This window comes from Lepidochelys kempii, chromosome 1, assembly GCF_965140285.1.
Source record: "Lepidochelys kempii isolate rLepKem1 chromosome 1, rLepKem1.hap1, whole genome shotgun sequence".
In the NCBI taxonomy this organism is placed as follows: Eukaryota; Metazoa; Chordata; order Testudines; family Cheloniidae; genus Lepidochelys; species Lepidochelys kempii.
The window spans coordinates 269,434,804-269,578,982 of NC_136380.1; the positions used below are offsets into that span (position 1 = coordinate 269,434,804).

At 44.1% G+C, this 144,179-nt stretch overlaps 1 protein-coding gene across 3 annotated transcripts; it reads left to right on the forward strand.

The window, feature by feature from the left end:
• The first annotated feature begins 20,201 nt into the window (after positions 1–20,201).
• Positions 20,202–117,923, forward strand: NTN4 (netrin 4). Of its 3 annotated transcripts, XM_073327493.2 has the most exons (11): positions 20,203–21,023; positions 26,333–26,862; positions 59,379–59,657; positions 87,024–87,150; positions 91,546–91,734; positions 102,390–102,603; positions 105,139–105,251; positions 107,720–107,788; positions 110,528–110,698; positions 115,857–116,007; positions 116,942–117,923. In XM_073327493.2, exons 1-10 carry the CDS (start codon positions 20,900–20,902, stop codon positions 115,991–115,993), a joined length of 1,953 nt encoding a protein of 650 aa, XP_073183594.2. In that variant the 5' UTR covers positions 20,203–20,899; the 3' UTR covers positions 115,994–116,007; positions 116,942–117,923. The 3 variants fall into 3 exon arrangements, with proteins under 3 accessions (XP_073183595.2, XP_073183594.2, XP_078707235.1); XM_073327494.2 differs by lacking the exons at positions 115,857–116,007; positions 116,942–117,923 and adding an exon at positions 113,196–115,850 and having other exon boundaries at positions 20,202–21,023; XM_078851109.1 differs by having other exon boundaries at positions 20,204–21,023; positions 115,857–117,923.
• Positions 117,924–144,179: the final 26,256 nt, after the last annotated feature.

Here is a 144,179-nt window from a genome sequence, read left to right on the forward strand (position 1 = left end):
GACAGCAAAAAACAAGGTTTTAACCAAACTGGAGAGCGGATTTTCTTCTTATCCCACCTCATTTAAATGCAAAACCTTTGTGTCTAATATGCCAAACCTCTGTATCCATCTGTAAGATCATCAACACAAGGCACCACTTTGAATCAAAGCACAGTAATGTCAACATGGCCTATCCTGCTGGCAGTGTTGCAAGATGTGACAAAATTGAAAATCTGAAGTCTTTTTATCACACTTCAGATGTCATTCTCACAACATCAGCAACTATGCATGAAAAAGCAACAGCTGCTTCTCTTTGGATACTGGGGTACTAGCTAAAAAGAAAAAGCCTTTCCTAGATGCTGAGCTCGTGAGGGAGTGTACATTGGAAATGCTGGAGGAGCTTTTTGCAGGAGATAAAAACAAAGATTACATGGTGAACCGTGTGAAGCAAGTTCCCCTATCTGATTCCATGGCAGTGCAAAGATTGGAGGTAATTTACGAAGACTGTTTGTCAGCACTGCTTTCTGATTTAAAAAATGCCAAATACATGTCTCTTGCAGTGGATAAATCAAGCAATTTAAGTGACACTGCCCAGCTATCACTGTTTGTTAGATTTTATTATAGTGAAATTTTCAAGGAAGATTTTTTTGTGCTTAATACCATTAGAAACCTACATCACAGGAGAGATCATTTTTGAAAAGGTAAAAGGCTTGTTGTCTCTACTGATGGACCTTGCCCTTCTGAAGCAAAGAACATTCTTGATTCAACTGATGAAGGTGCCTTTCCATTAGAAATTGTAAGGCTCCAGAGCTCAGATGTCTTGAAGGCAAAATTCAGAGAAATGGGGCTTTGTGATTTCTGGACTCAATATGCTGACCAGTTTCAGAATAGCCAAAAACTAGCCATTTATCTTTTAACGATGTTTGGATCAATGTACCTCAGTGAATCCGGGTTTTCTACAATGAACTTTATAAAAAACCAACACCGCAGTCACCTGCCAGATGAACATCTTCACCAGTGCATGCACCTTGCCCTGACCTCCTACAAACCACTCTTCACAAAACTTGTCAGAGATCATCAATGTCACCTCTCCCTTTAGAGGGTTCCATAAACACGGGTAATAATGTTGATTTATCAACTTTTTTGTTTAAAAATAGAAACACTAATGCTTATGTTGCAGTCAAGGTCTTTATTCGCTGGCAAATGAAGGGTTTTTGTTTTTGTCAGCCTTCTGCATAAATGGCCCCGTCTTGTCACAAATTCTCAAATCAGCCCACAGGTAGATCTAATTGAGTATCACTGGTTTAGCACATCAAATTTTAAACCCATATTAATCTTTCTAACATTGACTAGCTTTCCTGGAGTCAGAGCTCATGTGGCTTCCTTTCATAAACCTAGTCCTGATCCATGTAGTTATCCCTGGATGCTACTACATTAAAGGGTAATTCATCTGTCTTTTGATCATTTGAATTCCATCCTCTGTACATTTATCAGAGATCAGTTATGCTCAGGGCTTGATTCTGCATGTGCGTAGCATCAAAAAGCAAGACATACAGTATGTCTGGAGAGGCTACCAATAGCCTAAGTGAAAGCTGTGCTGGGATACCGATACTGGGAAAAGGTGCATTGGGATGGACAGGCATCTAACCCGGTCTAACAAGCCTGTGCTCCAAATTCTGAAGACAGGATTGTAACTTGACAAAGTGTGAGAGCTCTTAGCCCTACACACCAGTTATTCACATACTCCTGCTTAAAATTAACATATGGGGGGGTACAGTACATCAGCACTAGATATTTCATATATTGCCTGGGATAAACCAATGCATTTTTGTCTCCTCAGATACCTAGACAGTAGGAAGATACTACTTCACCATATATGATATATTTTATGTTTTCAGAGAATTATACAAACATTAACCAGTTAAGCATTTTTACAGAAGGGGAAACAGACACCGAGCCAAATTCAAGCCTGGTTAAATTAATTGAAATTATGGGTGCTGCAACAGAGATTGATTTGTTCCAGAGAGGTTACATGATTTGCCCAAGGCCACAGAGTGAATCAGTGGCAGAGCCAGGACAAAGTTTCTACTTCTCAGTCCCTAAAATAGTCCCCAGCACCTTGATATGAGCTTACATATTTTCCGCTAACTCAGAGGTCCCAATATATGATCAGTCCCTTGGCCACTTTGCACCACACTTCAGCAAATTCTGGTTGTAAAGCCAATGTATCTGGCCCCAAGAAGATCAGCCAAGTCCAGGAGGAATCCTGTGGTGATGTAGAGTCAGCACAGCAGACCCTATGTCCCTACTTCTGCTGCCAATGTAGTGGGTGTGACCAGCCCCTGCCCCCAGTCTGCCAATCTCTGACTGTGATACTTAGTGCTACAATTGTATATGAATGTTGCCATGGTCTTTGTCTTGAAGCTGACACTAGATGTCACTTTCTCTCACTAGTGGACAAATGAATTCATCTGCACAACAAGGAATACAGTAGAACCTCAGAGTTACGAACACCAGAATTACAAACTGACCGGTCAACCACACACCTCGTTTGGAACCGGAAGTATGCAATCAGGCAGCACAGATGGGGAAAAAAAGCAAATATTGTACAGTACTGTGTTAGATGTAAACTACTAAAAAAGGGAAAGTTTTTTAAAAAAAGATTTGACAAGGTAAGGAAACTGTTTCTGTGCTTGTTTTATTTATATTAAGATGTTTAAAAGCAGCATTTTTCTTCTGCACAATACAGTTTCAAAGCTGTATTAAGTCAATATTCAGTTTTAAACTTTTGAAACATTTTGTTCAGAGTTACCAGCATTCCCGAGGTGTTTGTAACTGAGCTTCTGCTGTAATTTCAGAAGATTCTGATAAAGACTTTGCAGTTTAGTGTACGAGTGGGGGGCTTTTTTATGGTTCACATAAAGCAGTAGTACCTGCAGAAAGATTTCCCAGCTCAGCAGTATATCATAGACATGTTCATCATGCTGGGTGTACCACATGCTTGGAGGGAAGCACTGTAGGTGTTCCAAGCCCGAGGCCCTTCAGACTCTCTTGCTCTCGGGTGGTTTCCCATAAATGCTCCCAGATTCCCAAGAAATAACTGGGGATTCCTTAATTAAGACTACCTGAGATCAAAGATGCAATTATTTAGTTACAGGTGGCAGCCCTACTTCTATGGCAGCGCAGTACAGGGGAATGAAAGTCCCAGTGTAACCCCTCCACACAGTCCTCTTGCCTGGTACTGCAGCCCTTTGTACTGGCAGCCTCCTGCCAGCAATAGTGTGTCTCTATCCAGCTCTCAAGCCCTCCAGTTCCAGCTCTCGGACGGCAGGCTATGAATGAAGTAAGAGCATGTGGGTCCCTGCACGCTCCCAAGCTGTCTGCTAGCCAGCCTTCCCTGCACAGCCAGCTGCCAAGCTCCTGTCTCTGGCCTGCTACTCTGGCTCTAAGGCTGCTCCCAGATCTCCCCTGACCCAGCTCTCCTCTGTCCTCAAATAGTACTTTCTTGTGCTTGTGGGTGAGCCCATTCCTGGCTGGAAGTTGAACTGGATGGTAACATGCTCAGTAATGACTTACTGAGCAACTGAATTAAAATGTTTGTGTCATAGGTTGTTTTGGCACATAAATTTCATAATCTTTTTGATATTTAGAGGTCAATAATGCAGAAAAGGTAGGGAGCCAGCAGGAGCAAAGGTTACATGAGATCCAAAGAAAATGGTGATGGCCATAATGTAGTGAGTAAATTGTGGATTCTATTGCAAGTCATGTTTACTATCCACCAACATCTTTCTTCACTCCCCCCTCCCCGAATCCATGCGCAGATTAGCTGGTTCCCCTTCATTCCAGCTTGTCCAAAATGTGTGGTAAAGAGGAAAAAAGGCCTAGAGCTATAGTTTGTGTATAAAAACCAGCTGCACGTGAAAAATAATTGATGTGATTTTCAAACTACTATGGTTTGGGAAATGAAATGCCTAGTCAGCCCTTACTCTCAGAATGAACAGGGAGCCTAAATTCTCACAAGCCTTGGAAGAGAGCATTGTTTAAATGAAGAAAGAAAAGGAGTACTTGTGGCACCTTAGAGACTAACCAATTTATTTGAGCATAAGCTTTTGTGAGCTACAGCTCACCGAAAGCTTATGCTCAAATAAATTGGTTAGTCTCTAAGGTGCCACAAGTACTCCTTTTCTTTTTGCAAATACAGACTAACACGGCTGTTACTCTGAAACCTGTCATTGTTTAAATGGTTAGCTGTGGACACACAGGGCCTGATTCACCCACAGTCAATGCTGGGGTCTGCTGGCTTAGAACACGGTGGAAGTAGAAATAGGGGGGATATAGGCAGTAGTAAGAAAAGGTGGCCCTAACCTCCCTTCTTAATGGGGTACCTTGTACGAGGCCACCAAAGGCAAAACAATTGGCGGTGCTGGCCAGGGACGCATTGTGGTTATGGCACATCCCTTCTGGTTGAGATCCTATGAAGGCCATTTTAAACTTTCCCTTCCTTGCCAAAAACACTGATGGAGGCCAGAGATGGAAACACTGTCTGCATCCACCCCCAGGAGATGAATCCCCCTTTATGGAATGGAGGGTGCTGGGGCAGCAGGGATACTCTTCTATGGACTAACAGGGCTGATACTGGGCACAAAGTTAAAAGGAGTCAGTGCTTTGGCAGCCCATTTCAGAAGTGGGTCAGTGTGTGATTGATAAAAGGATCATCCCTTTTTGTAGTCACATGCAAGAGGTAGAAGAAGAATTGACACATCCACACTCCCTCAGCTTCGATTCTACATAGAATATATTAAGATTTTGATGGAAAAACTCTGGGATTTCCTTTTCCTCTCTCTTTTCATGTTCCCTAATGAATCTCTACATTTTTCGCACTGGCAGGCAGAAACAGGGTGCATTCCATTCTCATTACAGGCTTCTTAGAAATAGCACTATCATTGCCATAATGTTACTGTGACTTGACTTCCAATTACACTAAATCCCATGAATGGGCTTTCATTCTGCTATGCATGCTGGTCCAGCATGCCAAATACTTTGCTCAAAAAGCTGATCACAGTATACAGTGAAAAGTAAAGTTCTCTGGTTTCTTAATTTATTAGTGGGATTCTGACTAATATCAAAACACAGCTTAGCTTTAAAAAGAACTGAATGAGGAAGTGTGAGTCTTTAGTCACTGCTTTGCATTATCCTGTAGCTAACTTGCTCACAGGAAACTGAAGAGCCAAACTGTCTCAAAATGTGATGAGTCAGTGAAGTGCTTTCTCTACTTGCTTGTTAACAGTTGGAAGAAATTCAGTAATTTGCAAAAAAAAAAAGAAAAAAGCACAAGGGTTATAAACCAAAGGCTTTAAAAAATTAGAGATGGGTCTGGTTTGAAAGCCCAAGAGCTAGCTAACTTAGGGTCTGATCCAAAATCCCTGGAAATCATTGGAAAGACTCCCATTAATTTCAGTGGAATTTGATTCAGGCTCTTATTTTCTTAAAATAGGCAAATCTCTAGTCCTAGTGAAAAACCTCTCTGTAAAATGACATACTAATGTACAGACTCTAAAAGCCTCAACTTGTAGCCAGAGGATCGGATTCTTCCCCTTACCTCAGCAGTGGCGTAAGTCTATACGGGACCCAGATCTACCAAAATTTTGGGGGTTTCCACAGAGAAAGACTTTTCCTTCTGCCCACCCCACTATGAACAGAGTGGAATTACTTGCCCATGTGAGGTGGACCAAAGATGTAGCTTCATATGTCTTGTCTACATAGGGGAATTCTCCCAGACATCCTAACCGGGTCCATTTTAAAACCAATTGAAGTCAAAAGCCTCAGGCAGACACAATCATTTTTATAAACCCATGTAGACAAGATCTTAGGGACCTCCTTACTACTCATCCCTTGAGTGTTCAGTTGTAGATAAGTGGGAATCCTCACTCAGAGAGCCTAATTAGTCTCTCATTACTGACACCACAAGTGTTCTTCTTCTAGCACACACAATGAAAGGATAAACCAAGCCACAAAACAATACATCAACCACATATCTTTACAAGTGTAAGAACCCTAGTCTTGTGATCCTTTTGTATTATATTGCAGCATATCACTTCAGTCAAATTACTGAAAGGAGTGGAGAGTGGATATTGTGATGCAACAAACTCCTCGCTTTTCCAATACTTTGTTCACTGCCATTCACACCCACACACCCAACAGTTAAAACCCTTTTTATGTTAGTCACCAAATATTTACAGAAAACACAGTGAAAATATGAGTTAGAAATCTCTTTGGTGTGCTTTTCATGACATACGGCTGAAATTCACCCCAGTGCAGAAGGCCCTGTTCATCACTTTAGCCTTTAATGCAGGGCTTAAGGCAGAGGTTCTCAAACTGGAGGGCAGTCCCGCAGGGGGGCGCGGAATGTATGGGGGGGCATGAGAAGCTTTAGGGGGGGAAAAACAACTTACGGTGAACATTTTCCCCACAGCAATGAATAACAAGCAAAGATGATTCCTCCAGGCATATCAGGTCCTCAGATGGCGCTATGCATTTTGGCAGATTTCTGTTAGGTTTGCATAGCATTATACACGGTCGTTGCCATCTGTACATTTAATATGTTTGCTACAACGCGATGTTGCACATTTAATTGTAAGCATGGACCAAAATCACAATTTTGCTTTTGCTCTTATTACAATGGATCATTGTCTCATTCATGCAGCAGGAAAAAAACCCAACTCAAGTGAAAAACAAAGAAGCCAAAAATGATTCAAGTGAAGCACCGCTGCAGCATATAGCAGTATATGTACTTGTGTGGCGAGGGTGGTGCATAAACTATTACAGACACAAAGAAGGGGGGCGCGATCAAATAAGTTTCAGAGCCACTGGTTTAAGGGTCCTCAAGCGTTCCAGAGGGCACTCTGTGGGCAGGCCTCCTTCTTCTTTACTGACATAAATTTCACCCTGTCAGAATGCAAACATGAAATAATCTACAACTGGGTGCATAGTGAATTAATCTAGATTCCTTGTGTTTTGCTAGTGCCATTAAGGAATAGTGCAAAAGAGCTGATTAGCATGACTTTCACATGGAAATGTTTTGGAGTCTTAAGACACAATTTATAAGACATTGTCCATTTCGTGGCAGATGGCCTGGTGCTGCAATATCTGATTACCTTTTGGGTCAGATCCTCAGCTGCAGTGAACCAGCGTCTGGCCATTGACTTCTATGAAACTATGTCACTCTAGATCAGATGAGGGTGTGGCCCCATGGATTCTAAAGAGGCAGTACATTTTCATTGCACTATTCCATCCCGCTATAACATCTGCTGATTAATTTTATTGTACCAAATGATACGTTTGTTTTCAGAGGAATGAATGCTGCATAGCTGTAGGACAGAAAAAAAACACGGGCATTCTTGTGGGCGAATGAGATTGTATATCACAATTAAAACATCTGTACTAAAACTAGTTATCCTGCAGTTATGTTCATTGGAAAAGAATGTTCATGTCTGATCCCCCCCCCCCTCTCTAGTACTAGACAGTGATGTTCCCTTTGAATAACAGTTCTGTCACCGATACAGGATTGAACTTCCCACCATTCTTCTCTCTGGAACTGGGAGTGAATTCACTGGCAGAAGCCAAATGACACACATGACAGTGCTTACATCTGATTACTTTAAGTAAAACTGCACCTCACCCAAAGGCTCTTTGTTAAACTATAACAGGAATACACATACTTACACTGATGCCTATACAGAGAGGGGTGATCTTTGAACAGACTTCTAGTTAAAAAGTAAACCTTATTTTTTTTACTTTTTTTGAGATTTTATGTGAAAATATGCATAGAGTCCAAACTGATTTAATAGTGCAGTGGGGGTCATTTCAGGGAAGTATTTTTCTAAAATTAGCTTGGTATGCATGTCAGCCTCTGATCATCCTTGCCCTTGGAATGGGGCTTAAGGAGAAGAACTTCTCACAAAGAGGCCCTCACAGAATTCCCTTATCTCATCCTATTGGGAGGTCAGGATTTGGTCCCAGCAGCAAAGACTGAAAGACTCTCCTCAAATGTGGGTGAGACCCCCCAAGATCTATACAAATCCCAGAGAAATCACAGGAGGCCAGAACCATCTGTGTGAGTGCCTTTGCCCCTGCACTGATTCTGTTCCTTCGTGGCCCCCACCACAACCTGGCAACACAGCTCCATTGCAGCCACGTTACCAGGGCCTTTCCCTGGCCATAGCAAACCCCACCTCTCCCAGGATGCATTATTTTTTCTGATTAATTTCCACAGTGCTTGAGAGGGGACAATATATATTCTCCTGGCCCTGTGACAGACCCACCCATTCCTGCCACTCTCTGCCCGCTGAGTCTCCGTCCCTTTCTCTAGCATCTGCTGATGAGATGGCTGAGCCCCCTTCCAGGGGGAGGGCAGGAGCTCCCATGTGCAAAGCAGACCCTTGTGTGGAGCTAGTGGGAGACAATCTAGGCCTAAGTCATTAACAAATACATTCAGATTATGTGATTGCTCTTTAAGTAGCTCTGCAATTCCAATAGTGCATTAGAAATACAAGCATGGAGGATAGGTCCATCATATCCACCATTTTGTAATAATATTTCTCAAGTTCAGTAAGGCTTTTGATACTGTCTAAGAGGACCTTCTCATAAGCAAACTAGGGAAATACAGCCTCAATGAACCTACTATAACATGGGTGCACAACTGGTTGGAAAACTGTACTCAATGAGTAGTTATCAATGGTTCACAGTTAAGTGGGAAGCGCATATCGAGTGAGGTCCTGCAGCGATCTGTCCTACGTCCAGTTCTGTTCAATATCTTCATAAATTACTTGGATAATTGCATAGAGAGTACACTGAAAAAGTTTATGGATGATACCAAGCTGGAAGGGATTGCAAGCGCTTTGGAGGACAGGATTAGAATTCAAAATGATCTTGACAAAGTGCAAAAAAAAAAAATTAAATAAAGTGGATGACATTCAATAAGGACAAATGCAAAGTACTGCACTTAGGAAAGAATTATCAATTGCACAAATACAAAATGGGAAATGACTGTCTATGAGGGAGTACTGCCTAAATGGATCAGGGGGTATAGTGGATCACAAACTAAATATGAGCCAACAATGTTATATTGCTGCAAAAACCATGAGCAACATTCTGGGATGTATTAGCAGGTGTTGAAAGAAAGACTGACAATTAATTCTTCTACTCTATTCAGCACTGCTAAGGCTCAACTGGAGTACTGTATCCAATTTTGGGTACCACATTTCAGGAAAGATGTGGACAAACTGGAGAAAGTCCAGAGGAGAGCTAATCTAAAATGATTAAAGGTCTAGAAAATGAGAAAAGAATGAAAAAAAATTGAGTTTGTTTAGTCTGGAGAAGAGAAGATTGAGTGGGGACATAGTTTTCAATTATGTAAAAGGTTGTTATAAAGAGCAGGGTGATAAATTGTTCTCCTTAACCACTGAGGATAGGGCAAGAAGTGATGGGTTTATATTGCAGCAAGGGAGATTTAGGTTAAACATCAGGAAACAATTCCTAACTGTCAGGGTAATTAAGTCCTGGAACAAGTTACCTAGGGAGGGTGTGGGATCTCTGTCATTGATGGTTTTTAAGAACAGGTTAGACAAACACCAGTCAGAGATGGTAGATAATACTTAGTCCTGCCTCAGTGCAGGGGACTGGACTAGATGACCTATCGAGGTCCCTTTTAGTCCTATATTTCTATGATTCTAATAGCTATTAGCCAAGATTGTCAGGGATGTAACTTCATGCTCTGGGTGTCCCTAAACCACTAACTGCCAGAAGGTGGGACTGGATGACAGGAGATGGATTACTCGATAATTGCCCTATTCTGTTCATGCTCTCTGAAGCATCTGGCACAGGCCAGTGTTGGAAAACAGGATGCTGGGCTAGATGGACATTGGTCTGACCCAGTATGGCTGTTCTTATGTTCTGAAGTACTGGACAACGCTAGGAGTTCAACAGATTTTACTGTTAGTCTGTCTGTTTGAAATCATGAAACAAGAAGGTACAAATCTGAAGGATTTGAAACAACTGTTGTACTTATTAAAAGTAATGGAGCATAAATACTGATTGTGTGAAATGCAAGACCGTTGGGGAGAGAGAGATGCTATAGATCAGGGTTTCTCAATCCAGATTTGGGTTGCCAGAATGGGTCAGAGTTGCATGGGAGATCTGTGAGGAGGTGAGGCAAAGAGGGTGGCATGTTCTGCCCCCATGCGGGTGATGGTTCCGGGGGGAGGTTTGAAGAACCCAACCTGCACGCATCCTGCCACAGTGGCTCCTGCTGCTCTAGTCCCATGGGACTGGTTGGGCTCAGCTCCCCACACCAGGTATTGTGAGTAGTGCATGGAGTCTCAGCATCACTCACTTTGGTCCAGCTGCCCCCCCCATGATGTCGGGGGCCTGGCTGGGCCAAATCTGAGTGAGCAATGTTGTGACCCCATTTGCCAGGTCACAATACCATTCACACACGCACAGCCAGCCCCCTGTTGGCAGGAGGGAGGTCTGAGCCAAAGCCAACCAGTGCTGTGACCCTGCAGGTTGCAACACCTGGACCAGGGAGTGGAGGCAAGCCCAGCCAGCCAGTCCTGTGGGACAGGAGGTGCAGCAGCCCCTGCTGTAGGATTTCCAGGCATCCGGTTTTTGACTGGAATGCCCAGTTGAAAAGGGACCCTTGCGGCTCCGGTCAGCATTGCTGACCGGGCCATTAAAAGTCCGGTCAGGGGTGCAGAAGAGCTAAGGCAGCTCCCTGCCTAACCTGGCTTTGCGTGGCTCCTGGAAGCATCAGCCATGTCCACCTCCTAGGCACAGCAGCAGCTAGTGAGGCTCCACCTGCTGCCCCTGCCCCGAGTGCCAGCTCTGCAGCTCCCATTGGCTGGGAACCACAGCCAATGGGAGCTGCAGGGGCAGCACCTGCAGGCACAGGTAGTGCACACCTTGCCGCTGGACATGACAGCCGCTTCCAGGAGCCGCACGAAGCCAGGCAGGCAGGGAGCCTGCCTTAGCCCCGCTGTGCCGCCGCCTGGGAACCACCTGATGTAAGCGCTGCCCCACTGGGGCCTGAACCCTCTTGCCCCAGCCCTGAGCCCACTCCTGCACTCCGAACTCCATGGCCCCTGCCCTCAGCCTGCACCCCCAGCCAGAGCCCTCACCCCTTCCCGCACCCTAACCCCCTGCTCCAGCCCAGAGCCCCCTCCCGCACCCTGAACCCCTTACTTCTGGCCCCACTCTGGAGCCCATACCCTCTGCCAGAGCCCTCACCCTCTCCTAACCCTCTGCCCCAGCCCAGTGAAAATGGGTGGGGGAGAGCAAGCAATGGAGGGAGGGGGGATGGAGTGAGTGGAGAGTGGGGCCTCAGAGAAGGAATGGGTTGGGGCGAGGCCTCGGGGAAGGGGTGGGGCAAGGGTGTTCGGTCTTGTGCGATTAGAAAGTTGTCAACCCTACCCTGCTAGGTATACATGATGTACTTATTTAGTATATCTTATGTTAATTTGTATATTATATATTGTGGGTAAGAAATATTTAGTGAGCCAGATGTACTTTGCAAGAAAGCTATTTACTGAGTTGTGACAGACCATTAAGGTTTACAAATGAGGGTCCTGAGTATCCAGAGCTGGAGCATGAGCAGTCAGGCCTCGTGGTTGGAGCTGGAGTCAGAAACCAGGCAAGGAGTAAGGCTGGAGCAGACCAGAGCAGGAAAGGAGCAAGGCTGGGGGGGAAAGGGGGGGTCAGGCAGGCACAGGAGCGATTGCAGCTGCAGATGTATGCTTGGAGCAGCCAGTCACCTGCTACTGCTGCTAAGCTTCAAAGCAGGCCAGCTGGCTCCCCTCCAACAATCAGGCAGTTCTGCTGTAGCTCAGCTGTTGATTAATCTGCCTGGAGGCTGAGCTAATTAGTCCCAGGCTCAGCTGCAGGCCCTTATTCCTGACAGTACCCCCACTTCAGTGGTGCCTTCTTAGGGTTCCCAGGTGTCTGGTTTTTAACTGGAAAACCTGGTTGAAAAGGGAGCAGTGGTGGCTCCGGTCAGCACTGCTGACTGGGCTGTTAAAAATCTGGTTGGCGGGGCTGGCAGGCTCCCTACCTGGCTCCGTGTGGCTCCATGAAGGGGCTGGCATGTCCCCACTCTGACTCCTAGGCACAGGGGCAGCCAGCGGGGCTCTAGGCACTGCCTCCACCCCAAGCACCAACTCCGCAGCTCCCATTGGCTGGAAGCCACGGCCAATGGGAGCTGCAGGGGCGGTGCCTGTGGACGGAGGCAGCACAGAGCGCCCTGCCCCCTCCACCTAGGAGCCAGAGGGACATGTCCCTGCTTCTGGGAGTGGCCCAAGGTAAGCACCGCCCGGAGCCCACACCCCCTCCAATGCCCCAACCCCCAGCCCTGAGTCCCCTCCCGCACCCAAACTCCCTCCCAGAGCCCGCACTCACTCCTGCACTCTGAACCCCTCAGCCCCAGCCCAGAGCCCCCTCATGCTCCCCAAACCTCTCATCCCTGGCCCCACCCCAAGTCTGCGCCATCAGCTGGAGTCCTCACCCCCTTCTGCACCCCAACCCCCTGCATCAGCCTGGAAGCCCTTCCTGCACTCCAAACCCCTCATTTATTGCCCCACCCCAGAGCCCACACCCCCTCCAACACCCCAACCCCCTGCCTCAGACCGGAGCCCCCTTCTACACTCCAAATCCCTCGGCCCCATCCCCCAGCCCAGACCCCCCCTCGTACACGTCAAACCTCTCATCCCAGCCCCACCCCAGAGCCCACACCCTCAGCCAGAGCCCTCACCCCTCTTGCTCCCCAAACCTCTCATCCCTGGCCCCACCCCAAGTCTGCGCCATCAGCTGGAGTCCTCACCCCCTTCTGCACCCCAACCCCCTGCATCAGCCTGGAAGCCCTTCCTGCACTCCAAACCCCTCGTTTATTGCCCCACCCCAGAGCCCACACCCCCTCCAACACCCCAACCCCCTGCCTCAGACCGGAGCCCCCTTCTACACTCCAAATCCCTCGGCCCCATCCCCCAGCCCAGACCCCCCCTCGTACACGTCAAACCTCTCATCCCAGCCCCACCCCAGAGCCCACACCCTCAGCCAGAGCCCTCACCCCTCTTGCTCCCCAACCCCTTGCCCCAGCCTGGTGAAAAAGAGCAAGTGAATGAGCATGGGAGAGAGCACCAGAGGGAGGGGGATGGAGTGAATGGGGCTCCATACAACCAACGCCACATGCATAAACTGGAACTGAGTTCAGGGAGCAGAAACCAGGAAATGAACAGGAAGCAGGAAGGCAACAAACATATACTAGTTATCACACCAGGCAGGGAGCAGGGCTGGAGTCATAGGCGCCGACTCTGTGGGTGCTCCAGCCCTGGAGCACCCATGGAAAAAAATTAGCGGGTGCTTAGCACCCACCGGCAGCCAGCTTCCCCCTCCCTGCAGCGCCTGTGCCTCCCACCCACCAGCGGCCCCCCTGATCAACTCCTCCCCTTCCCTTCCAGCACCTCCTGCACACCGTGGAACAGCTGTTCAACAGCGTGCAAGAGGTGCTCAGGGGAGGGGGTGGAAAGAGGCAGAAAGGGGTGGGGGTAGGGCGGGAAGAGGCAGGGCAGGGGTAAGGCCTTGGGGAAGGGATGGAGTGGGGGCAGGGTCTGGGGTAGAGCAGGGGTGGGAAGAGGCAGGGCAGGGGTGAGGTCTTGGAGGAAGGGATAGAGTGAGGGCAGGCCTGGAGCGGAGGGGGGGGTTGAGCACCCCCTGGATAGAGAAGAAGTCAGCACCTATGGCTGGAGCGGGACAGGAACAAGGCAAAGAGCAGGGTTGGAGCAAGGCTGGGAGTTCAAGGCAGGCACAGGTTCAATCACAGCTGTGTTGGTAGAGCAGCCAGCTACGTGCTGGCTGAGTTTAAAAGCAGGCCTGGTGACTCCCCTCAACTAATCAGGTGGTTCTACTGTAGCTCTGCTGAGCTAACTAGTCCCAGGCTCAGCTGCAGCCCCTCATTTCTGACTAAAAAAGGTTGAGAACCACTGCTTTGGAGAATAATTGTCTTGTGAGTTATATGATCTTCTACTTTTAAGGGCCCAATCAGCCAACCAGCTCTAAAAAATGAGCAACTAAAACAAAACTGTTTTGTGTGTAGTGTGCACCAATGTCCTGCCTCCCCCAGCCCTGCCAAAGCACTGCAAAACAAGAGGCTATCATTCCTGTCATGTGAAGCATCCATAGTTAGAGGCCCTGAACAGATAAGCATTGTACATTTCCATCCCGCAACTACTGTATATTTATTTAAATGCATTTTTATGGCTCACATCTGACCTCAAGGCAACTGAATAACATGGGAAGCTCAGTGAAAATATTTTTGCTTCCTATGGCCCAGGATGATTACAGAAGTAGCCAGAGAGGGCAAACGGCCCGTTATCAGGCTGTCTGGTTACTGTAGAAGGCTATGCAAAAGAGGAGGGGAGAACACAGATATTTTGTTTGTGGATACAGAGGGCACACCTGCCAATGGCACTTGACAGTAGCACGTGGCAGGCTTATGCAATTGTTAAGGTAAAGACATTACATTGGCCCACTCATTCTCCGTTTGGTGGCTTCGGTGGGATCCACTTTCCAGTGTGTTATGCAATCTTTCCTTTTATTCCTTCCACTGTTTCTGTGCAGTGCTGTACAATGGTGTTCCAACAGTGACATTACCAGTACTATAATGCATCCCCCCTCATCGTGCTGTCATAGTAGATTATGCTGCAGTTAGTTTGCTCCTCTTTCTTGGCCCCCTCCTGCTCTCATTCCCACTTCTCTCTCTTTCTATAATCTACTTGCTGGCTGCTACCCTTCAGAACTATGCAGTGTAGCTGTAGCCCTGTTGGTTCCAGGGTATTAGAGAGACAAGGTGGGTGAGTTGATATCTTTTATTGGACCAACTTCTGTTGGTGAGAGAGACAGGCTTTAGAGCTCCACAGAGCTCCACCCTTCAGAACTGTAACTCATATGTGGTGCTGTCTTCTGACCTCTGTGCTGCAATATTCCCTAGTGCCAGGATGGTGCACGCTGCTCCATGCCTAAATTAAAGCAGATATTTCCTGACTTTTGAGCAAGGGTGGTTATAATCCAAAAAGTGTCTATGGAAAATGGTACCATCCTAACTGCCCAGATAAGTTTTCTGTGCTTACTCAGTCTTATTTGCTGGCCAAAATAAGACACTACTCTGTTGGATCATATTAAAGAAGTTTTGTATTAAAATCACAAATGAGTTTGATTCCCCATAGTTTAAATTCCAGGGTATTACTAATTAAGAGGTCTCTTGGTTTTTGGTACTGTTTCTCTCCCTCTATGTGTGAAACTTGCAAGCTGCTAATTGTGTTAGTACATTCTAAGACACAGTCTGTTCTCAAACCAATTCTTTGTAACAATAACTACTCACACAGAGAGAGACTCAAAGCAATACTCTGTAACAACAGAAACAGCACCCAGAGACTCCCCGCCCTTTTGTTGTATTCATCTCGCTTTGTTAACAATTGTGATTAAAATAGAGATAAAGGATGTATGTGGATGGATGCTTGGTGTGGATAATAACTGAATGATCAGGGAGGTGCCAGCCTAAGAATCCAGTGTCCATCGGCTGAAGAAGGCTTCAAGTGGAAATAACCAGAGGACCCCCGGAGGGCAGACTGGAATCCACCCAACAGCCTCAAGAATGGGAGAACCAAAGAACAAGATAACATCTGGCAGCACGGAGCCGTCAGGAATGTGCCATCTGCTGATTGATTCAGCAACAGCATGATGAAGCAATTCCCATAGACTGGCATAGGAAGATATTCCTGTAACAATGGACTCTAGAAAGTGAGAACTTCGGGGTCTGATTCTGCAAACCAACTTCCAGGAGCATCAGATGAGTATCTGACAAGGCCCTGCTCCCTCCTCATGTCCAGGCCACCTGGCCAGTGGCTTGGCATGAGCAACTCTAAGGCTGGTAACTATGATAACAACCTTGCAGAACCTGTGTGTGTGTATGAATGAATGTGTGAATAAATATGAGATTGAATGGAATGTTATAGCTATAACTAACTGCTTACTATGATTCTTTCTGCATTCACAATAAATGTGGCATTTTGCCTTTTCCCCTTTAATAAGATCCTGCTGGTTTTTATTTTATTGGTATAACAACTCTTTTTGGTTTGGTTTGGTTTTGGTTTATTTTACTTTTGCAGACCCTGCAGACCAACACAACTGAGAGACAGTGAGCTGGATTCTATTAAATTGAAAGATTGAAAACTGGGGCTAAGTCTTCCTATGAGCATGTACAGTGTCTAGCATATTTGAGGAATACTGCAATATAACAAAATAAAAATAGTAATCCTTCTTATGCATCATCAATAGATTTGTTTACTAAGTGCCATCTAGTTACATTTGTGCAAACCTATTAACAATAATTTAAATGAAACCTGACTGGCTGATGAAAATTCCAATCCTTAAATTATATCCAGGCATCGGTGCTGGGAGTGGCTGCTGCACCCTCCCCCCACCCCTCCTGCCCTAGCTTGAAGTGGTTTCCATTATATACGAGGTTTACAGTTTGGTTCAATGATTCTCAGCACCCCCACTATATAAATTGTTCCAGCACGTCTGTACCCTCATTCTCAGTCAAATATGTCACTCTGACTTTCCACATATTTTTCAGTTTATTTTTTTAATTTGGCAGGTTCTAGTGGTAGACTTTTTAAATCATTTCAGGGACAGTAATTTATTGAAGTTGATTCCTTAAGTATTTTAAAAATAGAGAGTGCTTGTGGTCCAAACCATCCACTTTAGTTCTTTGCTGCTTTTCACAAGTTTGGGGACTATTTAAACTTGATCTCTATGATCCACTTATGTTGAAGTGGGTGGAGTGTTGTAATATATGGAATCAGTCTGTCTTAAACAGGAGGCATTTATTAAACACAACAACTGCTTACAGACTCAACAAACAGACATCCACATAACTTGAAATCCAGTTTTGTCTCCTTTGTTTACCAGGGACCAGAACCCTGTCTGGAAATCTAAACAGTACTTAGAGACATCAAGTGATTAAATAATACACTTCAAGTAAATATATTATTACAGAGAGATTCCAGGAGAGGCTGCTCGTGGGCTGGCCTTTTCCCCTTCTGGATGTCCTCCGCTGCTGCCTACCACTTTTGAAATTAATTGAGTCCAGACCCAACACTGACTACATATCCTTCTGATATTTCCTCTTTATATGACTTTTGCAGGACATTGATTTCAAAAGATGCCACTCCCTGTAGAGGACTGAGTGGCTCAGTCCTATACAGGGAAAGGTATCTTTTAAAATCAATGTGGATCAACTACACAGTTAAAGAAATGACTATTGAAAATACAATCTGACTTGTTAAAAAAACAAACCAACCACTATTCTTGATTCTCTATCATTAAAAAGTCTTCCTCTTATTTATTTCAAGTCTGTGTCTGTCACTTCAACTGAAATAAGCAGTCACTCCTGTTACCAACATGGCCAGCAGGGTGCATATCACAGTTTGTCTAGCATATGATACCACCAATAATGTCCATTACCATGTATGACTCAGTGACAGAATCATTAGATGTAGTCTTCTTAATGTCACAGAGAAGAAAAAACACAGGGAAAACACTTCTTATTTAGGATTCTGGCCTTCCTTATGCATTACAGGCCTGCCATCTATATTAATGGCAACACTCTCATTAACTCCAGTCATGCATGATCAGGCCCCAAATAGCAACTTTCCATAGCTAGTAGTTGCATTACTCATTAGCACCCCAAAAAGGGTGGAGGTTATACTTTTAAATATAGAGGTGATTTTTTTTTTATTCCTGACATTTAGATCAATTTAAAAGGAGGATCAAATTAGCCAGTGACCAAATTAAGAGAGAAACTGTAATTGAAACACTGGAAATGTTTCTTGTTTCATTGGTTTCTGGTTACTCTGACAGATTATGCAGAAGAACCATGTAAATTTCAAAGGTTTTTCCTACCTTCCTAGAACTAATATGCCATAATATAATTCATAGATTCTAAGACCAGAAGGAACCATTATGATCATGTAGTCTGACCTCCTGTATGTCACAGGTCATAGAGCCTCACCTGGTAATTCCTGAATCAAGTGTATAACTTCGGTTTAAACTACAGCATAATATGTAGAGAGCTCGCTGATCTTGATTTAAAGACTTAAAGTGATGGAAAATCCACCCTGTCCCTAGGAAAGTGGTGCCAATGGTTAATCACCCTCACTGTTAGACAAATTTAGATGCACATTTTTATTTTCAGTTTCCAACCATTTAATCTTGTTATGCCTTTTTCTGCTAAAGAGCCATCTACTATTAGTAATCTCTTCACCATGTAGCTACTTATAGCTCATTCAGGAACAAGCTATTTCTTAACCTTCTCTTGGATAAACTAAGTAGATTGAGGCTCTGAAATCTCTCACTATAAGGCATGTTTTCCAGACCTTGAATCACTCTTGTAGCTCTTTTCTGAACCCTTTCTAGTTTTTCAACATTAGTAGAATGGAATAGATCTTTGAAGAGGAAATACACTAGTAGGATATTATTTGCCTGGACTTTTGGGGTGGTGTAGTGGAAGAGGACAGTTGTGGTGTGCTATGTGAAAGTCTATAGAGATACTTTCTGGACCCATCGTTTATGGTGGAGGATGTGGGAATATTCTTGTAGCCCACCAGCCTTGGCTTTTCACAAAATATATATTTTTCTCAAATAATTACCTTTTTAAGTTTCAATTTCTGATGTTCATTCTCAGCACAGGAGGGCTGGAAGAACCAGCGTGGAAAGCTTCTGAACAATCACCTTTTTTAATTACTTGAATCTAACCTGGAAAGTGAGCATGTTGCAACCGTTACGAAATTTTTCAGCCTTTATTCTTTGCACTTTGAACTTGGATAAATTTATTTTAAAACAACTGCTGTCATATTTAGATCACCTTTCAGCATTCCCCTTCCCAGATAAAAACTGCTTTATAAATATCGCTCCATTGATCATAGGTTTTATAATCCTCATGTGTATGGGCTATCAAAATGCCTCTGGGAGGTATCTAGTCCTGTTATCATCCATTCTGATTGTAGAACTTTACCATTTGCCCCTGAGTATTCAATTATCTCTATTTCGGTAACACAACTAGGCTGATAGTGTTTGAATATCTAATTTTCAGTGCAGATTTACATAACACAAGAGGAGGCTTCTCATTTCCATTGCTGATGTCATTTTCTTTAACCCTCAGCTAGACAAGTGCAGTATGCAAGTGTGTGTCTAGACAGGAACTCACTGTCCCATATGCACCAGGCTAATCTCTTGTGTGCTTACCACTTGACAGTGCTGCAGACGGACTGTCACCTCTCTGAGAGGACTGGATCCAGACTTCTGTGTATCATCCAACTGATGGCTGTTGAGGAGACGGAAAGTCCTAATGATTTCTAGTTCACACTTAGCAGAAGGGGAGGTGAAATGCTGGGGTGGGATGAAGGGAATCACTTACAGGTATGTTATGATGAGCACTGTTTTATGTTGTCACTCTGGTGCAGGGATTATCACGAATGTGTGTGTGTTTAAAGCACAAGCAAGCAAATGGCTTTCAGGGCAGTGCAGTCTCCAATCCAGCCCTACTCCCCCTTATGTCAAATAGGCCCCAGCCGTGTTCAGGTGGGTGCCTAAAGTGAGTTGTCTCTGCTTCATGGGCCATTTGACACAAGGGATGTAGGACTAAAGGATGGCTAAGCTGTGGGGCTGGGGCTTTGGGGGGAGGGACAAGGGATAGGGACTGGGAAGCAAGAGGGGGTGACTGGGAAGGGGGCTGGCTGATCTGGATAGGAGAGGGAAATTGCTGGGGCAAAATGGCTGGAGCTAGCGATGGCTGAAGGAAGGAAGGGGGTGGGAAGGATAAGTGAGCTGGAGACAGATGGTTGGGAGAGCTATTGGCTGAGAGGGAGGAAGGATAATGGGTGGCAGAGGGGATGTCTGGAAGGGCGAAGGGCAGGAGGGCTAGCGGGGCTGGGCGGGGAGCAGGGGGCTAGCTGAGCTGGAGGGGGAAGGGGAGAAGGGCTAGCTGGGGCAAGGGGAAGAACAGGACTAGCTGGGCTGGAGGGGGGAGAACAGGACTAGCTGGGCGGGGCGGAGCGGGACAGAGGGGAGGCTGGAGGCTGAGGCTGGCCGGGCGCCCCCTCCCCGCCCCCCAAGGTTGCTGGCCTGTCCATCTGACTGGGGAGGCCCCTGGGCACGCTCGGGTCTGAGGCGGGCGAGCCCGGGGCTCCCCGGAACGCTCCCGCCAAGAGCTGGCAGTCGGAGCTAGCCGCTCGCCCCCGGCCTGAGGGAGGCTGCTCCTGGGGGCACAGGGAGGCGGGGTGCGCGGCGGGCGCCGCTGGAGGAGATGTGGCTGGGGGCGGTGTCAGCCCCCAGCCCCCTGGAGCGGCAGCCAGTCCCTTCGCGCTGGCTGGCTCCGTGCTCCCTGTGCAGCACGGCGAGGCTACAGGCTGCAGAGCCAGGGGCTGTCAACGGAGGGGAGAGCCAGCGAGGGAGGGGGCCCGGGAGCCACAGGCACAGAGATCGGGATCAATGCAATAAAATGCACCTCCTGCAAGTGCCCCTTGGGAGGAAGCAGCCGCAGGCGGCGGCGGCAGCCGGGAAGTGAAAGGTCCGGAGAGTTCAGCTTGCCATGCCCTGCACGGGAGCAGCAGGAGCCCGGCGGGTCCCCGCGGGGAAGTGAAATGTTCTCAGCGAGGCACGCGGCTCCCCGGGGGCTGGAGGAGCCATCAGCTGTCCCGCGATGTCACTCCCCGGGGGAGACTCGGGGGCTGGAGCCTCCCTCCTGCCCTTAGCACGCCAGTGAGTGGCGAATGAATGACCTGCCGGGAAGGATTTGCTCTGGAGAACCGTCTTCATGTGCAGAAGAGATTCCAGGCTCCTGGTCCTCCTCCTTGATTCATGCACTTTGACCAGGAGTTTGGCCATGGAGAGCTGGGTCTGGCTCATTGTACTTCTGGGCTGCTCTGCTGTAGCTGCAGGTGGGTCTTGATGTATTTTCATTCCTTCTAAACCTTCTCCCCATTGCTTAGCCTCTAGGAAGGAATAAAGCCCGAAGCTGCTGGGAAGCACAGTTTCAGACTATGAAATCGCTTCATATTCCCTATCTTCCTCCTTCTCCAGCAGTAAATATATGTAAACCGATGGTTAAGGGCAGTATTTACCCTTAACGATCAAAGTTTATCTTTGTAGCCCGATTATCATTTTCAGAGCGAACAAAGAAGGGTTTTACTTGCAATGTGTACACCACCGTGTATATCAACAGACACCCTTGGACTTTTCCCGAGCAGGTTTCGGATCCTAGTGATCCTTCGTAGCCTCTCAAGTAAAAGATGTAACATTCGCTTTTTAAAAATGTGACCGTCTCTTTAACAAGCTCATAAGAGAGTGTGAAAAGTCAAGTGGACTGGGAAAGCCAGGGAAGACATCAGGAAGGTGCAGTGAGTTCAAGAAGGAAAGATGACAATGTAGCGTACTGATTAATGCCATTAAGCAGCGTTTTTAAACTCAGCCCTGCTTCTGCGTAGGGCTACAGGGAACAGGAGCTTCCTGAGCAGGAAAGAGAATAACCAGCTTGGATTATTTTAGCTACAGCTGGAATGACCTGTAAAGGGGAAAAGTGCTTCTTCCATGGTCAAGAACAGTCAGTGTTGCTGAGAAGTGTCCGTTCACACCTCAGGTTCTTTTGTTTGGGTTTTTATTGATTCCTCAGAAAGGGGTAGAATGTCCTACGTTCAAGTCACCTTTCTCCCCCTTTTTCACCTTCCTTTCCCGCTAGTTCCTGGACATACTATTGGATGTATTTCCCAAGTCCGTTCTCGTTTTGCCAGAATTTATTTTCAGGAATGCAAATTAAATTCCACATGAGGCAGCTTGTCACACTGCTTCCCATCCAACACTGCAGATGCACACCAGCCGTCTTGTGTCCATCTCCTCAGTCTCAGCTGTAAGGGGAGTTTTCAAGGGCTAAATAGGTACAGACTGGCTAAGCAACGTCTTAAAGGGGACATAGTGACTGTCTGGAATAGTTTGGAGAGGGATATAACTAGGAGGTAATAAGAATGAAAGTGGGAAAAAAAGGAATATTTAAACAGAACACCAAGAGAAGCTTCCTGACACTGAAAGTATAGGAAGCTCCCCAATGTGAGACAGCCAAAATTAGACTGGGCAAAGCACCAAACAGTGCCCTGTAGCTGCCCTGGTAGGTGACGGAGTGGGTGTTCTGATAAGTGTTTTCCAGCTGTAATTTCTGTGTGCTATCCCTTTATCACATCTGACTCAGAGGGAAAAGTCAGACGCGTGCATTCTTTCTGAAGTAACTGCTATTTCAAGTTTATGCACAAGAAAAGCAATCTAAAGATCTCAAATAAGATAAACGTGCCTGGACTTTACTGACCCTTAGAGCTGACACCCCACAGTGCCTACGCTCATGTTGCTCACAGCACCTTTACCTGAAATAAAGATAAGATAGCTTTCATTCACTCCCTTGGGCTGGCTTATTTATTTAGAAGCTCCTTGGTATCAACATCGCACCACTGAGATTGTTCCTTACTGATTGTTCTGAGTCTTACCAGCTAAGATCTACAAGATAATGTAGCTCTAACAATCTCGGTGTCAGTTACTATCCTTGTGGTGTGGAAACCATTACTTCAGTATTGGAAGGGAATGAGGAGAGCAGAATTCACAATGTAGTAAATAAAGTTTTTAGTCATGCTTGTAATGATCTTTGCAGTACTGATGGCAAAACTAGCACACAGATAAACCAAAGCTTTAAACCCCTTTCCCACCCCTGCCAAATGTATTTAGTATAATAACCACTTTGCACTTGTAAGAACCTCAAAACACTTCACAATTAGGCTTTAATATTGTGTTCAAATATTAATATTTAATATTAATATAAACTGTTTATATAATGTTTTCTTGGAGCGTTTTCCAGCTGAGGGCTGATTTTTCTTTTTGAACAAACCTCATTATTAGCTTGTTATAGAAAAATCATATAATCAATTGCAAGGGTGTAAGTGAAATGTTACAAGGCAAGTGTGTCAACTGAAAAAACGCTTAAACAGGAAGCATATGATAGGCCTGGATATTTTACAGGTGAGTCATGGTGTACCTTGTGTGCTCTTGTCCATTACTAAAGATTGCTGTTCAGTGGTATGTACAGTATATAGGGTGTGAAATAGCATAGGGTTAAGCATAACCATTAAGGGGTATGGAGAGGCACCTCTTTCTGGTAATCGAAGAGCTGACGTGAGTTTGTGGCTGACAATGCGAAAATCTTTATGCTCCAATCTGTCAATTTTGCTGCATTCTTGTGGTAAACAGCACTAAGCCAGAAAACTGTCACATCTCACAAATTGCAACACTCTGCATTGATCTTTCTAATTTTTTTTTCATTTGAAAAAAACCTATTATTCAAAGGCTTTGTTTTTTCCCCCAGTGTAAGAGGCAATGGCTTGTGAATTCCAACAGCTTGAACCTGTTCCCATTGACTCCAGTGGGAGAAGGATCCACTCCCAAATGAGGAATGAAAACTATGGGCCTGATTCAAAGCCCCTGGGAGCATAGAAGTTAGGCTTTGATACTAGCAGGTGCTAACCACTTCTGAGTTTCCTCAAATCCCATGGACTTTAATGGGAGTTGTGTGCTCAGCATGTCATGGACAAGCTCAGACCTCTGCAGGAGAGACAGGCCTACCAAAGGACTACAGAAAGTGTTGTATTTACATTAATCCGTTTGTCAATTTAAATATAATGCATTTGCCTCTGAACAGTTACTGTAAGCTCCTTGGGGCAGAACTTCTAGGTGAAATCCTGGCTCCATTGAAATTCCCATTGACTTTAGAAGGGCAACGATTTTAGTCCATGTTTTCCTCTATATACTATACAATACTGAGCACAAAGATAGTACTTGATCAATATGGATATTAATTAAAAATCATATTGAAGTCCTGACTAAGAACTGACTTATTTATTTAGTCACAAAAGTGCTTTCTATTAGAGGTAGTAATTTGAAATGTAATGGTGGAGGGTACTACAGTAAATATTCACCTGTTTGTTTAACAGGTAACTTCACTACAATAATGTAGCTAAAGAATCCAAGAAAGCAGCCAACACATAAATTAAGTCATCCCATGGTAGACCTAACTGATAACGCAATGGTAAAATACTTCCCTACCTCTCAGGAGAGCTGTGTAGATTAGTTTATGTTTGGACAGTGCTTTGAAAAGGATCTCTATAAGGGATAAGTGTTGTTCTGTGAATTTTACAGTTGTGTTTATTCACTGTTATAGGTATAAGTGTATTTTGTAAATTTGAGATGAGACTGTCTTATTTTAGTTATTGCCTGCAGCTGTCCTTTTTAATGCACTTAATTTCTTATCCCTGTAGGGGATTCATTATTTCACAGAGTATTTTGATCATTAAAATCTTTCCAAGATATTTTTAGCCAATGCAGTCTGCCCATTTGTAAGTGCTTTATAAACAATGTTCCACAGCTTTTCTGAGTAATCTGTATAAAAAACCTGCATAGATCCTTGGTATTAGAAATGGGGGGGGGAGGAATCTATCAGATCGTTAAGTCTACCCCGCTGCTAATGCAGGATAGAACTCCAGTGCAACTACTATATACCAAAGCTGAATAACAATAATAGCCCCCAGATAAAGGGATGTATTGGCTATTAAACCAAAATGACACTTGAACTTAGCAAAAAGATCAAGAAGAAATCATAATCATTAGTGCATAAAGCTTATTGTGTATGTTTGGCCCAGTGATAAAGAACACATTATGCACCTCAGATGTTTTGGCATGCCCATTTTCAAGTCATCAGAGCTGTTTTGTTTATTTTTTTTAAGTTAAATGGCTATGGGTCATAAAATACAATCTAGTTCCTGACTGACTGCCAGCTTCATTAATAGGTGGAAAGTTTATAATAAAAATTACTAAACCATGACTGTAACTTTGCTAAAGGTTTCATACTGAACCCCTGTGGTGATTTTATTTTCTGTGTAGACACTGTAATTGCATGAGTTTTAAATCAACAAGACTTCTAGACAAACCTGAACAAAAACCACATAGACTAAATTGCAGGGCAACTTGCCAGCACCATTTCAACAGTGGAATTTTTTCTTTACACACCATTAGTGACAAACTTCCAAAATATGAACCAGTGTACTGACTAAATCCTGACCTCTTCAGCACCTAGGGAGGGGATGCTTCAGTGTTCCTACTGTGCAAACAACCTCCAGGCTCAGTAGGAATACTGAAGCACCTTGCTTGAATATCCCTCCACAACTCATCTCCCTGTCTCCTACCGAAAACTCAGCTACCTCATCTGCCCAGTAAGCCCTAGCACCACCCAACCTCCACTAGGGTGACCAGATGTCCTGATTTTATAGGGACAGTCCGGATATTTGGGGCTTTGTCTTATATAGGTGCCTATTACCCCCAGCCCTTGTCCCGATTTTTCACATTTGCTGTCTGGTCACGCTAACCTCCATGCTACTTAGTGCTTTCTTCATGGCCTCCTCCCTGTCCTGTGATGGGATGGGTCTCTTTCTGCAGTCTTGAAGAGAGGGGTTGTATGGCCATACACTGAGATACGAATATATCTTTGTGGGTATTCAGACAGGGTCACTGCCCCACTTTAAATCCTCAGGGTTTTCTGGGATAGCTCATGAAGCAGCTTGGTTTCCCCTAACACAGGGCAGCAAGAGAAGGGAATATTCCCTTTGCCCACTGAGGTGGCTGCGATACCAGGGAGTGCTCCATAATGCTTATTGTGGTAACTAAAAAGCTCTCAAGGTTCCCTAGAAACTACCCAATAGGACTTTTTCCTGCATGTGGTTTCCAGGGAACCCTTGAGCGTTCCTTGATCTACCACACTAAGCATTAGGGGGCATCTACTGCCCCTGGGCTTAACGTAGCATCCACTGCAAAGGGAGAGCGAGCGAGGCTGAGGCAAAGGGGCTCTAGTGGAATAGCCGGGGACATATTGGGACCAGGAGGAAGTATGGCTGGGGATGGCCTGTGCTCCAGGTTTTCTCTGGCTTGCAGGGGCCACTGAAACAGGTGTAATCCTGAGGGCACCCCTAGTCTACAGCAGCTCCCTTCAGCTCCTGACTCTGGGCTTCTCTCCTTGTTCTCTGTGTTGGCCAGTGCAGGATTTAGCTCCACTTGTGTTAGGGTTACACAGGGAGCTGTTTCACATGGTAAACTGAATGCAGTTGTCTGAGAGCAATGCCGTTAAAGATAAATTGCTTTAGATTAACACGTACTTTCCTCCACCTAGGACTGAGCAGTGTTGTCGGAGTTGGGTCCCATTGCGAAAAAGCGTGCAACCCTCGAATGGGAAACCTAGCCCATGGACGAAGATTGTGGACAGATACCACATGTGGGCGCAACTCCACTGAGTTTTACTGTTCATACAGTGAGTATGCAGACCTGACATGCAAGCGGCCCAAGTGTGACAAATGTAATGCTGCTCACACCCATCTGGCTCACCCACCCTCTGCAATGGCCGACTCTTCCTTCCGTTTGCCTCGCACATGGTGGCAATCAGCTGAGGATGTGCACAAGGAGAGGATCCAGCTGGATTTGGAAGCTGAGTTTTACTTTACTCACATGATCATGGTGTTTAAGTCAGCAAGGCCAGCAGCCATGGTTCTGGAGCGATCCCAGGATTTTGGGAAAACATGGAAGCCTTACAAGTATTTTGCCACTAACTGTTCAGCAACTTTTGGTCTAGAGGACGATGTGACAAAGAAAGGAGCAATTTGCACTTCAAGATATTCAAGCCCATTTCCTTGCACTGGGGGAGAGGTAAGTTCACTGGCATGTTAAAGGGATACTGTCAAGTAATGTTGGCCCTGAATTCAGGCTCCTTATAATCCTTATAACCTTTACTCCAGAATTTATATTTCTCATCTTAAAATGCCACTGTCAACTTGAAATCTAGTTAATTTCAAGAAATGAGTTAAAAGTAGTTGCAAGTACTACACCTGTCCCTGATCCCCTCTGCCAATCTCTGAGGTTTTACAATCACATTTTCCTACTTTTAAAAATGTTTCTCTCTCCACTGTTGCTTTGTGAAAGACTCACACAAGCAACAGGTGAATTGACTATACTGGAAAAATGTTGAAACTGGCAAACACACAACGATATTGTTAATTTCAGAAAGTAAACAAATGGAATGGAAGGAGAAAACAGAGAAAAATATTTTTTTCCATTCTCTTTCAGTTCTAGTCATTTTAAATGTTACTTGTAATAATAGGTCAAAATTTGACAGAAATGGGGTTATTTTTCAACTGATGGTGTCCATGTCCCTGTTAGATAACTACCACTGTCACCAACAAATTAAAGTAAAATAAACCAAAAAGAGCCACTGCTAACGTTGACCCTATAATTTTCCTGTAATTCTGTGGAAGAAGGACATACTAGTTAATTAAGAAACCCCACTCCCTCATATATGCTATGTGCATGGACGCTAATATGAAAAAAAGAGGTAAACAAAAGAAAAGTAGAAGGGAAAAATCACATTTGCTAAAAGAAAAATGACAGTATTGAAAAGAGGTTATTTTTATACATTACAAATAACAGAAAATAAAGAACATATGCCCAATGCACTGTTTTGCTTTGTTGCTTACACTGATAATTCAACTAGTTTTCTGAGAGATTCCCTCTAATGAAACCCTAATACAGAAATTAAGATCTGTTGTGTTGCTATCTCTGGGTTTACACTTTCATTAGTGGTGAGATATCCTCAGTGGACTGTTGGTAAAATCTGCTCCCTCTAGTGGTCTTTCAAGAGTTATATGATCAGTTTACAGTGCTTTTCAGATGTGTTTTGTTTGTTAAATCAAATTTTTGATTTTCCTTTGGAATAAAATAGAGAATGGAGTGAGCTATTAACAAAAAGAAAGATCAGTTTTATTCTGTAAGACAGTGTTGATTATTTTCTTTGAAGTAAGGCTCCCCATGCCATCATGCGGGAGATCAGTATACTGTACATCTCCAAGTAAATAAGGCTTGTCTACACTACAAAAGCTTTGTTGGTAAAGTTATGCGAGTAGAGCTCTCTAGTGTAGACACAGCGTATACAATAGAAGGAGTTTCTCTGCTGGCATAATAACACCACTTCCCTGATTACACTAGTTATGCCAACAGAAGCATTCATGTCGGCATAGTTGCAGCTACACTGGGGTTTTTGCCAACATAGCTATGTGAGTTAGCGGTATGATCCCCCCCCCCACTTCTAGCCAATTTACCTGTGCTGGCAAAGCTTTGTGGTGTAGACTGAGCCTCAGTAAATCATCTGTTGATATACAGAATCCTCACAGTTTCCCACCCTCATCCCAGCAGTTTCATGATTCAGTTCATAGACATTTAGGGCCAAATTTCTACTCTTGGATATGTTCATGGAATTCACACTGAATTCAGTGAGAATTTTGCTCTGAGATAGCCATATGTGGTTCTCACTGAATTCAGTGAAAATCACATATAGATATCCCAGTGTAAAATCTGACCTTTAAATGAAAGGATCAGATATGAATAAATTAAGTTGTGATTTAGTTTCCCTCAAATTTTGCATTCAAAGGGAGGATTCTTTGTACAGTTTTTTTACTTTTTGTTTGTTTTCTTCACAGAAGAATATGTTAGCTCCATAGCAGGGCTTTGATAGTATTTGAATTTAAAGGGCCAGAACCTCAGCTGGCATATATCAGTGTTCCTTATGCCTGTTTACCCCAACTGAGGATCCAAGCCACAGTCTGAAAGCAATTGCCTTGCTAAACGGTCATAAGGATTGTCACTGTTAAAAATTAACAATACACGTGAAGAGTCAAACAATATCAGCCAACACTGGAGTTATTCAGAGTCAGCTTTCTCCAGGATTGGGCCCCGGTTTGGTTAAGAAAGGAATAAGGAGTACCTGTCCAAAGGAATACATAAGTCTATTCACTAAAATACATCTTCCTATGTAAAAAGTCAAGGGAGGGCAGCAGCTGTTCTGGTCTGGAGAGAAACTTTTAAGTGCATTCTTTTCATTGAAGGAATGAAAGCCTCTAGGCTCACTGAAGAGGCCGGTGTCCTTAGCACTTACTTTATTAATCCAATTAAGGGTTAAAATAAGGGGACCACAAGGGAAAACTGCTTCCTGCTCCCCCTCCTTTGGTAAAACCAGAGAGAGAGCTTCCCCTCATGCTGGGGTTGGGACTCACTAAACAAGGGAATCTGCAGTAGAAGTAGCAGGAGGTGCCAGGCTGAGGAGTTTCTGAGGCTCTCAGCATCTCCACCAGTTGTGTGCCATCTCCATATGGTTATGTAATGCCACATTACCACGTAATGTTGAGCTCTATGACGATAGCCACACCAGGATTGGTGACCACTCCCTCTCTAGTTTGACCACAGAAGAGTGTGATTTATGTTTTCTCATTCACACGATTCCTGGTGAGCCTTTCTACAAGTGATGCTCAGAGAGAAGAAATTCAGCACTGACTTCAGTGGGTTTGCAAAGAGTGTAAACCAGGGCAGGATTTGGCTCATCTGAGGTTGATTCTGTAGCCACTATGTGTGTATACAGTTCCCACTGAAGTCATCCCAGTAAAGTGTGTCCACATAGAGGTGTGCAAATAGAGGCCGAGTCAGTTTACATGCGTGTGAGTGGAATTTCTGCATGTGCAGCAGCTAGGGGATTGATAGCCCCCTGTGTGGACACAAAATTTGTTTCTGTGTCCGATCTGCGATCCGCAAACATGGTCCATGGATATCTGCAGGTTTGCTGGGCTCTGAATATAAAATTTGGATCCACATCCATCCTCAAATATGGTCCACGGACATCTACGGATATAAAGTGGATACCCGCAAATTTGCAGGGCTCTAAGGATTGAGACCCCTACATGTAGAAATCAGCAAATACCTTAGGTAAGGGAAGGAATTCAGTATTATTCCGTGTATTTCAGGTAGCATGCTACAAAGCAATCCATTCACAGAATGGCCTTATTGTTGCAGTGTCTAATATGTTGGCTTCATTTTATTGTAGTTTGTGATAATTGCAAAGAAAGGAGACCTCCAATTCCAAATTGTCTTATTATTTCATATTTTAAAACAAATGTTGAGTCGAGGGGACTGGAGTCCTAAATCATTTGGGAGTTTATGCATGTGGCACACTTCAGTTCCCTGCATTTAAACACCACTTGTATTTACGTGCAAAGTAATAACAGCAACTCTCTGGCAACCAGATGGCAAGCATGCATGCTTAGCATATATCACATTTAATTTATTACAGCGTGCTACATTCCAGCAATTACTTCTAACTGCCAATAGCAATGTGTATCTCACCTAAAGCAATACCAGAGTTTTGTGTGCTGTTTTGAATTATGCACTGCTGACTCCCACTAATCGTAGCACCTAATTTCAGACATATGGAAACAGTTTCAGTTGAAACGGTAGTTTCAAATATGCAGCCATCTTAAAATATCTAGCTTGAAAGGGTATTATTTAATTGCAGCTAAGTTGGGCCAGTATTCTTTAAAACATCAGTGTAAACTCTGAACTGCTAACAGGTCTCTTTAATATAAGGCAACTACTGTATAGCATGACAGCCAACTGCGCACAAGCCCCTTGGAGCACCACTTGAAAAAGTTTCAGTATCATATATAAAAGTCAAGGTACAAAAACACAGGCTGTGTGCCTGTGTAAAAGCAGTGTGGTCTAAAGGTAAAAAGAAAGGGAATGGAAGTCAAAGTACCTGGGTTCTGTTTGTGACTTTATCACTGACAGATGTGACCTTGGACAAGTTACTTGGGGCCAAATGGTTAAAAGTGGCCTTTGATTCTGGGTGTGGCCACTCATATCCTGAGGCCTGATGTAGAGCAGAGATTGGAACCTGGGTCTTCCAGATGAGTGTGTAACAACTAGGCCATAGGCATTCGGATGTTTTCACTGGCTCAACGCCTAAAATGGAACAACTTCCGCAGGACAGCTTGGGTGCTCCTCCTCAGGCTAAACAAGTGGTTAGGGCACTTCTGTAGGAGGTGCAAGACCAGTGTTCAAGTCACTGCCCCACTTCAGGCAGAGTAAGGATTAGAATGTGGGATCTCCCACATCTGAGATCGGGGCTCTAACCTGTGGGATATTGAATTAGAGGGGGGTGTACCATCATCTCATTTTCAATGAGAAAGGCTTAGGTGTCTAACTCCAGGAGAGGGTTCTTGGCTGTGAATCTCAAGTGGAGTCCCCAGATAGGTGACTCCCAACCTAACTCCCTTTGACAGGTGAAACTTAAGACCCCCCCCCACTTCTTGGCATTTCCTACTGGGTAGCTTAGATGGCTTCCTGCTCAATGTGCTGGCTTTTGTGACTCCCGTTCTTAGGTGCTAACTCTCCAGTTCCCATCATTGTAGAAGGAGCCTACACACCTAATTTAGAGCTGAAGATTTCAATGGGCATCAGGGTGCCTAAAATTGGTCATGCCAATACCAAGCCTAAGTTCTCTTTGTGGATCTAGCCTTGAGTACCTAGAAGAAACAGGGATTTGTGATACTGTGTAAGAAGAGCTTGCCTGAAGGTGGTAAAATCAACAAGCTTTTCAACCCTAGATTCAGAAAACAGAACCAGGTAAGCAGTACGGGGGAGGGGTCAGTGAGAGGCTAGATAGAGAGGAAAATCAGGATCAGGCCTGGCTCAAATGGATTAGCAGATGGGCCCTGCCCTGAGGAGCTTACAATTTAACTGAAGATTCTGTGCACTTCCATGCTACGTAAATAAAGGATTTGTTTTTACTCTATACTTTTTATACAGGTGAAAGCCTATTCCAAGTCAATGTCCTGAGTATATGCCAGCGATGGCTTTAGCAACTCAAACCTTTGCACACTCATTGAACGTTTCTTTTTAAGGAGAATCAAGCAATTAATTGGGAAATACAGATTTTTTTAAAAGACAGGGCTCTATGAATAAAAACTGGGCTAGTAACAGGCCTATCCTGATTCTTATGTCAGAAAACCTCCCTTATTTGCATCTTTACCTTGATGCTGATTCTCAAAAGAGATTTATGACACCACAAGAGGCAAAATGCCAAGTCCATAGGTTCATTTTTAAGGCACAAAGCTCAACATTTATGGAGAAATAAGAGATATTGAATTGGCCCTGGGAGCTGCTTTTCATCTTTTTTCTTTAATAGAGCAGCTTTGTGTTTCCCTTTCTGGCACTGGGACTGGGAGCTGAGCACAGGGATGTTGAAAAAGTAACAGGACTTTACTAAGAAAAGAAGGCTGGGTAATGGATGAAGCTTCATTCTTGTTCCAACCCTGCTGGGTAAGTCTTGGGATCCTCAGATGTTTCTTGACTTTAGCAAAGCTTTTGATACGGTCTCCCACAGTATTCTTGTCAACAAGTTAAAGAAGTATGGGCTGGATGAATGCACTATAAGGTGGGTAGAAAGCTGGCTAGATTGTTGGGCTCAATGGGTAGTGATCAATGGCTCCATGTCTAGTTGGCAGCCGGTGTCAAGTGGAGTGCCCCAGGGGTCGGTCCTGGGGCCGGTTTTGTTCAATATCTTCATCAATGATCTGGAGGATGGTGTGGATTGCACTCTCAGCAAATTTGCGGATGATACTAAACTGGGAGGAGTGGTAGATATGCTGGAGGGGAGGGATAGGATACAGAAGGACCTAGACAAATTGGAGGATTGGGCCAAAAGAAATCTGATGAGGTTCAATAAGGATAAGTTCAGGGTCCTGCACTTAGGATGGAAGAATCCAATGCACCGCTACAGACTAGGGACCGAATGGCTAGGCAGCAGTTCTGCGGAAAAGGACCTAGGGGTGACAGTGGACGAGAAGCTGGATATGAGTCAGCAGTGTGCCCTTGTTGCCAAGAAGGCCAATGGCATTTTGGGATGTATAAGTAGGGGCATAGCGAGCAGATCGAGGGACGTGATCGTTCCCCTCTATTCGACATTGGTGAGGCCTCATCTGGAGTACTGTGTCCAGTTTTGGGTCCCACACTACAAGAAGGATGTGGATAAATTGGAGAGAGTCCAGCAAAGGGCAACAAAAATGATTAGGGGTCTGGAACACATGACTTATGAGGAGAGGCTGAGGGAGCTGGGATTGTTTAGCCTGCAGAAGAGAAGAATGAGGGGGGATTTGATAGCTGCTTTCAACTACCTGAAAGGGGGTTCCAAAGAGGATGGCTCTAGACTGTTCTCAATGGTAGCAGATGACAGAACGAGGAGTAATGGTCTCAAGTTGCAGTGGGGGAGGTTTAGATTGGATATTAGGAAAAACTTTTTCACTAAGAGGGTGGTGAAACACTGGAATGCGTTACCTAGGGAGGTGGTAGAATCTCCTTCCTTAGAGGTTTTTAAGGTCAGGCTTGACAAAGCCCTGGCTGGGATGATTTAACTGGTAATTGGTCCTGCTTCGAGCAGGGGGTTGGACTAGATGACCTTCAGGGGTCCCTTCCAACCCTGATATTCTATGATTCTATGATTCTATGTCTACTTGTCTTCCAGAGAGGAACACAAACACTTCCAGCCCTGTATTGTAATACACCCCAGCCAGGGCCGGCGCTAGGTTTTTTGCTGTCCCAAGCGCCAAAAAAAAAAAAGGCCCAGAGTGCTGCCCCTTGAAAAGTGCCACCCCAAGCACATGCTTGGTTTGCTGGTGCCTAGAGCTGGTGCCTAGACCCCAACCACTGCAGCCTGTCAGCCTTGCCACCAGTCCCTAATCTCCCTGATTTTGCAGCTTGCTCATTTCATTTCTACAATTGCATCCTCCGCTGATCTCATTCTAAGCCTTGTAATTGTTCTCTTCCTCTGTGTCTCTCCTCCTCTTGCTTACTTTCTATTCTGGCAATTACAAAATCACTGGATCTAATTCTCCACTACTTTGCATCTTGTCAATTTAATTACATCCACTCTGGAGAGACAAGGGTGGGACACTAGGGAACAAGCTGGAGAATAAGAGATGAGACTGGAGAAGGAGAGGGCAAAGTGGAGGTAAAATAAAGCTGATGAACGTTTTTTCATTGAGAAGCAGAGGTAAACGGCTTTCCATCGAAAACTGTCATAGAATTTTCATTTTTGATAATTTTTTTGTTTGTTTTTCATGAAAAACTGAAATTTTTGGTAAAATCTTTTGGAGTTTTTTTTAAACCAAATATTTTAAACAAAAGATGGAAAATTATAATAAAAATGTTTTTTGGAAACCAAATATTTATCAGGTTTAGATTTATTTATTTTTTATTAAGAAACCAAAACACTTCTGCAGGAAATTTCAGAGGAAATGGGGAAACAAATTTTTTAATTTCCCGTGAAAAGAACTGGTATATTTTTATCCAGCTGTAATGTAAAATGTTACTGCTGTTTTGAGTGGAGAATTTTAGTTTGGGAATGTTTTATATTCACTGCCATTTACACCTGTGCACAATGTATATGAAACACCACCAAATCAGAATTCTCTGCTCACACTGGTGGGAGCATTTCACGCCCATTTTGCACAGGTGCAAATGACTCCCAAAGGTGCAAGGCAGCAGAAAGTCAGATCCCTACCCTTGGAGATTCTTCATAGATTCTCCCTCCTCCCCTCCAGCCTCAGCTCTTCCTCTCCAGTTTGCTCCCTGCTCTGTCCAGGTACCAGTCTCCTATTCCTTTTCTCCCCAGAGTGGGTGTAACTGACAAAACAAGGTGCAAGCAATGAAGAATCAGGTCCAGTGCAACTCAAAGAAGTGAGTGCATTGGCTCTTGAAGTTCCGTGAGCACAGCCACTGCTTCACTCCTTAAGAAAGTACAGCATGTGGCCAGTGTAGAAAGTGATGGGGCACAGGCTCTGTCTCCTCCCCATCTCAGTTTGGGTAGCTGACACTGGTCTTGTGCAGTCCTTACACTCATATAACCAAAAAAAGACTTTATTTGTGCTCTGTCCCTATTTGGAGTAATAAATTGGGAAGCTTCTTGCTCACAAACTCCTTTGCAAAGGAGCTGGGCACAGTCTGACCTTGTGTGATTTATTGTAAACTATGTAGTTTACTCCTATTTGCACATGTAGACTGTGATAAACTGAAGTGTTCTGCAATACAGTTACTGTAAAGCAAGGCTACTTTCTAGAAGGCCTGGACATACAAGCTCACACCTGAAAAACCCTGAGCTGAGGGAGAGCAAGGGGGAGAAGATCTCAACCCTAATTCTAATTCCACCCAGTGCAGAGATGATGATCTGCAGACCTTCTATGACAGGAGCCCTGGAAAGGCATCACAGGGTGAGTTCTTGGGTCAGAAAGCATAGTCTAGGCATTTTGACAGAAGTAGTCTGGAGCGGAGGGACTGCAAAGGGTACACTGTTGGTGAAAATAGAAGCACACAATATTATTATTATTTATTTCTATACCACTATAGATGTGCATGGTGACAAATCAAAGAGGAAGTCCTCAAATATAGTGCCCATCTATAAAAAGGGAAATAAGGAAAACCCTGGGAATTACAGACCAGTCAGCTTAACTTCTGTACCCAGAAAGATAATGGAGCAAATAATTAAGCAATCAATTTGCAAACACCTAGAAGATAATAAGGTGATAAATAACAGTTGGCATGGATTTGTCAAGAACAAATCGTGTCAAACCAGCCTGATAGCTTTCGTTGACAGGGTAACAAGCCTTGTAGATAGGGGGGAAGTGGTAGATATGGTATATCTTGACTTTAGTAAGGCTTTTGATACTGTCTCGCATGACCTTATCATAAACAAACTAGGGAAATGCGACCTAGATGGAGCCTACTATAAGGTGGGTGCATAACTGGTTGGAAAATCGTTCCCAGAGAGTAGTTATCAGTGGTTCACAGTCATGCTGGAAGGGCATAACAAGTGGGGTCCTGCAGGGATCGGTTCTGGGTCAGGTTCTGTTCAATATCTTCATCAATGATTTAGATAATGGCATCGAGAGTACACTTATAAAGTTTGCGGACGATACCAGGCTGGGAGGGGTTGCAAGTGCTTTGGAGGATGGCATTAAATTTCAAAATGATCTGGACAAACTGAATATCACAGAGTAAGAGAGGGAGCTGTGCAGTCTTAAAACCCGTGGTCAGGAGGGAGAGAGATGTGGGTCTCCACCCAAGAGTGGTGATAGCTGAGAGCCAGAAGCCTAAATTTGGTGCCCTTGAACCACAAAGGCAAATACAGGTGCAGCTGCCTGGAAACTCTGACAGTCCTCTCTCTCTCACTTCTCTGCTTGCTTTACCCTGGGGTAACTTCATTGGCTCCTGATATGCACCACTGTAAGAGGGAGGAGAATCAGGACCTTGAAGTACAGTCTACTAAGGGCAGGTCTTTACTACCTGCTGGATCGGCAGGTAGTGATCGATCTATCGGGGATCGATTTATCGAGTCTTGTCTAGACGCAATAAATCAATCCCCGAATGCATTCCCCGTTGACTCCGGAACTCCAGCTCGCAAGAGGTGGAAGCGGAGTTGATGGGGGTTGACTTGCCACCATCCTCATGGCCAGGTAAATCGACCTAAGATACACCAACTTCAGCTATGCTATTTGCGTAGCTGAAGTTGCGTATCTTATGTCGACGCCCCCCCCCACCCTGTGTGTGTGTGTGTGTAGACCAGGACTGAGAGAAGAACATTTGGAGCTTAATACAATGTAGATTATGTTAATGTGGTAATGATGAAACAGATTTCCATAACAATGGACAGCAGCCTGAATAATGTTAACATCTTTCTGTCAATTAATTAATGTATGTCTAGCGATCACAGTTTATACAACAGAATACTCCAAAATATACACAAAGGATGCACTGATGCATTATAAATAGGACTGCACAATTAAAAGTTAACCATTCTTAAAATATTAAATTTAGGAACATTAATGTTTGAATAAATGTTGACTGAATCTTCATAGAAATATATTGCATCTCAAGGGGTGGAATCAAACTGACAGTAAATTCAGTTTCTTGTAGAGAGTCATTATTAGGCACTTCATTGTTGTCATGATGCAGCTTGCATTTTGCGGTTTAATTGCTTGCTTGCAACATATTTTCATGGGCTTTGCATAATGTCCGATTGCTCTATTTTGCTTCAGCTTGAAAAACTATCTGCTGATTCTGAAGAGTTGTTTATACTTAATCACAGCCCCCAAAGAACATGTGAGTACAAAGGAATAAAAATCCCATGTGGACTGATCCATTATTCTTCAATATAACTTACCATACAGCCGCCTTTTATTGAGTGTTGACAAGAAAAAGCTGTCCCCTTTCTCCTGGTTACTGACTAACCTTTTCATGCAAGAAACATATATTAGTTAGTTTAAAGGGACCTGTTGGTTAGGCATGAAATTAAGCAAGTATTGCATTTTCTTCATTTTGGTTCCATCCTGCAGTAAATGAGACCTTTTTCTTGTTTATGAAATATAGGCCTTTCAGTAGAAATATTCAAAATCTCTAAGAATAAAGTCTCACAAAAATGATAGTAAATGGAGTTTTTTGAACCAAGTTGGCATAATTGCACTGATTTGGAACTCACTGATTTCACAAGCTGAGGAGGGTGGTGTGGGGGAGAAAAGCAGTAGCACTCAACTGTGAAAGCATGATAATTATGGAGACTGTCACTGATTAGCTCTTCATGTTAAATATGATTGCTGAAATAAATAAGACTTTTTATTGATCTGTAAAATTATAATGAATCATAATCTAATGAGGGCAGAGGGCATATTCTGATCTCACTTATATCACTCTAGATCATCTTAACGCCAGTGAAGTCAATAGGGTGAGTGTGGAATCATTGCAATGTAAGGTCCTGATTCAGCAATGCACATGAACACATGCTTAACTTTAAGTGCACATTTAAGTACTTTGCTGAATAGGGGTGGACTTAAGCATGCACTTAAGTCCTTTCCGAAATTGGATTCTAAGTGAGAACAAAATCTGGCCTTCAATTTGGTAGCGTGTGTTTCTATTTTCCCACTTCAGTCTGGTCTCAAATAAAGAGGAAGTATTTCACGGGCAAGATAAAACAGTGTATGCTCTAGTGAGCCAAGGAAAGTGTTTTAACTCCTTCTTAAGGAGAAAAGAATGGAAATACGAAGAGGTAAGTGGTGGCCAGCTCCTGCACAGAGTCCACAGATCCTCTCTCTTCTTGTGTACCCTGTGCAGGAACTTGTTTCAGTTGCAGCCCTTGTACTCTTCTGGAAGTTTTGCATGAATAGAAACTGAAGGCCAGATTCTCCTCCTCTGTAAGGGGAATTTTTGGGACTCTACAACCATTGTTCCATCAGACCTGTGCTACCAGGGAGCAAGAAGAGAGGAGGAGCCCTGCACAACTGTTTGGGCTTCCATCAGATCCCAGAGATCTGCCAGTTTGATGGATCAAACCTCTGGCCAATTCCATGGTGGGTGCAGAGGACAATCTCTGTCCCCAGCCTGGAACAATTTGGTTAAACTCTGTGTGTGGAGGGAAATCTCTGCAGAGTTGCTGACCTCCAATCCAATGGTCTTTTTTCATGGGAGTGGGAAATGTGGCCTTGGTAAAGTGTTCAAGTTTGACCATACGTTATACTTGTAATAAGATTAGTATAAGGAGCCAGGTTCTGATCTAAATCATGCTAGTGTGTTGCAAATCCAGAATAACTTTACTGCCTTAAGTCAAGCTACTGCTCGGTTACATTGATGGAGATTGGAACTGGATGCCGCAGTCAGAGATAGTCAAATACAAATTAAAATGTATTTCCCCAAAGACTCAGCCATAAAATCTTTCAGTTGCATGTTCAGATTGAAAAACCATCTCTAGTGCACATGAAAGTCTTTTTCTCCCCCTCCCATCCACTCCTCTCGCGCCCCCCATACAGGGTCATATTAATACTTCTTAATTATGGTTCTCATCTTAAACTTATCCTAGTCCAGAGCTCAGCATTAAGATAAAAGGCCTCAATGTAGCTGAGTTCCCACTACAGTATTTTAATAAGTTAATAACTTGTATATAATTGTTCATGAATTCATGGGGGTGCTAATAAATCACTTTGAGAATATTACTCATTGTCACTGTGTGCTGTTAGAGAGACTCTTCGGCAACAAATATTGACGCACTAGCATCTTTTGAAGCATCACATATGCACATTTTACTGGTGTGTGTTTGTGTCTTTGAATGGTTGATTAATATTATATATCTGCTGTGACAGATTAGCCTTCAGATGATTTCCCTTGTAGCATTATTGCATCCAGCCGGTCTTCATTCCTCATGGATTTATATACCAGCTCCTACAGATTGTTCCTGGAACTAACTCTGATTAGAGCAGAGAACAAAAATAAATGGTGTCCATTTACCCAAGGGCTTGACGCTGCAAGGCACTGGTCACTTTTAACTCCCATTGGCACCAGTGGGAGTCCAGAATGCTCAATGGGATCATGTTTGGATTACGTAAACATCCCACTCTTACCTCAAAAATATTTGCCCATCTCTTAACCCAAACTCGTACCTTCTTTTAGGCTTTGGAAAGTTTGCCTAAGAACCCATCATATCCCTTCTTAATTAAATCCAAATCTCATGTGCTTTGGGACACACAGGCCCCTAGGGCATGGCGAATTTGGATTCAGTAACTTGCCGGACTAAAATGAGCTGTGCAGAGGAGAGGTGGATGTGGCCTTGAAACAGGTGTGGCCTTCAAACCATGAGAGGTTTGCTCATCACTACTAACATTTCTGTTGGCCCCATTTGCTTGAGTTTCCCTTGGCAGCTGGACAAACCCAGAAGACCACAGCGAATGTTAACATGTATGAAAGGAAACGTGTTTTCAAATGTCCCCAGTGTATGCTGGTATTTCACAGAAGAATTTAAACTCACTCTTCCTGATCTTCCATCTTTGGAACAAAGGCACTTCATGCACTACACAGAGGTGACATTACAGGACTGGACACAGCACCCACTTGAGTCAATGACAGAATTCCCCATGGTGCTGGAGCAGGTCTATTTACAGGGTAGTCCTGACTAGGTAAAAAGTAGCTGGGGGCTAGGCACAGCACAACAGTGTTACATTATACCAGAGAGACCAATAGAGGGTGCAGGTACTTAATTCATTTAGAAAAGACAGGGACGGACATAATGATTTTCTAGGAAAGCGATGAGGGGGAGGAAGACATTGAGCCTGTTTAATGGTGTATTTGTTTTCTCTGTGTGAAGTGCCTTGGATGCTATTGACAGACAAGTACTTCGGGCCAGGTGGCGACAGGGCCTATACTGCCCTCAGCGACCTTGGAGCCCATGCTCCTTTGTTATACCTCCAGGGGTGCCCAGGGGAAGAGGCTGGACTATGCCTCACTTGTGGAGAGCAAGCTGCACCATCTAAAGAACAGTGCATCCTGCCCAGTGCACCTTTGCAAGGGGCTCCTCAGATAGGGATTAGGCCTCGGGGAGTCACAGTCACCTTCCAAGCTCTGCCCGGGGCAGTATGACTACACTGCTCCCTACCTAGGCCACTGGCTAAATGCACCTGATCTTCCCCAGGAGCGACCCTCTGCAACTTCTGTTGTACTGGCCTGCAGCATGGTCTTTTTGTCCTATTCTATCCCTGGGTTTTCTGGCATGCACCCAGGTTTATGGCTCTTGGAGTTTGGCCCTTCACTTTACCAGCTGTTGAAATGCAGCCACCTCTGGGATGGAACATGGTAAATGTGTGACTGTGTTCAGCCACACTTACCCAGCGTAGAACAGGAAGCGAAGAACATTGTATCCAGCTGAAACAAGCCCTGATCCCGGGACTACCACTGACAAGTGGCTTGGAATTTTCTACAAGAAGTCAGGCCCTTGGTTTTACATCTCATCTCATAGCTAGCATCTCTTGCAATGTTGTGCGCCAATGGTCCAGTATTACCACACAGGGAAGACTGATTTGCCTATTCAGATTTTGACAGCACACTAATTTAACTTGGAGGGCTCCCACTTTGTAAGATCTAGTGAGATGATAACCCAGATTTTACTGCTGCTTCCCAACAAGACCACCAGTGGGCTGAAGTAGGACCATATCCTGCCACCAAACTATGTGCAAAACTCCCAGTGTTCCACATCCCATGTCACCACCTATGTCAGCAGGTTGGAAGATGGTGGCATCCCACTTCTTTAATACATTTTCATTTTTATCCTTTCATTTGCATTTAACATTTTTTCCTTTCCTATATTAGATGTCACACACCATCAACTGGATGATTCTCAGACTTGCTTTAATCCTGCAAATTATAGTCACAAAACTTCCAATTATATGCATTGACATTCTATATGATATTTCCCAGACCTGAAGAAGAGCTCTGGGTAAGCTCGAAAGCTTGTCTCTCTCACCAATAAAAGATATTCCCTCACCCACCTTGTCTCGCTAATATCCTGGAACCAACATGGCTACACCAACACTGCATATTATACGGACTAGCATATTAAAAATATTTTGGGAAAATGTATTACTCTTGGGTTGCAAAGGAATTCCCTTGATCCCCTGGTCCCCTTGCAGGTGTTCTCACTGAACCTCTCTAACTGAACACCCTATCTCGCAGGCTTGTGAAGTTGTGTGTCATGCTCGGAGGTTATTCTGTGGTTCTGGGGAGCGAGCCAGTTTTTTTTAATGGCACTGTCTCTGAACAAGCAAGTGCAGCTCTCTATCAGTCTCATTCTTGGGATGAAGCTCCAAGCTTAGTTGATCTCACATACACTAAACAGGTACCGCAGGCAGGCCAAACTTGAGAACATAAATCTTACTGGGGGAGGGCAGGGAGGGAAGAGAAAGCTGCCTGAGGGAAGAATATTTAAATATCATTTTTCTTGCCAGGAGACCAAAGGGGTTCTTCTGTGTCTGTTCTTTTTCCTATGCCATACAGTGCAGCCTTGAAAATTGTAACTTTTGAAAAGAAGACTCTGGATTAAAAGACTAACTGAAATTAAAACTTTGCCTTAATTGGTGCATATCTGATGATGCTATATATCTAAAGGGATTTGCAAGACAGGAAACTAAACCTAAGTGTATCTATATGTGTTTGATTTAGTCTCACGACAGTTACAATAAAAAGATCAAGCATTTTTATTTATTTATTTATTTATTGTAATAGTGTCTTGTAGGAAATTCTTGATTAAGCAAACTAAGCCATTTTGGGAACAAACTCTTTGTTCAAGGAGCAACAAAACTTAATCTGAGGTGAAGAAATCCAATAGTTTTGAGCTATCTGTACTGAACTGATATTTCTGTGGTGTGAATGTTATTCATATGTGCAGTGTTGTAGCTGTGTCAGTCCCAGTCTATTAGAGAGACAAGGTGGGTGAGGTAATATTTTATTGGACCAACTTCTGTTGCCGAGAGAGAGAGAAAGAGAGAGAGAGAGGCTTTCAAGCATACAGAGCTCTTCTTCAGGACTCAGTCCTGAAGATGATCAGACCTGAAGAAGAGCTCTTTGTAACCTTGAAAGCTTGTCTCTCTCACCAGCAGAAGTTGGTCCAATAAAAGATATTACCTAACTCACCTTGTCTCTCATTTATATACGTAGCATTTGAATGAAGACTAGCATGATGTAGCACTGTGCTATACTGAGATTGTACCAAAAAACCAGCGTGATCTTGAAAGGAAGGGATGAAGAAGAAGTCACCTATTATTACCAGGTTACAGAGATTTCTAGGGAAACCTTGAGGATTTTGTGTAGCTTTTACTCATGCGTTCCTCAGGCAAATCCCTGTTTGTTTGTGTGCATGTGTAAGGATTTTCAAGATCTGACCCATAAATGTTATCGTCTTTGAGGCTGAAAGTACTTTGAGTTTCATAAACGGCATATGGGGTGGTCCTTAGTATGAGTTGCATATATTATTTCTGCTTATTAACTCACCTTGTTGTGACAGCTCCTGATTGACCCATTGCTGACCACCTACAGCCCTGGACAGCTCTGCAAATATGTTATTTATGATACAGAGCATCTGTTACCCTAGATATTTATTTACAAAGTTGAGATATGTTAGTTCCTTAAAACTATGAAAACAAACAAATTCAAACACACAAACTAAATAAATAGAATACTGTGATGAATCTTCTAAAGCCACCGGAAAGATGACTTATTTCAAATTTATGGAATTTGCATCTGATTTTTGTTAAAATTGTTTAACATTTAAATTGTGAGGCAGGAATTATGGTTTGTTTGCCTATTTTTATCTCTGTGTTATAAAGGTTACAGAAGGGATTGGTGGGAGTTGTGTGAATGGTCGTCTTTGTCATTGGATTAAGCAGCCACCTATCATAAAGACCACAAAATGTGTCATCTCTATGGTGTCTCATTGACAGATTTCAACGAACTGCCTTTGGTCATGCAATAGGAATTCTGCTGTGCCGTAAATAGGGGTGCCTGCAGAGATCTAGTGCTTTCCATGAGGCTACATTTATGGTCCACAGTGAGCTTAGTGATTTCTCAAAAAGTGCAATCTGTATGATTAATCAGTCTTCTGATTTTTTTCCCCATGGTGTCCGATCTCTCATTAATAATGCTGAGGTGCGCAATGTGAGTGTGCAAACACAGGTAATATTAATACTTTTCACTGGAAAAAGAGAAGCATCTCTCCTGTAGAGTCCACTTTATCTGACAGGCCGGCAAATAAATCCTGTATTAGAGGAGGACTCTATGAGCAATACCTGCCCACTTTAAGCTCTCTAAACCTCACACATCTTGTTAATCATTTACAGCTTCTGCCAACATTTTTTTTTTTTACCCATGATGTACATTGCATAAGTTTCTCTTTTAGTTGCATTTAAAGTTCAGGTGGATGTACCAAGTTAGATAAACCTTTGGTACTTGCAAAGAAAAGTTAATTGCTGAGTGGGAAATGTTATAAGTATTTTATTATTATCAGCATTATTAATGAGAGCAGAAATTCATTAGGTTAAATTTTTGCTAAGACAAAAATGGTTTGACAGGAAAGAACTAAACCAATGTAAAATAAAACTGTTGAGAGATGCTGTTGAGTCAAGGGCAAGATCTTGGCCCTTATCTTCAAAGCACTCAGTGACCTGGGCCCAGCATATCTAAAGTTTGCCTAATGTTCTAAGATGACAACCATGGGTAGGCCCCATGGAGCTTTCAGCCATAAGGGTGAAGCTTGTCTGTGCAGGAAACAGAGTTCTCAGGGGCCGGTCTGAGACTGGAACAAACTCTCCCAGGAGCTAAGGACCATCACAAATCTCACCACAATCTGCTCCAAGGGCAAGGTGTACTTCTTCAACCTGCCTTCTCTAATGTAAACAGTTAGCCAGTATGTACCTTTTAAAAAAATATCCAAACCCTCCCACAATGAAACGCTTCACCTCTGATACCGTGGTGCTGAGAGTAATATAAAAACCTGTGTAAAACAGAATAGAACTATGCTGGAGGAAATCATTTGGCTGCTTTCTAAGAGCCATTTTGGTCTATGGTCAGAACAGGAGACTGACAGTGAGGATGCCTGGGTTCTATTCCTTGATTTGGGCAAGTCACTAAACTTCTGTGAATCAATGTACCCATCTGTGAAAAAGGGAATGATCATCTATAATTCACAGGTGTGCTGTGAAGGATAACAAATTAATACTTGTCAAGCGTTGTGTGATGCTTGGATGAAAGGTGCTCTACATATGTATCCATTACTATGTATTATTACTACAGTGGAAGTCTGGCTCCTGGGGACAGGGTGATGCAGCAGAACTTGGAAGTCATGCTGTTTACAGAAGATGTCAGGATGTCCACTTCCTTTAACAATCCCAATGGAGACTATCATAGGCTTGCTCCTAGGTAAATACCTTACCCCAGCTACATAGTGACCAAAGTGTATATTTTGTGATTGGGGAGATATGTCAGTCCCTGATTTTGCCAGGGCAGAGAAGTCTGCAATTCTTGTCACCCATGATCAAGAAAGATTAATTTAAACTGGAACAGGCAAAGAGAAGAGCTACTAGGATGATCAGGAGAATGGAGAGGAAAGAGGTTTGCTTGTTTAGTCCAGCAAAAGGACAGCTGAGAGGGGATAGGACTGCCCTCCATATTAGTGGGTAAATACCAAGGAAGGTAAGAACTAATGTATATAAGTTGGCCATGAACAAATGCAGGCTGGAAATTTAGAAGAAATTTTCTAATCATCAGCGGGGTGAAGTTCTAGAACAGCCTCACAATAGGAGTCATGGGGGGCAAACAACTTAATTAGTTTTAAGAGCAAGATGAACAAATTTGTAAGTCCACTTGTATGACGGGATTGTGTGTGATGGTAGCAGGGCTCTATAGCCCCAGCTTACTTCTGGTTTATGTCTTATGTTCCTACAAGTTCATGCTTCTGGGTTTCAGGTGGCCACCTGCAGGGGTCAGGAAGGGATTTCTCCCTTCTCCCCCCATCCTTTGTCCCTCCCATGTATTCAGGGAAGGGTTTTTTTTAAATCTTCTTCCTCTGAAGCAACAGGGATGGCCACACCTAGATATGGGACAATGGGCACGTGGGCCAAGTTTCTGAGGTGGCTTTCTCTCGCTCAGGTGTTTGATTGGCTGGTTCTTGCTCACATACTCAAGGTCTAACTGATTGCCATATGTGGGGTGGGAGGGAATTTTCCCCTGGGTCACATTGGCAATGACTGGGCGGGGCGGGGGAGGGGGGGATGTTGCCTTCCTCTGCAGTGCCTGGGTGCAAGTCACTTGCCAGCATTTTCTGTGTACACTCACTTAATCATTTTGCTGCCATTTCAGGGGCCTGAGGCACTGGTGCAGCTCCATTCCTCGTATACTCTGCCTGGGGCACATAATAGCCTAGTTGCCTGTGGACTGTAATACTTTGATCTAATTTCAGTTGTTGGGTTTAGTGTGTGATGCTGGTGACCTGTGAGATACAGGAGGTCAGACTAGATGATCTGATGGTCCCTTCTGGCCCTAATCTCTGTGACTCTAAGTCTCAATTCTTGATTACCCAGAGATTTCCCACCCCTTATTTACAACTGTATAGTTTCACTTTTGTCTTTAGTTAATGTGCTGGTAGGTCTATGGTCGTAATTACCGCTAACAGCCAGGTGCAGAGAGAGGAACATGGAAACAATCTCACCTGTGAGGCTATTTTGCGTCTATACAAGAACTAAACAAGAAGCACAGATGTGAGGCCAAACTTACATTTTAATTTGGGGAGGGGTGCAGTAGAGGGGACAGGAACCCCTTTGAAGTGAGACTGCCTGATTGGGATGGGTTTCCCCAGTGTTCCCTCACCATGGTGGCTAAGCTTACATTTTACTTTCTATTTAAAAAGCTTGATCAGTCTTTTTTCCCTCTCGAAATCCAATTTCTTTGATGAAAGTTGAAAGCAGCCACTGCTGCAGGCTCACATTATGTAAAGTTCCCATGAGCACACAGGTTGCACCAAAACAATTACTATTTCTACAAATCACCTTAATTACCAGCTGGGAGATTTTCCATCACGCGCACCCAGGGAGGTGATTACTTTTAACTTTTACATCTCTTTTTATAATAAGAGTTCAATTGGTCCAATAAAATCTCCTGTTTAAGCTTTTTCAAATAAGAAAAAGTAAAGGTTAAAAGCAGTTGCCACTCTGGGCTGTTGCTATGGGGAAACTTGCGTTATTGTAAGAGGAGCTCTGGGATGGGGGGAGGGTGGTATCTGTGGGGCAGCGGCAGAGGAGGTAGTCTTTAGGGTGCAGAGCACTGGGAACCTGATTTTTAGAGGAGCTGAACACCCACAGCTTCAGATGACGTCCTTGGCCAGTGCCTTTTGATACACTTGTGAAGCCCAAGAAGACTAGGATCAGGTGTTTATGGGATTAGCATCAGGACAAATCCAGAGGAAGAGTGCATAGGAGAAAATGGGTTTCAGGAGGAAAACCATGAATTACCATAGATTACTGTGAATTAAATGGAAATACTCAACTTGCTTGCCGGGGCACACTGGGGTGTCATTTATGCTGGTGTATAGGCAGTTTTGCTATAAATTTCCCATCATTGCCATCACTGGTGGTCGTGCCGCTGGTGGGAACACTAGTGTAGAAAGGGCTTCAGCGGGGCGCTGACACTGTAAGCCCCATTGTAATTAACCACATCCACCATGGTAATTAACATGCTGGTGGCTGCGGGTGCCGTGTGCATGGGCTCATCCTAGCAACCGCTGGCAGAAGCAGCAGTGGGAAATGCATGGTAAAAAATCCTAGAGTCGACCTGACCATGCTGTAAACCTGTATTTTTATTGCGGAATGCTGTTGGTATCATCTAAACTACAAAAAAAAAGTCTTGAATAGAAATAATAACCTTACTTAGGGCAAAGCCTGCCCCTCTGTATTGGGGCCTTGGATCGCAGCCGAGCTGCACCAGTACTACTAAGCAGGGAGTGGGAGGATGTGGGGGTGCATGCAGGGGTCTGCACACCCATTCACTACCGAGGAGTCGGGGGGCAGGCCAGGAGGACAGACTTGTGTGCAAAGTATTTGCACTGAACTGCAAGCTGCGTCAAATTTAGCCTTATCTTTACAGGTTTGTGCATTCACAAACTCAAGCTTATGGCAATGCACAGACATAGGCTGGTGCTGTTCACACAGCTGCAGATCCTGTGGCCTGGGGGTAAGGATTCCTTCTTCCCCTGTCCCCTGCAGAATTCCTTAGCACATGGCTGACTTAGTTACCTACTGGGGCTATGTACAGGGCTCAGGGATTTAGGGGGAGATTTTTCAAGGCCTGAAAGGGAGTTATGTGTCAAGTACCCACTGAAAGTCAGTGGGAGATGGGTGCCTAATGCCCTTTCTTTGCTTTGAAAATCTTCTCCTCAGCCGTTATTGCTTCACATGTTCAAGCATTACACAGACTTTAACTAAACTAGAGATGTCACAACAACACGGTGATTAAATGCAGCCCAAAATCGTGGTCAGGTTAGGTATATTTATTCCTAATGCCAGGGTACCAACAAAAATGATAGATTCCTGTAATGTAAACTTGACAATTTTTGTTAAATAATTTACTGTACATTATATTCCCTCTTATTTTTTGGTGTATGTTTCTTATTTCTTCTCTCAGGCCTGGTCTACACTTAAAATTTATACTGGCATAGCAAAGTCAGGCAGGGGTGTGAAAAAATTACACCCCTTAGTGACTCAGCTATGCTGACAATCCCCTAGTGTAAATGCAACTGTGCCAGCAAAAGAGTGCTTCTCTCTGCATAGCTAATGTCATTTGGCAAGGTGGTGTTTGTACACTGGAAGAAAAACTTCTGCCTGCATATGCTGCATCTACCCTGGAAGGCTATGCCATCATAGGCTCTGTTGTGTAGACATCGCTTCTCTCTCCCTTCTGAGAAAATAGAAAATCTTACATACTTTTTTTATTGCAGTTTTTTCCTGTGTTCATATAAGATACATAAAAGGCAATAAAAAAAGAATGAAAACTAAATGGGATCAGCATTCAACCGAACCAAATGCCAAGGATCCAATTGGGAACATCTTTAGTAGAACAAAGTGTTTATATTTAAATTTTCAGCATGATCTTTGTTTACTATTTGGTACAGGTGAGATTACACAATGCTGGCACTTGCCTGCATCCTTTTGGATCCTGCAGCATGCTCCTCCCCATTTATATGAAATACACTGATATGTGCGCAGTCTCTCTCCATTGAGTCTACATGTACAGGACAAGTTGTGAAGAGGAAGGCGCCTGAGGGAGCATGCCGGTCTCTTAAAGTGATGAATCCCGAGATAGAACATGTGCATCCAAAACCTCAGGGCCCCCATTTTCCCCCTGTAGTATGAATTCCTCATGTTGGTTTCGATGGCAGTCCCTGATATCCTGCCAGGAAAGAATCAGGCCCCAGAAGGTTAGGTTAATGGACGCTCTGGTGACCTAAACACATCTATGATTTATCTGGAAAATCTTGCTAGCTGTACAGTAACTCCTCACTTAGTCATCCCAGTTAACATTGTTTCCTTGTTAGGTAGCTGATCTATTTGAGAACATACTCATTTAAAGTCACGCAATGTTTCGTTATAAGATTGTTTGGCTTGCCCCATTTCACCTGCCCGCCTGGCACTCCTGTGGGGAGCAGTGTTGGGGCATGGGGGCTTGCCCTGCTCCACCCACCTGACATTCCAGCAAATCTTTTGTTGTTTTTGTTGATTTCCTCAAGCGACTTTGACTTCAGAGCCTATTTGTTGTGTTCTCAGTGCCATTTTCCTTGCCACTATAAAAAGCTGCCCTGTTATTGCTTCACAAGTGTAAACATACTTGGATGCTTGCAAAAAGACTTTTATGTATTTGTAAATGGAGATTATTATGGTACAGGCTGGTTACTTGAATGTAGCACATTATCAGACATTGTTTTATTTATATGTTGGGCTGTGTTGTCACATTTGTGGAACTGCAAGTAGATAAGGCTCTTTGTCCATGAAAAAGATGAAATAATCATTAGCTCAAGTGTCACCCATTCAAGGGTGTGAGGGAAAGGGCTGCTCTGCTGCATATGTAAGTGGGGGATTGGTCCCGTTATTATGGGGAACTTTCCTGGCTTATACACTACCCTGGTGGAATTGGCTAGTGAAAGGATCCGAGTCCTCGCTCTCACTCCCTTTACCCAGAGGCCTGCCTGACGTCAAGGATTCCCCTGCCACTCTCCTATGTGGCAGAGTCCTCATAACCCCGACAAGGCTGGGTCCAGGATTCCTTGTGGGCTCAACTCCCAGTCTTGTTGTGGTCACTTAGGACATGGGCCAGGGTGTCCCCACTCCAGGGTGTTCTCTCCGCTCTGGACGTTTCCCTAACCCCCTGATGATTGCCAGGGGCGGCTGGTTTGTATAACCCATTGAGATTATGTTCTGGTCCAACTTCTGCCCCCACAGACTGCCTTGTAAGACTATATATAAATGTAAAAATGTGAGGGCTCTGGGGTGGGGCTGGTGATGAGAGATTTGGGGTATGGGAGGGGCTCAGGCAGAGGGTTGGGGTGCAGGGGTGAGGGCTGTGAGGTGGGGCTGGGGATGAGGGGTTCACGATACAGGAGAGGGCTCAGGGCTGGGGCAGAGGGTTAGGTGCAGGGGGATGAGGGGTTTTGGGTGTGGGAGGAGTTCAGGGCTAGGGCAGAGGGTTAGGGTGAGGGCTCTGCGGTGGGGCGGGGCTAGGGATGAGGAGTTTGGGTTGCAGGCAGGCTGCCCCAGGGCTGGGGCCAGAGAGGATGACTCCCCCCAGCCCTCTCCCCACCGGCAGCAGCGAGCTCCAGGGGAGGGGCCCCCCTATTTCCCCCTGGCAGCACACTCACCTCGCACCATTGTCACTGCATGTGCTCCTAGGGCCCCTCTTAGGCCCAGGAAGCCCCCTGGCCTCCCCTGTGGTGAGTGAGGAAGAGGGCTGCATCCCATGTGTACCTCCTCCCCTGCTGCTGCCCCTCACTGTAGCCTCACTGGGGGTGGGGATGGGCCTGCCCCTTGCCCAGCATGGGGCAGGAGCAGTGATTGTGGGTGGGGGGCTCCCCTGTGCTGGTGGAGGGTCCCGCCGGAAAAGGAAATGGCCTGAGGCAGAAGGGCAGGGGCAGCCTGCCCTGGCACTAGTGGATGGGGGGCAATAGGACTCTGTGGCGGCAGTTGATGCTAGGAGCCAGCCAGGAGAGTGGAGGCAGTCCCCAGCTGCAGGGGAGAGGCAGGGATGCTCAGGTGCTAGGGAGAGGTGCGCAGGGGCAGCAAGAGGGGACCGGGGGACACTCGGGGGAAGTGCGCGGGAGTGGCAGGTGGGGCCGGGGGAGAGCCCCGACCCCAAACATTGGTGGAGCTGGGCCCCGTGCCCTGAATGTTGCTGGAGCCCAGGCACCACGGGCCCATATAACTCGCCGCCCTGATGATTGCATATAGTTCAAACAAATACAATTTATTAAACAGCAATCAATTTTTAAAAATAAGGGAAAAAATGGGATAGGTTAAAGGAAAACACATAATGCTGCTCTGTGGCACAGGAACGTCACAAACAGCTGTCTCTGGAATGTAAGGGCAGTTCACAGCCTGTTCCTCACACGTCCCCTCCCAGGCCTCCTTCCCAGGCCCCGGCTGTGCTGCAGGGGTGCCGTGGATCAGTCTCTTGCTCTGGGGGTGGCTAGATGCCTTCAGGCTCTACGTAGCAGGACCCTTCTTCCCAGTGTCACTCCCCCAACCCCCACTGGGGTATGATTCCCCTCCCCGGCTGCCGAGTCTGGCCTGCATGGACTCTTGGCTGGGGCAACTCCCTGTGCTGGGCTCTCTGCCCAGGGTCCCCCTCATTCTCTGTAAACTGCAGCCCAGTACAGCTGGGGTTGGTTAATTTCAGCTGAGCCTCCCTTTCTTGCCAGCCTGGATTTGAGCCAACAGGTTAGTGAAAGGAAGAGCCAGAGCCAGGGGGAAGAGGACATTCACCTGACCTGAGCTCGGCGCTGCAGGGAGCCAAGAAAGTAGGTTTAAAAACAAAAATCCGTTAGCCAGACCCCTTCCCCATCCCCCCGCTTCCAGGGTTTGATTTCTGAAAACAATTGGGCAGCTAACCCTGGCCAAGCCTGGGGAAGGAGTAAAGGGGAGCCGAAATCAAGCTAGCTCCACCTTTGATCCTGTAGTAAGGGCTTTATCTCTGAAGGCACGGTGCCCCCGCCCCATTGGGCACATGGCCATGTCTCATCCCATCCCACCCCACCTTTCATCTGTGCAACTCTCTTCGCCAGCTAACCTGCCTTCCCACCCACCCCCCGCCCTTCCTGCTTCATTAACCATCTTTCCCTGTATCACAGGGTGCGCTACCTCCTACGGAGCAGCGAGAAAGAACACATTTGGGTAAAAACAAGCCCTGGCTAATGTGCTGCTCTCTCCAAAGTGTGCCTGGCTTTAGCAAAATATCTAATTAGCCTCCACAAACTTCTTTTCCTTGCCTGCAGATTATGGTGATCTCAACCCAAGAAGCCCTGGAATGCGATTCCTTCTGAAGACAGGCTCAGTTGAGACATAATGACATTGACTTGGTGTGCAAAAGAATGTAGTAAGAAGAGTGTGGAATGGATTTTATTAACACTATTGAGCTGCTTGTGAATGATTTTGTGACTATACTTGCCTGGGCACATACACATAGATACAATTCTGTGGAAATTTTGTTTAGAGACATTTTTGACTCCTTTGGAGTGCTTAAACAGCTACATCTAGCGACTTTTCAGGGTTTGCCTGGTGACTTCCAGCTATGTGGAATTGGCAACACTGCTTTCTCCTTAGCTCAGCCCCACTCTGGCCCAGGCAGTTTCAGCTTTCATGGAGGATGGGGCCCTCCTGGCCTCCTGACTCCTTCATAACCTGCCTACCCTGTAAATCAGGCTGACCTGAAGCATTGGCCTCTCCCCATTGTCCCTGGGGACTGTCAGGGGCAACTCCCTGGGGAGTCCGAAATGCTGCTGCGGTGCATTATGGGAGTTGTAGTTCATGTTCCTGGTGCTCCCAGTTTCCTCTGTGGGCTTGGCTTCCCAGCTGGACTTCACCTACTCTGATGCACAACCTCCCCTCACTAAGAGGGTGCATCCTAGGAGATGTAATCCAACCTGGGAGCCTGGCCTATAGAGGAAAATGGGAGCATGAGGCACCAGAACTACAACTCCCATGAGGCACCTCAGCAACATTTCCAAATTGAAATATTTCAGGTTGTGGATGAAATATTTTGGATTTCAATTTTTTGCTGAAACTTGAATATTTTTTTCACTTTCAATAAAATACTCCCATGGGGAGGGGGGCATTTTCTGACCAACTCTGCCATGAGGTCTTTTTAAAAACAGGTTTTGACTGTATGTAGAGGTTGCTTCCAAGAAGATGGAAAATCTCATCTCAATTTCAAAGACTGCTGTATCGACATTGCTTTATATCTCATTTATAAGACTAATGATTCAACAGAAGAATTTCATGTGATGTGGGAGGAATGCATCTCTTATACAAAGAAAACACAGATGTTGAACTGACAGATGCACAAGATTCATTGATTTCCATGGAAATGCTCCAGATTTACACTGGAGGGAGTTCAAAATCAGGCCCCACAATAGGACTGACATGCAGGCAGGAAAGACTCTGCATGCCTGTACTCATGATCCTGGTGAATTCATGCCGCTGGGTTTACGGTTGAGGGTTACCCAATGAATTCAATTTTAATAGTTGCAGTTCTTGTTTGGGGGTCCAGATAAACAGACTTACAGACATGGTGAACGCAGTATTGCCGACCCCAGCTGTTCAAAAATCATGGGTCAGGAACCAAACATCATAAGATTGGTTTAAAAATTAAGAGATTTTTTAAAAAATAGTACGCTTGAGGCCTTTTGGTTTTTGAGCCTTTAAGGGGTACTCAGGTCACATTTCCTCTGCAAACATGAGGCCTGGAAACTTACTTTTTAAAAAAGAGAGTTGAGATTGTCACAACTTGGAGCTGAAAGCTTGAAGGAAAATACCTAACGTCACAAAACTTGCGATGCAATCATGAGCTTTGGCAACACTGTGAATGGAAATGTCTTTATGATAGGTTATATTTTGGGGAGTCTCTTTATTATTTATGTATTATGTGTTAGGTGCTGCACAAAACACAAACATAAAGGAAGTCCCTGCTCTGAACAGCAAACAATGTAAGGATCCAATCCTGCAAATACTATCTATGAGGTATAGTGCTTTCAAACATGAATAGTCCCATTATCTTCACAGTAATGAGCACTATACTGGTATTTAGTATTTACTGAATCAGAGCCTGAAAGACAGACACGCAAAGATGGGATGCATTGGGAAATACAGTGGCGGGCATGGCTTAATAGTGGTTTGGGGTTTTTTATCATTGTTTTAAATTATAAGAGCCCATCTTGTGGGCCTCACTGAATAAGCATTTTTAAGGGAGTCTTGAATACCAAGGCCACCCTTATTCAGAACTGAGTAATACCTCACCCCATGAGTAAGTTCCACTGAAATCAATGGGACAGTCCTCAGAATAAGGGACTATTTGATGTAAGAATGCCAATGTCTAGCTCCCACAGAATGGTCTTCTATGGCTGTGCCCCTTTATTACATAATTTCCCTTTTAATCACACAATAGCCATCATTGCATGAATGCTCGTGGGCGGGACCCATTCTCGTATTTTTTGAGATGGAAGGGTGATTAACCATAACTCCTGCAATAAGAGACTTGCATAGTGGGTGTGGGGAATTTGTTGTTCCTCTCCCATGTCTGGAACCAGTGGTGTCATCTTAGTCAAATACTGAAATTCTCCTGAGTAAATCAGCTAAGAATAGCAAGATTGGTGTGGAGTTGCACTGTTATGATTTATTAATACTGTGTGTTGTCCTGGTGATTGGGGTACTGTATTACTATATTGGGTTAACTCAACAGGGATGTTGGGAAAACAAGCAAAAAGTGGAAACAATGGTTCATAGTAAGCCACCCACAGTAAACACTTGAGGGTTGTTACAAGATAATGGCAGAACCATTGACTTTGAGGAGTCTGGCTTGACCTCTTGTGGAGCCTACAAAACTGGTTCAGACAAGAAGGACAAAAGCCTGGAAACTCACAAGAACAAAGGATCCCTGGTGGGTTTTAAAGGGACTCCCTCTCTAGAGTTGTTGTTGAGGAGCTGTAAGTCTGTCTATATGGGCATTGCTGGGGCATCTGAAGAAGTTAGGTCTGCCTAGGCTATCATGAGGCATGGGAAGCAATATAGGTAGACCTGCATGTAGATTGTTGTTTTAAAATCCTTTTATCTAAATGCTTTGTTTGTACTGTTGAAATTAAACAAGACTTTGGTTTAAGAAGGCTATGTGGTCGCTATACTCACTTTTGGTCACAAACTCTTGAAGGGGAAAACCTTAGGTGCCAGAACCCAATCAGACCTGCAGGGTAAGCACAGTCAATCCTCCGAATACTGAAGTCCAGGGCCCATTTTGCGAGTTGGAGAATCATATGATTCCATCCCAGAAGTGGTAAAGGTCCGAGGCCTAAGACCTGAGGGGGTGCACACAGAAAGATCAGGAAGGAGACATTGGAGCAGCTAGCCCTGAAAGTGTTACTACAATTACAGGTTTCAGAGTAACAGCCATGTTAGTCTGTATTCGCAAAAAGAAAAGGAGTACTTGTGGCACCTTAGAGACTAACCAATTTATTTGAGCATAAGCTTTCGTGAGCTACAGCTCACTTCATCGGATAAAGTCTGCTGCAGTTTCCACGGTATGCATCCGATGAAGTGAGCTGTAGCTCACAAAAGCTCATGCTCAAATAAATTGGTTAGTCTCTAAGGTGCCACAAGTACTCCTTTTCTTCTTACTACAATTAGTTATTAATGAGACAGGATGGCGTGAACCAAGGGGTACACTAGAGTTATTGCTGAGAGGTGATGGAATTTGTCAAGGAGCTTGACAATTGAACAGAAAAGTCCAGCCAGGAAGTGCATTCTTTTTCTTAATATACTGCATCTGGAGGTTCCAGCTCGATTGGCTAGCACAGAGAAGAGGATTACTGTTTATATGGCAATTTGGGTTTTATTTTGCATTTTATTACAATGAACCTAGTAGTGGGGGGTGTTTATTAAGTTAATGATTTTAAGGCCAGATCCACTAGGATGCGCCAACTGGTCTGCACTGCTCCAATGATGAAAAGCAGCAATAAACCTGGTGTAACTGGCCAGTTAAGCTGAGTTTATGGCTGTTTTGCATCACTGAAGCAGCACAAAGCAGCCAGAGTATACTGATGAATGTGGTCCTTAAAGTCTACTGGGAATTACAGATAGGAGATCATGTTTAGCATCACTATACTCAAGCAATCATAAAAAGAAATGATTGTAACCTTTTAAGAACCAGGATGAAATACTGGCTCCTCTGAAGTCAAAGATAAAACTCCTATTGACTTCAGTTGAGTCAAGATTTCACCTAATAATGAGAGGTTTTTTTCCTTTTAATTGTCAGTACTACAGTTGTAAATATTGACCACATGCTTGGTTTCAAATGGGCTTGACAGGCAAGAATAATTGAAAACGATGGGAATAAAGAACCATGCCTATAGCTACGTCTAGGATGAATTCATATTTTCCTCACTACTCTGATCTGAACCAGAAAAGACTTTCAGAAGCTATTTGTGTTGGTCTTTAATCATGAGGAACTCAGTGTTAGTTTTTACTGAAAATTCTCAGCCTGCTTTTTCCATCACCTCAGCTAAAAGGAAATGAATGTCTAGAACCTGGATGTTTTCCAGCCAATTTTCTTTCCATATCTGAAGGCATCTCATGTTCATGAAGCCCCTAAAATGCTATTGTGATCAAAATTAAACAGTTTTAGATTTGGGTAAATAATAAATCCTGGGGATGTGTGCAGGTCTTGACATTGGGATATGTTTGGGTTTGTGTTCGTACCTGCCTGATTTAGTTTTTTCTTCTGGAGGAGTGTAAAAGAGGTGGGGTCTTACTGAAAGAGAGACAAAGGCCTTTTGAAGCGTGTAACTAATTATTTATATCCCTTATCCCAGGCTCAATGCTTTTACTCATGGTGAGCACAACTCACCGACCAGCCTGTCCTCCCACTGCCTCTCCCACCCTAAACCAGTCCCTTTCTTATGGTCTGTTAGGTAAAGGGAATTAGGTGCTTGACTATCTTTAAAGCTGCCAATTGGATGATGCGTTCAACTTAGCACAAATGTACTCTAGACGCAGAAGCAGCACACGCACCATTGTTCACTTTGCACTTGTCAAAGCCCGAGCTGTGGTATTATGCACTTTCTAATGTCCAACATCAGGCACCGGGATGTCCAAATCACTGCTGTTACCAGCACACTGATTGCTGCCACAAATGGCACGCTGACAAGGCGAACAAAGCACACTGCTCAGAATTGTAAAGAGCTCTAAATCTCCTTCCATCCCCTGACAAGGCTTCCTCTGGCTGGAATCTGGCAGTTCTGGAAAAGTGCCAGGTCATGGCCAGGAAGGGAGCCCAGGCAGAGTCTAGAGATGAGAGAGCCAGGAGAGGCAAAGCCAGCAGTCTCATGAGTCGGCAGCACCAGGAGCCAGTATTATTATTTTCTGCATAAAGTCATTTTAAAGTTACAGTGAAACCCTGGTTAGCTGAAACAACAATGTCCTTCAACAACAGTACGGTTGTTTTTTTAAAAAGGCATGGATTATCTATATAGCTTGTTAGCTGATTCTCAATTATCCATCAAGGGTGGAGCCCAGGAAAAAGAGACGGGACCAAGTAAGAGGCAAAGTGCCAAGGACTGTGGGGAGAACAATTTAGCATCTGGCGTACCTAAAGTGCTTCAGCTAGATTGCTCCTCTCATGCATCTTGTATTCTGCCTCTTCTCCAGCTTCTTCCCCCTGAACTCCCCCACTTCTGGGTAATAACATACTTCATGTTTACAGTTGGGGAAGCTGAGGGTTAGAGAACTGTGCTTATTTCCCAAAAGTCACACAGGAAATTTGTGGCATGGCTGGGAATTGAACCCAACTTTCTTGATGCCCAGCTCTGTGGTTAACTGTAAGGCCTCCTTGCCTGAAACCTTCAGAGAATCAAGATCATACTGTACATTGAAAGCTGATAATAATATTAAAGAACAACAAGCTTCTCCGTCCTCTGGGTTTACCCGTATGTCTGTCTATGTCTGTCTAGGTTAGGCCTGCAGCTGTTGGTATGAAGGCTAATTGCTACATACACATGGACCTCCATTGATTTCAGTGGGGGTCCATCCAAGCAGATTAGTCCACGTACATAGGTGCTATCAATAGCAAGATCAGGATCTGTGATTGTAAGGTCCCTGGGTCAGGTTCTATCTCACATTACATCTTGTCGAGTGCTGAGCATATAGTCAACACTACAGTAACGACAGTGTTCATGATCACACTTTATATTAAGGGTATATGTGGACATTTATGAATGGTTCATAAACGACTAATATCTTATAAGCACGACACATATAGGGGTAGTAAAGGTTATAGATGGTATAAACATATCAGTAAAAAGGTTTTTAGATTTTATAAACAATTGATAAACGATTCATTCAAATATTATTTTTAAAATATTATTCATTATCTCGTTATTTAGAAATGTACCCTTAATATAAAGTGTGATATCATACCAATAGTAATCAATTAATAGATTAAATACCTTGCATGCTTGCTGTTTCTGGTATCACACTGTATAGACAACTACGTTAACAAGTTCCAAATAAACCTCTTAAAGAAAACTAGTTATTTTTATCTAGTGCTCTCCAGTTAAACCAATTTTTGCCTGTTCAGTCCTGTTGAAGTTAAAATAAAGTCTAAATGGTATTTGCTTAAACCTAAAAGGCCCCCAATTTTTCTTTCTTATCTCAGTCCTCTGGGTTATCTTCTTGCTGTCATTACTCACCACACATAATCACTTTCACACTAGGAAGCACCATGGGTCAGACATGAGCCAAATATTTGGAAATCTGCTTTATTTGCCAAAAAATACACCCAGTTTTGGGAGTGGGAGTTAATAAGCCAATGGACAGAAGCTTTTTACATCCTTTTTACATCCAATGCTCATGGTAGTGCTTACTGTTGTGAGTAAGCCCATTGACTTCAATACTATTCATGGTAAAGTACTATGCCAAGTAGTAAGGGTGAAATCCTGGCCCCACTGAAGCCAATGGAAAAATTCCCATTGACTTCAATGAGGCCAGGATTTCACCCTAAGGGTTTGTCTACACTGCAATTAAACTCCAGCAGCTGGCCAGTGTTAGCTGACTCGGGCTCATGGGGCTTGGATTCACGGGGTTGTTTAATTGCAATGTAGATGTTTGGACTCAGGCTGGAGCTCAAGTTCTGGGACCCTACCCCTTGTGGGGTCCCAATGCCTGGGCTGCAGCCCAAGTCTGAATATGTTCAACTCAGTTAAATAGCCCCTTAGCCTGAGCCCCATGAACCCAAGTCAGCTGGTACAGGCCAGCTGTGGATTTTTAATTGCAGTGTAGACATGCCCTAAGTGTTTCCAGGATCAGGCTCTGCCTTTTTAAAAAGATGAACAAAAATGCTTCTCCTCTGGATAAAACTTACTTTGCTACTCCACTTTCTTGTAGACAGGACAGAGCACACTGGGAATCTCATTACTCAACTCATTACTTTCTTTCATGCACCATGGGGGACAGCTGTTCCATAACATAACAGAGGGCAACCTTTCCCCAGGTGTGATCAAGCTCTAAAAACCTCATCACATCTTACTGTCATATCAATTCCAGATGTCACAGACAGTCCTGTAAATCAAACCAGAGGAAAACTTTTCAGAGAGTGCAGTTTGCAGACAATACACTTCAAACCTTTCAAAAGACTCCAGTTCACATCCCCAGTTCTTCTTTATTTATTTGTGTCTGCTTTTCTTTGTTCAGGTTATATACCGAGCTCTGTCACCACCGTATTCGGCTGAGGATCCGTACAGCGCTGAAGCTCAGGCACAGTTGAAGATCACCAATCTTCGAGTGCAGCTGCTTAAGCAACAGGCCTGTCCCTGTCATGGCAATGACCTGAATGCAAAGCCTCAGCAGTTCATACACTATGCAATCTACGATTTTATTGTAAAGGGAAGCTGCTTTTGTAATGGCCACGCTGATCACTGTGTACCTGTTGCTGGATTTATACCTGTCAAGGCGGCAGGAGTCTTCCATGTGGTATGTATGATCTGTGTAAGCTTTACCCTAAGAGAGACAAGAAATACAGCAGAGTTGCTTTTTGTTTTCTTGTTTTTATACATAATATTCATAGATTCCAAGGCCAAAAGGGACCATTGTAATCATCTTGTCTGACCTCCTCTATAACACAGGCCATAGAAATTCCCCAAAATAATTCCTACAGCAGATCTTTTAGAAAAACATCCAATCTTGATTTTAAAATTGTCAGTGATGGAGAATCCACCCCAACCTGTGGTAAATTGTTCCATCAGTGGTTAATTACCCTCACTGTCAAAAATGTACACCTTGTTTCCAGTCTGAATTTGTCTAGCTTCAACTTCCAATGTAATTTATTTGTATAACCCTAGTCAAATGGTATTCCCCAAAATCAAAACAAACTGAACCAAAGCAATGTTCTAATAAGGGATGGCTTAGTGATCTAAGCATCAGGTTTGAACTACTTTAACTTCCTGGTGCCATAGTTGAAAGCTGGGCAGGGTCGATTCAGATCCTCATCCTTTCAAAGAAGATAAATAACTTATCTGCAGTATATTATTGTGTCTCTTTCAGATGAAACCTTAAAAACTAAAGTCACTTCCCGCCCCCCAACCTTCCACCTAAACCCTTACTAAAAAAAGAGGAAATTAATACAATCCAACCAAATAAAACCTACCCAAAGCAGAGTTTAGACTCCACAGAAGACAGAAGAGACAGGGACTCCATGAAGTCTGCTTGGGATTTTGCTTTGCTATTACATGGAAGGCACTCAGATACTACAGTGATGGGTGACAATATAAAACCCTAAGACAGATAGATAAGCTAGATGCTGGCTCTATATAGACTTTAAAATTCATACAGTACTTCTTGTAAGAGTCAGATTTTTCACATTATTCTGCAGCAGGCTGTGCACCAGTTGGCTGCCATCCTCCATCCCAGAGATGGCTGCATATGTGTAGTTTGTGAAAGGTTTTGGGATCCTGTAGCGGCATAGGACGTAGCAAACAGAGCTGTAAACAGGGGAGTTTCAGTGGGAGTTTGTAAGGGGAGTTTGTATTGTGGTACTTGTTTGGGGTTTGTTTTTGCTGTGGGTGGTGGTGTTTTGGTGTGGTTTGTGTTTCCCAGATTAACAGGATTTAGGTGGGAAGGCTATGACAGATACAGAGGCAGCAGTGGGAGTGACTCATGTAGTGGAAGACACAATGAAGATGACTGGATGTGGAAGCTGCGGTATGTACATGATCCTGGAGGGGGTACCTGGTAAGAGTTTTGTCTGCATGAAATGCCATCTGATAGAGCTGATGGAGGAAAAGATCTGAGGTTTGGAGATGCAGGTGGAAAGTCTGGTTGAGTTTAGAAAGGGGTTCGAGCAGATTGTGGAGCAAAGACATGAGGTATCTGAAGGGGAAAGCTCAGACTTGCAGGTGGAAGCAGGACTGAGGAATTCTGAAGGGAGACTGAGTGAGGAAAGTGGTCAGTGGAAGCATGTGACTAAAAGAACCAGGCAGAGGAAAAGATGGGCTAGTGAAGGAGAAATAGAGCTCAAGAACAGGTTTGCAGAGTTGGAAAATGAAGAAGGGGCTCAGCAGGTAGTCACTGAAGGTGGACAGGCAAGGAAGAAGAGAAGAGTGGCTAATCCTATAGGAAAAGGGGAAGAGTCAATGGAGACTACATCAAATATGAGCCCCAGGAGGATACAGGATGGGTTCAAGAGGATTACAAGGGAGAATAGGAATGGAAAGAATTTACAGCCAGAGGGAACAGGGGATAGACTGGAGAATAGCACCGTCATCAGGAAAAGGTAGGTCTATGTGATCGGGGACTCTTTACTGAGAAGAATAGACAGGCCTGTAAGCAGAGCTGATCCAGAGAATAGAAGGGTGTGCTGTCTTCTAGGTGCTAAGATACAGGATATAGACCTGAGGTTGAAAAGGATCCTAAAGGGAGCAGGAAAGAATCCCCTAATTATCCTTCATGTGGGAACAAATGATATGGCTAGATTCTCACTGGAAAGTGTTAAGGGAGACTATGCTAGGCTGGGGAAAATGTTTAAAGAAATTGAGGCTCAGGTAATCTTTAGCGGGATTCTGCCTGTTCCTAGAGAAGGGCAACAAAGGTGTGACAAGATTATGACTATCAACACATGGCTTAGGCAGTGGTGCTATAAGGAGGGCTTTAGGATGTATGGCCACTGGGAGGCATTCATGGAGAGAGGACAGTTCTCTCGGGATGGACTTCATCTGAGTAGGGAAGGAAATAGACTTCTAAGATGGAGGCTGGCACAACTGATTAAGAGAGCTTTAAACTAGGAATTTGGGGGAGATGGTTGGGAGATGTCCAGGTAATCTCCACGCTGGATTTTAGAATTGAGAGGGAAGAAAATGAAATAAGAAAGGATACAGCCGTGGGTAGGAGAATGTACATAAGGACGAAGGGCAGTGTGGATACCAGTCTAATAGGTTATACTGGCTGTAGAATGACTGTGCCTAATCGGGTACAGAATGTGAGCGAGGCCAAACAGCAACAATTAAGATGTTTGTACACCAATGCGAGGATCCTAGGTAACAAAATGGAGGAACTAGAGCTACTGGTGCAGGAAGTGAAACCAGATGTTATAGGGATACAGAAACATGGCGGAATGGTCGTCATGACTGGACTACGGGTATTGAAGGGTATGTGCTGTTTAGGAAAGACCGAAATAAAGGTAAAGGTGGTGGAGTAGCATTGTAGATCAATGATGAGGTAGCCTGTAAAGAAATAAAAAGCGATGGAATGGATAAGACAGAGTCTGTCTGGGCAAAAATTACATTGGGGAAGAAAACTACTAGAGCGTCCCCAGGGATAGTGCTTGGGGTGTGCTATAGACCGCCGGGATCTAATTTGGATATGGATAGAGACCTCTTTAATGTTTTTAATGAAGTAAATACTAATGGAAACTGCATGATCATGGGACACTTTAACTTCCCAGATATAGACTGGAGGACAAGTGCTAGTAATAGGGCTCAGATTTTCCTAGATGCGATAGCTGATGGATTCCTTCAAGTAGTTGCTGAACCGACAAGAGGGGGATGCCATTTTAGATTTGGTTTTGGTGAGTAGTGAGGACCTCATAGAAGAAATGGTTGTAGGGGACAATCTTGGTTCAAGTGATCATGAGCTAATTCAGTTCAAACTGAACGGAAGGATCAACAAAAATAAATCTGCAACTAGGGTTTTTGATTTCAAAAGGGCTGACTTTCAAAAATTAAGGAAATTAGTTAGGGAATTGGATTCAACTGAAGAATTTATGGCTCTAAAGGCAGAGGAGGCCTGGGATTACTTTAAATCAAAGCTGCAGAAGCTATCGGAAGCCTGCATCCCAAGAAAGGGGAAAAAATTCATAGGCAGGAGTTGTAGACCAAGCTGGATGAGCAAGCATCTCAGAGAGGTGATTAAGAAAAAGCAGAAAGCATACAGGGACTGGAAGATGAGAGGGATCAGCAAGGAGAGCTACCTTATTGAGGTCAGAACATGTAGGGATAAAGTGAGACAGGCTAAAAGTCAAGTAAAGTTGGACCTTGCAAAGGGAATTAAAACCAATAGTAAAAGGTTCTATAGCCATATAAATAAGAAGAAAACAAAGAAAGAAGAAGTGGGACCGCTAAACACTGAGGATGGAGTGGAGGTCAAGGATAATCTAGGCATGGCCCAATATCTAAACAAATACTTTGCCTCCATCTTTAATAAGGCTAAAGAGGATCTTAGGGATAATGGTAGCATGACAAATGGGAATGAGGATATGGAGGTAGATATTACCATATCTGAGGTAGAAGCGAAACTTGAACAGCTTAATGGGACTAAATCGGGGGGCCCAGATAATCTTCATCCAAGAATATTAAAGGATTTGGCACATGAAATTGCAAGCCCATTAGCAAGCATTTTTAATGAATCTGTAAATTCAGGGGTTGTACCGTATGATTGGAGAATTCCTAACATAGTTCCTATTTTTAAGAAAGGAAAAAGAAGTGATCCGGGTAACTACAGGCCTATTAGTTTGACATCTGTAGTATGCAAGTTCTTGGAAAAAATTTTGAAGGAAAAAGTAGTTAAGGACATTGAGGTCAGTGGTAAATGGGACAAAATACAACATGGTTTTACAAAAGGTAGATCATGCCAAACCAACCTGATCTCCTTCTTTGAGAAAGTAACAGATTTTTTAGACAAAGGAAATGCAGTGGATCTAATTTACCTAGATTTCAGTAAGGCATTTGATACCATGCCATATGGGGAATTATTAGTTAAATTGGAAAAGATGGGGATCAATATGAAAATTGAAAGGTGGATAAGGAATTGGTTAACAGAGAGACTACAGCGGGTCCTACTGAAAGGTGAACTGTCAGGCTAGAGGGAGGTTACCAGTGGAGTTCCTCAGGGATCAGTTTTGGGACCAATCTTATTCAATCTTTTTATTACTGACCTTGGCACAAAAAGTGGGAGTGTGCTAATAAAGTTTGCGGATGATACAAAGCTGGGAGGTATTGCCAATTTAGAGAAGGACCGGGATATCATACAGGAAGTTTTGGATGACCTTGTAAACTGGAGTAATAGTAATAGGATGAAATTTAATAGTGAGAAGTGTAAGGTTATGCATTTAGGGATTAATAACAAGAATTTTAGTTATAAGCTGGGGATGCATCAATTAGAAGTAATGGAGGAGGAGAAGGACCTTGGAGTTTTGGTTGATCATAGGATGACTATGAGCCACCAATGTGATATGGCTGTGAAAAAAACTAATGCGGTCTTGGGATGCATCAGGCGAGGTATTTCCAGTAGAAATAAGGAGGTTTTAGTACCGTTATACAAGGCACTGGTGAGACCTCACCTGGAATACTCTGTGCAGTTCTGGTCTCCCATGTTTAAGAAGGATGAATTCAAACCGGAACAGGTACAGAGAAGGACTACTAGGATGATCCGAGGAATGGAAATCCTGCCTTATGAAAGGAGACTCAAGGAGTTTGCTTGTTAAGCCTAACTAAAAGAAGGTTGAGGGGAGATATGATTGCTCTCGATAAATATATCAGAGGGATAAATACCAGAGAGGGAGAGGAATTATTTAAGCTCCGTACCAATGTGGACACAAGAACAAATGGATATAAACTGGCCACCAGGAAGTTTAGACTTGAAATTAGACGAAGGTTTCTAACCATCAGAGGAGTGAAGTTTTGGAATAGCCTTCCAAGGGAAGCAGTGGGGGCAAAAGATCTATCTGGCTTTAAGATAAAACTCGATAAGTTTATGGAGGAGATGGTATGATGGGATAACTTGATTTTGGTAATTAATTGGTCTTTAATTATTCATGGTAAATAGGCCCAATGGCCTGTGATGGGATGTTAGATGGGGTGGGATCTGAGTTACTGTAGAAAATTCTTTCCGGGGTATCTGGCTGGTGAATCTTGCCCATATGCTCAGGGTTTAGCTGATCGCCATATTTGGGGTCGGGAAGGAATTTTCCTCCAGGGCAGATTGGAAGAGGCCCTGAAGGTTTTTCACCTTCCTCTGTAGCATGGGGCACGGGTCACTTGCTGGAGGATTCTCTGTTCCTTGAAGTCTTTAAACCACGATTTGAGGATTTCAGTAGCTCAGACATAGATGAGAGGTTTATTGCAGGAGTTGGGTGGGTGAGATTCTGTGGCCTGCGTTGTGCAAGAGGTCGGACTAGATGATCATAATTGTCCCTTCTGACCTTAGTATCTATGAATCTATGAATATGGATTTAAGATTTTTAAATGTGTGGATTATCATATAAAAGCATGTATCTGCCTTGCCTAGAGTGGAGTAGAACATGGACACACTCAAAACAGGTGACACCTGGATCTGCAAGTCTAACTGGACTCTTTGAATGTTAACTGAAGGTTAAAGTAAATAAGATGTTGTTCACCAGCATTTTAACTATCTTGTCGCCAAATTTAATCTGAAAACAGTGCATTAGTCACTAGAGGTCTGATCCAAAGCCCATGGAAGTCAAAGGGAATCTTTCCATTGACCGCAATGGACTTTGGATCATGCCCTTGCTGAGGATGCCCTCTGCTTGCTATCAACAGCACAACATCTCAGGAAGTATTAGTGGGGAAAGGCAGGTTAACCAAATTCTGTCGGTGAGGAAATCTGGCATCTGGCCAGCTCCTTGAGAAAAGAATAGAACACTCTCATTTGAGTTAAATTATAGCCTCAAACATGAAGAAGATGGCATGTTTCCCCATAACAGAGCTAGTCTTGTCATCTGAAGATCCACAAATCTAAAAGCACGCCACAGTTTGGTAAGTCTGTTTCAAGTAGCAATACTCTGGTCTTCACAGCTGTTTTTAGAGTGACATTCTTTGAAAGGAGCTGTTTCCTTGGGATTATTTTATTACAATATAGTTGTGTGGGAGCATGTCCAAAAGCATAGTTGAGAGTTATAACAGAAGTTGTAGCCATACACACTTCATATGTAAGCAGAGTCTGGATGAGCTCTCCCCTGACATCGAGTGGTGAGCTGTGGGAAAAAAAGACTTCAGAAGCTGATCTCATTTGCATGGACACATCCACCCGCCCTAGGTGCTCAGATGATGGGACTGCTTGCCCAAATGTTGGATTCCCAGTCTCCTTGTTATTGGGGCAGGAGTAATAAAGGGTTGCTATCCTTGTTGTGCGAACCAAAGGCAGCAGAACTGTACCTGGCATACCCCAATGGAGGGACTCACCCTCAACTGAACAGCACTCGCTAGGCAGGGGACATGGGTTCCAAAGCCCAATGAGTTGAGAGAAGGTAGGGACAGGTACTTGTATCTGGTGGTGTGGGCTCTGTTTAAGGGTTCTAGATACCACTTGACCCTTCCTCTCTCCATGGTATAATAAAAGAGCGAATTTAGACTCAATTGAGAGTCGTGTTACATGCTACAGAAATGAAATCACTCATACCTAGGTCTAAGTCAGAGGTGGGCAAACTACGGCCTGCAGGCCTGTCCTGCCTGGCTCCTGAGCTCCTGGCCTGGGAGGCTGATCCCCCTTCCCTGCAGCCACGCTGCCATGCGGTGCAATGCTCTGGGTGGCGGGGCTGCAGAGCCCAGCCTGACCAGGTGCTCTGTGCTGCGTGGTGTGGTGAGACTGCCTGTCCTGGTGCAGCCATGCTGCCGGCCACCGGTGCTCCAGGCAGCTTGGAAAGGGGGCAGGGAGCGAGGGGGTGGGGTTGGATAGAGGGCAGGGGAGTTCGGGGGATGGTCAGGGGCATGGATAAGGGTTGGAGGGCAGGGAACGGGGGTTGAATGGGGGCAAGGGTCCCAGGGGGGCAGCCAGGAAGGAGAGGGGGGTTGAATGGGGTGGTGGAGGGCAGTTAGAGGACTGCCCCCCCGGGACCCCGACCCATCCAACCACCCGGGAGAAGGGGTGGTTGGATGGGTCAGGGGTCCCGGGGGGGCAGTCAGGAAGGAGGTGGGGGTTGGATGGGGCCGCGGGGGGCAGTTGGGTCGGGGAGTCCGGGGGCGGTCAGGGGACTGAGAGCTGGGGCGGGGGGGTGGATGTGGCACGGATCCCTGGGGGACTGTCAGGGAATGGGGGGTGAATGGGGCAGGAATCCCAGGGGCGCTGTAAGGGGGTGAGAAGCAGGGGGGGGTCGCATAGGGGGTGGGGGCTGGGCCATGCCTGGCTCTTTGGGGAGGCACAGCCTCCCCTAACTGGCCCTCCATACAATTTCAGAAACCCGATACGGCCCTCAGACCAAAAAGTTTGCCCGCCCCGGTCTAAGTATTAGACCTACTTTGGAACAGTGTCTCTATTGCAAGAGACTGCCCAGTGTGCACCTTCAGTGAGGCTCCCCTGCTAACAGCTGAAATCACTGAGAGCTGTGTTAAGTGTGAGGGTGGGCCCTGAAGACATCTTACCAAGTGGGCAACTGGTGGAGGGGCGTGGTAAGCGCCCAGCAGAGAGGCTGGTGGAGAGAGCCAGAGCAGAGCCCCGCAGAGGTGTGGCAATCAGCCATTGGGGTGATGAGTGAGTGCCTGAGCAGTGCATCATGTAAGGTGCCTCCTGCCTTCCACACAGGGTGGGAAGTGAACTCTGTGGATGAACCTCTGAACTCTGGGGCTGCACTGGCCAAGGACAGCAACTTTGAGTGGGGTACAGAGAAGGGACAGGCGCATTAAAGAGACTTTTGGATTGCTGGACTTCAGACCCTGAGGAGAAAAGGACACTGCCCAACTTACTTGGGGTGGGTCTTTTGCTCATGGTTTGTGTTTATGAGCCCTAGTTGTGGTGTTTTCCCAAATTAATGTTGAGTTAATTCCCTCCTTTTATTAAAAGTTTTTGCTACACTCAGAAGCTGTGCTTACGAGAGGGGAAGTATTGCCTCTTAGAGGCGCCTGGGGGTGGTGTGTAATTGTCCCAGGTCACTGGGTGGGGGCTCAAGCCGGTTTTGTGTTGAATTTTTGAAAAGGAACCCCTAGATACTGAACCCTGCCCTTGTTGCTGCTGGCTTCACCTGGCAGAAGGGTTACACATATATAAATATATTCTGTAGAAATAATAGTGCACAGGTAAACGTGTGTAATAAGGGAAGAAATCAAAGGCCAAACCAGAAGAACACCTCCCCACAAGTGAATGGGACATTAAGAGCTGGTCTTCACTACGGGGAGATCGACACTGCTGCAATCGGTGAAACAGGGATCAATTTAGCGGGTCTAGTGAAGACCTGGTAAACTGATGGCAGAGCCCTCTCTCTGGTCGACCTGGTACTCCAGCTCTCCAAGAAGATTAAGGTATGTCAATGGGAGACCGTCTCCCGGCGACGCAGCGCAGTGAAGACACCACAGTAAGTCAACCTAAGCTATGTTGACTCCAGCTACATTATTCATGTACCTGGAGTAGCGTAACTTAGGTTGACTCACCCCCATAGTGAAGACAAGCCCTAAATTGACCATTTAAATACACAAATGTCAGGAAATTGAAATATAAAGTTCCTACAGCAAAGTTAACTCTTAGGGCGTATTTTATTAGTCCATTCCAGCCAGCATAGGAGCAGCCACAAGGCTTGCATCAGGCACTGTTTCAGCATCTGGCCAGCCTAGGACAGGGGAGTTGAAAAGATGGTTTAGAAGCACCCATGTGTTTCCCACCAATAAGACCAGTTCAGTTGAGAATTGAGCCTCATGGGCCAGATCCTTATCTGTGGTAAATCAGTTGAGTTCCAAGGACTTTAGTGGAGTTACATCAGTTTACACTAGCTGAGGATCTGGCCTTGTGTTTAATTTTAATATTTCAAAAGGGCCTGGTGTCTGAGAGATTACCTCGGGTGGGTGCGGGAGAGGGGAGGTTTGTGGGGTCTGTGGCTCTTTAGTTAGAACCCAAAGAAATATCAGGAAAATAAATTCATGGAGAGGAAGCATTTTACTTCAAAATGTAGACAGAAAGTTTATGTATGCTCTGAAGAGTTATTGTGCCAAATTAGAAGACAAAATTCAATCATTAAAGTTTGAAACAGAGGGATGTCAGTCCTGCTTTCAGTGCAAATCTTAACACAACTTTAGCCTCATATTCGTCACTAACATCTGCATGGTAAAAGCAGTTACCAAAAGTGAAAATATAGAGGCTTTAGTTTTCCAATAGTACTGCAGAATTTGACACAAAAGCTACTTGTCACAGCCAGAATGCTCAAAAGGGGATGTCTGGAGTTAGGGACCTTCATCCATATTTCCAAAAAGTTTCTTCTTAAGATAAAACTTTCCATGCTTAGAATCTAAGGTGAAGTTTTTTAGGAAGGTTCATGTAGAATCTATTCAATCATAGACATCAGGGGAAATTATACTCTTGCTTTAAAATATTTAGTTGACTTGGTTACACATATATCTTTAAAAAATGGCAAAATTTTAAAACTTCAGACTTCACATGAAGCTAGTTCTCAATGGGAAACAGCTGTTTGGCAAGTGTGAATTTTTGTTTTTTAAATAACAAATTTTAAATTATTTCTAAACTGCTTTTTGTGACTGTGCAGTAAACCATTCTAGTAAGTTTTTTACTTACATTTTGTCTGATTTTATATTATGTATAATATATGTAGTGTAGTGTTTAAATACGCATGTGAATGTATATATCTGTAAATGCACAACATAGTACAGTACTTACTTATATGTTTATGACATGCCATGCATCAGAGTGGTTCACTCTGTAATTGTGTCTGCTGCTGGAAATTGTCAATGGTTTAATCTCATCACCATTAAATCAATCCCATATAGATTATATTGATGAAAATGGGAAAGAAACATTTTCAATTCTACAAACATCTAGGCTTTGTTTCAGCTCCTAGCTAATTATGGCTTTCAAAGCTGGACAGTGATAGAGCAGGATGTGGTGCTGGCAGTCTCTGTTCTGCAGTTCAAGGGGAGTGAACAGAAGAATAACAAATGTGTGTTTTGGAAGCTCAGGGTGTATTTAACAGGTCTCAGATAGATCTAGCAAAGCAAGTTGAAGTATTTCGGTCATGTCACACTCAGCAATCTGGAAGAGATGATACTACAAAGCTGAATTTCAGATGCATGGGAAACTGGTGGACAAGTGCTAAGGATGTAGGTGAAGACTAATATTTGAATTGGTCTGGGATTTGATATGGGACGTGAGGACTAAAATTCAGATTGTTAATATTCCAGTGTGGCTACAGAGCTCCTCCTTATTCCCTGAAAAACCCTTTTTTGTGGCCTCATGAGTTGGGAGCCCAACTTAAAAAAAAAATCTTCTGTGTAGGTGTTTCCTTTTTTGGCTAGAAGGATGGCTGGAAGACTAGCTCAGGGCCCTGGGGGTAGGAACAGATATTGTCAGTACCTGGGTCATGGACATACAAAGTTCATTTCACTCTTGATTGAAGCAGATGTAATTCCACTGAAGTTAATGGAGTGACATTTCTTACATCACAGCTGAATCTGGAGCAGAATAGACTCTGGGTCACTTTTCTACATCAGTCAGGACAATTGACTACTAAGATGGCTAACATGGATATCTGATAAGCTGCTCCAAGAAAAATACTTTCAAGTTAGCTTCTAATATATAAAACAGTAGTCAAGAATGATATAGAACAAGAGGCTGTACTCACAGGTATTCATTTTTGTCTATATGCAGAGATCTGTATGTTCTTCACTGGACACTCCATTAACTTTCACTTTGTGGGTGTTGTGGTAGCCATAAGTTTCAATAATTACTTACAAATTTACCTTACCCAATAGGTAATTTCTCTGACTGCAACTTGGATCAGCTGGTTAGTATTATTCTGCATTCATCTGCTTCTGCTTGCTCATGTAGGGCAACATCACAGGAAGACCTAGGCCTCTTAAAGAGACTTCCATTTAGGTAGAAAGGCTAAGGTGAAAGGCTTATGGTAGATGTACATGTACATAGTAAATAAGAAATAAAGTTGGATATGAAACTATTAGGTCTGTTTGGGATTTAGAAACAGCTTTATTTCAGTCTTAGCATCCAGGACGGCTATGGCTTTGACATGCAGATCAGTATCATGATTTTGGTCATAGGAATGAAGGAGTGTCAATTGATTACTTAATTATTTACCATTAATAAATTAGACCTAATGTCAAATCTGGTTACATTATTACTGCAGATTGACTAATGATTATACGTCTCAAGTAAGTGGCAGTTTTTTTGTGCTGATAATTCTTAATTGTTCAAGCTGACCTATTGATTTTATGAATTATCTTCAATGGTCTACACATTCTTAAAGCAAAGTTGTTCATATCCAGTGTGTACATTTGCTATTGCTCCTACTCTGTTTTTAAAAAGCCTCTGGAATTACATGGAATTACACTCAAGTTTTACCAAATAATCATGGAACTTAGAGACACAAGAGACTTGTTAGGTTATCTAAGTCATTCCTGGCCAATGGAACATAGTTTCTGACAGCACATTTAAGTGCTTGGCACAGTCTAGTTTAAAATAATATAATAATACCTGACTCTTATAGAGTGCTTTTCAACCAAAGCTTCAAAGCACTGGGCAAAGGAAATGAGCTCAGCCCAGGCTCTAGGAGCAGAAAATTCTACAGCCACAAGCCCATCATCAAGACCAAGCTGGACTCAGTTATTATAATGTATACCCAGGGCTCCACCAACCAAAGGGTCCCTGCCAGTTGGATCTGCTATGAGAACCAGAAACTGGGCCTCAGCTTGACAGATAATAAGCAATGAAGAACATCTCTCATCGGTGCTTTGTGCTCTGCATTAGTTATCTGTCCACTCCTGGGTCCTGTTCAAGGTACTGGAGTTCTCATCTGCAAAGCCCTAAATGAACAAGAGCCCAACTGTCTCAGGGACTGTCTTATTCTCCATGATCCAGCACAGCAGTTGCAACTTCTGAGTGGCCTTCGGGGTTAGCCCAAGCTATCAGCCTCCAGAGGTTGGATTTTTGACATGTAGTTGTCACGCTGTCTGGAGTGATTCATGACCATGAGTGCCAATCTCAGGGCAGACTGTCAAAAAAACAAAGCAGACACCCCAAACTGGTGGTATGTTCTATAATTAGATTTCACCAGCCCAGTAACAAATGTGAACTCCTGAAGGACTATTACAGTCTTACCACAGAGTCACAGACTGTCCCCTTGGGCATTCCAGTCTAGCTTGCCACCCAGGCAAGTTGGACTAGAGATAGTTGGTTGCCATGCACCAAAGATCGCAAAATGTTCAGCTTGCTTCCAATCCCAAGAGCCGGTAGTCACTTATCCCATGTCAATTTGTACTTCAGATCTCACACCAAAGACAATGCTTGTAGCCAATCCTGTAGGAAACTAACTAAGGATTTATTAATTAGGAAAAAGAAATAAGAGTTATTTACAGGTTAAAGCTGGCAATGTTTATACACAAATGAGCTACAGTCTATGCTTATAAAGGGTGACAGAGTTGTAGTAATCTGTCAGCACTGAATGTTTTGTAGGGCTAACCCAGGTTGGCCTGGCGATCTCTGCTTTTGTTTTTAGCTCTGGCCCTTGTGAGAGTCCAAACAGCAAAGAGAGAGAGAGAAAATTTTTGTGTGTCCATGTTTTATCCCCTTCTTCCAGCATTCAGGCTGATGGGAGGGGCTTTCTTGCACATAGCACCTTAATAGGTGTGAGAGGGCTATTCACCCCATCTTTGTATCATGGTGTTCAACAATGGCCCACTTGATTTTCATAGTCCTTGGTGGGCGGGGAGCCAGAGCAAGCATTTTTACAGTTATAAAACAAAACTTATATATTACCTTATAGCATGGGAACAGACGTTACAAGTAAGATTAATGCATGCGGCAACTTACGAGCATTTTATAAAGTCTAAATACTAAATACATCTTTACAAGTCTAAAGACTATCTTGAACAATACTATCATACAGATGAACTGGTCTGGTTTCCAGCTGGAATCTGTCTTTGATGTGAATTACAAGGGCCAAAAATCCATCCTTTCGTCAAGTCAGTGATCCCCAAAGAACAAGCAGGATTCCAACCTAAACGCAGTTGTTGCAGCTGAGTTTTGGTCCTTATAATGCACATCAAGGCTGGATTACAGAGGAAATTTAAGACCAGTGCAGCCTTTGTAGACCCGTCATCAGCCTACAATATGGTCTGAATTAAAGGCCTGATGCTGAAGCTTGCAAGGATCATCCCATGCCACAAAACACGATGCCTGCTACGGACGATGCTGAGCAAGAGGCAACTACATGTCCACTTGGGAAACAAAGTCAGTTCGCCCCAGTTCCTCAACAATGGACTTCCATAAGGCTCAGTACTTGCAATGATGCTTTTCAGTGTTTATATGTTCAATGAAGTCACGCAAATTGGCATATGCCGATGATCTTACCCAGGCAACACAAGCAGCCACCTTCAGCGACATCGAATCCACCTTGAACAGGGACCTAAACACCGTGGAGGAATATTTCCAGAAATGGAGGCTCAAGCTAAATCCTTACGAAACAGCAGTCACTGAATTCCATCTTGATAACAGGAATGCTGAGCACATCCTGAAAGTGACCTTCTGTGGCAACACTGTGCGACGTAACCACTCTCCAACCTATCTCAGAGTGAAGCTGGATCACACTTAACCTTCCAGGACCATCTGAAGAAGGTAGCTGCCAAGACAAAGACAAGGGTCAACCTGGTCCAGAAACTGGCAAGCACAAGCTCAGGAGCATCGGTGTTACGGACATCAGGGATGGCCCTTGTGTACTCCGTAGCCTAGTACTGTGCACCGGTATGGACTGGAAGTAGCCATACTTGACTTGTTGATGTCCAGCTGAACACTGCAGTGCAGTACATCAATGCAGTACATCAAGTGTACTCCAGCACCTTGGCTGCCAGTGCTATCGCACATCGCTCACCATCCGTTCGCCACGATGCCGCAACCCTTTGGGAATTCCAGAGGACCACGGAAAGTGAAGTCTTCCCATCCACCAGGGCCTTAACAACATCCCTCAACACCGCTTGAAGTCATGTTAGCCCTTTTGGACCCAAGCATTTAACCTTCAGCAATGCAACTTCAACCCTGCTGGAGCTTCAAAGCCAAATGGAGTTCACAAGAAGTCACAAATAAACCCTGCGTGAAAGACCCAGCACAGAAGATCCCTGGCTTTGATTTCCCACAAAGCTCATGGGCAACCCTAAACTGCATCTGCACAAACCATGGCAGATGCGGATACTTGCTGCACAAATGGAAAATTAAAGGCTCTCCAGTGTGCAACTGTGGTCACCCAGAGCAGACCATGGAACACGTCATGACTCCATGCCCGATTCACAGATACGAAGGAGGCATCACAGCGATACGCTCTGCTACTCCAGACACAATTCTCTGACTTAACCATCTAAATATAAAATTATAGTTGTTGCTCTACATCTACATCAAGCATATCTACATATGCAAGCTAGCTAGCATAAAAGAAGAAGTGCTCACCTGATGTCTGCAGGTAAGAGCTGGTGTCACAGTAGTGTTTCCAGTGTTCCTCCCCACACAAAATCAGATACCCTTTTTCTTGGGAGCCAGTATTATCCACCATGGTCATCCCTTCCTGTAAGTGCTGCCCATCATCCCCATCTTCCCCTGCATTGCAGTGGGAGAGTAAACAAGGTGGATGTACAGATTTGTTCTCTTATTGCTTGAAGAGGCATCTCTAATAATGTGATATAGTATTTTTATATTTACTCTTAATAAGAGAAATGAGAGACATGCACACGCACAGGATCAGAACAGAGTTTGGCCTTACAACAGTTAAAAATTAATGGTAGGATGAATAATGTACGTTTTCAAAGCTATAATCAAGGTGTTGACCTCATAGCTCTGCTTAATATTCTGAGGCACTATGTCAATCTACCCCAAGGATTTTTTCAAGATGTGTTTCATTTTCAAAGTTGAGCAGAGAAACTGACAGCATCTTTTGGTCTGTCAGCGAGCACAGCTTGAAAACTGCCTGACTTGACAGGTGGAAGCAAACCTACATGTAACACAACAAGGAGCATCAAGCTAGCACCACCCAGCATATCCTAATAGTGAGACACTGAGGGCAGATCCTCAGCTCGTGTGAGTTGGTTTATTTCCATTGAAGTCAGTGGAGCTATAAAATTTCACATCAGCTGAAAATCTGCCCCTAAACCACTGAAAACATGTCTGTTCCTCTGCAAAAGGCTCTTCATTTCCTAGCGAGAACAAGGGAGGCTGTGAGAATTAGGGCACTCTCAATAATAAGTTTAGTTGCATGGGCCCAGGTCTGCCAAGGCTCCTAACTTCTTTCAATGGATCTGGGCCATGGAGTTTAGATGCCAACAATGTAGGTGTCTTGCTAAATACTGAAGATGGATACAAAACCGGAATTGGGTCTCAAATCAGGTCCCGTGGTGATGAGCTAATTATAAATGTCTAGCTAGACTAGACTAGGATAGAGGTCAGAGAATAATTTCAGTAAGTGAACAGATTATAAAACTGAGTGGCACATTAATTAGTGTAAAATGTACAAAAATAAAAGCCATGTTGGAGAATGACTATGTGTTAAACTCTTTTCCTCTGCACTGGCATCTTGCCCTCTTCCTGCAAAAAAAGATATACATTTAAAAATTAAATAAAAGAAACAATCTATTAACGTTTGTTTTCCCTCCCATCCATTGTCCATCTTATCTATTTTGATTGTAAGATCTTTGAGGCTAGGATTTTCTCTTACCATGTGTTTGTGTTGGGCAATGTAAAGTTGGGGCTCTGATCTTGGAGGCACATCTAGGCACTACTGTAGGTATATCTACACTGCAAAAAAAGGACCCACGGCAGCAAGTCTTAGTGCCTTGGTCAACTGACACAGGCTTGCACTATAGGGCTCTCACTTCAGGCTAAAAATAGCAGTGTAGATGTTCCCAATCCCATAAGCCCAAATCAGTTGACCTGGGCTGAGACTTGTTGCCAATGGTTTTGGGGTTTTTTTCAGTGTAGATACAGCCAGAAATACAAATTAATAAATAACAAGTGACCTGACACATAGGTTACTTGTAGACAGCACTTTCTTTTTGCTCACTGCAGTGAATTCTGGAACGTAATAAATCACAGAGAAAGTATTTTATAAAGATTTACCAAAACACAAGCATATTTGCAATCTGAAAAGAAGCATTGGAAGGTATTAATTCATCAACAAAAGGCAATGGATGGAAACATGCCCTAGCCACTGTCTTTGTGCATAGAAATCAGTCGCTCGTTTATCTTACACAAGTCAACTTTTGTAATACTGTTTGCACTGTCTGGCATAATGAGTGACATTACACAGAGCTGTCAAGCTAAGAAGGGAAATAGTGTGAAAGTGAACTAGGACATAAAGACTCCAGGACAGAAAGAAAAATAATGGGAAAAGGAATTTCTGGTTAAATGAACCAATGACTGTGTGAATGCTTGAAGCAGTGAAAGGTATTGAGATTTGTGTTTGTGTATTTAGCAATGCTCCATAATAATCCCAGATGGAAAAGCCTTATAGTTGCAAATGGGTCAGCCCAGGTGTAAGGGGGGAGGGTGTTGTTAGGAATTCTAGTGCTATTAGAGCAGATAGATGAGTCTGGAGGCCTCTGTTTGTCCACAGAATTGTACCACACAGGAAGGACAAGCTTCTCTGCACTGCCGTCCCTGATCTGAGGGATGATCCCTAAGGGTGATCATAGAATATCAGGGTTGGAAGGGACCTCAGGTGGTCATCTAGTCCAATCCCCTGCTCAAAGCAGGACCAATCCCCAACTAAATCATCCCGATAAGGATGATAAGGGCCCTTAAGCCCTTTCAGCCGTTGGCCTTTCAGCTGAAATTGCCAATGGGGGCTAAGTAGTGCCAATTGTGTTGGTGTTTTTGGTAAAGTAGACCCCGGTTCATGCCAAACTAGACAGAGCCCAGCAAACTCATTTCACTCAGGCCCCCAAAGGTGGTAAGAGCTTCCAGTCTCCACTGCCCTGAGCTGGATTTGAAGAACAGATGTTCTCATTTGGAAAAGGGATAATGTAGGGGTGGTGGGAAAGTCTTCTTAAGATGCTCATTCAGCACAACCTGATAAGTCTTGAAAAAGGGGATTGCATGGCAATATGCCCCTGATGCCTAAAGGAACCCCCAAAAAAGGACTCACTGGGAGGAAATAATGGATTTACAATACGGGACAAAGTCAGGACCCAGGGGCACAATTTGAGACTTAGAAGTGTGGAGATTTTAGTGGCTATCAGGAAAGACTTGGTGTGAGATTGAGTTCACCTTGCCACATAGCAGGGGCTGATAGTGTCAGCAAATGTCAGTGGGAGTGGCACAGGTGAGTTAGGGCGGTGTGTGGTCCTACGTTTTCTATGATCTAAGACAGGGGTCGGCAACCTTTCAGAAGCGGTGTGCCGAGTCTTCATTTATTCACTCTAATTTAAGGTTTTGCTTGCCAGTAATACATTTTAACGTTTTTAGAAGGTCTCTTTCTATAAGTCTATAATGTATAACTAAACTATTGTTGTATGTAAAGTAAATAAGGTTTTTAAAATGTTTAAGAAGCTCCATTTAAAATTAAATTAAAATGCAGAGCCCCCCGGACTAGTGGCCAGGACCCAGGCAGTGTGAGTGCCAATGAAAATCAGCTCACATGCCGCCTTTGGCACGCGTGCCATAGGTTGCCTACCCCGATCTAAGATAACAAGTGAGCTCAGCAGGGCTTGGTGTTTCATGTTTTGTTCTGAGACACAGGCACAGCAGCAGTGTGGCCGAAACAGCAATTCCATTCCCCATTCTTTCTTCTTCCTTTCTCCCTTTTCCCCATCCCACTTTCTGGCTCCCCTCCCTCACCCTAGTACCCTGAAAAAGGGTTCCTCCTTTTGTCCATGGAGAGCAGGGCATCAAACACTTTGTCTTTGCAGTCTCACAGCTGTTCTCTTTCTGAGCTGGTGTCACTTCTGTCTGGCTGCAAACAGCTGACCAGCATTGTGACCTCTGACTCCTTCCTCTCTGAGCTGCTGTAATGTCTTGGTGCTTCTGCAGGATAGGCCAATGCTGGGCTGTCACTACACAGGACGATGCATCCCTTGTGCTAGTGGGCTAGTTAAACTGCAACAAGCCTCCAATAAACACACGTACTGCACTGTGATGTCACCGAACAAATCAGGCAGCAGCAGGAGTCTGCTATAGAAGAGAAAGCTTCCACCTCTGGTTAATCAGACAGAGAAAGCGCTGCCAGTGCACCTCAGCTCTCATCAACAATTCAGCCTTTTGCCTCTGTTGTTGCAGTTCTGGGGCTGTCGGAGGCTACTAATTCTACTTCGTGTGGTACTCCCACTGCACCCCCCACCACCTTTCTTCTGTAAGGCATTGTTCGGCATTACCGTTTACCACACAAGAGAACTATGCCTTAAAAAGGAAGTCGGTCACACGGGAGTCGTGCGTCTACTCTGCCACTTTGTCTCTATCTGAACAGGAGTTGTGCCAATTATACCACCTCAAGAGCTGGCTCTTCTGGGGTGCTCATCACCATAGCACCTGAAAGATCACAAAGCAGTTCTCATGACTGCAATAGAAAGGCCCTCACACTTGCTCCTAGCCCTGGTATTTTACTCCTTAAACTAAGGTTGAAAGCTCATTTAGAAACACTGTAAGCGCAATGAGTGCAAAGTACTTATCTAATGAAGCCATTCAGAGAGCTCTTCTAAACATGACCTGTTTATCACTCTGATCACAACAGTCTCTCTCTGTTATACCGAGGTTTTATGACTGCGCACACTTTCCTGATTAGAACCCTTTTCTCCAAAGGTCAAGTGCAAAGTAATTCAGTGGTTGGCATTCTTGCTACATATACCATATAAATGGACAAGTATTGGGACACACAACCCCATGCTGTTTATCTCTGCCCCTTCTTTCCTCATGTTCTGGCAGCATAATGTAATGTATTAGAAGACACTGACACATACAATTTGTTACAGAAAGGGGGTGCTATACTTTGGGTCCACCTGTCCTTTTCATGGGGGTGGGTGGGCATGATATCTCTTTGTTGAAGTTCAAGGGTGCTTGATCCTTCCCATTATTTGTAACTGCTGTTTTGCTCTACTGTTGTGAATTGTTGGCTGATTGTTTGAGTTGCCACTTTTTTTTTTCATGGCCAATGGGCATGGGAAGAATTGCTGAACACTTAGGCTAGACTGTGGCTTTAGGCACAGCCCTGGGCAAGGTGTGGTACCTCAGGATTATGTGCCCCAGGAGTATCAAGGAGGCATAATGTCTCAGAGACAAATACCAGCAGCAAACCGTGACACTTCCCTACAGCAGCTCAGCCGTGCTGGCTGGCAAGGAGAAGGTGTGTAGCCAAGGCTACACTCAATCTTCACCCACTCCCTGACTGCTAGATCTAGAGAGGTGAATGCTCAGACTGCCCAGGTAGGAGAGTAAGAGAGGTTTTTACACCTTAGTTTCCTGCGCAGGTGTGAAGTCCACGTCAGAATCTAGCCCTAGATAAGTCATCCTCATGCAGTGTATGTTTGTAAAGGTCTGTACGCTAGCTCAACAGTGCTAACCAGCCAAAATGTGGCATCGTGGCTACAAAAGTCCTACAGACTCATCATGCAAAGAGTCTAATCCTGACTCAAGAGACACTGTTCTTTTACCACAGCCACAGAACAGTAGTTTCTGTTATTTCTCTCCCGCCACCAAACACATGCATCCACAGATCTTGTGGCTCCCTCTTCCTTGATAGCTGTATGAGTCACATGAGGAACTCCACTAAACATACTCAAGGATTTCTTTGACACAATCATGGTCTAAGAGGTTAGTTACAGTCTAATTGTCAAACAGTCAAAGTCTTACATAATACTCAGCAATAGAAATATCATCAAAGTGTTACACACTCAAACAAAAAAAAACACAGCCACCAGATCCAGGTAATACGTTTCTCTCACTGTGCAGCTGGATATTTCTGAGACAAACAGTATTTACATAATACCTGCTTGCCCATTCCGTGTGTGTGCCAAGCAGGGGTTGTTTACAGCATGTTCAAGGCCCCTTTCTGATTAGTTTCTTTCAGAAGTACATAATAGTTCCATGTTTACATACACATTTTTCTCCAGAATCTTTTATTTATTGTGAGGCTCAGTGGCAAACAGTGCACTGAGAACTATGGTTATAAAAGCACAAACAAAAGAGTTTAAGGTACCATTTTACAGCAGTAATTAAAAACATATTCAGCTATTAAGCCAGATTCATCAGCACACTTTGACTGCTTTCAGTTGCTCCTGCGACCTAAAGCAACCATAAATCTGGCATAACTAGCCAGTCAGGCTGGCTTTGCAGCTGTTGTGCAATGTTGGAGCAGCACAAATCAGCCAGAGTGGACCAGTGAATCTAGCTCATTATCTTAATAGGAAGTAATCTGAGCAAGCTCGTTTGATTTATTAGCTTCTGTTCTATATAATTTTAAGTGTACCTGAAGAAGGGAAAAAGCCAAGTAATTAGGTGGTGTTCAACTCTCATTTTGAGCAAAAATGAAACATTGAAAGATCTTTTGAGCTTGGATATCAGTCAGACATCTGAAGAAAGACTCTCATTTGAAATGCCCTGAATACTGTTTTACATTAATTTTTCTATTACTGCTCTTGGTAAATTTTTATTTAAAAATAAAACACCTCTGTTTGGTCAACTCAATTTAGATACTAGGAGGCCTTTACAAATTTCATCATATGGAAGTTAGGAAGGGGTTGCAAGCACCCTGGAAGACAGGACTAAAATTCAAAACAAGCTAGACAAACTGGAGAACTGGTCTGAAATCAACAAGATGAAATTCAATAAAGACAAGTGCGAAGTACTATACATAGGAAGGAAAAATCAAATACACAACTACAAAATGAGGAATAGCTGGCTAGGTGGTAATACTGCTGAAAAGAATCTGAGGGTTAGAGTGGATCACAACTTGAATATGAGTCAATAATGTGATAGAGCTACACAAAAGGCCAATACCATTCTGGCATGTATTAACTGGAGTGTTGTATGTAAAACACAGAAGTCTTGCTGTACTAGGCACTGGTGAGGCCTCAGCTGGAGTATTATGTTCAATTCTGTGTGCCACACTTTAGGAAAGATGTGGACAAATTGGAGAGAGTCCAGAGAGAGCAATAAAAATGATAAAAGGTTTAGAAAGCCTGACCTATGAAAAAAGATTTAAAAAACTGGGCATCTTTAGTCTTGAGAAAAGAAGACTTAGGAGGAACCTGATAATAGTCTTCAAATCTGTTAAGGGCTGTTATAAAGAGGATGGTGATCAATTGTTCTCCATGTCCCTTGAAGGTAGGACAAGAAATACTGGGTTTAATCTGCATCAAGGGAGATTTAGTTGAGATATTAGGAAATTTTTTTGACTATAAGCACTGTAACCGGCTTCCAAGGGAGGTTGTGGAATCCCCATCATTGGAGGTTTTTAAGAACATGTTAGACAAACACCTATCAGGGCTGGTCTAGTTTTATTTGGTCCTACCTCAGCACAGGGGCTGGATTTGATGATCTCTCAAGGTCCCTTCCAGCCTACGTTACTTTTATTCTAAGTGCTCCAAAAAGTATGTATTGATTACAACAGCAAAGTCCTCATCAATGTTTTTTGATAACATGGATGATTGATGAGGTTGCTTCCCATATTAAGAGATATGCCTGGCACACCTGCAACCTCTTGCAGATCACCTTTGATTCATGGGCTGGTTACAACTGAGCACCACACCACATTTTCAGTTTGCAGGTATTTATAAGGCTCAAGTCTTGTTTAACATGTGTCTGACTGCAGTAGCTATCAATGGGCCATGCTGGTATCTGAGCCCTCGTCTACACTACGGGGTTAGGTCGAATTCAGCCGCGTTAGGTCGATTTTAAAATGAATGTGTCTACACAACCAACCCCATTCCATCGACCTGAAGGGCTCTTAAAATCGACTTCTGTACTCCTCCCCGGCGAGGGGAGTAGCTCTAAAATCGATCTTGCTGGGTCGAATTTTGGGTAGTGCAGACGCAATTTGGTGGTATTGGCCTCCAGGAGCTATCCCAGAGTGCTCCAATGTGAGCGCCCTGGACAGCACTTTGAACTCTGATGCACTAGCCAGGTACACAGGAAAAGCTCAGGGAACTTTTGAATTTCATTTCCTGTTTGGTCAGCATGGCAAGCTCAGCAGCACAGATGACCATGCAGTCCCCCCAGAATCGCAAACGAGCTCCAGCATGGACCGAAAGGGAGACACTGGATCTGATTGCTGTATGGGGAGAAGAATCTGTGCAGGCCGAACTCCGATCAAAAAGAAGAAATGCTAATATGTATGCCAAAATCGCATAGGGCATGGTGGAGAGAGGCTACAACAGGGACACACAACAGTGCCGCGTGAAAGTCAAGGAGCTCAGGCAAGCCTACCAAAAGACAAAGGAGGCAAATGTTCACTCTGGGTCAGAGCCCCATACATGCCACTTCTATGATCAGCTGCATGGCATTCTACGGGGGGACCATACCACTACCCCACCACTGTCCGTGGACACCTGCAAGAGGGGAGTCTCACCCAACAGGGAAGAGGATTTTGTGGAGGAGGAGGAGGAGAAGGAGAATGCGCAGCAGGCAAGCGGTGAATCCGTTCTCCCCGGCAGCCAGGACTGTTTCATCACCCTGGAGCCAATACCCTCTGAAGGCAGGATCCCTGACCCTGAAGCTGGAGAAGGCACCTCTGGTGAGTGCACATTTGTACCTACACTACAGGGTTTAAAAGCAATAGTTTTTAATGTTTGATTTGCCCTGAAGAATTGGGATGCATTCGCAGCCAGTACAGCTACTAGAAAAGTCTGTTAACGTGTCTGGGGATGGAGCGGGAATCCTCCAGGGACATCTCCACGAAGCTCTCCTGGAGGTACTCGGAAAGCCTTTGCAGAAGGTTTCTGGGGAGGGCTGCCTTATTTCATCCTCCACGGCAGGACACTTTACCACGCCAAGCCAGTAGCAAGTAGTCTGGAATCATTGCTGCACAAAGCATGGCAGCGAATGGTCCTGGGTTTTGGTTGCATTCAAGCAACATTTGGTCTTTATCTTTCTGTGTTAGCCTCAGGAGAGTGATATCATTCATGGTCACCTGTTTGAAATAGGGGACTTTTTGTAAGGGAACAGTAAAAGAACCCCGTTCATGCTGGGTTGTTTGTGCTTCGCTAAAAGGGAAAGAACCCCGTTCATGCTGGGTTGTTTGTGCTTCGCTAAAAGGGATCATCCAGGAGAATAGCCACACAGCTGGGGGGAGGGGTGAAGGGATCATCCCAGAGAATAGCCACCCAGTGAGGTGGGGGGAGGTGTGTGCCTCACATCCAACCGAAAACCGCAGCCCCTCCTTTTAAATGTGAAATCCAACCGGCATTGCTTGCTATGGGAAAGGATGGCGCTGCCATTCCCACATGTTATGAAGGCGTAAGAACCCAACCCCACCTACCAAAAGGCTTACCATGGCTGCCTGGAAACCAAATTCTGTTGCCCAGCCGTTTATGATGTGTCACCACACCGGCAGGCGCTCAATGTAAAAGGCAAAATGCAACCTTGTACCTAAAGCACATGTGCTGTCTGTTGTGAATTGCTTGGTTCACTGTGAAAGAGTCTCCCTTTTGTTCTCAGAAATGTATCATCTTAAATTTTACTCTCCCTTTTTATCTCCCCCCAGGTGCAAATGTTTCTATGCTCCCCCTATCATCTCCGTCCCTGAGGTTATCGCAGATTAGAAGGCGAAAAAAACGCACTCGCAATGACATGTTTTCTGAGCTCATGCAGTCCTCCTGCACTGATAGGGCACAGCTTAATGCATGGAGGCATTCAGTGGCAGAGGCCAGGAAAGCATTAACTGAGCGTGAAGAGCAGAGTCAGGAGGTGATGCTGAGGCTAATGCGGGAGCAAACGGACATGATGAAGCATCTGTTGGAGCTGCAGGAAAGCCAACAAGAGCACAGACCCCTGCTGCATCCATTGTGTAACTGCCTGGCCTCCTCCCCAAGTTCCATATCCTCCTCACCCAGACACCCAAGAACGTGTCGGGGGAGGCTCCGGGCACCCAGCCACTCCACTCCAGAGGATGGCCCAAGCAACAGAAGGCTGTCATTCAAACAGTTTTGATTTGTAGTGTGGCTACAATAAGCAATGTGGCCTTGTCCTTCCCTCCTCCCCACCCAGGCTACCTTGTCAGTTATCTCACTTTTTTTTTAATTAATAAAGAAAGAATGCATGGTTTCAAAACAATAGTTACTTTATTTCCTTTGCCAGCTGCGATCGAAGGGTGGAGAGTGGCTGGCTTACAGGGATTAAAATCAACAAAGGGGGCGGGTTTACAGCAAGGAGAAACACACACAACTGTCACACCGTAGCCTGGCCAGTCATGAAACTGGTTTTCAAAGCCACTCTGATGCACAGCGTGCCAAGCTGTGCTCTTCTAATCACCCTGGTATCTGGCTGCTCAAAATTGGATGCCAGGCAATTTGCCTCAACCTCCCACCGTGTCATAAATGTCTCTCCCTTACTCTCACAGATATTATGGAGCACACAGCAAGTAGCAATAACAATGGGAATGTTGGTTGCGCTGAGGTCTAACCTAGTCAGCAAACTGCGCCAGCGAGCTTTTAAACGTCCAAAGGCACATTCTACCATCATTCTGCACTTGCTCAGCCTTTAGTTGAACTGCTCCTTAGTACTGTCTAGGCTGCCTGTGTACGGCTTCATGAGCCATGGGAACAAGGGGTAGGTTGGGTCCCCAAGGATAACTATTGTCATTTCAACATCCCCAACGGTAATTTTCTGGTCTGGGAAGTAAGTCCCTTCTTGCAACTGCTCGAACAGCCTGGAGTTCTTAAAGATGCACGCGTCATGCACCTTTCCCGGCCATCTCTCGTTGATGTCGGTGAAACATCCCTTGTGATCCACCAGTGCTTGCAGCACCATTGAGAAGTACCCCTTGTGGTTTACATACTGGTTGGCAAGGTGGTCCGGTGCCAAGATAGGGATATGTGTTCCATCTATTGCCCCGCCACAGTTAGGGAACCCCATTGCAGCAAAGCCATCCACTATGACCTGCACATTTCCCAGAGTCACTACCCTTGATTGCAGAATGTCAGTGATTGCATTGGCTACTTGGATCACAGCAGTCCCCACAGTAGACTTGCCCACTCCAAATTGATTCCTGACTGACCGGTAGCAGTCAGGCGTTCCAAGCTTCCACAGGGCTATCGCCACTCACTTCTCAACTGCCAGGGCTGCTCTTATCTTGGTATTCTGGCACTTCAGGGCAGGGGAAAGCAACTCACAAAGTTCAAGGGAAGTGGCCTTACGCACACGAAAGTTTTGCAGCCACTGTGAATCATCCCATACTTGCATCACTATGTGGTCCCACCAGTCTGTGCTTGTTTGCCGGGCCCAGAATCGGCGTTCCACTGGATCAACCAGCCCCACTGCCACCTTGATGTCCCAATTGCCACAGCCCGTGTTTTCTGGAATGTCTTTGTCCATGTCCTCATCACAATCGTCTTCATGCTGGCGTCTCTTAGCCCGGTTCTGCACATACTCCAGAATAATGCGCTAGGTGTTTACAATGCTCACAACAGCAGCAGTGAACTGAGCGGGCTCCATGCTTGCCGTGGTAAGGCATCTGCATGGGCAACCCAGGAAAAAAGGTGCGAAAGAATTGTCTGCCATTGCTTTCACGGAGGGAGGGAGGGAGAGGAGACGGACGACATGTACCCTAAACCACCCGCGACAATGTTTTTGCCCCATCAGGCATTGGGAGCTTAACCCAGAATTCCAGTGGGCAGCAGAGACTGTGGGAACTGTGGGATAGCTACCCACAGTGCACCGCTCTGTAAGTTGATGCTAGCCACGGTATTGAGGACACACTCCACCGACTTATGTGCTTAGTGGGGACATACACAATCAACTGTGTAAAATTGATTTCTAAAAATCGACTTCTATAAAATCAACCTAATTTCCTAGTGTAGACATACCCTGAGAATAGTCACACCAAAGTGGTACTCTGGCCACACCCGCTTTCCCTTGTTCACACCTCCAACTTGTTCCCTATGCTAGTGGCTAGAAGAGAGGTTGGTAGAGAACTGACTTTACATCTTCTGAGGGTTCCCCTTGCACTAGGCTTTCCAGCTGTTATGCATCACTGGAGCAGTGCAAAGCAGCCTGAAGGGCTGCAGATCTGGCCCTGAGTGTGTACCCATACCTATGACTTTCATATAATGGCACATGATAAACTATGGGAGCTCAGAAAGTATGCTAACTAAAACTACTCTGTATATTAATAATCTATCTGTTCTAGGGTTTTATACTGTCACCCGTCACCATGGTATCTGTGCACCTTCCACATTAAATCAATAGCCAGAGCATCCTGAGTGCATTTCACAGCATCTCTGGTTCTTCTCCCTTTGCAGATAAAAACTCTGCTTCTCTCTCTCTCTCTCTCTCTCTCTCTCTCTCTGTGTATGGTGGAAAGATTTTTTTCAAAGAGGAAAGTTCTGGAGTGTTTTCAAAAGCCAGTCAGACTCGGGCTTCACCTAATCTCCTCTGGAAGTTCATTCCATAGCCAGAGCCCCTCAACGAATAGTGCTTTGAAAATCACAAGAAGAGTTTGGGATGTTATATATTGGTATATATGGTTGAAAGTGCAGACTATTTACCCAATGACTAGGTTCAGACTAGTGAGGCAGACACTATGCAGGCCCTTTTTCTTTTTTATCCATTATTATTTAACTATTGCAATGGTGCCCAGAACCAGGGTCAGGACTCCATTGGACTAGCTGCTGTACAAACACATATAAAGACACGGTCACTGCTCCCAGAGACCTTGCAGTCTATGCTGTGAATGATCCTGGTTCTGTTTTCCTTCACTAGGTCCATGGAAGGTGCATGTGTAAGCACAATACAGCAGGCCACCACTGTCAGCTCTGTGCTCCACTCTACAATGACCAGCCCTGGCAGGCTGCAAATGGCAAAACTGGAGCCCCAAAAGAATGCCGATGTAAGTAACTGATTGATGAAAGTGCCTCAAGACTGTCAGCATAAATGAAATTCCTTATCACACCCCTTTCTCTGATATTTCAAAAAGGTACCCAATAGCCAGACGACAGACAGCTGTTTGTGAAGTAACTTAGTGAGTAGAGAACCAACGCCAGCACCCACCACGTGTTTAAACATTGGTAACTGCTCTGTTTGCAAAGCTGCTAGCATGTAAATTCTACCAAGAACATGTTAGGTATTTGCTTAGCTTTCTTGTGGAATCAAAGCATAACTACTTGAGATGCTGAGCTTCTATTGCAGGCACAGTGCCGTTAAATAGACTGTACTGGACACTGGATGAGAGACAGAACTACAGATAAAGCGTTGGCACAGCTTTCAGTGTCTGGCTTTTCAGTATAAAGTAGAATCAGCCACAACTAACAACTGTTTGTATAATACACTATAAATTAATGAAGATGTACTTTTGTTGGGGGGAGGGGAGGCGTTATTTTTCCATTTTAGGTATTGCCAGGAGATTTTAAATGTTGGTATTTAATATCTAATGTTAAAGATTAAGGCCAACATTGTTTAAAGTGTCCACTAATTTGGTGTGCATGAAGTTCTGGGTGCCTAACTTGTCACTTTTAGGGCTGGGTTTCAGAGTTTCTAAGTACTCGTATTTCCAAATGAAGTGAACAAGAGCTGTAGGCACTCAGCAGCTCTAGCAGAATCAGCTCTGAAGTGTCTTAGCTGGTGCCACTCAATAAATCCACAACTCTAGTTGTTGCTATATACACAGGGCGTTCTCCAGAAAGGCCTCAGGGCTTCGGAATGTCCTCCTGCCCCTGGTCTGAAATAGCTCAGATTTGCCATCTTGCATGTTTTCCCTGGCTTTTGAAGGCATTGGGGTAGACTGAAATACTGGCCAGTGTGTTGATGTAGTATTATTTGTATTTAGAGCTGCTCCTGGATAGAAGGGTGAGCTGACTGCAATTTGTGTTTCATTTTGGAATATTCAATGATTGGCGGATTTCTCAGACCCTGTGTATGTGTAACCCTTGTGCTTTATACTGCAGTCGTTTATTTTTCAGTCCAAAGTTTCAAAGCCAAACCTTCTGCCCGTGAATCATGTTCTCTTCCTCCCTCCCTCTCAGTCGCTCTTGTATTTATAACATTTTCTGCTGAGCTCTGGTTGGCTCATGTCTCAGACAGAAATTCTGTAAGACCTGCCTGACCATAATGATGACTTTCTATGAAGATTTAAGAAATCTACTGAATATGCTCAGTAGATACCACATGCTTCTGGATGTCTCTGGACATCTGCTCTCTGAATATGTGCAGAGACACAGATAATTTGGACATATCCATTCACCTTGCCAACGCTACTCTCTTTTTCTTTGGACTTAAAAATAAGATGTTACTTTATATAGTATATACTTGCATTTGGGCCGTCTTTTATTGTTCTAAATTGAAAGAAAAAATAAAATAATAATTAAAGAATTTGATGAAAGTGTCATTCTCTAGAAGTAACAAATTCGTGATTGAAAATCATAAAACTATAGAAATGTAGGGCTGAAAGGGACCTCCAGAAGTCATCAAGTCTAGCCTCTGTGCTGAGGCAGGACCAAGTATACCAAGACCATCCCTGACAGGTGTTTGTCCAACATGTTCTTAAAAACCTCCAATGATGGGGATTCCACAACCTCCCTTGAAAGCCAATTCCAGAGCTTAACTATCTGTATAATCAGAACGTTTTTCCTTACATCTAACCTAAATCTCCCTTGCTGAAGATTAAGCCTATTACTTCTTGTCCTACCTTCAGTGCACACAGAGAACAGTTGATCACCATTCTCTTTACAACAGCCCTTAATAGATTTGAAGATTGTTATCATGTACCCCCATCCATCTTTTTTTCTCAAGGCTAATGTTACCCAGTTTTTAAAATCTTTTTTCATAGGTCAGGCTTTCTAAACCTTTTATAATTGTTGTTCCTCTCCCGGGACTCTCTCCAATTTGTCCACATCTTTCCTAAAGTATGGCACTCAGAACTGGACACAATACTCCAGCTGAGGCCTCACCAGTGCCTAGTACAGCAAGACTCCTGTGTTTTACATGCAACACCCCCGTTAATACACACCAGAATGGTATTGGCCTTTTGTGTAACTGAATCACATTGCTGACTCATATTCGAGTTGTGATCCACTCTAACCCTCAGATTCTTTTCAGCAGTATTACCACCGAGCCAGCTATTCCTCATTTTGTAGTTGTATATTTCATTTTTCCTTCCTAAATGTAATACTTTGCACTTGTCTTTATTAAACTTCATCTTGTTGATTTCAGACCAGTTCTCCAGTTTGTGTAGCTTGTTTTGAATTTTAGTCCTGTCTTCCAAAGTGCTTGCAACCCCCCTCCACCCCCCCCGCACATATCTTGGTGTCATGTGCAAATTTTATAAGCATACTCTCTACTCCATGATCCAAGCAGGGGTGAAAGTAGCACAGAGGACTTACCAGTACAGGGGCCTGGCTCCGGGCCCTTGGAAGGGTTGGGGCCTCGTGCGGAATGGGCGGGGCTGGGGTGGTCAGCCTCCCCCAGCCAGCCCATCTGCGCTGCCTGGCCCATGCTGCCCGGGGTTCCGGCGGTGATTTAAAAGGGCCCAGGGCTCCAGCCACTGCCATGGTAGCAGCGGCAGCTGGGAGCCCCTGGGCCCTTTTAAATTGCCGGGCCCAGGGGCAGCCGCCCCTTTTACCCTCCAGGTCCCTACCAGCAGGGCTGCTGCCCGGGGTTGTGTGGCAGCAATGTTAAAGCACTGCTGCGGTAGCACTTTAACATTGGCAGCATACAGGCCAGTACCGGCAGCCCCTTCTTACCGGTACTCCCAGCCCCTACTGGCCTACTTTCACTCCTGTATCCAAGACATTATGAAAATATTGAATAGTACTGGACCCAAGACATCTGTGAGATCCAACTAGATATACCCTCCCAGTTTGACATCAGAACATTGATAACTACTCTTTGAGTACAGTCTTTCAAACAGTTGCGCACTGACATGATAGTAATTTCATCTAGACCAGGGGTGGAAAAACATTTTGGCCTGAGGGCCACCTCTGAGTATAGAAATTGTATGGTGGGCCATGAATGCTCAGGAAATTAACAATTCAGAGATATTCAAATAATCTTTATTTAATAAAGATACATTTTAGTGGAAATAAACATTAAACCTCACTTACTATTATAAATATACTGTCATAAAGTATTACAATAATTAAACCAAACTTACCTCCTTTCCAATCCCTCTTTGATTAATGTGAACAATGCAGCCTGCACTCCCTGGCCAACTACTCTTTGGTTTATCTTCAACAATGGAAAATTAACACTATTAAAACAGCAGAGTCACCTAAGCCAACAAGTAGCAGACACATGGGCTTGCACCTTCCAGGCTCTGGTAGCACGTTTGGGTTGTGCAGCTGCAGTAACATGCATTCCCTCACGTAGGTTCCACCTGAACACGTGGGAGCGTCGGGCAGGCAGAGCGGGGCAAGCCCCCGACCCCACTCCCTGGCAGGAGTGCCTGAGCAGGGCCAGCTCCTGACCTCGCTCCCGGGGGGCCAGATTAAAAGGGCTGAGGGGCCGGAGTTTGCCCACCTCTGGTCTAGACCTCATTTTCCTAGTCTGCTTATGAGAATGTCGTGTGGGACTATGTCAAAAGCCTTACTAAAATCAAGATATATCACATCAACTGCTTCCTCCCATCCACTAGGCCAGTAACCCTGTCAAAGGAGGGAATTAGGTTGGTTTCCATGTTTTGTGATAATGTGAAAGTTCTTTATATATTTGAATTTATGAAGTTTTTATAAATGAGGCCCATTGTTCTAACATTTGGTTTTGAGTGCTTTATTTTTTATTTGCAAGGACCTTCAGCATACATCAGAATCCATATTATTTTCTTCCATGAGCATTCTGCATGTTACTCAAAACCATATCTACCGAGCCTGAACATAATCCGGTTAAATAAGAATAGGTGTTAATTTTGTAAATTTAAAGAAGTGTACCTAAGAAAATGAAGAAAATAAACAATATTGACAAGATGTTGAAGGACTTAAATTTTATTAAAATATGAATCCCTAATTCATTAGACTCAAACCAACATAACTCGCCTATGGCCCCCCAACAGGGCATGGGTCTCACTTGCAAGATTCCGTGAACAATTAGTTACACTGGAAATGCAAGTGCTGGTATAACTGGGTACTTTTTTTTAAAGACATCTGCTGGCCTGTATGTACATTTGATTTTCTTTGTTGCTTCTGCTACTGCTGTACTGTATGTTCATTTTTCAGCATTTGCATTAATCTTTTATACACACCACAATCTTTCCTCTTTTTAATGAGTCTTTTTGTTTCCTTTGGCTTGATCCCAGCATGTAAATGTAATGGGCATGCTGACATGTGTCATTTTGACATGGATGCATGGCTGGCCTCAGGGAATCGCAGTGGCGGAGTCTGTGATAATTGTCAACACAACACTGAAGGGCAGCATTGCCAACGTTGCAAGCCAGGCTTCTACCGAGATCTCAGAAGGCCTTTCTCTGCCCCAGATGCCTGCAAATGTAAGTCACTGTCAATTAACTGATAAAATACCAACTGAAACTTGAGGGTTAAATACTAGAAGACAAGATCCTCCCATCTTTTATTTGTGCTGCTTTAGCAGAGGGCTATAAGTTCTTAACAGTATATTTATTTCTTCATCTTTGGGTTTGTTTAATGCTATTTACAAAAACCAGTAGAGTTTGCCAGACTAGGGGTCAGCAGATGCTGTTAACAAATCAGCACTCTGGCTCTCTGTAATTTAGTATTATTTATACACTGGATTGGCTGACAGCTGCCTCTTCACTTAAATGAGGATTCCTGAGCATTCTCCTGCTGGAGAATTTTGGAGAACAGATCTCCGTATCGGCACATCTTCTTCATTAATGTTGGCAGAAGCCCTGAAATGGATGGTTTGACCAAAAGTGGATGGAATTAGCAAAAACCAACAACCCTAATTCATCTGACTCTCAGAAGCAGGTGGATCTGAAGGGGGAAATTTCCGTGTGAGTTAACATTATTCCAGCAAGTTTGACGCTGGTGGGACTCCTGAGTTATATAGTCCACAGGGAGATCCAAATGCAAAAATCACCCAGGAACATTCTGAGGATTTGTGACTTGTAGAGAACTTCAAATCCACAAACCACATTCAATGGATTACACTGAGAGAGAAATGTAGTGAGCCAAGTAATGCTGTCAGCTACACAGCTACAAACTCCACTGATTTCACGAAATTTACACTGGCATAAGAGAGCATAATCTGGTGCTGTCACTTCATATGTGGCAGACAGAATCTGGCTCCTGTACTGTTAGTGTTGTTTAAGGGAAAATTGTATCCATCTTCTTCAGAAAGCACTGCAAGAATCCCTTCTCAGAGGAGAGAAATTGGCAGTATCCTTTGAAACTGTAGAGTTGCATTCTGTGGTTGAATATGGCATGTGGCTCCCATTGGCTTCACTTGGAGTTGTGTGGCAACTAACCTTTTCATCTCACTGGGCACTTACTTGTTCCACTGTGGCTTTCTGCTGCCCCAGCCAGCTAGCAGAGGGATCTAGTCTCCTCTGGATGTTTGATTTCACTAACTGGAGAGATGTGTGTCTAGCCCAGATAATACACCTTGTATAGTTTACCAACCTGATTCCTCTTAGAATACATTTTATGAAAATGTATGTGACCTCAATCCTTCATTACACAGGTAAATAATATTTTCATGTTATAATATATAGACAACACATTTCTTAAATACTTTTACTTCAAATATTTTCCTAGTATCCCTTTGCCTACTTCCATTACCTACTTTGCAGTCTCTAGTCTCTTCATCTGTGATATCAGATATTTTTCTTCAATAATTATTGCCAGGTCATATACAAGGGTGTTTTTGTTTTGTACTCCCATTCAGAAAGTACGGGTTAGAACCCTGGATTCAGCCACTCACTTTCTAGGGGTCTTTTCCAACTCCCATCTTCACTAGGAAAAAAGGTGCATTCTTACCTCATATTAACTGACACATGGCAACTATCACGAGGTAAAATCCATGAAAAGGCAATTTTCAGATGACAGCAGATCACACTAAATGCTTTGGGGGAACCTAGGATTTATGTTGGCCTGATGTGTTAGAGGTACAACTGCCATGTCTTCACTAGGATTTTACCTCATGTTTGTTACCACACCTTTTTTTCTCGCGAAGACAAGGTCACTGAAGCCAATCTAAGTTTTTGCATTGACTTCAATGGGAGTTGAATGTGGCCTTGGGAGCACTGGAGAAGCAGCAAAATCCACCTTGGAGATAGAAGGAGTGGGTTGTATCTGTACACTGGTAGTGCCCGTTGCTTGACAAATCTAGGAACTGAACTGAAACGTTTTACAAAGAGAGTATCATTCAGTCCTCCCAGGTCTAATAGTTCCAGTGCAAACCTTGCCTAGTTTGGGAAGGGCCATTACTGACTGGGGTCTAGCACAGAGAAAACCTGCTTGCAAAAATAAGTATCAGTGTAATTATTGGAAAGTTCCACTCCAAAATGGAGATCATGATTCAAATGGAAAAATTCCAGTGTGTATAGAAAAAATCAAACTAACAATCAACCGTCATGTCACAGAATTAATTATCTGTAAGTATTACCGCTGACACTAAATCCTAAGAGACTGCTAAGATCCTGGCTAAAAAGCTTAGCAATCTTGGCAGGAGGCAGACTTATGCAGATGATATGATTAATGGATATTTTTACTGACACAATGGTGGACATAAGCCCTATGTCACGTCAGTCACGTCAGTTTCCTTCATCACTGACCCTAACGTTCTACTTTTTTCATGCATTTCATTTTTAAAAAGTGCAAAATGTTATATGCCTGACATCAAGGCTAGGATTTTGTCCCCTAACATTGTCTCTTAAAAAATGTCTCCAGAAAATCCATTTAAAGAACCCTCTATGTTTAGGAACTCTGTGGTATTTAAATCCCAAAGATAATGTATGTTTAAAATAACCCATAAGACAGCAATTATTACAGTAAGACAAAGTCTTAATAATTTACCTTTTTCATTAATAGTGTCTACTTTGCTACTGTTATTATTTGAGAACATATTAGGGCTTGTCTACATGGAGATTCAGGAAAATTAATCCAAATTAACTAAAGGTGTGAATTTGAAGTGGATTAGTTAAACCACATTAAATCCCTGTGTGTCCTGAATGCAGTTTCGTTTATTCACTTTGGAAGTGAATTAAGATAAACTGAATTAAGGTCAGTTTATTTCTGAATGACGGCGTTCACTCAGGGGTTTAATGCAGTTTAACTAATCCACTTCAAATTGGCTATGTCTACACTACCACTTAAATCAGTATAAGGGCTAATCTACACTGGCAATGCTAAAATGCTACCACAGCAGCGCTTTAACGTGCCTTGTGTGGTCGCAGCGCAGCGCTGTGAGAGAGCTCTCCCAGCGCTCTAAAAAACCCACCTCAATGAGGGGTGTAGCTCCTGGTCACTGTCTACACTGGCACTTTACAGCCTTGCAACTTGCTGTGCTCAGGGGCGTATTTTTTCACACCGTGAGCGAGAAAATTGCAGCTCTGTTAATTGCCAGTGTAGACAAGCCCTAATTTATGTCGCTCAGAGGTGTGAATAAGCCACCCTCCTCTGCGGCATAAATTACACCAACCTAAATGCCAGTGTAGACAGCACTATGTTGGTGGGAAAGCTTCTCCTGCCAACAGAGCTACCGCCGCTCATTGAGGATGGATTAATTAAATCGACAGGAGAGCTCTCTCCCATTGACTTACAGCCGCTCCACTGCATCGATGCAGCTGTGCCACTGCAAGCTCTCTAGTGTAGCCATAGCCTTAGTTAATTTGGATTAATTTTCCTGTGTAGACAGGCCCTTAGTTACAGAACATTGAGTATTTGTTCAACTCAATAAAATAATTTTGACAGAATTAAGCTGATTTCATGAAGATTTATATAACTTTAGAATGTTACACTTCACATAGGACATTACAACAAACTCAAATTAATAGGGCAAAGGTGACTTTATTTGGGGGAGGCAAAGACTTGAAATCTCCTATAAATGCTCTTCTGGATACCCCACAACTCCAGATTCCCCTTAGTGCTTTCCTTTTTGACCTCCTCCTCTTGGCCAGTTTACTTTCCATTCCAGAACGGGCCACGCAGCTAGAGCTGGGCAGGAAATTATTTTCCCCATCCTGTTAGAGTTTGAGATTTCAGATTTTTTTCTCTCTTCCGGAATGGTACGAAAATCAAAATCTCAGAACTTTTCACTCACTGATAATCCAGATAACTAACTAAATAGATACATTTGGAGTGGATCAATTGGAACATTGTGTTTCAATAATTTTGAAGCATTTTGTTTCAGTTTTGACTTTTTAAACTTCTTTAGAATAAACTACAATTTTAAAACAAAATCATTTCAAATAAAAAAACTAAACTTTTTTTTTAAAAAAATAGAAATGGGGCCTTTTTGATAATTTTTAAACTTTTTTTTTAATTGAAGCAGGAAGTTTGTCAAAACTGACCCTTTCTTGCAAATAGTTTTGGTTTCGATGAATCAGTGTTTTCTGACAAAAAATATTTCTTTGGAAAATTTCCAATCCTGTCTCAGCAACTCCTTCTACGCCCTCCATTCCTGTCTTCACACCCATCAGAGCCTTACAAGCAGCCATCTTCATCTGTGGGGAGCTCACAGTGCAGTACTGGGGGATGGGGGACACAGAGAGTGTAATGTTTCAGGTGAGACTGGTGTTTCCTGTATGGAATATTTCAGTGCCCCAAAAGTTTTCAAGAGTCTTCCTCATAGAGGGTTAGTGGTATTTTGGTTAGCTCCAGTGAACAGCAAATGAATGAACATGGTTAGATGAACCTACATAATTCTGATTAAAGTCTGTGCATGAAACGTTTCAAAGTCTTGTGTTGTGCATGGTTTGTAGTAACAAGGGACATGTCTGATAACCTTATATTCTTATAGAGAAGACTGTAGAATGCTGTACTTAGCTCAAATCAACATTATTGCTCAACCACAGAGTAGCAATGAAAATTAAAACAGCACCAAGGTCAAAGTAAATAAAGGAGTTGTTAGGCCATAATCTTTAAAGATACTTTTAGGTTAGTAATGTATAATATTTGCTCAGGAGAAGGTGTGTACCAGATAAAACAAGGCATTCTACCATTTAACATAGCAATCTGACTGAAGGTAACTCCCTTTCCCTTCCCCTACCTCCAGTTTTATTTTATATCCCTCATGGATTTTGAAGTCCCAGCTACAGTGTAACCAGGGACAAGAAATCAAGTTTCATAATTGCTGAGTTTCTTTTTGCTTTTGCAATACAGGGCTTTTAGGGTAAATATTTGGTGTTTCCAAAGGTCACTGGCAGCTCCAAAAAACAAAACCTTCATTCATAACACAGAGCTAAGGAGGAACTCCTGATCCTCATTGAAGTCAATGACAAAACTCCCATTGACTTCAACAGGTGCAGGATTTCAGCCTAGATGTTTCCCCACACAATCCTATTCCCATACAGCACCTCCCAAGCAAAGACAGGCAGCTGATTAATATTTTCACTTTGTAGATGCTGAGCTCAAAGTATTCTTATGTATTACACTGTGTGTTGCTATCTCAATGCCACTACGTTTGAATATGAGGAAGAGAATGCTCTGTCTCCTGGTGTATTTCGCCATAGCTAGCCCTGGAGCACAGACTGACAGTCTTGTTGAGGGGGCCAGGTCAGATGACCTAACAGCCTTTTCCCCTCTCTTACTTCCATGATTCTATGGTCCTTTGCATTGTGCATGGTACAGTCTCCGCAATGTGAAAGCCACATTTTACCCGTGTGATAGGAATTCCCCTGAACCATCTCTCTAAGGTTATAAATATATTCTCCAGGAAGCAGCATCCAATCTACCCATGTCCACAGATTCTCACTGCTCCATGCTCCAGTGGCCTCTGCTGCTTTATTGTTTTCCCCAGCTGCTTCAGCTTCTCCAACAGACTTCTGTATTTGGGATAGGATAGTTGGTTGGAGAAAACAGAGTCCAGAAGCAGCTCTAAGAGGAGCAGATCATCAGGCCACAGACAGTAATAGCTGTAACTGCCAAGCTCCAAGTCATCAGTATTGCTTTAGAATTAATTTCCTGCTGTGTCCCAACCCTACACATACTGGGACATTTACCTTCTTCTTTTCATGATGTCCTTGTTTTGTCTGGATATTTAGCTGTTTGTTTGTCTCTGTAATGTGAAGTGTCTCATAGACTCATAGATACCAAGGTCAGAAGGGACCATCATGATCATCTAGTCCGACCCTCTGCACAACGCAGGCCACAGAATCTCATCCACACACTCCTGCAATAAACCTCTCACCTATGTCTGAGCTATTAAAGTCCTCAAATCATGGTTTAAAGACTTCAAGGTGCAGAGAATCCTCCAGCAAGTGACCCGTGCCCCATGCTACAGAGGAAGGCGAAAAACCCCCAGGGCCTCTTCCAGTCTGCCCTGGAGGAAAATTCCTTCCTGACCCCAAATATGGCGATCAGCTGAACCCTGAGCATATGGGCACGACTCACCAGCCAGATACCCAGGAAAGAATTCTCTGTAGTAACTCAGATCCCACCCCATCTAACATCCCATCACAGGCCATTGGGCCTATTTACTATGAATGTCTATTGCATTTATTCTGTACCGTTGTGGGGTGCACTTTATTTCTTTATGGCATTTCACAGTATGTGCCTATCCTAGGCTCTAATCACATATACATTATACACAGTTATTGTATTTTCAGAACTACATGCAAACTATCCACATTAACTCAGCATCAGCCTTTGTGTTCCCCCTCAATATTGAAACCAGCTGGAAGCTGATTAGGCTCTTAGTGCTACATAGAACAGCTTCAAAGCTACTCTAAATTGCACCATCTGCTCCTGTCCAAGAGAACATTCTGGGATTTAGCCTACACTAGAAAAGTTGGCCAATCTAGCTGTCCTGGGAAACCCTCATACTGTAGACACACCCTTTTCTGGCAAAGGATGGCTTTAGGTAGCGTAGCTTGTACCAGTTTCCCAAACATGAGCTGTGCCAGCAAAAGCACCTTTTTGCCAGTATAAATGCATGTACATTAGGGTTTTTGCCAGTATAAAAATACCATAAAAATCACACACCCCCAACTGACCTTGGTATGCCAACAAGCAGTCAGGGATCATCAGAATGATGGGACAGTAAAGCCTCATCCTCTTTCCCCCAGTCACACCCCACAGGCTGGGCTCCAGCATAGGAGATGGTGTAGCAAATCCCCAGGTAGTGGGCTAAGCCAGTGTTATAGCTGCTTTCCACTACCAAAGTGGCAGAAGGGGGCCATAGCAGGACCAAGGGTCAGATCCAGCAGGTGTGAAAAAATATTACCGACATGCCAAGGAGGCAGAAGAAGATGTATCTTGGAAGGTAAAGAAGAAAGCAACTAATTACCCACCTCCATTTTATCACACACCTTCCTGTTGCTTTTCTTGATAACCCACCTTCTCCTTCTTGGCCCTGTAACTTACTCATTTTGTGCAACTACTGGGCCAGACCTTGGGGCTCACTTTTTGTGCACCTGGTGCAACTCAGGAGGAAAAGGGTTACAAAGGATTGTAGGACCCTGGGTGGGTGCCAAGCATAACAGAGAACAGCCTCCTAGGCCAGGCCTTTCCAGCTGGGAATCACCAAGGCATACCCTTTACACTGGGGGCGCTAGCAAGGGGGTGGCTTACGTCACCAGTGAATTCCCCTATGCATGGGGAATTCTCAGGGGGCCTTTCAGATAGGTCTTGTAGCTGTTTTGCACTGGTACGCTGGTACAAAGCAGCCTTAGCAGATAACAGGCCTGATGGTCTGACTCCCTGAATGCCAGATCAGTGGACTTTACACTATTTTCCTGCTTACATCATTTTCTGACCATATTACATGCAACGTGTAGCTTTTGCACAACAGTTTGCTTTCTCCACTGAATTTGACCCTAAGGGTTCTGTGGGAGTTGCATCCAGTTACACCAGGTCTAAATTTGGTCCCATAAGTATGTAATTACCTTTATTCTGTGGTTATAGTAGCGCTGATCTTCATCCTAGTTAAGATTAGCAAAGAATAGTGTGAATTTGCTTGAATAATCTTTCTGGCCCTTAGTCTCTAGGAAATGAAAATATTTCGTTTTGTGGGAGAGGGGAAGTTGAAAGTTTGCAAGGCCTCTTTTATAATTTGCATGGCAGTTTCCCCAGCGTCTAAAGGCAACTCTGACATGTCCAAAAGAGACTTTTAAGAGAACCCTCCCTCAGGTGGCTAAAGGAAAAATGATTCTGCAGTCCAGCTATACTTCTGAGCTACAGTGTCAAGAATACTTGTGAATGCTGATTTTAGGGGCAAATTGCCAGGAGCTATTTCCAAATCTCAAAATATAAATGCACAAAAATGTAGGTGAGCAAATGTGAGGATGAGGGGTCTTTGAAAATTTGGCACTTACTGGGTTGTAATATGGAAGTTAAAAATAAAATCATCTAAATGTGCCTCTCTGATTCAGTCAAGTTCCCTCTTATGCTCAGACTGGATCTTTGCTAACAGCTTTCGAAGGAGTAATTTTAGCTGCTAGCCATGGTATTGCAGAGTCCATTAAGTGATGGGAACTGGGTCTCCAAACTGCAGCTCTTAGGAAAAAATGGAGAAAATTTTGGCTAAAATGTAACATACTCGACCAGATTCATCCCTGGCCTAAGGCAGTACAATTCCATTGACTTCAGCAGAGTTGAATCCATGTATGTCACTGGTAAATTTAGCCCATTGAGTGCATGAGACCAGAAGAGTGTAGGACACTTTCTTTCCCCCTAAGGGGGTTGAGAAATTCCATAAATATCCATGGCATCAAGTAAGAAAATAGCACGTTCGGATGCATGTGTCAAGTGTAAAATACCTGACAGCCTTGAGGAGAAAGATATGCGAGCCTCAGTGAGCACTGCTGAAAACTATGCTATTAGAGGTACTGGAGTCTATTGCCTGCAGCTAGTTATGCAGTTTGTGGAGAGGATTTTTAATCTTATTTTCTATAATTATATTTTGTTTGGGAAAGAAGGGGCGGAGCGGGGGTTATTTTATTTATTTTGGCGTTGTTGGGTTTTGGGGTTTTTTTTGCAAACATGCTGGAGCCACAGTCAGTACTGTCAATTGAGTGCCAATATTAAAGGCTGACTTAGTATGTTAAAACTGCAGTTCAGATACGTCAAAACCTGGAATTTCTGGAAACCACAAAAACGTCATCATGTCAGAATCAAAGATACGTGCATAACCATAAGTGTTCTAAGGCAAAGCATGGCTGTGCTCTATATAGTGCCTTTCTTTGTGCTGCCTCCACAGCAGAAAAGGAAAAACCCCTTGGCTGGTTGAAAACGTTCTGCCCAAACTGTTTTTGATAGAAATTTGCGGTTTTGGATAAATGAAAATTTTCACTTTCTGTGAAAAATGTTGATTTTTTTTTGTCAAAAAAAGAATGCCTGAAAACTGAAATATTTAGCTTTGGAAATGATACTGTGGTGCCTAATGGATTTGCCATTCGGTTGACTCATGTCCCAATTCTCCTGTATGGGCTGGGCTCCCTGGCTGGACTACATCTCCCATGGTGCACCACAGCTAGGGACTCCCATGATATACAGCCTCCCCTCTCTCAGAAGACTGTAATGCACCATGGGACTGTAATGCATCTGACCAGGGAGCCCCAGACTACAATGGAGAATGAGAGCATGAGGCATCCAAATGACAAGCCCCATGAGGCACCCCAGCCAGGTGTTTCCAGATCAAATTATTTTGGTTTTCAGCCTAAATTTTTTGGTATTTGAATTTGCACCCAAAAAAAAAACAAAAAACCCCTTGAAAAAAAAATCCCCTATTTAAAACTTTTCCAGCCCTCTGTATGTTGGATGCCAGCGACAGCAAAGGGAGGCCTAGATTACAGATGGAAAAACATGTTAAAGGGGAGAAGAAGTCCAACCCCTTCCTATGTAGAGTTTCCTCCAAATTTTTTCATTCTGGAATGTGGGATTTGTCCAAACCGCCCCCTCTCTTTCCCCAAGAAGAAAAACGTCACCTTGCTCTCTAATAATCCCTGTGGTTGCCACATTGACCCACTCTGATGGTCTTCAGAAAGAGCCACATCTAGCTCTTTCCATGCAAATGGAGAGAAGCTGCAATGTGAGGCTGTTTAGCAGGGAAGAGGAAAATGGAAGAAGAGTGAAGAGGACCCTTTCCTTGTTCAATAATAACAATGAGTCTTTTCAGTTTTTTGGCAACAAAACCTTACACAAACGCAGAAAAATCCATGTTTAAAGGTCTGTACAAGAGCTGGATGGCGTTTGTATACAGCCTGACCCTTTGTTATCAGTGCCCTAATTTTTTATTCAGCATTTCAAAATAGCCACTTTGTTTTTAAATGCCAGAAAATAACTAAATTTTACCCATCACTCATCTAAGTTAAAATGACTTTTTCAAAGCTTCTTGCAGCAAGAGAATCATGAATTGTTACTTAAGAAAGCAGTTGTGTTAGGATTCTTTTTTGTAGAATATACAATAATGATCCAAGTCCTGATTCAACAAGGTACTTCGGTGCAAACTTTAAAGTTAGGCATGTGCTTAAGTACCTTGCTGAATTGGGGCCCTGGAGTTATAAGCTAACTGACGTAGTACTTTTCACTTTTGGCAAAACATGACACGAAACCAAGCTAGCTTGACTAATTATAATACAACAGAAGTTAAAGTCTTGTCATTTCTAGAGGGAATTCCTCTGGTCAGGTTCATACAAGTAAGGAGAATAAAGTCCAGAAACAACATGATTATTATTAGAACCGCAGGAGGTTTGGCATGTGTCTCACACTATTTCAAGCAAAAGTTTTGTTTTATTGTCAGGTCACATTTCATGTAATGATTGGAAAATGTCTGTGTTGTGCCAGTCCAGCAACTCTGGGTAAACTTTCAGTAATGTAGCAAACATATTTCCTCTGGTAACTATGTCAGCCTACTAGTCCTCGCTCCCCAGTAGTGTGAAATAATAAGCACATCCAGTTCACCCATGCGTTGGGTGAGCTAATCTGTTTGCTCTGCATTCATATCTAGCATTGCTAGCTTTCCAACACCAATACTCTTACATGATGTACCTGCTTTGTACTGCAGTGTGTTCCTGCCACCCAGTTGGATCAGCCATGCTTCCTTTCAGCACTAATACCTTCTGTGACCCCAGCAACGGTGACTGCCCCTGCAAACCTGGAGTGGCAGGTCCTCAGTGTGACCGGTGTATGGTGGGATACTGGGGCTTTGGAGAGTATGGCTGCAGACCGTGTGACTGTGCTGGAAGCTGTGACCCACTCACTGGTGACTGCATCAGCAGGTGCGTGGACAGACATGCTATTTCTCTAGACTCACAAATGCAAATAGATCATGGACCTTCATATCCCAGGTATGTTCAATAAGTGTTGATTATTTTAGATAGACCTTATTGTTTGGATTGGTACTACAGAAAACCTGATGTTACACACAATTTATAAATGGATACTGAGCCAGATTGGCTTCCTCCTATGGAGACACCTATTGGACAGAGTCAGAGAAGACTAAATGCTCCATCTGATTACCTGGCACAGTTTCCTGCGAAACATCTCATGGCGTTTGATGGGAGGGCTTTTGCTGTCTGCAGGGTTAGCAGGGGACAATACCTTCCAAGACTTCAGTTCTAGAGGAGCCACAGGGAAGGAGCCATCTAGATACATGGAAGAAGAAACTATCTGCATGGATGGCTGCCCCGCTGTGTTTCTTTACTGGCCCAACTATCCCCTTGTGACAGCAGGGCAGTAGCTGGAGCTGTGCTGCCATTGTCTGGGTTGCCTTGCTCTATAGCAGTCCCAGAGGGGAGCCAGAGAGTTAGTAGAGCAGGGCTGAACATGGGTGGTGCTGTAAAACTTAGCCAATCCTTGACTCACTGGTGCCCCTCCTGTGTCCCCTCTTCCTGTGCCCATGTGGAACACAGAGCCCATGGATGACCATCAAAGTAGTTTCCATGGAGCCCAGGAGGAAATCCGTCCACCCTGATGTGCATATGCACAGGGGATGTACTGCCCTACCATATTTATATTTATTATATTGTAGGGCCTCAGAGTTCAGCCAGTCACAGTTTTATGGGATACGGAAGCAGGATCTTGGGTTAGAAATACGTTTAAGTTATTAACAATAATATGTCAGGAGAATGGCCCATTTTATTATAGTATCATGGGTCATGACTAAGCCTAACATTTTGTCACAGATATTTTTAGTAAAATTCATGGACAGGCCACAGACGAAAAAGAAAAATTCAAAGAAAAAAGAAGCCGTGACTGTCCCTTCAATGGGACTTTTACTAAAAATATCTGTGACAAAATGGGGATCTGTGGATCCCCATACCGCCTGAAGCGGGGGAAGCTGCGCAGGGGCTAGGAGCCACCAGCAGCAGCTGGGGACTGCGGGGTACCCCCACCACCCACAGCACCGGGGGCCGTGGCTGCTGGGAGCTTGGGAACACTGCCGCCAACAAACTCGGGGCTTCCCCTGCCTGCCGTGAGCTCAGGGATACCCCCACTGTCTGCAGTGGCCAGGAGCTGCAAGGGTTCCGCCACCCATGAGCTCAGGGGTTCCCCCGCCGCCCATGCTGCCAGGCGCTCAGAGGTTCCCCCGTCACTGCTGCCAGAAAGTTCAGGGGTTCCCCAGCCGCCCCTGCCACCTGGGAGCTCACGGTTTCCCTGGCTGTCCACAGCCACTGGGCGTTTGGGGTTCCCCTGCCACCCACAGCGGCCGGGAGCTTGGGGTTCCCCCAGCCACTGCAGGGTTCCCCCACCGCCTGTGGTGGCCAGGAGTTGCGGGGTACCCTACGGCCTGCTGCCAGTGGGCAACCCTGCAGTTTCCCACCACTGAAGTCACAGAGGTCACTGGAAGTCACGGATTCTGTGACTTCCACTGCCTCCGTGACTAAATCATAGCCTTAGTCATGACATATGACTCCCCTTCCTGACATCTGGTGCTGGTACTTTCAGGTTCTTAAAATTTTTGTGCGGGAGGGGGGTTCCATACATTTGAAGGAAGATTGAAGTCCTGTTCCCATTAAAGTTAATCACAAATGTCTCATTGACTTAAATGGACCAACGTCAAGCCCTAGCTTGTATGCTAGAGAAGAACATATTTTAAATCAAACCATCTCAGGAGGCCTAGGTTACCAATTGCCATCTCTAGGCCAGGCTGGCTGGTGTCTGCCTGGTGGGTCTTGCCCACATGCTCAGGGTCTAACTGATCCCCATATTTGGGGTCAAGAAGAAATTTTTCCCTGGATCAGATTGGCAGAGACTCTGGGTTTTTTTACCTTCCTGTGCAGCATGGGGCACAGGTCACTTGCAGCTTTAAAGCAGTGTAAACGGTGGAGTCTCTGTAACTTGATGTCTTTAAATCATGATTTGAGGACTTCAGTAATTCAGCCAGATGATATGGGACTAATACAGGAGTGAGTGGGTGAGGTTCTATGGCCTGCATTGTGCAGGAGGTCAGACTGGATGATCATGATAGTTCCTTCTGACCTTAAAGTCTGTGAGTCTCTGAGCTGTACAGACAGATCCTTCTGTGGACCTTGTATATTCACTGAGATTATATATTACATACAAATTCTTAAATATATATTTTATACCAAATGTGGATCCATAACACAAATCTGGGAGTTTACAATGATCAAGCTGTCACTGTCTAAAACTATTCATTTTTGTGTGTTTTACAATACCAATAAATCTGGAGAAACTTCATGGTAAATTTCTGAAAAATGGACTATTCATTGTGTGTAATAATTTTCTTGAATTTGTGGTATTTTCTATTGATTCCATGAGAAATGCCTCACAGTTTCCCTTTATTACAACAGTGCAGACATAGTCTGGCATCATGAAATTTCTGATTTCCGCTCTGTGTTTAACGAGAGTGAGCCAGCTTGGGGATGGGAGGACGAACAAGGATTCTCTGCTCTCCGGCATTCAGGTGAGATAGCTGATTCAAACATATTTCTTATCTCCCCTCCTATTACTAAGAGATTGTTCCTAATGAACCAGAAAAGGGTCTTTTAAAGTGATTTGTGAAAATGCAGCAGAGCGTTGCTTTGGATTAATGCCTTAGCAATGGTGGTAGCGAGGAATGTAATGTCCAACATTCAGTACTGTTCAACTACCAAAAAAAAAAAAGCCTAAGGAACATTGAAAGACTGACTTCGACCCACATACACAAGGATATCTAAAGTCTAGGCAGACAGTCCCATCTTAAAATCTGTGTGTAGGGGCTGATAGCTTGTGTAGGGGTTGATAGTTTGAGTATCTGCCTGGGTTTTCATCCTGAGCTCTGAATTCTCGGGCTTTTGCACATTTACATCAGAATACTTTTAAATGCTCTTTTCTTTTACTTTGTTTTTAATAACTCCTTTATGTGATATTTTCCCAGAGCTGTTATATTCTGTTGGGTAAATTGATGATAAAGTTATTTGAAGAATATGATATTGCCCAGATGAATTAGATATGTAATTAGGGAGTTTCTAAAACAAGAGTGACAACACAATAATTTTCTCAGACTATCATATGAAGTTTGGAAGCTGTTGTGGTTGATGACATGGTTACAGACTACCTCATGGTCCAGCTATGATTTCAACTGGAGAAGTTATTTTCCACTTGTCCTCCTAAAAAGTGTTGTGAAACATTGCTGGACCATATGAAAATTAGTAGGCAGTGTGGCCTGATTGTGCATCTCCTCTGCCTGTGAGCACTTATTCACATAACTAGTCTTAATGACTTCAGTGCACCTACTTTTGTGAGTAAGCATTCACCAGCAGAAGGTTTCCACAACTTGGGCCTTTGTGTTTTGCAGATTGACAGTACACCTTCTTCCTAAAGTCATTCTATCTTATCAAGTTAGTGCAAGTGCCACTTTCTGCATGTGCACTGAATTGCATGATAAAAATTCTGAGGACACATTAAGTGGGGAGAAAAAACCCTAGTGTCTGTCAATGAGACTTTTAAATAATTTTTTTTATTTCAAGAGCACAATAGCAATTAATCAGCCAAATACAGAATAACCATCTGCAACATTTTATTTTAAGCAAATTTTGACTGGTACAAATGCAAAGATAGAATCAGAAAAGACTCACTTCTTATTTTTATACTGTAATTCAAAATAGAAAGGTGGTATTTTTTCCCCTCCCATCAGATTTTATGCAAAAACTACTTCCTCTTAGGCTAAGATCTTCTGAACCTGGAGCTCAGTTTTCTAGCTGACCTCCTGAAACCCAATTTTCAGCTGACCTCCTGAAGATAGGGGGTTGGGCCTTGACCAAGAAAAATAATTAAGCGCTATGCTTAACTTTGAGCATGTGATCAAGTGTAGTTGATGTCAATGTGGTACTACACACAGGCACAAAATTAAGCTCCTGCTTAAGTGCATTGCTGGTTCAGGGGCTTAAAATGAAAACCCTGGCAAACAAATGGCAGCACTATAAGACTGTACTGCAGAGGAGCGAGCTATACTGGGAAGTCCTTGGGCTCAGGACTCCTTGCCTCACTCCTATGGCACGAATGGGGTGGATAGCTGGTGGATCTCCCCAACTGAGCATTCCTTTGGTGCAGGGGAATCCTTGTGTGGCACAGAGCCAGGGCCGGTGGGAGGTTGGAGAGTTTATATTATTAAAAGGTAAAAGTTGGAAGATTCCAATTTTAAAATAAATAAACTTGACATCTAATTAAAGGTAGCTTGGATGTTCTGAAAGACGAGCTTGTGCGTCCATCAAATGAGTGCTTTTCAAAATTGGGGAGATGGGCATGTGCTAGGGAAACGGATGCTCAGTTATGTCTCGCCTGGTGTTCTGTGGGTGTTTTCAAACCTTGTTATGGGCAGAGTTGTGTTAATGAAAATACAAGTAACCATTTGCCCATGCGGTCTGCCTGGGTCTGGCGCTTGGTTACCAATGCCTGCAGCCTTTGCGTTTTCGCTCCCTGTACAAGGCTGCAAATGGTGGTGGTGAGTTGTTCTTTTAAGATGTGCCTCATGTCTGCTGGGAAGTGATGGAGCCCTCAAAATCCTCTCACAAAAACCACTGAAGAGGCAATCATTGGGTAATGACTTTGTTGGCCTGATTCTCCTCTCACTTACTCAACTGTGAAGCAAAGTCATTCAAGGGAGGTCAATGGAGTTACACCATGTAAGGCTAGTGTGAGAGAAGGACAAGGGATGAAATCCAGGCCACAGCAAAGTTAATAGCAGAACTCTCCCTAACTTCAATGAGGCAAGGATTTCACCCCAGTCCCCGTCTCTACCCACTCAGGCTGATCTAAACAAGCAGTACTGGAGTGAAAGGCTCTATATCCCATTAGTCACCCCTTGGTCCAGTCCATCCCCTCCCTTTGCTGTACGTTTCAATCTTTGGAGTACCATCCATGAGACACGTTTGGTTTGGTTTGTTTCCACAGGTAAATGTGAATGCAAAGAACAAGTTTTAGGGAATCCCAAGGTCTTCTGTGGAATGAAATACACATATGGTGAGTTACATATTCTTGTTGGGTTGGGTTATTGTTGGCACATAATGGGCAGTTTGAGGAGTCTGTGTAAGACTGTAAGAACAGCATAGCTGGTGCTTAGCCCATAAAATGAATTAAAACAGCAAAAGCTGAAGAAAGGATGTCATAAAATTTACCTCTCTTATTGCAACTTACAGGAAAAGCCAAGTATCAGAGGTGGATTCCCATGAACACTCACTGGGCACATCACTTGGCAGACACCCAGTTTGCCTGTGTTCTGATTATACCCAAGATAATTTTCAAGGAGCAATTATAGAGAAAATTACTTGTTTATTTACAAATTTGGAACTCTACCCGGCATGTCTTGATTTTCAGTGGGAGGACTGGGTGCACAAGAAACACAGGACAGGAGCTTTATTTGATGCAAGTTGCCTCAGTATATAGGCAATGCACAAAATATATAATTATAAACACACACACACACACACACCCTCATATATACACTATGCATAACGGCCAAGCATAATCAAGTGTCCTACTCTATTATCCACCCACTAACCACTAGAAAATCCCCTTGGCTGAAGGACCAATACTAAAAGGAAGACCTTGTCCAAAAGGTCCACCCAGCACCATTGCTTAGAGGCCACCAGCTCTGAGCTCTGATAACTCACAAGAGGGAGTGATTTCCATGGGCACAGACCATTCACTGAGAAGACTCTTCTGCCAACCCTTAAGCATTCACTCCTAAGGACTGGCACCCTCTCAACAAGAGCATTTGTTATTGAGACTTAAAGGAGTAAGGAGAAAACGTTGTCTATGGTGAGCCGTGCAGCTGAATACCAGTGAACTGTCTCCTTTATACCGTGCAGGGGAAGGAATTCTTTGTATAACACTCCCTTCATTTCATGAGCTTTCAAACTTTTTTGCACCTGCTCTGTCCCGTGCTAGAGTTTAAAATGCATTGAGAGATAATCCATGCCATTACAGACTGCGCAGTGACCCACAAAGAAAAGTTCAAGGGGCCGCATGTCACTGAAATATGGCCCTGGCTTAGCGGTATTAGAAAAAAATCCATCTCTGCTTTGCTTTGCTTCCTGACTGCGATAGTGACAGTGTTTAATCTAGCCAAAGATAAGAAATAAAAGCAAAAAAACAACTTCATAAATCTTATCTGAAGTGCACTCAGGCCTCCCACCCTTTCATTACTCAGTGTTGCAGGGTGTCAGCTAAATTACAGAGACAACAGCTGAATTGTAGGGTTCATCATAAGCGTGAAGTGAGGGGCTGCAGTGTAGAAGGGGGATCTTCTTATATTTTTTAATATGGTCTCTAAATAAAGCAACATCATAAGAAGCTGTTAAATACCATCCCCGGCATCACGGCTCTCCTAGAGGTCATTTCTGCAGCAGCCTGCGTAGCATAGCAGCAGGACTGTACGGGTATGTCCACACTGCAGCTGTAGGTGTAATTTTCAGCTCGGGTAGATGTACATGAGCTAGCTTTGATCAATCTTAGTTCACTGAAAATAGCAGTGTATGTGTAGCCACGGCTGTGTGGGCAACAGGATGGGCGAGCTGCCCAAGTGCCATCCTGACTGAGACCCTAGGAGTGTACTCAGGCAGCCAGCCCAACCCCCCACCTGCACTACCATGACTACACTGCTATTTTTAGTGCACTAGCTCAATCAGAGGTAGTGCGGGTATGTCTACCCAAGCTGGGAATCACACCTCCAGAGCCTGCAGAGATATACCCAGCAGGTTTTGTTCACAACACAAAGTGCAGAAAGAGAAACCGGTTCACAGGTATGGAGACACTGCTCTGCATTGTACGGCTGGCAGACATCCATCCCAGCCTCCCGGCTCCCCAGTGTAAGAGGAGAAAAGATCTGCTGTGAGAAGAAAGTGGGGGTGACTCTGGGCATCGGCAAGCCCAAACGCCAGTGGGCAGTGGCCCTCCTGTTTTAGTTTCATTACTCGGACATGTGCAGGAGCGTTGGTAGCTAGAGATGAGCAGGATTGTTGGGGTGGGGTGCTGTTCAGACACCTGTCATTCTACTTCGTGTGCCTCGACCAAGGTTTGCAAAAGCAGGAGCCTAAAGTTTGGTTTCTAAAAGTATATTGAAGCTGAACAAAAGTGCAGAAAAAGCAGCAGTTCCCACTGACCTCCATGGGAGCATTTCGAAAGTCAGGCCACTCAGCATCTCCTTACCCCCTGGTCTTCAGGATGGGCGGGCATCTGGCACAGTTACTGTTCAAATAAAACTAACCCAGCGTTCTGTCCAGCAACTGCAAAGTATTGATTTCTGCATGTCACTAGTCTGACAGTACGACTTGCAGGGTACGGCTACACTACAGTCACAGGGTGTGATTGCAGCTCAAGTGCACACACCTGAGCAAGCTTTAATCTAGCTAGCTCAAGTCCTGGAGCAGTGAAATTAAGGCAACACTCGCTTTGGTGAGGACTAGCCTGCGAGAACTGCTGAGGGATCTTGTTCAGCCGCAGCTGAAGCCCATGCAGCTGCAGCTTCACTGCTACAGCTATCCATGCTAGCTAAATTAAAGCTAGTTTAGGTCTGAGCTGCAATCACACCCTGCGACTGCAGTGGAGACAAACCCACACAGTCTCAGCCTAAATATGTAAACTCTCGGGCTAATTCTGCAGTGTAGAGTCACTTTAGCTGTGTTACTCAACACTGCAGTAGAAAGAGAGGTGGATGTGACCATTTTATCTATTGCTGCTTTTGAAATTGTGCCCTCCCAGTGGTGAAAGCAAAGATTTTATCAGCCCACGACAAAGGCTCCCATGCAGAAGTAAACGTGAAGATCAAGAAAGTATTGAAATCAACAAAGTTTAAGATTCTGCGAGGAAAGCGAACTCTCTATCCGGAATCCTGGACTAACAGAGGCTGCACCTGTCCAATTCTTAATCCTGGTAGGTATATGGCTTTGACTCTGTGAAAAGTATGTCCCCATCAAGTTTATACTGATTTCTTCCTCGTTCCTCCACCCCATCCTTCAGTGCATTTAATTTATAGTCCTGCACTAAGACACTGGATTTTACTCCATCATTTAAACCCCAAGAGCAGTCTCAGTGGAATACTTTTATTTGGTATAGAAAATCCTTATTCACTTCACATGTTGTGAAGTGTGAAACTGCTATTTGTAAAGCAGAATTACAGTAGTACAGCTTTACATAGCTAATCCACAGTCACTCACTGCTCTCACTACTGAAAGCAGCTGCATGTTGAGCCAGGCACCTACAAGATAGAGTTCTTTTCAAATCTAATTTTGCTTTAGATCCATAATAACATGTTCAAGTTTTCAGTTCTAGATATGGTCAAATTACTGTTCTACTGTTATAGCTTTCTCTCAAAGGAGCGCACACCTAGAATGTCTTCTTCAAAAGTAGTGTTGAATTAATTTAGGCTAAAATGACATGGAAGAAGCTCTTTCTTTTGGGGGTGAGTGGGAAGCTTTAGCTTCATCATCTTTGCTCATCTTCTTTCAGTGAACAGCTGTTTAGGTTTCAAATGAAGTGTAATCAATGCTGATAAAACAGTGCATTGATCATCACAGGAATCAAGAAATTCAGAGGCAGAATTTTTCAGTAGAGAGAAACTAAAATCCACCTAAACTATCTTTTTTACTATTCAAGACAAGCGATCAGCTAGTAACTAATTTAAGGGAAACATTTTCTTTTTACAATGTTTGCATATAATTTTAGGGGTTACCTGAACAAAATGTAGATTCCAATACTGAGGATTCCTTTACAATAGGAAGATTTAGCAATAGGAAGATTTTTCACTAAGTGAGAAGAAGGTCATCTGCAAGATTATTACTGTAAGACATCAGATCACTCAAAAAGGATACCTTGTGGAGATTTTTGCAATCTTTTGTCGTCGTTAGAAATATTGCTCAGTGTTTGGCCTCGAACCTAGTAGACAGAAGGTGGGAGAGATGTACTTAGGAATTCTTTCTAATATACTTCTCATGGTACAGGGGATAGGGTGAATCAGCATCCCTATGCTTAAGTTTATTATTTAAGCACATAAGACCTTGGATTGTCGCAAAAATTCATAAACATTTTAATGCAAGAGATACAGGTTCTTAATGTTTCCATATGCAAAGCAAAGGCAAACAGGAAAGGCGATTTTCTGATCTCAGCTCTACTGGTATAAAGCTGAAGAAACTCCATTAGGGTTGAAGAACAAAGAATATTATAGTTCAGATACTCAACTGGTGTAAAACAGTGAAAATCTATTGACTTCAGTGAAATGTTACTAATTCATACCAGCAGAGAATCTAGCTCTGTATTTCACCAAATTAAAGGCCAAACACAGAGTGAATTAATATAGCTGCTACTCAGACATCTAAGAAGAGTCGGAGATGCGTTCTCTGAGGCAAGTATTCAAAAACCTGCATTTGGTACACATCAATTGTAAATTTATGTAAATGTGCAAATTGCTCTTACCTATGTTAGTTTTCAATAGGTGAAGCTTAGTAGCAATTAAATTGCTGCATGCTGAAATAAGAACTGAGAAACATCTGCTCACTCTGGGGATGTGGTCTGTCAGGGAGAACCATTAGACAAATACCTCTGTCATCTCTGATAGCACATTCACTTCAGCTACTCTTGTGCCCCTTTTGTGTTCATCTTTATGGGAGCATTTGAAAATTTTCCTATCAAAAATGTTTGTGAAAAGCAAAATGAGTGTACGCCCATGGAAACTACGCTTTAATTTTGCACACACGTATTTGTATATACTTCCAATTATGGAACAGAGCCAATTCTATGACTTATGTGGCCAATCACAAGCAACATAGCTCAGATTTTCAGTTTTGTGGCCCTGATCCACCACTGTCCTACTCCAGTTTTATGCAAGTGTAAACCTGGAGTTACACAATGACAAACCATCCAATATTGGGTGAATTGTTTGCAATCCATCCATACTGTAAAAACACTTTTTAAAATTAATTGAATGAGTTCAAGTAATGAATAAATTTAAGGAAATAGTGATATACTTACAAATATTCCCTAAGCAGGAAAAGGGTCTAAGGCCCTGATTCTTCAATGAGATAGCATGAGAAGACCCTGTACCAACACAAAGCTCTGCTGCAGGCTCAGGGATCTGCTTCCATGGAGCTCATCACTGGATCAAGGCTTTTATTTGTAGTCTTGTGATAGCTGATGTTTTTCTTAATGCCCCAGCTCCTGGAGTCCTGTGATTGCAAAAGAATCTCAGCTTTCATTTTAAAAATAGTAAGTTTCTAGCCCTCATGGTCATGAAGAAAAACTTGAAAGCATGAACCAAATGCACTGTTCACACCCACAAACTAGAAGGCAAGTAAAAAAGAATCTGAAATTTAATTTTTGGCCAGTTGGCAGTATTGCATTTGTAAGTTAAATGACCCATTTACTCTTCTCTTAGTGTAGGAACTATAACCTTCAGATCAATAAAAACCACGAACAGCAGGACAAAAAAGTCAAAGCAGACATGAAATGATTTCCTCACAGATAACTTCTCAGATAACAACATCTCCTAAAACACGAAAGAGATCGAAGTAGAAAGAGAGAAAAATAGTGTAAAAATATCATGTTTTCATTCTGTCCCAGCAATACGGAGCAGCGGCTTGGATCTTAGAGTTTCCAGCCAGAAAATCTAAAAACACTCATCAAATCGCACCACCCTGGTGCTCAGATGATAAGCTAGCTGAGTTCCTACAAGGAATATTTCCAACACACACACAGAAGTGAACTAAGAAGACAGTAAACACAGAAGATTTAAGTGTCTCAATCACCTTCAAGGAAGCAGACTCCACTTCCTAATTGCAGCACTGCCAAACATAGGAAAATAACAGAGTTCCTCACAACTAAAAGCAAGGAATTTGAGATGAAATTCACAACCTTGAAGAACAGAATGAGACATCTAAGGAAGTGTTTTTGTTTTATTTTTGTATTTGCATGAAGACAGCTGAGCAGCTTTTAAAAAAAAGCAAGTCTACAACATCAACTGCTAAATAAAAAAAAACTTGCTCCCATACTCAGAGCGTCATACCAAGCTGCCTCCTCTAGAGAGATTTTATGATCCTTTGAAAAATGATGTTTCTAACAAAAATGTTGATACAGCCATAGTGAGTGCTCTGCAAATAGCCATACTGTGATATGTATCCTGTGTTTACCTTACAGAAAGATGACTGCCTTTGCCCAAAAACTCAGATGTAACAGATAGTAAATTGTATCAAATTATATAAATATCTGTGTCCCCTTTACTTGTGGAATTGATACTTTTAAAATGGTCTTCGCCTGTTAAAAATAACACTATCTACTTTGGGCTAAATCCGCAGCTGTGCCTAGGGAGTTATAGGTGGCAAAGATGGCTCTAAGCCAGCTTTCTCTTGTCCGGATCTTGAGGCTGGCTGGGACAAGTTAGAGCAGCCACACCCCTGACATTCTACCTTTGGAACACTCCCTACGATGGTTGGGGGAGCCAGGAGAGTCTAGTGCAGAGCCCACTATGCCATCTTTACACTAGCTGTAGCTGTCCATTACTCTGTGTTGTACAGCCCCTAGCACAATGGGGTCCTGAGCTTGGCTGGGGCCTGTGGGTGCTATCATAATATAAATAGGAATAATCATCACCATCCCCTGACTCCAGGAGAATCCTCAGCTACCCGGCTAGGACAGCTTTTAGATTCCTGTGTGCCCTCAGGATCTGGCCCAGTGTTTCTTCACATAACTTGCAGCCTTATATGAAACAGCTAGGGCCTCATTCTGCCCCCACTGGCCCTGACTCAACAAGGTATTCAGAAAGCATGTGCCTAGCTTGAAGCATGTGAGTCACCGCATTGAGTTCAATGGGACTGCTCCCGTGTTTAAAGTCTGGCACGTGCTTAAGCACCTTCCTGAATCAGTGCCAGAGCCAGTAATCTGGTATAAATTAAGCAATTCCACTGCAGTGAACAGAGTTACACCTGTGTAAAATCAGGTGAGTTCAGAATCAGGCCTGTGGCATCAAAAGCATGTGATGGAGCCATGTACCAGGATTCTATGTCACTGCGTTTCACTGGATTTTGGAAGCATCTAGAATTCAGGCAAGATTTTTGAAGGACGCTGCTAACATATCTCTGAAATGTCTGGGTGAGGCAGAATTTAATGAAGCACGTTTTGGTTTGAATGCAAGCCCTCAGGCACCCTCCAGGTGCTCATTCCAGTTCTTCTACTAGCCCCATTGCCTCATTTGGAGTATCTCATAGCTAATTGGGTTCCTAAAGGCACTTAACCTGCAGCTGTGGATGTCCATGACAGGAGAGGAATACATATGGAACTTGCCTTACTGATCTGCAGCAGATCCTGTATTTTTAAATATCTAAAACCTGATAGATAATTTCATTCATTATTGGTGAGAATAACTGCTTTGCTAGGCTACACTATTCTAATCTGTTTAAATTATGAGCCTTAATTCACCTTTAGCTGTAGAGCTAAATATAGTGGCATGGAAATATTTACCTGATTTTCCCCTTTAATGCCACCTTTATGACATGTATACACACACACACACATTAGACAAGTTGTACACATGCCGTGCCAGCTTTGCATGGGCAACTGGGGCTCAACAGGAATGAAATCTGCCCCTGTGCAGAAGAAGGTCAACATGAAGCCTGTGGATCATTTATGTCCCACATATGCCCTAATTTGAGAATTTAAGTGGGGTCTGAGTAATGCCTAAACCTTATGCTGGCTGCGCAGGAGTGAATTTAACCCAGCAACTTCTATTAAGTCTGTAAAGAGAGGGTATGAAAATGAGCACCTTTTACCCAGCACCTCCTCTATCTCCACAGCTCTTCCCACATGCCACTTGCCTATATAGTGTAAGTCACCACCAGATTCAGAGCTTGACAACAGCATCTCATGCAGATCTCACTGTCAGTTGGGGCACAGGGCTGACTTTGATGCATCTCTCTCTATATACAGTATTTCTACACAAATGTAGGGTTTTTTTCTTCAGAATAGCTACTTATATTAACTTTCAGTGTAGATATCTTTTTAAGCATTCTGCCATACAAACCCTGACCACTTTGATGATTTGCAGGCTTGGAATACCTTGTGGCAGGGCATGAGGAAGTACGGACTGGGAGACTGATAGTCAATATGAAAAGTTTTGTACACCAGTGGAAATCAGCTCTTGGAAGAAAAGTCTTGGAGATTTTAAAAAGAGACTGCAACTAGAAGTGCACAAACAGGTAGGGCATTTCTTTATGCACAAAATGCAAACTTCACAGACAGAAGACCTCTGAAATGAAAACTGGAATGTAAGAAAATAGTGCCCAATTTGTAGAGTGGTGTTCCGATTCATAGGCTCTGTCTCGTTTAAGCCTTCCAGGTCAGTGTTGGTGTACTCTCCTGGAACTGCTTTGGAAGGGTGCACATATGAGCCAATGTTACATTCAAAAAAATGTAGGGTCTGATTCTCATCTCACATACCCCAGTGTAATTGTGGAGTAACTCCACTGAAGTCAGTGAAGTTACACCACTATAAAATTGGCATAAATGAGAGGAAAATCATGCCCACAAACTAAAGAGGATGGACAAAAAATTGCTGCCAGTCACACCAGTGTAAATCCTGACTATCTTCAGTGAAGTTGAGGGCGTTCCCTGTATTTACACTGCTGTACTGTGACTGAGTCTTGACTGCAGTCATTGGGAGTGATTGCAGCTCAGGCCAAAGTACACAGCTAGCTCTAATCCCCACAGCTCGGATCCTGGAGCAGTGAAGCTGCAGCAGCTCATGCTGCACAAACCTGTCTGCAACCCTGGATTTGCAGGGCTAACGACACTGAAGCCTGCCCTGCCGTGGTGTCACTACTCCAGTACTTGAGCTAGCGAGATTAAAGCTAGCTTGGGTACATCAACTCAAGCTGTGGTCACATCCCATGATTGCAGTATAGCCAGACCCTAAGATCAGACTTTGGCCCACTACTTATAACAGCTTTCTATAGAACTGGAAATATTGTTTGTATCAGTGGGAGAGCTCTGTTGGCAACATGTCATTTGCAGTTACTCTGTAGTAGCACAAGGTCTGATGAGGATGTGCCATCATCAAAAACAGTTGTGCATGCTTTTAAAGGAATGTGTAGGATTTAACTTAGGGCCAAATTGTTTTTTCACTTACACCAGTGTGAACCTGTCGAAGTCAATGGAATGACTCTGTGTTTACACCAGAATAACTAAGAGCCGAATCCAGCCCTTTGTCAGCAATGTTGTTTTACTAAAGAGGTGCAGCGTATGTGAAGTTTTGTCCACAAAGTGTTAAAACTGATCCTATCCAAATGTAAATATGTCATTGTATAAAGCACTTTACTACCTGCCGCTTCATGGTGTGGCAAGTTTAATGTTGTTTGAGAGAAAAAGGGGTGAAGATGGCCTACAAACAACCTATTGAAACAGAAGCACTCCAGAAGACCCCTAAATGTGGACAACATTAATGGTATAAAGGGAATAGTCCTCTTTGGTCTTGGCACTGACCGCTCAGAGAATCCAAGGATGCAATCTGAAAGATAATGTACTTGCACTGAAGTCCCAATTTCAGACCAGAGTTTGAACCCGATGGGTATAGACTATAATGAGACTTCACAAACAGCATAGAGAACAAGAGACTAAGAAGCAAGAATGCAATTGCCAGAGGATAAGAACTCTGCCTGCGGACAAAGAGATGGACTTTTTAAGTGAAAAGAACTCTGTTTCACATATCACAGCCCCGTAATTCATGGCAGATCTAGAGCTTATTTTATTTTCGATGTTAGTATTTAAAACTGAACATTACATTTGTTTTCCCCTGTGTTTTTATTTACGGTATATATGACCATTTTCCATTTTAACAGCAATTTATGGGACATATCACAGTTATTGCCATTTCCAACACTAGATTATACCTTTTCTGTAACCCATCTTTAAACTTCAGTACATAAAGTGTATTCTGTTTATGAGCATGAGGGGAAAAAAGAGGAGGAACTGCAATGCCATAAAAAAATTCAAGTCTGCCAATCTGCTTCACAAATGTATTTCTCTTTCAGGGTCGTGTTGACTCACAAAAATGATGCTATTTTGGTAATTTGTTTTTATATCTCATGTATGTAATAAATATGATATGATTTCAAAAGCCTGATCTTTCACTCCCATTTACATCTCTAGTAATATTGTTCTGACACCCGCAATGCAAGGAAAAAAGAAAGCCATTGTACAGCAGAATTTTATTCTCTTTGGTTTCAGAGTAGCAGCCGTGTTAGTTTGTATTCGCAAAAAGAAAAGGAGGACTTGTGACACCTTAGAGACTAACAAATTTATTTGAGCATAAGCTTTCGTGAGCTACAGCTCACTTCATCGGATGAAATTCATCTTTGGTGAAATTCAGCCCTTGTGCAAAGAATCAGCACAAGGCCTAAGTACTATGTAATTCACATTTTTGTCCTATTTTGAGGGGTGTCAAATGTAGGCCCTCTGCACAGGGGTTATTTCATCCTTAATGTCGTTTAGACTTGGCCAGAATCTGGTACTCACAGAAAAGCAATAGCCTGAGTTGGAGAGTGGCTACACATGAATACCAGGCCAGTGATGATCCAAATCACGCTAACCCATTGTCCCTCCAGCTCTCATTTGAAACTGAAAGGGGAAGATGCTGTGGGAAATTAAAACCAAACAAAAAAGGCCTACAGCTAACAAAACAAAAGTAAAATCATTCACAGGTACTGAAAAGGAATGGCCAGAAGGCACAGGCGGTGAACTACTCTATAGGTTTCAGAGTAACAGCCGTGTTAGTCTGTATTTGCAAAAAGAAAAGGAGTACTTGTGGCACCTTAGAGACCAACCAATTTATTTGAGCATAAGCTTTCGTGAGCTACATCGGTGCATCCGATGAAGTGAGCTGTAGCTCACAAAAGCTTATGCTCAAATAAATTGGTTAGTCTCTAAGGTGCCACAAGTACTCCTTTTCTTTTTATTCTATAGGTAACACCTCCTCCGTTAGATATACACATCCTGGGTGTACTCTGTTAATCAGAAACCAAAGGGTTAATTATCTCACAGTGGCACTGATTTCTCTCCTTCCAGTTCTTCCCCAATGGAAAAACATAGAGGACTGGGGTCAGGTCTACTCTCATGAGACTGGGTTTGCCTCACCCGGGAAGAAGTAAGAGTTTTAGCTTCTGGAACCCAGGGAGATCTGCATGGATCTTTGAGTGGGGGAAGATCCCTACAGAAATATGGGGACTCCACACCAACTCTCTTCACCCTTCTGGCTCTCTTGCCCATGAAACCCCATTCCGGCTCCAACGGAAATGTAACAGAGCCTCAAACTATATTAGATTTTCTGCAGATTCTCTGAGCATTGGTGGGGGAATTATATACTTCCCTTTGGACAGCCCCCTTCCTGCACAGAGCTGACCATATGGTCAGGAACAGGGACCAACAGAGCCACAGAGGCTACTGAACCTTTCTCTTCTGCGGGGGCAGGAGAGATGTATGTGCAGAGACTACCTCCACCCACAGATCAACATAGAATGAACTGGCCTAGTTTATGCACAGGGACTAAGTTAAACACAGTGCAGATTGCTGTGTTCGTAGTGGCTCGAGGGCTTTGGCCACAGTAAATGGTGCCCTATTGCAAATGACAATCAAACCAGCCCTTGTAGTCTCATTAGTTAGTCTTCAGAGTAGCAGCTGTGTTAATCTGTATTCGCAAAAACAAAAGGAAGACTTGTGGCACCTTAGAGACTAACCAATTTATTTGAGCATGAGCTTTCATGAGCTACAGCTCACTTCATCGGATGCACGGCATGCCGTGCATCCGATGAAGTGAGCTGTAGCTCACGAAAGCTCATGCTCAAATAAATTGGTTAGTCTCTAAGGTGCCACAAGTCCTCCTGTTCTTATTAGTTAGTCTGGAGACAACTATGCCACTGAGTGGCTTGACAGCACCTGCAGAGGAGGGCTTCAGAGCAGGTGAGGCTGATGGTTAGATCTCTTTTACTCTTCAAAATCCCTTTTTATGCTTAAGGAAAAGCGCAACATTTCATTAAGTGTGTCCAGTAACTAATGACTATATTTACATAGTATTGGTACAGCATTTTAAGTCTTCAGTAAACAACCTGCTTAAATCTCGAAAACGAATTAGAATGGCTGGAGAGGCAGAATCTGCTGTGGGGAAGAGAGATGTCTGCTTACAGTGTATTATCTGGGCCTGTGATTGAGGCAGTCTACCCGTGAGGGCAGGGAAGGATTTATGTTTTAGGGAAGATAATTAGCTTTCCCCTGTGCCTGCTTCTTGCTTAATATTTGCACACACATCAGTTATAGCACAGAATTTCTGTAAAACGCATATAAAGGTCCCCAAGAGTGGGTGAGGGAATATCTTTTATTGGCCAGCTTCTGTTAGTGAGTGAGACATGGTTTTGAGCTTACACAGAGCTCTTCTGCAGGTTTGAATATTTTCAGTCTCTGGTTCTTTGTTGATTGGACAAGGCTTTTGACTGGATTACAGATGTTTCTACTTCTACTGCCAGCCTTCATTTCCCCTCCCAGCTCTCACCTTCCTTTCTCATTACTATGACATCATACCCAATGTGCTTTCACTTCTACTCTCGACTCAACTTAGCTGCTTCTCTTCTATCGTCCCATTGGAATGGTAAGTATTAGGTGACTGGGTGGCCCAGGAGATTGATAATGGCTTACAGAACATTTCCCTTTGCGATCACCAGTTTAAATCCAGCATGGAGCCTCCTTCTCCTTGTGCCTCATCAACAGGCACCAGCCGCAACTGCACTCCTGGTGCATGTGAATGCAAGGAGTCGAGAGAACATGGGTCCATGAGACCGCATCCCCTCTGCACAAGCCAAAGGTGTTGATGGGCCATAGACAGGAGTGCCCATTCCTTAAAGAGTGGCAGAGTGGCCATAGTGACTTTCATGCTTAGGAGCTCCTGGGGGTCCCCAGCAATGGTCTGTGCCTTTGTGCCCCCACTTTGGTTGCTATCCTCACTGTCATATTAAAAGTCCTGTGGCTCTTCCCCATTGTGGGCCCAGTCCTGCCCCCAGCGAAGCCATTAGCAAAACTCCCATTGACTTCAGGTGACCATATTTCCCAAAAGGAAAACAGGACACTGCTCAGGGCTAGCCCAACCCCTTCCCACCCCCTGGCACAGGGCTGGGGTTGACAGACTGAGCCCCACCACCCGGGGCTGGGGCTGAAGTCTGAGCCCACTGCCCATAGCTGATAGCCCATGTCCCTCCCCCGCTGCCTGGGACTTGCCTAAGCCCCTCCTGCTCCCGGTGCAAGGCTGGTCTGAGCCCTGCCACCGGGGGCTGGGCTGACAGCCCGAGGCCTGGCCCCTGGCACTGCGGTTGCCCCCCGAACGTTCCTCCCCCCCTTTTTTGGCAAAACTGGGAATTTTGTCCCATTTATGCTTGCCAGCGATGATCAGTCAGCAAGAGCAAATGGGAACAAATACCCAGTTTTGCCAAAAAAATCAGGATGTCTGGGACAGAGCTTAAAAAAGCTACTGTCCCGGGCAAAACAGGACATATGGTCACTCTGCCATTGACTTCAAGGGGGGCAAAATCAAACACCATGTCTGTCTCAGCTGTCTGAAAGGTTGCTTACCCCTGCCCTCAGCTACAGAACAGTGCACGTTTTATTAGTGAGGGAGGCATTTGTGTAGCACTGACTTCATGTACTGGACTCCAGCCTCTGCTGTACCCTGTGTTTGCGGGGCACAGCAGAGGAGGGGAGCCACAAAAGAGCCCGTGTGGTGCCCTGATCCTGAACACAACCAGGAACCAGTTCAGCCCGCAGCCGACTTTAGAGCAGCCCTGGGGCTGCTCTGAAATATGTTCCACATTCAGCAGCTTCCAAGGGTCCGTCGGTCAGCTGGTGATTGCTAGAGGACAGTGTGTTCTGGCCATGTCCCTTCCTCCTCCTAGCATGCTCTGTACACCAGAACTGAAAGGGGGTGGCATGGGGCAGCTATCCCCCAGCTTTATATCACCTAAGGAGCTCCCCTGCCCCTGATGAATTACCCATTTGGATGTTCAGTCCCAGCTAAATGGCCCCTTTGTGCCATGGGAATTGTAGGAAGAATCCACAACAGGGCTCAGGATTGAGCCCACTGGGTGAGCTTCTGAAATAAACATGATTCTTGTCCCTCTGACCCATCACTCACAATGGAGGAACATGATCTGCCATTTGCAATGGAAAATTACAGGCATGTTTTAATATAATTACATTAGTGGGCTAAATCTTCTGGGATGTGACCATGTTACTGAAAATGACGGATCATTTGGCACTACAAAACTGTCTAAATATAAATCCAAGCTGGGTCTGGCAAAACATAACTTTGGAACAAATATCTACAGTGTATTTTTAAAATAATTTATTTTTAGTTATCCTATTTACTTCCATATCAACAGTGGCTAGTTTAAAAATCTCAAAAATGTCCAGTGGCTGCTCCCACAGCAGCCGATAAGCAGCTAAGGATGTCGTCAGTCTCTAGGGTTTCTCTGCTGGTGTGTTGATTTTTCAATGACAATGCGTTCTAAAATCTAACCTTGCCCAGAGGTCAAAGCTACGCACAGCTTCTTTCCCACAGTTCAGCATGAAAATATTTATGAATGCACTTAATTGCTTCCAGGAAGGGGAGGGCTGCCCTGAGAAAAACAGGCTGAAAGATGTACTATATATGGAAAAACTTCATGACATATTGAAAATATTACCATGATCTAGAGATGAGAGCACCAAGATTTCTATTTTCTTGGCCCACCTCTGCCATTAACATGCTGTGTGACTTTTGACAACTGCCTTGTTCTGCCTCTCTATCACTTAAGTGCCCATCTATATAATAATAATCCTTAGCCATTTCAGAGATGTGTTGTTAGGCTCAGTTCACACATGTAAACAGCGAAATACCACACTGTACCTGCTTTGCAGCAATCCATAGTTTAAGCCATTTCCAGTATTTTCTTGGATACTTTCTCAATATTCCAGAAGAACAAGCAGAAAACATAATTAGGAAGGCAGCAATCCCCAGTGGCCTCTTTGACGCTTAGCTGCGCTGCCTCACATCAGTTTTAGTTTCTTCTCAACAAACTATGACGTTATTCCAACCCTCCATGTTGCCCCCGCATTTACAGTATTTTCTTCTTAAAGTGGACTCTCAGTAATACATATTTAATGCTTAAGCACACTTAATTCTTAAATACAAGGCCGGAATTTTAAATCAGTTCTCTTCATTTTGGAAGTCTTGCTGCCAGTTGTCACTTTAACACATCAACTCTTGACGGAGGGAGGTGGGGAAATATTTTCTGAAACTGAGACTCAACACAAGCTCCATGAATTGATTAGCTGTGTGCATGAGTAGGAATGCAGCCCTCACCTTTACTTGGAGATTAAACACATCAAGCCTAAAAGCCAGCTAGCCCCTTCCAGCCCAGGGTTTGGGACTCCTTGTGTGTTTCAGAACACCACACAGCCAAGGGAGAGATCAAGATAAAGTAACCGTTCACTAGACTGACAAGTTCTGGTGTTTAACGATAAAGATTGCTGTCTCCATCACCCAGCTCAGTGTGTATGCACCATGCCCATGTATCATCTCTATATGGGTCAGATATGCATATCTTTCAAATATGCTGCTGTAGAAAAATTATACAGAGCTGCCATTGATAGGCTCTGGTTCTCCTCTCATTGGCGTAAATCAGGAGTAACTAAAGACCAGATCCTCGAACTAAGGTGCTTATGTAGCCCCCATTAATGTAAAATTTGAGCACTTCCCAATCATTATTTCTCTTTATCTGCATATGACCCATGTGAGGTAGGCTAGTACCATTTTACAGATTGGAAACTGAGGCACAGAGATGCTAACGTTGGGACTCCACAAAGGTACTTACATTTAGGTGCCCAAGTCCCAGTTTTGACTCCACCGTGATCAACAAAACTCCCTCCAAACCCTATAGGTGCCTAAACTCACTCAAGGCCTAAGCTCGAGCAGGAAGAGTTCCCTAGGCGTCTAGGTTTTTCTTCGTTGAGTGCTTGTTCACGTCCATTCCAATCAGGTGTGCGCGCGTGCATGGCCACCAGAAACTCTTCCCCAGCAGCATCCGTTGGGTCAGCCTAGGCGCCCCCTGGAGTCGCGTCTTCATGGTGCTCAAAGTAGAGCCCTGCCGACCCCTCACTCCAACAGAGGAGTAGGAGGGTGGGTATTGGAATGGACATGAACAACACATCTTGAAGAACAACACTTACGAGAAGATGAGTAACCGTTTTTTCTTCTTCGAGTGCTTGTTCATGTCCATTCCAATCAGGTGACTCACAAGCCTAAGTTCAGGGGGTGGGGTCGGAGTTGTCCACTGATTGGAGCACTGGTCTTCCAAAGGCTGCATCGTCTCTGGCCTGCTAGGTGATCGCATAGTGTGTTGTGAAAGTGTGTATGGAGGACCACGTCGCTGCTCTGCATATTTTCTGGGTGGGAACCTGCACCAGGAACGCCGTTGAAGGGGCCTGAGCTCTGCTGGAGTGCGCAGTGATTGGGGGAACAGGCACACCTGCCAGGTTATAACACTCTTGGATGGAGGAGGTGATCCACAACGAAATTCGTTGAGAGGAGACTGGAAGACCTTTCATCCTATCCGCCACTGCCACAACCAGTTCAATGGACTTCCAGAACAGTTTCGTTCTTTCAATGTAGAAGGCCAGCACTCTGCGGACGGCCAACAAGTGAAGCCTCTGTTCCCTGCCTCTTGAGTGCAGCTTAGGATAGAACACTGGGAGGAAAATGTCCTGGTTGATGTGAAACTGGGAGACAACCTTTGGGATGAAAGCCGGGTGAGACCTGACCTGAACTTTGTCCTTATAGAACACAGTGTAAGGAGGTTCTGATGTTAGGGTCTTGAGCTCAGACACCCTCCTGGCTGAGGTTATCGCTACTAGAAACACCACCTTGTATGAGAGACAGAGCAGAGATCACGTTGCCAATGGTTCGAAGGGCGGACCCAGGAGTCTGGAAAGGACCAGGTTGATCCCAGGCTGGGACAGGCTGTCGGACATGTGGGTATAGCCTGTTGAGACCTTTAAGGAAATGGCTGACCATAGGGTTAGCAAAGATTGACTGGCCCTCTGTGCCTGGGTGGAAGGCTGAAATGGCAGCCAACTGGACCCTTATTGAGGACATGGCCAACCCCTGCTGCTTGAGATGGAGAAAGTTTCCGGCTGCTGTGCACGCAGCACGCACACGACTGATTGGAATGGACATGAACAACGCATCTCGAAGAACAAGAGTTACGAGAAGGTGAGTAACCGTTTCTTTCCTCAGCGCATGGGCACTGCTGCCTCCCTCTAGGCATGTGGGCCCCTCTCTCCTGCTTAAACCCCAGAAGTATTCACAAACCGGGGAAGACAGGTGTTCGTCCACCTAAGCTGCATGTAAGGATTGATAGAGTAGGTGGCCTTTGAGTACACCTGAGAGGTTGCAGCTCCCTATTCAAATTCCTTCTCCTCATCAGGCAAAGGGGGGTCCTCCCGCATCCCAGGTAAGAACCCAAACCTCTGGGCTACAGGTTATAAGGGATTCCAATTCTGCCACCCTCCCACCCTGGCAGCTGTTTTGTTTTGGGCCCCACACATGCCTTAAGCAGCCAAATGCCTATCTTGCCCAGTTCATGGAACCCAACTAGAGGTAGGCGCTTCCTTGCAGCCCGCACTCAGGCCCCTATCTCTGAGGCACGGGCAAGGCGTAGCATGCACAGCACACCCCTCTCGTTGGCATCGCCCACTGGTTAGCTTAGGTGGCTCTGTGCCTAGCGTGCTGGCTTTGTGAAGCGCAGTCGAAGGTGCCTCTCTCCCCATTGGTTGTGGAGGGAGCCTAGGCACCAACTCGGCGTTGTGGATCTGGGCCAAAGTGGCTTGCCCAGGTCACACAGGAAGTCTGCAGCAGAACAGGGAGTTGAATCCTTAGCTCCTGATTCCCAGGCTAGTGGTCTACCCTGCAGGGCCATCCCTAGCTATTCTGGGGCCCTACGCAGCCCCCACGTTGTGACCTATCCAAGATCACACGCAGCTCTGTGGCAGAGAGGGAACAGAATCGAGATCTCCTGCCTCTCAGTCCAGTGCCATAGACTCTAAACCCCGCTGCATCTCTCCCTGACTTTGGAATACTGGAATTCACTTGGGCTACCAGCCAAATATTTACTTGGTCAAAAGTACCCGGTCTGTAATTTCCAGAGATTATATCCTTCCTGTTCCTCAGTTTCCCTTGCTACAAAATGAGGAGAATAAGGCTTATCCACCTTTGTAAAGTGCTGTGAGATCTACAGATAAGAAGAACTGTATAGATGCCAAGCATTATATCATTATTACTATGCAGTCCATTCTTCACCTTTACTCTGTACTAGTGACTGTTTAACTTGGACCCGTTAAAAGCAATAACCACCAAATTCTTTTAAGCAAAAAGCATTTATACTTGGATAATGGCCACAAAGTGCCAACTGCTTGGTTGCCAAATGCCTGAAGGAAACCACTAGAATTTTTCCACCCACAGACCTATTATGAAACTGACAACGTCTTGCTCCATGCAATTCCCATTAATTTTACTGCTGGGCTTAAAGATTTATGACAGCTTTGTTGGACACTCACATTAGACAGGTATTGTTACATGCCAGTTGAACCCATGGAGCAGCAAAGTGTTGCTCTCCACAAATGACTGTATCCCAGTCAAGTCACAGCAGCTCTGGAAGTGTCACCTGCGTGGGTATAAGCAAATAATAGGTTATAATAATACAAAATCCCATTCTTGCTCTCAGCCCTTAGGGAAGTCACACTACATTCCAAAGAACGGGAATCAGAATTACGCAGCAGTAAGGACACTTTCTCAAACAGTATATGAACTTAATCCCTGAAAATACTTTAATGCCTGTCGGATCATCTACACTATGTGTGTATTCTGCCTTCATATAAACAGCACCATCCAGGATTTGGAAAAAGTCAAACATGTATTCTGTACATGATCCTGGCACACAGAAGACATGGCCACTGGGAAAAACAAACTCTCACGCATCTTCATTTCATAATCTGCAATATTATTTGTTTAAAAATATTAAAATGGTATCAAATAGGAAGAAAATGAATACATACAAATAAAAAATGGTTGTGCAAGTGTCTTCACCTCTGCAGCTCTTGCCATATTAAACAGCCTTCTGGTATCTGTCCACTTTCTAGCTCATATCAAATCTCAGTTAAGATCTTTTCTTCTTTGTCTTCTAACTTGTTTTGTCCTCTGCTATTATTTTTGATTTTACCATTGTAGCTTTATTTATCGCTGTAAAGTATTTTGGGACACAGTGTGTCTGAAGGCACAATGCAAAATAAAATGGCATTGTTTTCTAACTGAGGTGCAGTTGTGAAAAACATGGCCTGTATGTATGTTTGCTGATGGGCTCTGCAGTAAATCACAATGACTCTGTGACATCACTATGCTGATGCAACAGCCTCATTCTTATTTGTCTGACAGTAGAGTCTAGCGGAGTCCATGCCTCAAAGAATGTCTGATCTAAAGGTGGGAGAAACGGCACAGAGAGCTTATATGACTTGTCCACAGTGACTCAGAAAGTCACTGGGAAGGGTAGGAAACCGCAACTCTCACTCCAGTGCCCTAACCATAAGACCATCCTTCCTCTCTGATCTCCTACCCATTCCAACAGATTCTATGATATTTTTTTCAAGCCCTTTCTGCTCCATAACCCGTATTTTTCTCCATAGTACCTAGCAGCTAAGTGCTGAACAGGAAATTGAGAACCTGATCCAAAGTTTATTAACGTCAGTGGGAGTCGTTCCCTTGATTTCAGTGGGCTTTGGATCAAGCTCAAAGATCTGTAAAGCATTGGCCATAGCAATTGGCCAGGATGGATTCTGTTATTTTCCTTCCCAGGTTCTATTTCTTCTCTGGCTTTGGGGTTTTTTCCCTCCTATAAAAGGGGCGAATGGCAATCTTCCTATCTGTGTAGATGCCACTAAAAATGCGAAGGCTGGTCTATTGTTTGTGCACAGTCATGTATTAAATCCCAAAAACAGAGACACGCTGGATCCTACTAGCTGTGGCTCAGCGATTTTATTCTCATGAGTAGCAGGCTGTTGAGCATTGACCTCAGGTCCACTCCTCTCCTCAGCACCTCTTGGGTAAACACCATAATAATGATGAGCAATAAAGGAGTATTAAAGACCATTCCTTTTGTTCAAGTCAAGGAAATGAATTGGTCAATTAGCTGAAACCTAACATAATTCATAGGACAAAGATTCCTGCCAAGGAATCCACCTTAATCAATTCTGTTACCCATCATAAACCAAGCAATGACCTTCAGGTATTAATACCCAGACAATACACCATTTGTGTGTTTTCTAATTAGCATATTGCTCTGTTGCTGCACATTCCCATAGGTTACATTGTTTTCCATCAGACTCGGAATCACGCTATGTGAGTCCCGGGAATTCAGTTGATTAATCTGACCTTTTCTCATCAATGAAAAAACAATAGATGCTATTTTTTGACATATCTAATGTCCCTTCATGTTATTTTTTCCTTGGTGTTCTCTTATAACAATGATTACTTTATTAAGCGCAGGGAGCAAATTACAACAGTAGGCCATTGTGCTCAATATTGGCAAACAAAATATTTTTTTTAATGTAAGAGGCCTGCAGTAAAAGAAACTCTGACTTTGTCCCGTATATTATGCAGCAAAAGAAGACTGATTACTCAGAAGTACGTAAACTGATGCCACAAACAAACAAAATTAAACAGTCAATAAAACCCTCAGTCTGACTTTAGTTACTCAGGTCCAAAACTTGGGAATCCTCTTGGATCTTCAGCTACTTCCGGGTGTTATGGTAGCAGCTGTGAGAAAGACAAGTTTATATCATTGATGCTTGACCAGGATAGTACGACCTTTTCCCTCTGATGCTGACCTTGCTACACTGGTCCACACAAAGTCATCTCAGGTCTTGATTACTGGCATGTGTTCTACATGGGGCTAGCCTTAAGACCATCAGAAACCTCAGCTGGTGCAGAATGCAGCTGCCCATTTGTAATGGAACATTTCCTGTTGTGAGCACATTATACCTGTGCCCTGCACTGGCTTCCAGTTTCATTTCTGGGTACAATTCAAGGTAATAATGTTCGCCGTGGGGTCTCAGCCTGGGGCCCATGACTTCCAGAAGGTTATAGCTAAAGAGGAGGTTGGTCCCAGGTAGAAGGAAGGGGCTCTTGTTATGGAAGAGGTTAAGAATCACTGTATTAACCTATACAATTTTAAGCAATCTCAGTGTTAATAGTAGAGGTAAGTATATTAACAATGCCCATATTATCACTATTAGCACATTTAGGAAAAAATATCCTTCCAATGCTGTGACATAATAGCCTAGAAGAAGTTTGTGTTGAGCAGTTTAAATATTCAGCACCTGATCCTGGGATGTGTTGAACTTCTGTAACTCCCATTGATTCCAGTTCCAAATCTTCAAATGTAGCATCTTGAATGTTTGTAGTGCAAGAGTTGGAAGCATTTTCTCACCATTCACAAACCCAAACTATCTGGAGGCAGGAAGCAGCCAGGTCCTGTTTCTGTTCTCACTTACCCGGGAGTGAACCTGGAGTAGTTCTCATAATTATAATAGCTTTGATGGAGTTCGTCTGGACTTGCATCCAGGTAGCTGAGAGCAGAATTGAGCTATTTGTGCTCTGGACCGTGCTATGGTTCTGGAAGGCTAATTATAAGTTTCTACTAGGCACTCTGCAGGAGGCATGGAACGTGCATACATTGCCCTGCTATTTGCATTTAAAGACTTAATAAAAATTCCATGTTTGTCGGAAAGCTTCCATGAAGTTTATAACCTTGACGTTTTTATCCCCTCCTGGTTGTTTTCTCCCTTTTCTGACCAACCAAACCAATACAAATCAGTATTTTAAAGTATGCAGTTACCAGTCTGCTACTGGAACTATGTAGTTCTCTGGCCGCCAAACTTCACAGGAGGTGAAACAATAAAGTACAAAGGAAAGAATTCACTGCACCCATATTAGCCTTTAGGACACCCATATTAATGACTGCTATTTAAAGGAGAACATTTTCCCTATTTCTTTGTCACCCAGCTTGCTGGGAACAAAAAGGTCAAAACAGAATTTTATTGTAGTGATCTAATAGCAAAAAGACAGGTCAAAAGGGAGGGGCCTAAGTGCCCTAGTTCTCAGCGGTGCTGAAATGAAAGGGAGCCATTGGTGCTCAGCAAGTCTGTAAATCTTGACACATATTTAGGTGTCTGTAAATGGGTTTAAGGCCACAGTTCTGCAGAGTACTGAGGACTTCAGATGGAGCATGCTCAGTTCCTGTTAAAGCTCATGAGAGCTGAGCATCCTGCAGGTTGTGGCCCTAAGGGTCCAATTTTCAAAGGTACATAGGTGCCTAAAGATGCAGATAGGTGCTTAGTGGGCTTTTCAAAAGCTCCTGACCTGCTTAGCCGCCTAACTCCCATTGACTTCAATGAAAGTCAGGTGTCTAACCTCTGTTAGGTATGTTTGAAAATCCTACTAGGTGCCTATCTGCATCTTTAAGTGCCCAAATACCTTTGAAATTCTGCCCATCAGTGCCTAACTTTAGGCACATCTTTTGAAATCTTCGGTCACCAGTTCTCATACACTGACTACTCACATTAGTTCTCCATTTTTAACCAAACTAGTGAAAAAAAGACCCTACACATTTTGCCAGTGTAAGTTACTTTCTGTGCCACCAAGAAAATATGCTCCTTCCTCCCCTCATGTCTCTAGGAATTTGTGAGCAGAGTCAGAAACTTTTGTATTTCTCTCTTTCCTGGGAAATGGTAGCATCAACTCTGGTGTGGTCATTTCACGTTTTTTAATTTCATCTGCACGCCGTTGTCCTGAGACCTTGGTGAACCAGGCAATCAAAGTCTTCCCAGAAAAGCTCCTTCAGGGTGGCATTGGCAGTTTGAAAGCTGATGTGAGAGAGTAGCATAGAAACAAATTTAACTTTGGCTATTTTAACTCACACTTAACATTATGAAATATGCCTGTTGATGAATCCTAGCGGATCTTAAACATAAAAAAGAAGCTTACAAGAAGTGGAAGGTTGGACATATGACCAGGGAAGAGTATAAAAATATTGCTCGGGCATGTAGGAATGTTATCAGGAGGGCCAAATCGCACCTGGAGCTGCAGCTAGCCAGAGATGTCAAGAGTAACAAGAAGGGTTTCTTCAGGTATGTTGGCAACAAGAAGAAAGCCAAGGAATGTGTGGGCCCCTTACTGAATGAGGGAGGCAACCTAGTGACAGAGGATGTGGAAAAAGCTAATGTACTCAATGCTTTTTTTGCCTCTGTTTTCACTAACAAGGTCAGCTCTCAGACTGCTGCGCTGGGCATCACAAAATGCGGAAGAGATGGCCAGCCCTCTGTGGAGATAGAGGCGGTTAGGGACTATTTAGAAAAGCTGGACATGCACAAGTCCATGGGGCCGGACGAGTTGCATCCGAGAGTGCTGAAGGAATTGGCGGCTGTGATTGCAGAGCCACTGGCCATTATCTTTGAAAACTCGTGGCGAACCGGGGAAGTCCCGGATGACTGGAAAAAGGCTAATGTAGTGCCAATCTTTAAAAAAGGGAAGAAGGAAGATCCTGGGAACTACAGGCCAGTCAGCCTCACCTCAGTTCCTGGAAAAATCATGGAGCAGGTCCTCAAAGAATCAATCCTGAAGCACTTGCATGAGAGGAAAGTGATCAGGAACAGCCAGCATGGATTCACCAAGGGAAGGTCATGCCTGACTAATCTAATCACCTTTTATGATGAGATTACTGGTTCTGTGGATGAAGGGAAAGCAGTGGATGTATTGTTTCTTGACTTTAGCAAAGCTTTTGACACGGTCTCCCATAGTATTCTTGTCAGCAAGTTAAGGAAGTATGGGCTGGATGAATGCACTATAAGGTGGGTAGAAAGCTGGCTAGATTGTCGGGCTCAACGGGTAGTGATCAATGGCTCCATGTCTAGTTGGCAGCTGGTATCAAGTGGAGTGCCCCAAGGGTCGGTCCTGGGGCCGGTTTTATTCAATATCTTCATAAATGATCTGGAGGATGGTGTGGATTGCACTCTCAGCAAATTTGCAGATGATACTAAACTGGGAGGAGTGGTAGATACGCTGGAGGGGAGGGATAGGATACAGAAGGACCTAGACCAATTGGAAGATTGGGCCAAAAGGAATCTGATGAGGTTCAATAAGGATAAGTGCAGGGTCCTGCACTTAGGACGGAAGAACCCAATGCACAGCTACAGACTAGGGACCGAATGGCTAGGCAGCAGTTCTGCGGAAAAGGACCTAGGGGTGACAGTGGACGAGAAGCTGGATATGAGTCAGCAGTGTGCCCTTGTTGCCAAGAAGGCCAATGGCATTTTGGGATGTATAAGTAGGGGCATAGCGAGCAGATCGAGGGACGTGATCGTTCCCCTCTATTCGACATTGGTGAGGCCTCATCTGGAGTACTGTGTCCAGTTTTGGGCCCCACACTTCAAGAAGGATGTGGATAAATTGGAGAGAGTCCAGCGAAGGGCAACAAAAATGATTAGGGGACTGGAACACATGAGTTATGAGGAGAGGCTGAGGGAGCTGGGATTGTTTAGCCTGCAGAAGAGAAGAATGAGGGGGGATTTGATAGCTGCTTTCAACTACCTGAAAGGGGGTTCCAAAGAGGATGGCTCTAGACTGTTCTCAATGGTAGCAGATGACAGAACGAGGAGTAATGGTCTCAAGTTGCAGTGGGGGAGGTTTAGATTGGATATTAGGAAAAACTTTTTCACTAAGAGGGTGGTGAAACACTGGAATGCGTTACCTAGGGAGGTGGTAGAATCTCCTTCCTTAGAGGTTTTTAAGGTCAGGCTTGACAAAGCCCTGGCTGGGATGATTTAACTGGGAATTGGTCCTGCTTTGAGCAGGGGGTTGGACTAGATGACCTTCTGGGGTCCCTTCCAACCCTGATATTCTATGATTCTATGATTCTATGAAGAGACTTGAATCTAAACAAGCCAGTCGCAATTATTGTACAATAATAAGTATTCCCGAATGGTTTGTCTCAATATGTAGGCACATAAGCAGAACATTGATTACATATCCACAGGCAACATCTGAGGGGATGAAGCACATTGAAAGTGCCTGAGTTCAATCTTGAGGAAAAAATGCCACATGAGCCAAAATGAAAATCACTTTGCTTTGAAGACTGAGGTCAGGAAGGATTTCAGGGTGATTATCACAGGCACCCTTATCCCTGTTTTAACTGCTTAGGCATTATAGCAGAGGAGTCCACTATGTGGGTGGTGCTTCATCTGCTCTTGCTCTTGCTCTATAACAACAACCAAAATTGAATGTGACAAACGTCTGATATAAACTGGCTCACTTCATGGCAAAAAGTTAACTATGGCAAAGAGCTGCTTCTTCCCCTCTTTTAGTTGAATCTGTGAGCATTCAGTGAATTCCTGTGGGAAATCGCTACCTGAATATACTCACAATAAGCCCAAGCCCAAATCCAAACAAAACAAAAAAATGGTTATGTTGTAGGATCCTCAGAAACCCATTTCAACTGTATCAAAACAAAATGGTATGAAGCATTGCTGGGCAGCAGTGTCACTTGGCACTGCGATAGACCTCACAAGCTAAGCAGAGTCAGGCCTGGAGGGGACACTTCACGCACTGGTGATTCAATAAGTGACACTTTTTCTTCCACATCTAAGCATCTTCCACATCCACATGTAAGTGTCATCTCTGTACCAGGTTACTTCCAACATGCACACTTTTCATACAAGGTGTTCTGGTCCCTTACTGTGTAACAGCGGCATCCAACACTGGCTTTGATCAATGTGAGGTTTATTATAGCAAAAATCCACATAACAATCCATAAACATTCCCATCATACAAACAGGTCTGGTAATGCTTTAATTCATAAGACTCAGGTATCATGTGATTTCTCATGACCTTCTTGATAAGTATAAGGGTTGGAATTGGTAATATACAGTGACATGCAGAGTGACATGTTCCTGCAGGTCACTTGATGGTTACCTTTGGTAGCTACAAAATGAAATCATGACCTCAAAGGCAGAAATAGCCATATGGTTCCTGCATAATTTCCTGGCCTGTAGCCATACACCTTGAGCTGTAGTCTTAGGCTGAAAGTTAAAGATACTTCAAAGGGAGGTTTGCTCAAAAATGGTGACAGAATTTAGCCCTATGCATGGGCCATTCAATTCCACTGTAAATGGACAGCAGGCCTTAATTCTCATCTCCAAAACACAGGCCTACAGCAATCATAATGCTTTACAGGGCATCAAAGGACCACAACCAGACAGATTAGACTTATTTCACAACTCCGGACACTTCCCAGAATAGCAAGTTGCTTTCAATATGGACTGTAACTCACCTCTGACAGTGAAAAACTAACAATGCACTTGGAAAAGTACAAGTATCTTTGACCCAATGAACACCTGCATTTCTGAAATATCTCCTCTCACCAGCAATTTAAATATATGGGACAAAAACAGCAAAGTAAAATAGCCTCTACTTTTAAGTTTTTAAATCAGTGCCTATGAGTCCTTTCTAAATGCCTTTAAAAAACAGGTATTTATCACTGAAAGAGAATGTGGTTGTATTTTATTTATTTCAATTTAAAATATACGAAAAGGCCTTATCCCAGACTCTAATTGTCATAACAAAATATTAGAAATGCAATCCATGACAATAAAATGCAGCAGAAAACCATTTTAATATGATAGAAAACCAGCAGCAGAACCCACCAGGCTAGATGCTGTGTGTTTTTCTGCATAGAAGGGAACAAAAATCCCACCCGCCAGTAGCCCTAGAATCCCCTACCCACCCATATGCCTCAGTGATTCCCAAAATCCTCCCTAAAAGATGAGCTTTTCAGCATGCCTGGACAAAGGGAGAAAACCCTGTCAGCAGCTTCTTTGCTGTAAACCTCGGGCACGCCAACTAAAACCTCGCCAATCACAGTTGCACTGATGTCACATAGGGTTAGAGGCAGGATCTCAAGCAGGCAGGGCAGAAGCCATTTAGAACTTTTGAGCTCACAACCAACACTTCAGACGCTTAGCTAGAAGCCGGCACTTCACTTAAATAGAGCATCACATTCTGCAGTAGCTTCAGCTTCTAGAGCGAGCTAAGCAGTAGTCCCATGAGAGCACATGCTGTAGGCCTAGAGTGACAAAGGCATGACTCATGGAAACAAGGTCCATGTTTGAAAGAAACATTTGCAAACTCCTGACTAGTAGGGTTTTTTTAAACACATATATTTGCTGCATTCTCTGCTTCTGCAAATGGGTCCAGCTCCATTGATGTCAGTGGTGTTTTACCCACTTAAATTTACCACAGTCGCTTACTTATTGTCAGAAACTGGTTCTAGAATCATAGAAATGTAAGGCTGGGAGGGATCAGTATATGTATCCAATATTGGCAAAATGCGATTTTCATTACAACCATTCAACTTCATTCAAGTTAATGAGGGTTGTCCAATTGTTGTAACTGAGAGCAGAATTTGGCTCTAGACATAGAAATTAATTATAATCACAACTGCACATAGCAGTGTACAGAAAACATTGGTGACTTTGACTCCACTTCACTACATATGGACTTTCCCCCCCAAATTTATTATAAGCAGGTTCCACTGTACAGCTATTACTAGTCCTAAATGAGAGTCAAGAGAAGAAGCACAGCTTATCGGGATGGAAGAGTTGAAATGGGGGGGGGGTTGGTTGGGTTTTTTTTGTTCTGTTTTGTTGCACCACAAATAATTATGTCCCCATTGAACATTTTCAAAACAGTAAGATTTTAAAGTGCTTTTCTGTGGGAATTCTTCACAGATTATCTTCCCTTTTTTGTGGGATTTATGCTTCTGAAAAAGAAAATAAATCACAGGATAAAAGCTCCATCCATCTAATTATACCCGTAAGGGGGCTGTAGCCCATCAGCTGTGAGACTTCGTGTTTTATGTCTGGGAAAGACCCTGCTGTTGTTGGGACATAACAGCATGTCTAGTTTTAACACACCCTCAAAATAGTGTTCTTTCACCGGGTTATTTATACAATTTGTGCCAAGCGATTTAAGGAGCAGAAAGTGATAGGGTACATGTGGGAAGGCTTAGTTTATAGCTGGTTTAGCGAAGATCTGTAAATTAAGCCACCACAAAAAATAATAAGGCCTTTTCTTTATTTATCTATGCAACCATGGGGCAGAAAGGGCAGAGAAGCTTAAAAGACCTATTCATGCGAACAGAGCTGGTGCTTTGAGTCAACTGTTTACACATTGCAAATGTATTTCATTCACATTCACACAACACTGAGAAAAATGGATGCAAATGAGGTGCCCCCATCTCCATGGCAGTATAGTTCAAAAATGCAAATAGAGACACTGATTTTTAGTGCCTGCTCCTCAGAATGGAAAGCTCACCTAGGTAAAAGTACGGTGTGATTTTTCTAAAACTGATGCAAACTGATGTCTAATTTAAATGTGCCCTGTCCACAGCAATCTTGGATTTTATTTTTAAATAATTAAATATATGAGTCCAATATTAAGGAGAAAGATTTCCCAGATTAAAAAAAAAAAAGAAAAGCAAACATAGTTCAAGAGACCTTATTAGCATTTGCAAGGGTTCCTGAAAAGCCTCAGTTCTCTTGTTCTTGCCAAGTAAACTTTGTTTCGCTGAACTTCAGCACTGCTCCGCCCACTGTTGGTCACTGTTATACTGTTGTCATGGTCAGACATTATTGCTCCAGCTCTCTTTTTGGTGAGAATCTTGCTACAAATATGTACTGACAGAAAAAGCATCACTCTTCTTTGCATGCTAAGTATTAAAGTATTTTTAATAAAATCACTACACTGTAACTGTACTAATGCACCATTTCCCCTAACTAGATCTCTACAGTAAGTCTGAAATGAAGCCTGATTTCAGGAATGAATGCATTCACAAATATAGGCCTGCTTCCCTTGCGCTTGCAGCAGCCTGTGGATCCAGCTGAGGTCAGAAAGACACGATACCGCTACAGTACACTTCCTTTTTACTCCCCAATCCCATAGAAGCCTCTCTATGGGGTTCAAGCGCCAAGAGCCAGAAGGGACAGGACAGGGGCCAGGCAATGGGGATGGCCGTTGTCCATCGCTTCATTCCGCCCTCACACCTGTGGGCCTACCCAGTACAAGCACAGCACGGACTGACTCTGAAAGCCATTTGGAACTGCCAGCAAGTTCAGAACACAGCCTCCTACTTTCTGAATAAGGTACCCCTCCCCCCACACCCCCCAGGAGCACCTCACCCCCATTCTTTGAACTGGCTGCCTGTCAATGGCTGGCTGAAATTCAAGTACCAGTCACGCAGCAGAAAGGGTCAGATTCTCAGCCGAGATTAAAGAAAAGGCGGGGGGGGGGGGCAGCAAAGGAGCTGGTTGTAGCTTTCTTAGCCTTGGACCACTTCTACGCCGGCCCTGCATCATCAGACTTGAGAGCAGCCTTCGGGTATGTCTACACAGCAGCTGGGAAGCATGACCCCCCAGCCTGGGTAGACAAACACATGCTAGCTCTGCTCGAGGTGGGATGCTTGTGGCTGCAGTGCCATGGGCTGTGGCTCAGGCTCTCTGCCTGAGTATGTGCCCAGGGTCCAGTGGCTTTGTACTCGGACAGCTACCCTAAGCTGCTGCCCAGGCTGCCGCCGCCACACTGCTATTTTTAGCATGTTCACTGGAACAGAGCTAGCATGCGTCTGTCTACACGAGCTAGGAATCGCACGTCACCACTGCTATGCAGACGTGGCGTAAAATACACTGGCTAGTAACAGCGCTCAGGGGGCTGCCCCCCAGTTGGTGATTTCTGGAGCACTGTTTGTGTAACCCACACACCTCCTGGGTGTGATGTTCTGTCCCATCTAGTGGCACCGAGACCACTGAGAGAGAGATTATGAGTCTGCTCTACAGCCTTAGCTAACAGCCAGTTGGCTTTTAGTTCATGTGGTAGAGGCTCATGCACTAAACTCCAGAAGTCCCGGTTCGATCCCACCCACCAACGACTGGGGCCTGTCGGCATTACATTTGCTCCAGCCATGCCCTTTCCCCATCCCTCACTGCCCCAACACCTCCCTACACTTGGGGTTGAGGGGCAGGGAGGGCACAGGCCAGCTGTACCCCAGCAAAGAACTACCCTGTGCCAAGGGAACCCCACCTAGGGAGCTCTTACTTTTTGTGCTGCCACTTCATGTAGCCAGAGCTGGACAAAGCAGGCATGTGGAGATCTGGCCCAAAGCCTTAAATGGATTAAGCCCCGACTACCCTAAGAACTGCCTTGCCATTTCTGATCTCCCATAAAATCTATCCTTATCAGGAACTCTGGGACTCACTATCCCAAAGGTGGAGCTCAGTGCTACTGGAGGGCTTACATTCTTGCTCGCTGCCCAGTATCTTTGAAATTTGCTTACTCCAGAGATATGCTGAAACACAGACTTGGCCCTCCTTAGGAGAACTGCAAGATACATCTCTTTGCCCAGAACTTTCCAATTGACTAATGATGAAATCCTGCTTTTCCAGCTGACTTCCCAAAGTCTTCTCTCATGCCAACAGATTTCAACAAAGGACACGCATTTAAAAGTAATAAAATGAAAGATGAAGACTTCCCAACTGCCTCTTATTGATTATAAATCAAGCCAACCAGTACCTACATTGTTAATAGTGCATCAGATGTCTTAAATGGACACTAAAAATGTTAATACCTTATGCAAAGGACTGGAATTTCTCCTTCAAGTATGATGCCTTAAGGTTATTTGTGCTTCACTCACAATTGCAGGTAAGGGCTTGTTAGGTTGGCAGAAATGTACATTTAATGAAATGTTATTTATAGCCTTATTATATGTAGCAAATAAGGCAGCTCAAAAGACATTTAATTTTAACATGTCTATTTTTCCTCAAAATCTTTTCCTTGGAGTAAACACTCAGGGCCAGATCCTGGCCCTTGTGAAATCTGCTTTATCTCGCTATGGCCCCACAAAGCAGAAAGAAAGCTGGCCTGACCTGTCGGCTGAGGAGTGCTCTTACATAGGGGAACTCTCTCAGTGGCATAGAGCCAACGTGTCCGATCCTCCACCACACTCCCTGCAGCCTCCAGTGAGGATGGCACAGCAGGGCCACGGCTGGAGCACCACCCCTCTGGTGAGTAGCCCTTGGAGGCAATTACAGCCAGACATAAGCCTGTGTGGGAGGGGAAGCCTAATGATGGCTTAAAACCACCTTTGCCTCCCCTCGCAAGCCCTGAATCAAGACCAGTTCAGCTGGAGGCTTGGATTGCAAGGTAAAGCTGTGCTAGCAGATCGTACCCCAGGACCCGAGCCTAAATGTCAATCATTGGCCATGCTGTGCACAGGCCCCTGAAGGCAATGAGATGCTACATAGGTGCAGGGTCCATGCTAGCTGATTGCACTATACGAGTGGGTTTTGGCCAAATTCTCCTTTTAGTTACCTGGGCAGCCCCATTGACTTGGATGGGACCACACCAGTATAACTGAGAGGATAATTTGAACTTTCATGTCTGAATATGTGACATCTATCCAGAAATGGGACTATCATGTTTCCCAAATATCCGGTAAATATGGCACATCTCAAGCTCAAATGGTCATGCTAGTGAAATAACAAATCTCCTGTACGAACCATGGCTCTGGATTAATATGCAAAGAGAAGGAAAGATATTAACTAACTCCTCTATCTCAGCTATTTGGTCATTTCACCTTGGAAGCTCAATCACAGTGAAAAGGAACCCAGATCTCTGTATGATCGCACCAGAACCAAAAGGGTTAACAAGATACAAAGGTGTGACTGCTCCAGTGAGCCCTTTTTGGTGTAAATGGGAGGTAACTCCACTTATGTCAGAGGAGTTCACTGCTGTAAAGCTGGTGAGAGCACCATACGGTGTGTTGCCTTTACCATTCCATTCTATTTCCTGGGGGCCAGATTGTGCCATCAGGAGACAGCCGTGGGTAGCGTAATTGGAGCTGCACCAGGCCAGAGATACTTCTGGGGGCATTGTGCCTAAGGCTACAGCTACACTAGCGAGCTTACAGCTGCCCTGCTGTAAGCTCTCTAACGTAGCCACTCTAAGCCGACAGAAAAGAGCTCTCCCGTCAGTTTAACTACGCCAGCCTGTGCAAGCAGCGGTAGTGATGTCGATGGGAGAAGCTCTCCTGCTGACATAGCGCTGTCCACACCTGTGCTTATGTCTGTGTAATTCTGTCGCCCAGGGGGGTGATTTATTCACCCCTCTGAGCGACATAAATTATGCTGACATAAGCTGTCATGTAGACATAGCCTTAGAGGGCCTGTAGTCCTTTCTATAGTCAGCCAGTTCTAAATTACTATATTTTATCATAAAAACTGACCTTTTAAAAAAATTGTCCCTAAATCTAAGATTCAGAAGTCGTTAGCGAGATTGGAGTAGACCTATCTTGCTAACAACCCAAGAAGCGTAGATTTAGGGACAATTTAAGAAAGAAAAAAAAAACCAACCCAGTGGCATGGGTCTTTCTTGTTTAATTACGGTGGTGATGCATCTCAAGAATCTTGCCAGGAATAGTATACAGTGTACATGTTTGAGTACTGTGCATGTCAGAAACAGAGATGGGAAAGAGGAAAGAAAAACGAATATGTCACCATATTCTCATTACCAAACATTTCTGAAATTTGAGAAACACAGAAGGCACAATTAAAATTAGAGTTGGTTCTGAACCAAGGCTTCACACAGACTTTGATGTTCTAACGCAGACCGTGCAGGACAGGCCAGCTTCCAACTTCCATCAGAAATACTTAGTTTACAGCAGTGACACTTATTTAACAGATACCTTCGGCTTTAGTGACAGTGGGAGAATAACTAGGATTATATGGTCATAAAGACGCACCATTCTTTAACAATTTCTTCCATGTATTAGACACAGGAATTTTTCTTCAACATCTGGGGCCAAATTCTCCCACAGCAGGGTAAAAGTAACTCCCATTCATGGGTATACAGGTTTTAGGCCAAAGATCTTCTGATTATGATCATCTGATTCTACTCTGACTTCTTATGATGTAACACAGGCTAAAAAACCTCCCCTGTTGAATTCAATGAGAGTTGTCTCCTGTTCTGCAGCTGGGGACTAGGCACCAGCTCTCCCTCTCTGCCACTGTCTTTTGGAGAGAAGCCTGCTTCAAGACATAAGAGTTCCGGAGTTACTGGCAGCATTTACTGCCTGTCTCCTTTAGCAGGTCTCTTTTTGGAGAAAACCAAGATGCATTATCTTCATCCTGCAGGGTGTCATGAAGAAAATATTTTTGGTTGAGCTAATGAGAATGAGATGTACCATGTTTTCGATAAAGATGATACTGAAAAAAAAAAGTTTTGTTCTCTAATAATACTTAGCACTGCATGGCCCTGATTCTTGGGTCTAGCTGAGCTGCTTCAGTGCATGACTCAAAGAGGGGGAAATGCTGGCTTCACGCTATCTTTCATTCCCCACCTTCCAATTCTGGAGCCAGCCTGGGGTTGGTTTGGCTCCCAGCATGATTCAGAGCAGTCTCCAGATTGCTGTAACCCAGGGGTGGGCAAACTTTTTGGCCTCAGGGCCACATCTGGGAATAGAAATTGTATGGCAGGCCATGAATGCTCACAAAATTGGTGTTGGGGTGTGGGAGGTGGTGAGGGCTCTGGTTGGGGGTGCAGGCTCTGGGGTGGGGTTGGGGATGAGGAGTTTGGGGTGTAGGAGGGTGCTCTGGGCTGGGACCGAGGGATTCGGAGGGCAGGAGGGGCAGGGGTGTGGGAAGGGGTGCAGGTTCCAGCTGTGGGTGCGGGCTGTGGGATGGGGCTGGGGATGAGAGGTTGGAGGTGCAGGAGGGTGCTCCAGACTGGGATCGATGGGTTTGAAGAGTGGGAGGGGGATCAGGGCTGGGGCAAGGGGTTCGGGAGTGGGGAGAGCCTCAGGGGTGCAGTGGCACTTACCTCAAGCAGCTCCCGGAAGCAGCAGCATGTCTCTTCTCCAGCTCCTACGTGGAGGCATGGCCAGGTGGCTCTGCATGCTGCCCCATCTGCAGGGTCTGCCCCTGCAGCTCCCAATGGAGCGCCGGAGGGGGCCATTTGAGCGCATAGGAGCTGGAGCGGGGCCATGCCACAGCTTCCAGGAGCCATGTGGTACAGCCCCCGACGCAGTGCCCCGGCCGGAGTGCTGGAGCAGGGCCAAGCCGCATGGTGCAACCCCTGACCCAGCGCCTCAGCTGGAGCGGGGCCAAGCTGTGTGCCCCGCACGGAACACTGGAGTGGGGCTAAGCCGCATGGTGTGGCCCCTGGCCTAGTGCCCTGGAGCAGGGGAAGCCCCAAACCCCGCTCCCCAGTGGGAGCTTGCGGGCCAATTTAAAATGGTTTACGGGACGGATGCGGCCCGTGGGGCGTAGTTGCCCACCCCTGCTCTAACCTATGGTTGCCCCCCGCTCCAAATTGTTATTCCAGGAGCCAGGAATTACCAGTAGGCAATGGCATTCTAGCTAGACCCCCTTTTCCCCAGCTACATCCCCTATGCTGAGGAGTGGGAGGATGGTAGAAAACAGCTGCTATGCTGACTCTGCTACCTAGGGATTCCCCCATGTACCAAAGCAGCCAAAAGGGGACAAATTATAGAGTCAAATCTGGCTCCATATTTTTAAAGTGCAGTACAAGCATTAACTAATGGACACCATGCTTTTCAGGTAAGGTATTGTATCTGCTTTACAGATGGAAACCCTGCTTTCACTTCCAGACTCAGTCCATTAGCCCACATAGTGTTTCCTCTGAAGGGAAAATATTAATAATTATTTCTAATTGAAGAATACACCTGTGCAATGGTTAATCTCATTTCTATAGACTGGACATGGGAGTTTGCCTTTGACTTCTGTAGGTGCAGGACTTAGCCCTTCATTTTTGTTTGTCTACTAGGAAAGTCAGATACCGGTTGTTCTTATTTCAAGCCCTCTCGCTTTTACACTGGACCTCTTTAGTTAATAGAACAAACTCCTTCTAAATTTAAGACATGATGTTTTTTGGCAGAATGAATCAAGTCATAGGTTTGGTTTTCAACAAACAAAAATACATTTCTACATGGTAAAACTTCTCTGTGTGGTTATCCCAGAGTGCCCCCTTATGGCAAAACAAAAAACTCTAGAGTGGGAAATAAAACTGGCTTCTTCCGATTGAAGGGTTTTGCAAGCAGAGGTTGAATGTTGGAGGCGCTTAGATCACTGAAGAGAAATCCTGATTCGGTTCTATTTTATATAGGTTCTTATGCCATGCTCATCCCTGTAGTACTGAGTGTCTTCCAATAGTGCTCTGTGCCTAGCATCTGCTACAAGTTTGCTCTCTCATTCTTTCCCCAAGAGGCAGAAATGTGCCCAGTGCAGTGTTTTATATTTCTTTTTATGATCTATATACACATGAACACACGTTCCTCTGTGTTTGTTCGAGAAGGATGGTCAAAGAAATGAGTCTTGTACTTGGAAGTGAACCTGGTGAGGTTTGTAATGGCCCTTGGTTCCTGTGGGACTTTGTTCTGCAGTCTTGGGCTGGCCCCTAAGAAAACTCTCTCTCCCACAGCTTGACCCTCTTGGGAGAAAGTTCCGTTGTGCCAAAGGAGCAAAGTGGTTGACCACAGTCTTCATTCCAGACCCTTCGGTGATCTTTTAGATACCCTGTGCCCAGGTCATTGAGCACCCTGACACTAAGGCCAGAGACCTTGAATTTGGTTCTATATTCAATGGGAAGTCACTGTGGAGAGCAGAGGGCAGGTCTGGTGTGTTCCCAGTAGCCAGTGCTGCTGAGGAGGTGTACTGCAGTGTTCCATACTCACTGGCATTTCCTGAGTACTGAAGGGCTTCGTGCTCTGGTATACTGCCTTGCCAGATGACAAAAGTGTGTATAAGTGACGTCTGGTCATCATTTGCCAGGATAGAATGGAGTTTCCTAGCCAAGAAGAGATTATAGAAATGTTACTCCCAGGTGCTGCTACATGATACCTTACCATCAGTGAGGAATACAGGAGCACTCATAAGCGATAGATTGAATTGACCAGTTGTGGGTGTGTGCCTTCCACTGAAGGAGACATGGCTGCAAACGCTTCAAAGTGCTTTCCTCTGCCCACCAACATAATCGCTGACTTCCTCAGATTCAGCTTCTGTCAGCTGGTCTTCATCCATGAGCTGATCTCGTCCAAGCAGTGGGCCGTGGTAATGGTATGGTCATATCTGAAGGACCGGTAAAGGATTATTGAACAAAAAGAGAATTTCCATTAGTGGCTGCTGACTG

Excerpts from the sequence above, each read along its gene's own strand:
- NTN4 (XM_073327493.2), top strand. The coding sequence starts at position 20,900 with ATGTGCAGAAGAGATTCCAGGCTCCTGGTCCTCCTCCTTGATTCATGC. Across the intron at positions 21,024-26,332 it reads CTGCTCTGCTGTAGCTGCAG|GACTGAGCAGTGTTGTCGGA; the intron begins GTGGGTCTTGAT and ends TCCTCCACCTAG. Across the intron at positions 110,699-115,856 it reads CTGTCCAATTCTTAATCCTG|GCTTGGAATACCTTGTGGCA; the intron begins GTAGGTATATGG and ends GATGATTTGCAG.